Consider the following 141,875-nt stretch of genomic DNA (forward strand, 5'->3'; position numbering starts at 1 on the left):
CATCTGGGACCACCCCTGCCACACTCCTGAGGCTGCCTCTGGAAGAGCATCTGGCCCTCTGAGCAGCTCTGCCACAAGTCCCTGGTCACTTGGACCCTTTGGAGGTTTGTTTGGGAGGAGCTAGTAGCTACAGGGGTTCCTCCTGCCTTGTGTTGGTCCACATGGGTGTCATAATGCCCACCCACGGGCGGATATCTGCCAGACCCAGACTTGGCCCAGGTGCCAGGCTCCACAGCTCTGAGATGCTATTGGCACAAGGTACACCCTTGCCTCAGCCCGGGTCCCAGCACACCCCACCACTCTGCCCTGTTGATGATTTGTTCAGATTTCCTTTCTTTCCTCTCCCACTCGTTTCCTCCCCCACTCATTTCCTCCTGGCTGGGTTCCCCAAGAAGAGATTACTACCCCTCTTAACTCCCACACTCATGTTTCTAGAAGCTTCTTCAGAATGTGCTTCCCAGCGCTGACAGCACCCACAGCACCAGTCAGGAGAGGGCACGCAGGATGGGACTGAAAAGGAATTTAGGATGTCCATGTCCATTCAGCATTCCCTGCCATCTGCGTGCAGCTGGGGGTGGTGGGGGGACCTAGAGTGAGGGCCATCTCACCTCTCAGGACTCTCTGCTGACGGGTAGTGCCCCACCCCCTCCGTCCCAGGAAGCCCAGTTCCCTCAAGCAGGGGGGTTTTGCCTGAGGAACAAGGACTTTCCAGTCAGCGCAGGCTTGGGATCAGTTAGGATACGGGCCAGAACAGAGCTCGGGAAGGCTGCAAGCAGCGGCTCAGAGACCTTCGGGTGGGAAGGGCAGAGCCGCTGTAAAGTTTTCATCGGGGCCATGGCGAGGATTAGGCTTGGGCATTAGCGCTGGCAGCCTGGCGGCTCCGTGAAGGACAGCAGCGGGGAGCCTGGGGGCAGGGAGCCAGCAAGGTGGCCGCTATAAAAGTGCATCCGGGAAAAGAGGCTCGGAAGCCTCTCCCCGCAGAGGCGCAGCTTTCGCAAGGACAAGAGCGTCTAGGCAGGGGTCACCTCCGTGGGCCTCGGTTTACCGCCAGCACCGGGGCCGCAGCTCTGCGGGCCCTAGCGCGCGGCTGGCGCGACAGCTCTGCGGGCCCTAGCGCGCGGCTGGCGCGACCCCGTGGAGCCCAGCCCGGGAGCGCCGCGGCGCCGGCCCGGGCCCCCCGAGCTCCGCGGCGACGGCGGCCCCGGCTGCGCTTGGCCCCGCCCCGGCCCCGCCCGGGGCCCGGATTGGCCCAGGCAGGGGGCGGGGCCAGCGCGCTGGCGGCCCCAGGCCTTTTCCCATTGGTGGTGGTGGCGGCGCGAGCCCGGAAGCGGCCGGGGGCGGCGGCGGAGGCGGCGGAGGCGGCGGAGGCGCCTCGGGCGGGCCGGGGTTGCGGCGCGGCTCTTGACTCGGGTTGTCCCGCGCGTGGCCAGGCAGCCATGCAAGCCCCGGCCCCGGGCCCGCTGGGCGACTGCCTGCGGGACTGGGAGGAGCTGCAGCAGGACTTCCAGAGCATCCAGGTGAGTCCCGGTGCGGGCGCCCATTGGCTCTGAGCCACGTCTCTCTGGCTGGAGGTCAAGGGTCGGGCAGCCCTGGGTCTGGCAATAGGGGGTTCAGGGTCAAGGGTCGGAGGCCCTGGCGTCGCTCCCCAGGGCGGCGAGGCCCTGGGTCCCGGCGGCCCCAGCCGGACCCTCCCCTCGGCCTCGACTGCGTGTCCGGCCGCAGCTCCCATCGCGGCCACGCGGCCGCTCCGACCCCGCCGGGAACCACTGAGCCCGGCCGGCCGGGGGCCTTGGGCGGGGGCCTCGGAAACGGGCCGCGACCCCTGCCCCTTCTCCGCCCTCTCCCAGGAGAGTGGCCGCCTGAGTCACAGCCCCGGGCCCCGGGTCCCTCAGCAGACCTGCGGCGGCGCGGGCCGGGCGCAGCCGGGAGCAGCGCCGGGGGCTGGGCCGGGGAGTGATGCGGGCCCGTCCGGGGTGAGGGACAGCACCCCCGAAGGCAGGGCTCTGCGGCTGCTGTCGGGAGAGCCGGGGAGGGTGGGCCAGACCCTGCAGGGCCCTCGGGGCAAGGACGCGATGGGAAGCCTTCCCCCAGCACTGGGGAGCCACGGGAGGAATTGCCTGCATCTGGCTTGTGTGGACGGACCATTGTGCTGTTCCGTGGGGAGGCCAGCAGGGAGACGGCCGCAGGTCTCCCCTAGGCAGGAGAGGGTAGCTGGTAGGGGTAGGCAGACGGGGCACGTGTGGGGTTTGAGGGGGTGTGGTAGCCCTTTTAGGGCCCCAGAAACAAGACCTAGGAAGGGTAGAGCCTGGGCCAGCTGTGTACTTGGTCATGCCTTTGTCGCTTCTGGACCGGTTCCAGCCCTTTCCTGTCTGCATTGAAGCCTTGCCGCCCCCCGGCCTGGCCAGCCCTGCTGCCACTAGTGTTCCTGGAGTCCAGAGCAGGACAGACCTACTTTCCCATACTGACCCCTGCCTGACCTTCCTCGTGCTGCCCCTTGTTGTCTCCAGGGTGCTCTTCTGGAAACTCACCCACCAGGGCAAAGTGCTCTGGAAAGCTTTGGGCCAAAGGTGCTGGGGGAGGGGTGAAAGAATTGGTCTTCACGGTGGTTCTAAGCGCTGAAGCCTGGTAACCTTTAACCTGGGAGGCAGATGCTGGGAGTGCCAGAGCAGCAGGCTTCTTGGACAACCCCAGCTCCCCGGGCACTAGCCAGCTGGGTAGGCAGGAGGATCCCAGAGAACCAGAGTGGCCTCAGGCTCCTGGAATCCTAACTCAGGGTGGAACAGAGGGGTGGGGACAACAGAGGGTGGGCTGAGATGAAGACAACCTCTGTGGAGCTAGTTTGTCTCTGGGACCGGGATGCTGTCTCTGGGATGGGGATGCTGCAAGGGCTTCTGGGCTTGCAGGGAGAGCCCCATCCCTTGGCTGGCCCTAGGGAGAGAACAGCCTCAGGGGGTCCCTGGGCTGGCTGCCTCCTTTCTTGCTCAGACCCTCCCAGGGAGCCCCTGCCCACCCCCACCCCCCACTTGCCCAGCAGGCTCTGGCTCAGGGGCCTTGCCAGCAGCCTGAGCCTTATCCCGCCCGCTCTCCAGGAGACACACCGGCTATACCGCCTGAAGCTGGAAGAGCTGATCAAGCTGCAGAACAGTTGTACTGGCTCCATCACTCGGCAGAAAAAGCGGCTCCAGGAGCTGGCTCTTGTCCTGAAGAAGTTAGAACTGGCCCTCACCCCCCGCAGAACCCCCCACCCCCACCCCGCCCAAGCCTCCCATACCCCCCTGGCCCAGGGCTGGGGATGAGTGTCAGATCTGGGGCAGGTAGAGAACTGGCACTGACTCCTGAGTGTCCCAGGGCCCCTGTTTGCCCTCCTGCCCCACAGGGGTCCAGTGTGACACACCCCACCCACCACCCCACTCCCCTCCTCTGACTCTGGATTTCGCGGGCCCTACAGATGTAAACCCTCCCTTCAATCGGGGGCCAGAGAGGCTGCGCAGGAGCTGGAGAACCAGATCAAGGAGCGCCAGGGCCTGTTCTTCGATATGGAGGCCTATTTGCCCAAGAAGAATGGGTGAGACCCCCCTCCCCTGAGCTCTGTTCACAGACACTCCTGGGAGAGTGGCCTGAAGCATGGTCTTGCTCTACTTGGTCACCTGGCCAGCAGATGCTCCCTGGACCCACTCTGGGCTGAGCAGGCAGGCACGAGTGACAGTGACAGTTGATTGAGATGGGTGTTTTGTGGGGGAAGGACGGGGGATGGAGGAGCAACAATGAGGGGCACATCACCCAGCATGGTGGTCAGGGAAAGCCTAGAGGATCAAGGAGTGAGCTGGGCAGGCACAGGAGGACGGGGACAGCATGTGGCCAGAGCTCAGGGTGGGAGGTGGAGAGGAGGCCAGAGGCAAAGCTGGGCTTCCGAGCTGGCTTCAGGCCCAGTAGGCTGGGCAGAGTGACCCTTAGGCCAGGCACAGTTGCCGAGGGGGATGGCAGGGGACCGTGCACAACCCTAGGTTGAGTAAAACACATCCAGTGGAGGCCACGGGCAGCAAGACAGTGGGGAAGGAGCATGTCCCAGAGGGCGACGAAGGAAGGAGCGGTGGGTAGCCTCAGATCAGACGGCCCTGGGGTGGGGGTGGGGGTGGGGGTGTTGGTGTCAAGTGCCATACAGAGGGGCAAAGTCAGGGATGGAAATCAGGGATCAGCCACAGGGTGGTGGAGGGGAAGTTGCTAATGGGGAGACAGGTGAGTGTAGGCAGCTCTTCAAAAGCTTGGAGGTGAGTAGAAGGAGAAAGCGGCTGGGGCAGGGGGAGGCTCATGCTTGGCTGTTTGTGTTACTTGGTACCTAGGGAATCTTCGAGCATGTCTACCTGCGGGGAGCTCGGCCCTCAGAGCACAGACCTGGCAAAGGGGAGTCCCAAAGGGAGATCCCTGGGGAGCTGGCAAGGGTGGGGCGTGGGGCCTTCTCATTTGTGATGAGAGGGTGTTTAGAGAGGGTGAGGAGGGGTCCTGGAGATGTCAGCCGCAAGGAGGGAGGGTTTGACGAGGCCTCGGCAGGGATGGCGTAGGGAGCCGGTGGTGATGCTCGGAGGTGGCCTGGTCCAAGTGCCCACCGCACCCCATCGTCTCTTCATAGCCTGGGGCAGGTTTCCGAACCCCTCTGAGCCTGTGCCACGGCCCGAGTGTGAACAAGGGCTTAGGTTGTCGACGCACTGATCGGGCACACAGGCTTGGTCACCTCTTGGAGCTCGCCGGCAGAGAGGGGTGATCACACAGGCTCCGTCGGCAGAGTGATGGCATCACGAAGCTGGGGGTGATGGGCTTGACAAGAAAGTGGCTGACGTGGAAGGGGGCTTGGCGACTCAGCTGACTCGGGAAGGGAGACCAGGGTCAGGCGGCCTGGGAGCCTCAGGGAGGGCCAGGGTCCACATGGTGAAACCAGCTTGGGAAGCTGGACACCCGGGGTCAGAATACGAGCAGAGTTTCTGAGGGACCCCGCTCTGGCTGGGAGGGGGCCCCGGCGTGTCCATGATGTGGGGCTCCAGGCTGAAGGTTCTCGGAGGTGGATGGGTGACAGGGTGGGTGTGCACACAGGCATTGAATCCTGCCCTGGCCCACAGGGCGATTAGAGCCGTGGACACGGCTTCCATGGGGTCAGGGAGCCAGGCTGCCCCGGAGGCCCTGAGGTGGGAGGCCTGGGGGGACAAAGGCAGGATGTTTGGTTTCCCTGGGAGCAGGGAACAGGCAGAAAGGCGGGAGCCCAGTGTTTCCTTCCAGTGGAGCTGGATCGCACCCCCCAGGTCAGAACCGTAAGCACTACCCAGGGAAGGCCGCTTGGGGGGTGGCGGCCCCCTTCTGGCCTGGCCCCCGGCTCTGTGCACCTGGCGTTCCTCTGTCAGGGGCCTCTCCTCACCTGGCGTCCCCTCCTCTAGGTTGTACCTGAGCCTGGTTCTGGGCAATGTCAACGTGACACTCCTGAGCAAGCAGGCTAAGTAATTTGCCATCGTGCGCTGGTTCCCAACCCGCTCTCTGCCCTCCTGGGTCCTTTGCATCCTGCCCCAGCTCCCCTGGCTGAGCCCTGGGGGGCCAGGGCCGCTGGTACCCCGCCGGCCCCAAGCTGCCTACGGAAGCGCGTCTGGAGCAGGAGCCTTCCTGCGGGCCGAGGCTGGGGTGGGGGGGCCCTGCCGGCAGCCCAGCCTGTGCCACGAGTGTGTACCCACCCAGGTTCGCCTACAAGGACGAGTATGAGAAGTTCAAGCTCTACCTCACCATCATCCTCATCCTCATCTCCTTTACCTGCCGCTTCCTCCTCAACTCCAGGTGAGTGTCCTGCTGCTCAGGCCCGCGCCCCGCTCCCTGTTTCCTGCCGGCGCCTGCGCCCACCCTCCGTATCCCCCGCAGGGTGACAGATGCCGCCTTCAACTTCCTGCTGGTCTGGTACTACTGCACGCTGACCATCCGAGAGAGCATCCTCATCAACAATGGCTCCCGGTGGGCGAGGGCAGGGCCTAACGTGTTCCCCGGGTCGGGGAGGCTGGGGGGGCCTCTGGGGAGCCACGGGACCAGGGTACTGGTTTCCTCCTGCTTTGGCCTGGGTCCCCGTCCCCGGGCACTGGTCCTCGGGGCCGGGGCGGTGGGGGGGGGGGCGGCTGGAGTGACAGTGGCTTTCTGATACAGGATCAAAGGCTGGTGGGTTTTCCATCATTACGTGTCTACGTTCTTGTCAGGAGTCATGCTGACGTGGTGAGTGGCCAGGCTTGGCTCCCAGGGCCTGGGGGCGTGTGGGCCAGAGAGAGAGAGAGTGAGCTCACTCCCCTTCCCTCGCTTTCTGCCTTAGGCCTGATGGCCTCATGTACCAGAAGTTCCGGAACCAGTTCCTGTCTTTCTCCATGTACCAGAGTGAGTGTCTTGGGGGGGCTCGACACGAGATGTGGCTCAGGACATGTGTCCTGGCTCAGGACATGAGGTGTGGCTCCTCCACGGGGAGAGCTGGGCCGAGAACACGGGGCACCAGCACTGTCAGCCCCGCTCTCACTCCCCCTGCCCCCCAGGCTTTGTGCAGTTCCTGCAGTATTACTACCAGAGCGGCTGCCTGTACCGCCTGCGGGCCCTGGGCGAGAGGCACACCATGGACCTCACCGTGGGTGAGCCAGCTGCCTCCGCTCCTCGGGGTGGGGGGTGGGGCTGACGGGCAGGGGTCCTTCCCCACCCCTGGGCCTCTGAGAGACGTCCCTGCCCTGCCCCTTCCTCCTCACAGAGGGCTTCCAGTCCTGGATGTGGCGCGGTCTCACCTTTTTGCTGCCCTTTCTCTTCTTTGGACACGTAAGTTGTCTCTGCCCCCGAGCGTCTGGCCGGCATCCCTGGCTCTGGCTGTGGGCTCACGGGGGACTGGCTTCTGCTGTTTGAACCCCGCTCCCACGTCCCTCCCTCCCAGTTCTGGCAGCTTTTTAATGCGCTGACCCTGTTCAACCTGGCCCGGGACCCTGAGTGCAAGGAGTGGCAGGTGAGCCGGGTGCCCTAGGTGGGACGCCGTGAGGGCCATCGCCCGGCCCTGACCTGATCCCCTCTCCTCCCCCAGGTGCTCATGTGTGGCTTCCCCTTCCTCCTCCTCTTCCTCGGCAACTTCTTCACCACCCTGCGGGTTGTGCACCAGAAATTCCACAGTCAGCGGCACGGGAGCAAGAAAGAATGAGTCTGGGTCTTCCCCTACTTGGCTCCCCACGGCCCCCCTGGCCTGGAAGGGGCTTCTGGCCCCTGTGTTGAAGGGGATAGGAGGCTCCCCTCATCCGGGAGGGTCCCTTCCGCTCTCCCTGGGGTTTTGTGGGCTCTGTGGGCCCCGAAGGCGACACTAGAGGAGGAGGACTGGCCCCAGCAGCCTGAATAAAGGAGGAGCAGCAGATAGGTGGCTTGAGGTGTGTGCTCTCCCATGGGTGAGGCGGGGCCTCGGCGCTACCACGCCTGGGGTGTGTGGAGCACCTGAGCTGCTGTCCCTGGGGCTCAGAGATGAGTGGACCCAGGGGGAGACCCCACACCTACTCAAGCGATAGCAGCCAAATACAGAAAACAGAACTTTATTCCAAGGACGAGAGAGTATTTAAAATTATTTACAGTCATTGAAAATGACGTGGAGGGGGCTGAGCCCTAGCTCTGCGAGAGGAGCCCCTTCTGCGCAGCCCCCCCACCGGCTCAAGGTGTTCACACAACACACACCCTTGACCACTTGCCGCAGGGCTGGGGTGCTCCAGGGCTTGCGCCTTGGGGCCTGGGCCAGTTTCTGCCCCGGGCCTGCCTCCTGGGGGAGGGCCTAGCAGAACCCATCCCGGGAGACTGGCAGAAGGGGGCCAGGAAAATGATTACACGGGGAGGCAAGTCTGTGGGGCCCGAGGGGCCGAGTGAGGTGGGGCCGGGTGGCTTCTAGCTCCACACGTCCAGGGAGTAGCGGCCCTTGGTCATCAGCTTCTTGATGTAGTCCACGGCCTGGGCATGCTCCATGGCCCCCACCTCGGCCACGATGTCGTAGAAGGTGTTCTGCACGTCCCTCGCCATGTTCCGAGCGTCCCTGGGGTGAGAAGAGGGGGCGCTACGCCGGGGGGGCCCCCCCACGGACGGGCAGGCCTTGCATCCCCCCTCCTCTGCCCTCACTCACCCGCAGACATAGATGTGGGCGCCGGCCTCGTGGATCAGCTGCCACAGATGCTCCTTGTCCCTCTTCAGTAAGTGCTGCACGTAGACCTGGGGGGGGGGAAGGCAGAGACCCTGTGAGCAGCGGCCCCATGGCTGCGAGTCCCGGCTCCCGCCCCCCGGCCCCGAGGCCTCACCTTGTGGGGCTGCTCCCGGGAGAAGGCCACGTTGAGCTGGGTGAGGGAGCCGTCCTGGTGGAACTGGGCCAGCTCCTCGCGGTACAGGTAGTCCTCGTCAGAGCGGCGGCAGCCGTAGTAGAGCAATGTCTCCCCCACCTCCTTGCCTGGGCGGTGGGGCAGGAGTGAGCAGGGACGTGGCTGCACGGGACCTCACGGGACCCCAGAGAACCCCGGCCAGGCCCGCACTTACCCTGCTGCCGCAGCCAGGCCCGCTCCTGGATAAAGCCGATGAATGGGGCCACCCCCGTGCCGGGCCCCACCATGATGACCGGGGTGGCCGCCTTGAAGGGCAGGCGGAACTGGGACTTGCGCACGAACATGGGCACCAGGGCCCGGCGCCCGTTCTCCCCGGCTGGCTCCTTGGCGCGCAGCCAGCTGGTGGCCACGCCCTTGTTGATGCGGCCGGACCGGGTCTGGTACTCCACGGCCACGGCGCAGATGTGCACGGAGTTGGGGTGGACCTGGGATGGGGTGGGGTGAGCACGCCTGAGGCTCCCTCCCTGCGGCTGCCCTCCCTGCCTCCATCCTGGGGTCCTGCTCAGGGCTCTTCCCCACCCTCGGGGTGCCCCTGGTTCCCCAGAAGCCCTTCCTGGCTGGCCCTGGATGCGGGCTGGGAGCCGGTTGTAGTGTCCCACCCGCTGGGCCCTGGGCTCTAGCTGCCTGCCCGCACCCCTGGGGAAGAGCTGGGGCCACAGTTTAGGGCACCCCACAGGCCCTGCCCTCTCTAACCAGCTGCCCCGCACCTTGGAGGACGAGGCGATGGAGTAGTAGCGGGCCTGGAGCCGGGGCAGCAGCTCGCACAGGTGGTCGATGGGGGGCCGCAGGGACGGGTAGTCCTGCAGGATGGCCAGGATGTGCCTCCGGGCCTCCACCACCCAGCTCAGGTACAGCTCCTGGGGGAGACGGGAGCGGGGTGAGGCGCGGACCGAGGTGGCGGCGCCCCGGGTGCCGGCAGTGGGAGGGACGGGCCTACCTTGCCCTCGCCCGAGGAGGAGGCCATCTTGCGCAGGTGCTCCTGCTCGGTGGGCTCAGAGGCGTACTGGGCCAGCTCGTAGAGCACGTTGGTGCGGGGTGGGTTGGTGATGTCCAGGTAGTAGGTGAGGGCCGTGCGGTAGGAGGTGGGGCAGGGGAAGGGGTGCTTCTTGTTGGACTCCTCTGCGGGGAGAGAGGAGGAGGATCTGGGGTCGGTGGCCGCAGCTCTGGCACCTGGAACCGTGGGGCCTCGGGCCCTGGGGACTCATTTCCACCAGCCGCCTCGGGCCCCGGCTGGAGGAGACGGGGCGGCCTGGATTCCAGGACTCACCGTCAAGGTTGTTCAGGGACATGACGACGTCCAGGTCGGCACCCAGGATCTCGCCAAGCTGGTTGACCAGGGCAGAGTCATTGGCTGGGTACACGGCCACATGGTCCCCAGATTCATACCTGGGGGGTGGAGGGGAATGTGAGGCTCAGGTGGGGTGGGGTGGGGTGGGGGAGGTGGCCTGGAGGCCCCAAGTGGGCTGGGGGCAGGGGCGGCTGCTGGCACCTGAGTTTGGAGTCTGAGATGTCTAATTCCAGGTGCATGAGATGGCGCTCCGTTCCCTGGTTCAGTTTCCGGTTGGTGGTGACCGCGGCCAAGAACGGATTCTTGGCATCAAAGGGGCTGGGTGGGGAGGAGGGCAGCTCAGTGATTGGCCAGGTCTTCCATCTGAATCTCCCTGCCCCCAAGGGACCCTTCTGGTTTCACAGGACACGGGGAACCGTAGAGCCGGCCTCCAAGGGCCCCAGGAAGGCTCTCCAATTGTGTGAAAGGTTCTCCCACGGGTCCATCCACGGGTCCATCCACAGCAGCACTCCCATAACCCCCCAGAGTGAACAGAGCTAGGTTATCTGTTCCCCATTTACAGATAAAGAAACAGAGGCTGGCCCCTAAAACCTGGGGAGACCTGCCACATGCCACCCAGGAGGACCCGGCCCCTTGAAGATGGCTCCCCAAGACCCAGGGTGACGGGCCCCCTGGTGACGGGAGCAGAGCACCCTCACCCCCCACCCTGGCCTGTGTGCCGGCAGATATGGTTTTACCCTGCACGGTCACTGAAATGGGGGCTCTCCTATGAAGGCAGAGCTGCCGGTCTTCAGTCCTGGGGGCACCAGAGAGACTTTTCCTGGGCGCCCCCAGGAGCAAGGCAAGTCAAGAACCCAAGAGAGGAACACTGTTTTTGGACAAAAAGTCCAAATACTGAGGCAGGTCTTAAGGCAGTGAGCCCTTGTGCTGACGTTCAACCTGGACCCACAGCCAGACTCGCCGTCCTGCTCTGTACACTGGTCTACACCCCCGCCCCCCGGGATCTTTATGGAGCACAATGTCAAATGAACAACACACCGAGCTCCAGTCTCCCCGGGGTCGGGCCCTGGCCTGAGGGACCACTGGGAGGGGGCATGGGAGAGGCTAGGGCCAGGGTGCAGGCAGCCTCCCCTCCCTGCTCTGGGCCTCATGCCCTCCTGTGTGGTGGAGATGAGATCGTGGTGCTCCCACCCATGCCCGTCCTGGACGAGGGGGGAGATAAGGAAGCCCCACGGGATGGCCAGCTGCTGGGTGTGCAAGGGCCACAGGCCCCCAACCACGCTCTCCACCACTCACGGTTTCTGGTTCTCGTAGCTCTTCAGACGGCCCATCTCTCCCACGTACACCTTGGCCATGTCTATGTCTGTGTGGACCACAAGCTCATACTGGCGAATGCTGGAAAGGGGAGACGGGGTGAGGTGGGGAGGGTCCGGAGGTGGTAGGAAGGAGAGCGAGTGGACACGGAGCCAGGAAGGTCTGGGCAGCCTGGGGTGCTGCAGGCTTTGAGCTCATTCTGTTATAAGGCGAGGAAAGCCCTGCACGGTCCCTCACTTCCAGGCAGAGCCCAAGTGCCTCAGTCTGGGACTGGGACCCTCTCATTCTATGACTGAGCTTCTACCAGTTTCTCAATGTGTCCCCCCCAACCCGTTACCTCACCAGGCCTGGTCTCCCACCCTTGGGGGGCACTGGGCTCTGGCCCCCACCCAGTCTGTGGCATACCCTCACCTGGACTCCTCTCCGGTGGCTTCCACCCCGAAGTGTTCGCATACGGCCGGCCAGAACTGCTCTCGCCACGTGATGAAGTCCTCCTCCAGGCTGGTGAGAGGAGGGAATGAGCCCGGCCCCAGGGAGCCCCTGCCGCAGGCTGGCCACCCCGGGCACCCCTGGGCCCCCGGCCCCCTCCCCACGCAGCCGGAGGCCGCCCAGTGATGTGACTGAAGGGACTGGGCAGCGCTTGGGGTATCTGTGCTAACCCAGGGCAGCGAGAGGATGGGATAAAGTAGGGGCGTGGGGTGGGGACTGCCATCTGTTGTCCTGGGTGGTGCCTGGCAGGAGACTCGCTGACGCCTGGCTTCGCGCTCCCCTCAGGTACCACAGTGGGCCCCAACCCTGTGGGATTGGGGATGAGGGGCAGGGGGCAGGCACTCACTTTCCATCGTCATCGCCCATCCCCAGCTCAAAGATCCGCTGGGCGCCGAGCTGCTCCAGCCGCTTGTCCACGTACTTGCCCATGGCATTGAAGTGCTCGTAGGTCTTGTTCCCAAGGCCAAACACCTGTATGGACAGAGGAGCGGGTCTGAGGCTGGGTCGGGGTCGGGGGTGGGCCTCTCCGCTGCACCCTTGGGCCTCCATGGTAGTCAGACATCTTGTGCTGTGAGGCGGGACCGCCTGGCCCCTGGAAGTGGCTTTGTTTCAGTGCCATGCAGCCTGTAAGCCTCAACCCTGGGTGGGCAGCAGGTTGCTCCCCCTGCCCACCTGGTGCTCCTGGCCCTGCTAGGAGGCCATCTTGGCCAGCCTGCTAGGCCTTTCTCCACTTCAGTGCCCCACAACCAATGCCCCCTGGAGACAAGTGGGGCTGGGGACAGGGAAAGGGATGTTCTCAGCGTGGGGCCTGGGCAGAAGAGGCGGCTGCCCTGGGTCGCCCCGCCAGGTGCCCCAGCTTGAAGCCCCCTGTCCTGACACCTCTGCCTGCCCTGACTGGTCGGAATGAGGTAGAAACTGGAGGCTTTCCCCTTGGACACGGGGTCCAGAGGCCCAGGAGAGGCGCCACAGGCTGGGAAAGCCCCTGGAAGGAAGATGGGTTGGCTCACCGCATACTTGACTCCAGAGAGGTCCACATCGGTCTCCTGGAGCCAGTCGTAGAAGTCCTGGGCATTGTCTGTGGGGTCCCCTTCACCATAAGTGGCCATGCAGAACACTGCCAGGGAGTTCTCGATCTCTGGCAGGCTGCCCAGGTCGGCCTGGGGAGACAAGAGCCGGGCCCAGGCCCAGTGACCCATGACTGAGCCACGTCGGATCTGCGCCTGATGGGATGCAGACAGACGAGCCCGTGCCCTGCCCACGTAGCTGCCAGCCAGGGATGTCCTGTGTGCTGTGGGACGGGACAGAAGGGCTCCTTCGGGAAGGGGATCCAAGCAGTCAGGGAGGGCTGCATGGAGGTGGCTGGCGTTTGAACCAGTGAGTGGGACAACTAGACATGTGTTAGTTTTGAGTGGCGGCGGTACGTTGCCATAGGAAAGGGAGCAGCAGGCACAAAAGAACACATGTGGGGGCCTGGGTGGTGACAGGCAGAAGCAGGGTGGGTGCTGGGCCACCAGCTGGCACTCAGAACCTGGTTCCCTGTGCCCCCGGGGGGAGAACCTTGTCATCCCACAAAGTCCTGGGAGCACAGCAGGCCCTAACGAACTGTTGGCCAACTTAAAACACAGGTCTGCAGACAGATGGGTGGCAGTGGCGGTCACTGACACTGAAGGTCGGGGTGGGGTGGGGACGGGAGCCCAGGTCTGAGGGAAAGGACGTGGGCAGCAGGCTGGACCTGGGCCATGACTGGCAAGGACCCCATCAGGGGAGGAGCAGGATGGCGACGCTGGACTCCTCCCCAAGACCACCTGCTCCCTGCCAGCCTCTTCCCCTCCCTGGCCCCTGCCTCTACCTCAGGCAGGCCTGGCTGTCATTAGCTCTCCTGGCCCCCAACAGGCAAGCAGACCAGTGGAAGCTCCCTGGGCTCTGGAGAGCTGCCGCCATGCTCGGGGAAGGATGAAGAGCAAAGGCCGGGAGGAGAATGAGCAGGGCAGGCCTGCCCCACATGGTCCCCCTAGAGAGGCTAGGGGCAGCAGACAGCAGGAAGTGGGCCCGAGTCCCGCAGACAGTCCTGTGGTGACACCTTGAGGGCAGCTGATGGGGGACGGGGGATCCTGCAGCTCCAACAGGGGGCCTTAACCCCCCAATTCTCAGGCTCCCCAGCCCCTCCGGAAGTGCTCCGGCCCCGTGGACCCTCTTCCTGCTCTGGTTACAGTTAATACACAAGAAACACGTGAGTTAATACAGCCTCGTCTCACAGCCCAGCCACAGGGCTCTGTGAGATGCGCCCCCACTGCCCAGGGTTGCACGGCCGCCTCCCCTGCTGCTGCAGTTTGAGGGCAGAGCAGGGAGACGGCAAACAATTCCTTCCCGGACTGCTGGGACCTGTTCACTGTTCAAGCCGTGCCCGATCCCCTGGTGCTGAGCCCCCCTACGCACACTGGGCCAGCTCAGGAAGCTTGGAGCAGGGCAGGCTGGGTATGCACGGCGCACGGAGCTCACATCTGCACGCCTGGGGCCACGTGGCTGCCTGGACAAATGGCAGGGGCTGCCCATTCCTCTCTGTCCCTTTGGCTGGCTCAGCCCTTTACACATACGGTTCCATGATCTGGGCACCCTGGTCAATGCAACTGGAAGGGCCGGGGTGTGGGGAGTGCTCACCAAGTCATATTCCTCGGGGTCTGCAGCCATGCCCCGCATCCCGTAGCGGTGGGCGTCCTTGGACAAGCGGTTGGCAAACTCCTCCGCTGTCCCCGTCTGGGAGCCGTAGAACACGATGATGTTCCTGCCCTAGAGAGGGCCAGACACACGGGGTCAGTGACGGACCAAGAGCCACAGGCTTCACCAGAGACTCGAGGTGACTGCAGGGCAGGCTAGGCAGGTGGGGTCCCTCAAGGGGCCCCCTTCCTTCCTGCCTCAAGTCCTCCTCTTTTATTTTTTTTAAGATTTTATTTATTTATTCATGAGAGACACACAGAGAGAGGCAGAGACACAGGCAGAGGGAGAAGCAGGCTCCACACAGGGAGCCCCACGTGGGACTCGATCCCGGGACTCCAGGATCACGCCCCGGGCTGAAGGCGGCGCTAAACTGCTGAGCCACCCGGGCTGCCCTCAAGTCCTCCTAAGTCACTTTGGAGTGATCGTCTCGCTGCCACAGCTACTGTGGTGGACAGTGACCAAGGCCACCTAGCCACACAGCTGCAAGATCATACTTAGGACAGATTATTAAGTGACACATGAAAAGACACAATGGAATGTTCAGTGGAAAAAAAAGTGAACAAATAGGATGTATAGCACACTCCCATTTTGTTCTGGACTCACTGCGTGTACATCTATGCATTTTGCTCTCTCTCTCTCACACACACACACACACACACACGCGCGTGTGCCAGGGGGAGACTCGCAAGCAGTATACCAAATGGAGAACCGTGGGCGATTCCTAAATCCACATTATACAAATCTAGACGATAGGAAAGGTACCCAGTGGATGGGCTCCCACGCTCCTCACTCCACCTGCCTCCTCCCCATGGCCTCTGCCGCAGCTGCTGAGAAACCGGACCTCTATTACCCAGACTCCCTTGTGGCCAGGGGTGCATCAAATCAGGTCTAGCCCACTGGACATGCTCTGCAAGATCTGAAAGGTGCGAGTGAGGCACAGGTCACCTTCCAGGCCCTTCTGTGGACATGAGGTTCCCCTATGGTAGGGCTCCAGTGCCCCCAACCCCTGGGGTGCTCTCTGGTTTGTGTGCAGAGTCCTAACGTGAGGGTACAAAGGACAAAAGAAAACGTATGGGTTATAATTGCCCTAAAGCATTCTCATACCTTTTATATTTCCCGAATGTCCTACAGATCATCTAAAAATGTATTTTTAAATAATCACTACAAAAACTACTTAGTGAAACAGGAAATCTTATGATTTCAGGTTAAGGGGACAAAAAAGGATATAAGATAGTAGCTAAACGTTTACAGTGGCATCAAAACACATGAAATACTCAAAATAAGCTTTCTGAAAACTGGCAAGAAACCACCGATGAAGGATTCAACCAAAGTGAGCGGCACAGAGGCCTCAACAGACAGGAGGTCAGTTCTCCCCTCCTCGATCCGGGAACCAGTACGAGGTGCGATATCCGAACAGCTCTTTGTACCTCCACAACTTCATCCCGAGGTCATGTGGAGAAAGAAATTCCTCCACTGGAACGTTACTTGACAATGAGGAGGAGAGATGCCGTGAGGCAGATGGAGCCCAAAGCCGTGAGGCTCAGTGAAAGGCGCTGGCCACGAAAGGCCACATATGGAATGATTCTGAGATACAGAAGGTCCCAAACCGGCAATTCTCTAAGGGGCCTAGAAAGTGGCTGAACCGGCTGCTCTGGGCTGAGGGAGAGCAGGTTAGGGGGTGGGGAGTGGCTGCTAATGGATACAGGGTGTTTTTGGGGTGACGAGAATGTTCTAGAATGGATTGTGGTGGTGGTTGGCACAAATGTGGGAATACGTTAAAAACACTGAAGTATATACTTTAAAAGGGTGACCTGTATGGAATGTGAGCTGTATCTCACTAAAGCTGATGCCCCAGACAAATACATATAAAATAATGGCCAGGAAAATAAGAATGGGGTGCTATTTCCTAGCAATATGGAAATTAAAACAAGCTTTCTAAACCTCAGTAGGATACTGTCCGCAGATGGCCAAAGTGCTGGGGCAGGAAAATATAGAAAAAGGCCCAACCAAATATGTATGGGAATTATGTATTCGATAAAACTAGTGGGGAAAGACAGATGCTATTACATGGAGCTTAGTGGGTACAAGACGTAGCCCTGGGTTCATGTCTCGCATCTTATACCAGGATAAATTCTCAATAGACTGAATTCTAATTATGAACGAGAGAGAACTCAAAAACACTAAGAAGAAAATGTGCAAGAATTATTTTCTCTTTAATGATCCAAATTGCAAATAACCCAAAGTCCAGAGGTCACAGGAGGAATAAAGTGCCCTGTACAACTTCTACACAGCAACACACACACACACGATGACCCAGGTCAAGATACAAACTATTAAGTGGGAAAAATATTTTTTAATTCCTGTCACAAACAAGGGGATAATCTCCTTAATCATTTAAAGGAATTCCTCGAGAAGGATCAATCCCGACAGAAGGGTGGGCCAAAGATTTGAATGGAGGAGAATCTATAAAAAAAGAAATGCCATCACAACATCCGAAAATCTGCTGAAACTCATTCATAAGAAAAACGTAAATTAGAAATACACAGAGATAGCTTTTTTTTTAAAACCTAGAAAACTGGCAAACCTCCAAACTTGGATGATAAACTCTCCTGGCAAGGCTGTGGGGCAATAGGTCTTTGCACACGCTGCTAATGAGAGTGCCTGGTGCAACCCTGGGGGCGCAGGGTGGGGGCTCAATCTGGCAGCTTCTATCACGATTACTAATGCACTCTACTTTGGATCTAGCACTTCCCCTTCTGGGGTCGGACTGTATTTACAGATGTGGACAGTGGTCTCCAGAGCCGCAGCTGCATGGTTTCTAAGAGCTAAAGGTCAGAAATGTTCTAAGTGCCCCTTGACAGGGCAAAGTCCAAACAAATGATCGTATTCACAGTCACATAAGGAAATCACGATGCGGCCACAGTAAAGGAGGTGGTGTCTCTGAATTACTATCAAAGGAGCTCCAACACAGATAGAAAGTTTAAAAGTAGAAAGGTAAAGAAAAGCATGGTTTAGGGCAGTGCATGTAATATGCCACCTTTTGTGTTTTGAAAAGGTGTAAAATAAGAGTCTAGGGTTTTTTTGGTATGTGCGCAGAGGCTCTAGAAGGATCCACAAAATGCTAAGAACAATGGTGATGAGTGGCAGTGACAGGAGAGAGGCTCCCCCCTGAACAGTCTGTTTGGGATTTTAAGCATGTGAATGCAGCACTCTCCCATAAAATGAAATACTTGAACACAAAGAACACCGTGGCTGTGCTCTGGCCACAGCTATTGTGAGGCTTAGGCTTACATCCATCTGCTCGGCGCTGGGCCTGGACTGGGAGCGCGCACAGGGACAGCCCCCCCGCCCCCCGTGTGGGAGGGAGGGGCTAGGCTCACAGTGTTCATGAAGGAAACACCCAGAAAAGAAGAGTACGCTGTCCTGGCCAAGCAGAGCAGCTTCGAGGCTTTAGTTAGACGAGTATGTCTGCGCCCACTCTTCCCTCCTGTCCAGTGAAGGTGCCCTCCGCCCCAGTCCACCAGGGCCATGACCCCCTCCCCACCCCATAAAGGGCACAGACACAGCGAAAACTCACCGTCTTCTTCATCTTTTCCACAAAGCTGCTGTCTTTGGCAGAAGAAGTCCTGAAAGACAAAAATACCCGATGGGCATGGGACACACATGGCCAGCTCTGGCTGAGCTGCTCCACGGCGGGCAGGCCAGGAGAGCCTCTGGCCCAGTGGCAGGACCCCGAGCTCCCTGCTGGCCCGGCTCCCCATGTCCTCTGCAGGGAGTCCAAAGCCACCTGAGACCCTGCCACTATCAGAGCAGGAACCTCCGGCCCCAGATCGATGAGAACGAAGAAGGATCAAGGACTTCAGTCCCGCCCCTCCCCATCCTGCCTAGGGTCCCAATGGCCCTGCCTCATCCCCAATCCCCACAGGCTCCCACGGCCACAGACTGGGGCATGCAAGTCCCTTCAGAAGCTGTCCCCAGCCTCACCTGGCGCTCCCCTCTCCACGCCATACAGGGATGTGAGATTTGTATACCACTCCCTCTGTGATGGCCCTCAGCACCGTGCCCCCCGTGGCCTCCGGCCCGACTGCTCCCACTCCACTTCCTCACCTGAAAGACTCCTGTGCCACCCCCAAGGGCCCCCTCCCATCCCCATAGATGGGACCTGTTCTCTGTGGCCATGGCACCTTCTAGAGCCCTGGACCTCATCCTCTCCAGCAGCACCACTGCCTGCCCACTCTCCACCTCCTAGCTGCTGGCCTCCTGCCCCCCTTCCATTTCTCATCCTTTCCTTTATCTTCTTCCCTGCCCCAGGCCTGCGGGGCCATCTAAAGTCCAGTGAGGGACACCTGGGTGGCACAGTTGGTTGAGCATCTGACTCTTGGTTTTGACTTGGGTTGTGATCTTGGGGTTGTGGGACCAAGCCCTGTTCGGCCTCCATGCTCCATGTGGTGCCTCCTTGAGATTCTCTCCCCTTCTCCCACTGCCCCTCCCACGCGCGCGCGCTCTCTCTCTCTCTCTCTCTCACTCAAATAAACAAACCTTTAAAAAAAAATAATAGGGACGTGAGGAGTGGCTCAGTGGTTGAGCGTCTGCCTTTGGCTCAGGGTGTGATCCTGGAGTCCCAGGATCAAGTCCCATATCGGGGTCCCCGCAGGGAGCCTGCTTCTCCCTCTGCCTGTGTCTCTGCCTCTGTCTCTCATGAATAAATAAATAAAATGTTTTTTAAAAATTTAAGAAGTAAATTAAAAAATAATTTAAAAAAGCCCAGTGAGCCTAGCTAGGGACCCTCAGGCCTAAGAAAGCAAGGAGCACAAAATGTACCTCTGAATGACAAATCTTTGGGATGTGTGATATACAGCCTGTCTGAATGAAGTGACAAGTCTGAACGCTAAAATGTGGTTCAAAACGACACTACTAAGGAAATGAAAGGTGGGCCGTGGCAAGGGAGATGCTGCAACATAGGCACATGTGACAAAGGACTTGGGTTGAGAACATAAGAAAGCCCTACCAATCAACTGGAAAAGATGGACAATCCAAGACGAAAATTGTCAAAAGACCTGAACAAGCAAGCGCTTTCTTAAAGAGTAATGCTATTGTCGGGAACATCATTCGTTGTTAGTTACCAGAAAACCAGAAAATAAAACCACAGCAAGATGTACCGCGCACTTACTAGAAGGGGTCCGACCAGGAAAGGCTAACCCCTCACCTATAGCCGAAGCTGCTGGAGTGGACATGGCACAGATGTTCTGGAATGCTGCTTGGCGGTGTCTTCTTTAAACCTATAACTCAGCGCTTCACTCCTCGGTGGACACCGGACAGAGCTCACTGGTGCCTGTGCACCAAGATACACTCACGGAACATTCCGGCAGCGTTAGACATGTGGGTGCCAAACAGGACCCAGAGGAGAACAGACGGACTGTGGCTTATTTGTACAACAGGATGTTCTCCTGTGCAGTATGCATGATCACAACATGCCCGGGGATGAATGAGTCCAAGGTGTGATGCTGACAGCGAGGAGGCAGATGGAAGAGAGTGTAAGTGTCCGTCTGTCCGACATCATTATACAAAGTCCCCATCAAGAGAAACTAATCCCCAGGGACCAGAGTCAGGACCTGGCGAGGGACAGCAGGGGCTCCCTGAGTGCCGGCAACAGTCTGCACTCTGATCTGGGTAGTAACGACTCCTCATTCACGTGGTAAGATCATCTCTCTGTGGGCACCTTTCTGTAGATACTACATTTTAATAAAGTTTTTCCTTACACTACTTGCTTCCAGAATTCACTTTTTCCCCACAACCAAGGCCCTCAGGCCGGCAGAGGTGCAACGAGGCGGAGGGCAGAGCAGGGGCTCCGGAGCGGGCAGCTCGCGCTGCCACACCCAGCCTGCCGAGTCACAGCCCAGTGAACTCGACCTGCGCTTCACTGCTCCTCAGCTAGAAAACGGGACTAGCAAATACCACTTTGAAGGCTTCTGCAAATGTCACATGAAGTAAAGGACAGAGAGGGTGGAGTGCTGTGTCCCACACGCGCAGGATCTCAGGGGGCCTGGACGCCCACCTTACAGGAAGGCTGCCAGAGGCCTAACAGCAGTCCTTGTGGCCAGTAACGGGTCAGGCCAGGGCCCCGTCCCCTTCTGACTCCCAGGTCTTTGCCCTTTCCACTACATCCTGCAGCCTCCTGTGCATGGGAAGTGTAATAAAGTCGGCGTGGAGTGCCAGCACACACACGCAGGGACAGCTGCACAAAAGTGGTACCTGTTGGGGCTAGACAGCTGCAGTCTGTGGAAAGATCTATGATGACTCTGCAAAGCTGTTTAGACACAGGATTTCGCAAACATAAAGGTATCAGAAGTTCCTATTACGCTGCCCTAGGTTTTTCACTAAATTGGGTACAGGCCCGGGGTCATTTTCAGGGCCCCTCAGAGTTTAAGAGCATTTACCTGTGGGTCAGCTGAGGGACCGGATGCCAAGACCTTCCAACCCAGACATGGCCCAGCTGCCCAGGAACCCAAAACAGGCCCTGACTCCCCATCACCCCACCCAGCACCCCCCCGGGCAGACCCACCCCTAATGGCAGCAGAGCCAGGGCGAGAGCAAGTCTGGAGGCCCTCAGGGCCACCCTCCGTCTTTCCCTGGTGCCCAGGAACCCAAACAGACCCTCCTTGACTCTCCATCACCCCACCCAGCACCCCCCGGGCAGACCCACCCCTAATGGCAGCAGGGCAAGGGCGAGAGCAAGCCTGGAGGCCCTCAGGCCTACCCTCTGTCTTTCCCCGCTCTGATCTGCATTCCAAAAGGGTCTGGTGTCTGGACATCTCAGACCGCATGTCCAGCTCCTGCCCCTGCCCTGCCACGAGAAGCCACATCTTTCTGGCCCTTCCAGTTTATGTTCTGCCTGGAGCAGGATGCTTGCTACATGTGCGCTCACACACATGCTCTCCCGGCATCCTTGTGTGATGAAGACCGTGCAGTGTGCAGTGACTCCCACTGCTGCATGCCTTCTGAATTCTGAGCCATGAGAACACATGACCCACATTTAAACATAAACTCAAGTGTAAATGGATGCTTCGGTATCAGCCAGCAAGCCAAACGTTAGTGATGAAGCACTGTGAGAGAAGCACAAGTGCAAAACTGCATGCAATTTCCATATGTACAGTGCCACGGCTGTACAGGCCTGGCAGGTACAGGCTGTACCTCTGATTTGGACGTTTTTTAAAAAGATTTTTGAGAGAGGAGTAAGCAAGTGAGCACACAAGTGGGGGTGGTGGGGAAGGCAGAGGGAGAAGCAGACTCCCAGCTGTGTGGCTCGATCCCAGGACTCTGGGATCATGATCTGAGTCAAAGGCAGACACTTAACCAACTGAGCCACCCAGGGACCCCTGATTTGTACATTTTAAAAAACGGTCAGAATGGCAAAGTTTCCGAGGTGTGAATTTCCCCTCAACCAAAAATCAGAAACAAACAAAATGCATTTAGTTGACAATGAAAAAGCGCTGGGGCTTAAGTTTCGCTGATATGGAATGCCTTCCTACTTTCTCAACCATGGCCAGTGAGTTCACGGCACATGGACACACCACTGTAGGAGTTGGTCACTGTGTGGACTGACTCCCCACTGAGTCTCCCCAGTGCTGATCACCACACGGCCTCCCTCACATGCAGTGGCCTCTGGGGTAGGATGCAAGACCCACAGGATCAAAACAAGAGTCTCTGTCCTTAATGAAAGGGGATGCATGCCATTAATTATTCCTAGAAACAGGGTCTACAGAGAGGTACCCCAGGACCTTGACAGGGGACATCGCAGGGTTAGAATATGAGGCAGGTGGTTCCAGTGATGTTCCCAATTTTGTTTTTTCATATTATAAATACATTTTACAGTTATAAAGAGGGGGGCCAACTCCAACGTCTAAGAATTAAGGAGAGGCTAGACAGGGGATACCGCACAGGGAAGCGCCGATCACATCTACAGGTGGGGAAGGATGTTCCCAATACGCTAAAGGGAAGCAGCAGGTTACAGAATAATGCAGGTGGCACGACCCCACTTTGATTCAGAGGCACGGAATGGAAGGGCACACATCGGCAGGCTAACTGCTCTCTGCCAGGGCTGAGCGACTGTCTTTTTTGTTTCCTTCTGTGGATGATTTATATTCCCACCTCCCCAACCCCTTTTTCCTGCAGCAAGCACGGAACATTTCTGCACCAAGAAAATAAAAACCACATCCCAGGTTTAGAAACATGCATGGGCACACACAGATCTGCAGGGCTCTGTCTGGGGAGGACAATCAGAGTAGCGAAGCCCGGGGTAGAGGCTAGATGAGAGAAGCTACTCTGAGGAGCACAGAGGCCTCGGATGTGGAGTGTGTCTGGCACCTTTCAAATGCCCTGGGCCACGCTGACTTCCCGCTCATCGCTGCGCTGGGCACTGCTGCCTGCAATGTCCTTCCTCTGTCCCACGAGCTCCTACGTATCCCTTAAGACACAACGTACAGCTTCCTCTTCAGAGCACCTTTCCCTGCTGTCCACAGGGGAAGGCTGTGCTCACATCTTAACGCAGCACAGGCCTCCATCCAGGCCTTGACTCCACGTTCCCGACTCATCATTCCATCTGAGGCTTAGTGGGGGCGGCGTGGGCAGCTGCCTGGGCCTCTACACCCGGCACCATGCCCAGCACTGAGCACGGCCTCTGGGGACGAGGGTCGTCCTGAGAAGGCTGTTGGAGGGTTCCTCACCCACCCGATATCACAGTTTGCCATTAGCAGAAAAGCCAACTCCTGTCTCTTCTTTAGGACTGAGGTTCTAGAAGCTGTATCTGAGGAAGGGGGATTTGAGACTCCCTCCAAGAAGGCACGGGGGATGCCCCCACTACCCCGTGAGAGCCAGCGCCAGCCTCTGCCTTCCAAGGGCCTCCCACCAGGCAGAGGACGATCATGGAGGATGGGAGCGGGCCACCCCCTGAAGCGGGGGAGGCAGCTTGAATCCTGGATCTGCCACCAAACGGGCCTGTGACAGACAAGCGGCAGCCTCGAAAGGCCTCGGAACCGTCTTACTGAAAGCGCTGTGCCTTGGCTTCTGTGGCCTCCCCTCCCCGTACAGCATCTGGGGTACAGTCAACTCTCAGGGATAAAGAGGCTGTTCCTGAGAAGAAAGCCCTTTGGATCACTCTGACGTCACCGACACTCAGCGGCACCAGGTGGCACATGCGAAGACCAGACGGTCCGCCCGCAGGGCGTCTGAAGACACTAGAATGGCTTCCGGGAAGGACTGAGCTCTATTCTCAGAGACAGAAAACCACTCCCAGAGCAAAGCCACAGAAACTGGGCAGCCGATGGGCTCTTGGATGAGGCCCCTGGGGCGGGGGGTGGGGGGGGCGGAGCTCAGCTCTGGCTTCCCGGGGTGCGTGGCAGGCTGGTGGCTCAGGAAGTGGGGGCAGGGTCTGGCTGGGAACGTTCCAGGGCGGGCTAGATGGGCTGGCCCTCGGGTGCCGCCACGGCCCCTCCAACAGCTTCAGCCCCTGGGGAAGCAGGGACACTCCCACCCTCTCCCCGGGCTCCCGGGGTGGCTTCCAGAGATGCAGGGCAGACCGCGCTGCACCGGGGAAAGGGAAAGCCGAGGACGCTAAGGAGGACCCTGTGCCTCCAGTCCCCGCCCCGACATGACCCTCGGCAGTTTCCTGACTTCCTACCAGTTACACGCGGCCTCGAGCAGCAGCAGAACCTGCCCCGGGCTGCAGAGCCCTGCTGCCAGAGTTCACCTGTTCCAGGTGGGTGCACACGTGGGTGCCTCAACCGGCTCGACCCAACCCCGCCTGACAGCCTCACACAGGGCTGTGCACCTGGGACCCACTCTTTTCCAGGGGGAAGAATCGGTGACTGGGGCCTTTCTGGTTTCCAGTCCAAATTCCTTTCCTTCGGGAGCTGGGAAATGCAGCCTGCAAACCGGGACGGAAGGGATGGCTGGCCCCATTGTCCCGCTGAGCCCCCGGGGAACTGCCCCAGCTCTGCTGATCAGCTCCACAGGGCACCCTCTTCAAGCCTCCAGGGCAGCCCTGCCCAGGAAGGAGCCGCAGGGACACCACATCTGGAACTGACCTTCTGAGGGTGGGCTCATCCCGCGGAGAGGAGTACGTGCACCCCATGGCTTCTCTCCCGACCCCAGGACTTAAAGGCAGGTTCCAGCTGCCTCCCAGAAACGGGCAGGGAGCCAGCGGTCAGAAACTCGGGCTCTGTCCATCCCTCCGCAGTGCTGGCCGGGCCGGCAGTCCAGCCGTGAACTCTGGGAAGGCCCCAGACACCCCAGCCCTGGTGGAGCCTCTGCCGAGTCCCCGCCTGCATCTGTCCCCACAGGAACAGGGAGGACTTGCAACTCCAGCCTGAGACCTCCCGTGATCCCCTGCGTTTGGGCACACACCCCTCCTCCTTCTGTATGGACCGAGGGAAGGAGAAAACCTTTCCAACCCCAACTCGGGTCTCCTTGGTAACTGTTTATACCAGAGCCCTTGCTCCCTACTTCCTCCCCCCTTCCCAATTAATTAAAAAAAAAAAAAAAAAAAGGAAGTCATGAGGTTGAATAAAGCTCTTCGAGACACTAGAAGGCAGTTGCGCAGGTTGCTATGGCAGGGCCGTCTCTCCACAAAGGAAGCCACATTGATCCTACTGCCAGGGCGCCTCAGGATCATATTAAATTAGCTCTGGTTCCCGTCTTCCTCCTCACAAAAGAACTGTGGGCCACAGAGCCCGAGACACGGGGCGGCCACCTGGGAGCAGCGTGTGTGCAGAGAAGCCACACAGTACCCTCCCGCTGCACAGGGGGCAGGTGCCCTACACAAGGGCCCCCACATTTGCTGTGACGCTTCCTCCCAAGAAGCAGCCTTCAGAGGCACCCAAATACAGAAAGCCAGCGGAGGAGGCAGCAGCTGGCCCAGGCTGGGGGCCCAGAGACCACGCGGGTCCAATGAGGGCTCTCCACTCCTAAATTGGGAGCAGAAGGCCCTCTGGTGCGGGCCTCAGAAGTCAACTGCAGGCTGCCATGTGGGGAGGATGGAAAGGAGGGCACACGAAAGCCCTGAGTCACTTGGTAAGGGATGAATCAAGACGTCCCAGTGAGATTCATTTCATTTCCAGTCCTGGCCAACATGCAGAGGAGTTTGCAGAACTCCCAACTCAAGTGTGATTCTCTATGGCATGAATTTCTCCTGAGACTTTGCCCTGCCCTTGGCGACACAGGGGACAGCTGCTGTGGAATAGCTGCCTCCCAAAGCCTGGTGTGGTAGCAGATTCTGTGCTCCCCAGGGAGCCGCCACATGCCGGGCAGAGGTGGGGTGGGGGTGGGGGGGGTCAGGCTGGCTGGGATGGGGTCACCAGGCGAGCCCAGATTTCTCCACTGCAGGCAGAACAGTCCCAGGACCCTGTAGCTGACAGTGAACGGTTTGCAAGAGCTGCCTTTGCTGAAAACAAAGTGATTCGCTGGAGCTTAAGCTTAAATCTGAACCAGTAGCTCTCCCGCCCAAAAGAGCAGGAACGGACCAGCAGGGGAGCACCCAGCAGGGAGGGCGCCTCCTGCTGTGGCTGGTCTCTGGCAGGCGGGAAGTTCAAGCACTATGGGAGGCCTTGGGTCAAAGCCAAAACACAGAATGGGAACTCTGACTTGCTGAGTGCCTACTGTTTGCCAGCTAGTATTCAAGGAGGTCTATATTGTATTTCATTTAATCCTCCCTCCCGTGCCAAGTGGGCAAGGACTTCTATCCTTATTTCACGGCCAAGGACAGCGAGGCTCTGGGTGGGGGCAGGGGAGGGGAGCAGGAAGCCAACTCCAGGCCAGGAAAGCCCAGAGCCCTGGCATTTCCCGACTGCCTCCACGGGCCCTGTGGAGCCAAGCACGGCTTATGGGAGTCCCTGGACACACTCAGAGAGCACTTCCTGGCCCCTCCCAGGGATCTTCAGGAATCCCCAGCCCTCATCATTTGGGGTGCTCTCAGGCTCCAAGGGGCTGCTGTTTCCCTCAGGGAGATCCCCCCTCCCCCATACAGCCTTCAACATGTGTTCACCAACACGCAGGTCAGGCCTTTATACCTGCTGTGTGTGGTCCGGGTGGCCTGCCTCCCCAGCACATGGGGCAGCACGCTGGCTTTGCCCTTCTGCCCTGCAGACGCCCGGGCAGTGACTCTGGCAGGCTGGGTATAGGCAGGGCCAGTGCTCTTGTGCAGGAAAGCGAGAGACACAGGGCCATGGCCCTGCTCAGGGTTATTTGCCAGGGACAGTGACAGAGTCCTCCTCTGCTCTGATGCCTTGGCTCTTGTCACTTCAGCCTTGCCATTTGCAAATGGGGACAAGAACCCTGTTTTAGAAAAGCCCTGGCAAAAAAAAAAAAAAAGAAAAGCCCTGGCACAGAACCCTTTCTCTGCACCGCTGACACTTTCTGCTTCTCATGCCCCGCTCTCCCTCCCAGGCACCTGGGCCCTGGCCAATGCCCACTGGTCAATGCCAGTGCCACTAGGTGACCTTCCTCCAAGCCACCCTGACTGCTCTTTAATGGCCCACTGCTCTCAGGACGCTGTCCCAGTTTACCCGGCTCCCAGGAGGGCCCAAGGCCCTGGAAGATTCACCCCCAGCCTCTTCTCTCCTGTCTCAGCTCCCCTGTGACTTCTGAGGCCCTTCACCACCCCGACTCCCTCAATGACCCCTGACTCCTCCATGACCCCCAATTCCCTTGGCGACCCTCAACTCCCTTCATGACAACTGACTCCCCTGGTGACCTCCACCTGGGCTCTACCAGACTCACTTTTCCCAGAGCAGCCCCACTGGTCCTCGCCCTGAGATTCTGCACGCGCTTCTGCTCCATGTGTCCTGCTCTGTGTGCTGCCGGCCCTCATCTATGCCCGGCCCTCATCTATGCCCATCTGTCAATGCCAGCTTTCCATTGAGACTCCCGAATCAGTCCAGGGGTACCGCAGTCCTGACATACCTACCAATGGGAGGGGGTGGCCCTCTTCTGCATTTCCACCACCTCTGGACACACTCATCTCTCCCAATGGCAAATGAGCCCACGAGGACACACAGCGGATCCCTGCGCCCTGGTGCCTGGCACAGAAATGGAGCTACCAGCAGCGAGCCCTGGGTGCGGCCTAGCGAGGTCAAGATGTCCACTGACACCCAGATCGGCAGACAGGCCACCTTCAGAGTAGTATGTGGTAGGCAGAATGGCAAAATCACTCCAATCTCATCAGGGGACGGGGAGGAAGGAGAGGCCATGAAGTCCCTCGTGGTCAGGTGGTGGTGGAAAACCCAGCCCTGGGGCACCTGGGTGGCTCAGTGGTTGAGTATCTGCCTTCAGCTTAGGGCGTGATCCTGGGGTTCTGGGATGGAGTCCCACGCTGGGCTCCCTGCATGGAGCCTGCTTCTCCCTCTGCCTGTGTCTCTGCCTCTCTCTCTGTGTCTCTCATGAATAAACAAATAAAATCTTAAAAAAAAAAAAAAAAAAAAGCCCAGCCCTGCGCTTGCGGGTGTGGTGTGCATACCCCAACCCCCTTTCCCACCACTTCCCCTGACAGTGGGAGGCTTTGGGCACCGTCCACCCTCCCCATTCACAGAAGCCTCTCCTCCACTCCTGCCTCTTTGTACAACTCGTGTGTGCTTCTATTTTCACATTTGGCAGAGCCCAGGACCTCCCTATAGAAGAAGTGACCCTGAATTGGAGGTGGAAGGACCCTGGTTCACTTTTCATCTGCCGGCACTCGAAAGTTCCAGACAGATGGAAATGAGGCTGGCAGCCTGGACTCCGCGCCTTCCTGGCCCTTCGGTTGAGTGCAAGCCCCCAGATAAAGGTCACACAGGAAAATGGGCTCCTTTGTGGCTTTTCAGCAGCAAGCCCCAGTGGGATGCAATCAGCAAAATCCAGACTGTGGGAAACTGTGAAACAAACGATCTGGTTTCTGGAACAAAAAATGGTGCTGAGAGTTACCAGGGATGGAGGGGAAGCCCATCCAGAGAGAAACTTCCTGTGGTGTTAAGGGGAAGAGGGAGAAGCCAGGCACAAAAGGCTGTAGCTACATAATTCCATTCACAGGACATTTGGGAAAAGGCAAAAGTACAGGGAAAGAAATAAGATCATGGTCAATCAAGGTGGGGCGTTAACTACGAAGGGATGGGGGCGGAATTTGGGGAACGGAGGAACGTGCTGTCTTAACTGTAATAGTGGTTAGACAACCACATGCCTCCAGCAGAACTCATCAGACTGTACTTTTTTTTTTTTTTTTTTTTTATAAATAGGCTCCATGCCCAGTGTGGAGCCCAATGAGGTTTTGAACTCAACCCTGAGACCAAGACCTGAACTGGGATCAAGAGTTGCACACTCAACTGAGCCACGCGGGTGCCCCAAACTATAAACTTGAAAAAGGTGTGTTTGGCTGCATGTAAATTATACATCATACCTCACCCCCCAAGAGAGAGACAAGATGTAGTCTTGCTTAGATCCTAAATTTTAAAAAGTGTTTAAAAAAATGTACCAACTAATCAGGAACCATAAACAAATACTACTGAGTATCTGAGGATCCTGAAGCTTGTGGCTGGCTCTCAGGGCTGTGAGGACAGCACCTGAGCTGTGTTCAAAAGGGAGGGCCTTTGAATTTTAGAAGACTGAACTGTTTACACAGGTCATTAATTTTGTATGAAAGATTTCCAAATTTGCTCCAAAATCAGGATTCCTTTATTCAGATTTCACACGGGTTGCATGACTACTTATAAAACATGATGGCTTTAAGATAAGCCAGGAGTGGGACACCTGAGGGGCTCAGACAGTGAAGTGTCTGCCTTCTGCTCAGGTCATGATCCCAGGGTCCTGGGGTTGAGCCCCGCATCAGGCTGCCTGCTCAGTGGGGAGTCTGCTTCTCCCTCTTTCCCTCTGTCCCTGCTCATTGCTCATTCCCACTCTCAAGTAAATTAATAAAATCATTAAAAAAAAAAAAAAAGCCAGGAACAGAAGGGAGGGGAGAAAACAAGACTACACAGGATAGAAGGCTGTTGATGCTGAGTGATCTGTGCTGGTGCTCAAGTTCACTCTTCTACGCTCTATGCTTTAGGGTTTGTTTGAAATGTTCCACAACAAAAAGCTTTGTTTTTCTTTAAAGTACTCTCGGGCACCAGATGTGAAGCCGAGGTATGTGTGTCTGTGGGGGGGTTCGACATTGTCCCTCACCTCCAACAGAGCAGAAGAGACCAGCAGCCTGGGCTGGGACAGTGCGCAGGCCCACCTAGAAGGGTGGCCCTATTGAGCTGCACCACTGCTGGCGGGCATCACTGGGGACCCAGAGCGTCTGATTTTTTTTCAAGATTAGCTATAAATCTGGGCTTTATGTGCCAACCTTTTCAATGTTCTCATTTAAATGTTCCAATTTACTCTTTATTAATTTTTTTAGGGGAGGGGTGAGGGGGAGAGGGAGAGAGAAAATCTTAGGCAGGCTCTATGCCCAACATGGGGCTTGATCTCATGACCCTGAGATGAAATCAAGAGTCAGACACTTAACTGAGCCATCTGGGTGCCCCTAAATGTTCTAATTTAAAACAATATTCTAATTTAAAAATCTAAAACACCTGTGTAAGCTAAGGCCAGCCTGTGGGCCAGTCTGCCCCAGAGGCAGCCGCAGAAACAGGTTTAGCACTAATTCAACAGCCATTCTCTGAATGTCCCACTCAAGCGTCCCAGACAGGGATGAGTGCCCTCTCTGCACTATGGGAGGCAGAAATACAAATGTCCATCTGACAAGATGGGGGCTCTCTGCAGACTGCTATGTTCCATGTGTGAGCAAAGTGGGCACACCAGGGACCCCTGAAGCTTCAGACTCCTATGGGAACCAACATACCCTGGGTGGCCTTCGACCAGGAGCCACCCTGGCATGGAACTCTCTGTCCAAGGGCACAAGCTGGGGGAAGGCTGAGGACTACGTGGAAGTGGTTTGGAAAGAGCCACTTTTGGAGTTATTACCAGCATCATTAAGAGAACGTGCTGCTCTCTTTAACAAGCCTTTAATTGCTATTATAAACAGTTCAAAAGGCCTCCCCAGGGCATACAACTGTGTTCGTATACCAGAAGACTCCATATTGTAAGGTGCCAATTAATTCAGATATGATCCAATCCCAACTAAAGCCCCAGTAAGGTTGGCTTTATCCCCCCCTTTGGTTTTGGTGGACATTGACAAGCTGGTTCTACAAGTTACATGGAAATGTCAAGGGCATTGGGAAGACAAGGGCCTTTTTCAATACCTGTGCCAGGTCCAATGGATGGATGCCTGCAGATGACAAAATAAGCCTTGAAGTGCCACATGCAACTGGCCAATGTCAAATCAGTGTTAGCTGGATGGTCTAAGTTCAAAAGCTATACCAAGGAGGCTTTTTTTTTTTGTAAGATTTACTTATTTATTTGAGAGAGAGAGAGAAAGAGAGGGCACAAGCAGGGGGAGGGGAGGAGGGAGAGGGAGAAGTGGACCCCCCCACTGAGCATGGAGCCCCATGCAAGGCTTGATCTCACAATCTCAAGATCATGACCTGAGCTGAAACCAAGAGTTGGATGCTTAACCAACTGAGCCACCCAGGCGCCCCTCAAGGAAGCTTTTAGAAGAAAACATAAAAAGAACATCTTGATGACTCTGGGATAAGAATTCTTACCCTGGGAGAGTCAGAGGGCAGGTCAGTTCTGGAAAGTCTGCTTTGTTTTTGTCCATCACCTTCCTGCTGAAGTATATGTGGCACATAAATGTAAGTTTCTTAAGGTCAACCAGAAGGTCGAGTAATCGGACTTAGTCTAAGTCAAGCACTTCTGATCATCAAAAGACATGAGTAAGAGTAAGGAGGCAAGTTACAGAAGCAAGATGATATTTACAGAACATTTATCTAACAAAGGCCTCCTATCTAGAATATAAAGTATCCTGACAAATCAATGGGGCCGATAACCCAGTGGGAGAAATGGGCAAAGTCTTGAACAAACAGACCTTCACAAAAAAATATCTAAATGGCCAACAGAACATATGACAAGGTTATGGGTCTTCAGAGAAACACAAATTAAGATAGGATGGTGGCACATGCCTATTCACACGGCTATGATAAAAGAATTGAGAAAAGTATGAGGCTGGGACATGCTGGTGGGGGGCCAGGCGCTGGGACAAACCGGAAAACCATTTAGCAGGATCCACTAGAGCTGAATCCAAATCTGCCAATCGCAGGTTATAATGCATGTGGTACAGAAGCGTGTGTGGGAACCCAAAACGCCTACTAGAATGTTCTCCTGACTGGAAATCGTCGGAATGTCCATCATTATCAGAATGAAGAAATCATGATTATTCCCATAATGGAATACCAAATGAGACCAAAGAGCACCCTATAAACCTCAGGGTGCATGCTCAGTGACACAGACAACAGGGGCCTCATATTGTGCGTACTTTTACGTTTATGTGCCACATACACTTCAGCAGGAAGGTGATGGACAAAAACAACGCAGACTTTCCAGAACTGACCTGCCCTCTGACTCTCCCTGGTCTCTTGCTACCCATCTCTCCCAGCTGGCCACAGGGACCAGACAAAGGAATGGCAAGTGGCCTAACCCTGCTAACCACAGCTCACTCTCAGCCTTAACACAAAAAACAAAAGCCTAAAAAAGTCACGATCTTCCTTCTAGCAGCCCAGCCTTTCTCTTCCCTAGTCACCCCAACCCCCACTGCTTACAAAGGGTCCAAATCTCTTAACTTTGGGTTCTGCTCAGCTCCCCAGCCCTGCCTAGCTACTCCTAGAGGCATCATCTGTCTCCCCAACTCCCAAACTGGCTCTGAGCGGCTGCCCTATGCACAGACTCCCCCTGGCTCTTCACACCCAGGTCCCTGTGTCCCATCAACTGGGCCTTTGCAGGGCGCCCAGGTAGCTCAGTGGTTGAGCGTCTGCTTTTGGCTCAGGTCATGATCCTAGGTTCCTGGAATTGAGTCCTACACTGGGCTCCCAGCAGGGAGCCTGCTTCTCCCTCTGCCTATGTCTCTGCCTCTCTCTGTGTCTCTCATGAATAAATAAATAAAATCTTTAAAAAAAAACAAAAAACTGTACCTTTGCTATGCAAGGCCCTGGGACTCCCTTCTCTCGGGTCTGCCTCCTGGAGCGCCCCCTCTACCCACCTCCCAACAGCTCTCACCCATCCCCCACACAGCTCACCTGGAACCCCTGATCAGGATGTGATCCTTCCACTGTTCTAAAGAACACACTTCCATCAGGCTCCGACTGCCTAGTCCACATCTGCGGCTCCACACCATGCTAACCATGCAGCCCGGGGCCACGCACAGTCCCCACACTAAGCCCTGTGATTCCCCATGGAGCTGGTGGTCGCAGAGGCTCTGTGCTGCGGCAAGGACCACTGGTGCTGGCTGGGGACCGAAGTGGTCAGGGACAGAGGTGCGGGGTTTACAGCAGGAGGGCGAGGCTTGTGGCCCCGGGATCCCAGCTGAGAGACCTCTCTGAGTCCATTTTCTCAGGCGTGAATAGAGCATCGGCACTATCACAAGAGGCCAAGGGCATTGTGACGAAGGGGGAAGTGTGGCTTGCAGAGTCTGCAGGTCTGGCTTGATGATTGGCTCCGCTATCTGTAAGTTAGGTGATCTCGGTCCTAGGTTACTGACTCATCTGCAAAGTGGGGTGATAAAAAGCCTTCCTTGAAGGGCTCTGGTTAGACTGGGCAGGATATTAATAGTAAGGAGAAAAATAATAATACGTGTCTCATTCGGGGGATGGCCATTTGCACATGGACCTGGGCGGAGCACTCACTGATGATTACGGCATTTCAGTTTTACAGCCGCAGGAGATAAGGCTCCATTAAGAGCCAAAGGCACGGTTTCGAGAAGATTAAGTCATGGGAAATGTCACATGACCACTAGGGGGTAGAGGCAGGACTCAAACCTTTGTCACTTGACTCTGGGGCCTAGACTCACTGCACTGGGAAGGGGTCCCTGCAGAGGGCACAGGCAACCTGGCCCCTGCAGGCTTCCACATGGTCTAGTACAGGACAAGAGGCCCTGGGCAGCGTGTAGACCCCTCATGGAGAAGCTGGAACTTCACCATTAAAAAGAAGGAAACCCAATCTCCTGCCTTGGCAAAGAGACAGAACCTATGAGCCACTAGCACTCCCAGTCTACTGGTTTTATTTCAGGCACATCTTGCAAGGCCGGAGAGGTGACGGGGAGGACAGTGGCTCCACCTGCTCCCACTGCACACCTATGTCCTCACTCGGGGCACAAGTGCAGAAGACACCTCTGCTTCACAGGCGAGAAAACACAGGCCACCGGACAGGGTCCCTTACCTCGAGTACCACATTTTTTCCCCCAAATACTTTCTACCCCAGGAAGGGACCTAGACCAGCCACAGCACAGGAGTCTGGATTCCTGCCCATCGGCTGGTCCTGCCATCCCCACTCCAAGCCCCAGGGCATGACGGCACCTTCCAGGGCCGCTCCACACGGCCTCCCTCAGCACACCTTCCCGGTCCCTCCTTCTTAGTTTTCTGAAGCCCGTGTCTCTGGCCTGCCTCGTGTGTGAGACAAAGGCCCCAATTAGACAACACACACAAGAGCATTTTCTAAAGCCTTTCTATGAAGTCCCTCCCAACATCCTGACTGCGCATGTTCTTTCATGTAAAACCACCCTGATCTTCTTGCAGGGCCCAGTGCAGGGCCTGACACAAAATATGCTCTGACACACTCTGCAGCCACCGGCATCAAGAATGTGCTAGGTGACTTCACTGTCACCTCGCCTAATGCTCACATGAGCCCTCGAGGATGTAGTCACTGCTTCCACTTTGCAGAGGGGAGACTGAGGCAGGATGAAGGGAAGGTCTTGCCCAGGACCCACCAGCACCAGTCTGTGAGCTCAATGAACAAGAGACTTCCTCTGTTTCATTCGTGGCACCCCAGGACAGAGGGGGACCTTGGGAGAGATTTGCTGAGCTTTCTAAAATGGAAAACTGTTGTGCTGTCCGTGGCATGAGGACCATGTTCTCTGAATATCAGCTGTGATGTCTGAAGGCTGTAACTTTTCCAGGAAAGGAAATAGTCACCACAACTGGAACAGAGAATTAGAAGCCGATATGACCCTGAGTCCCCAGCCTGCCCAGCCTGGGGAATTCGGCCTCAGTGTGGCCCTGGGGCCTGTACCTGAGACCTGCTCTGGGCTAGACTCTTTTTGCTTAAACCTTCTTCCAAGGAAGATTTATAGAAGGTTTAAAAAAAAAAATCAGTAAAGTTAAAAGAACACAATGTTATTAATAAGGTCAAGCAGGACACTGTCTATGACATTGTGACTTATAATAAATAAGCTTTTGGTCTTTACCGTTTCTGGCACAGAGCTCCTAAAACCCTTGGCATTTCCTAAGTGATAAGAGCAACAGAGGTGTCTCCCATTCTTCATAACCAGACTCTTTCAGCCACACTGGAATTTATGTTAATAAAGCAATTTCTAGAAAGCCCCTGTGAACAAGGCTGGTTGGCAGGCAAACCAACCATGTGATCAGAGGGTCTGAACTTTCAGGCCTGCCGCTGACCTCTGGGGAGGGGAGGGGGCCACAGGGTGAATGAACCCTCAATGGCAGATGATTTCATCAGTCACAACTGCACTGATGTAATGACTCCTCCATAAAAACCCAAGAGTACAGGGTTTGGAGAGCTTCAGATTTTAGGTTGCTGAATACTTCCTTGCAGGCGCTCGGAGGATGGTGCTCCCCGCCTGCCACCCCTTCATAGGGGGAGGGCATAAAGCTCCAGAGCCTCCCTCATACTCTGTCCCCTGCACCTCTTCCATCTAGCTGTTCCTGACTTATATCCTTTCTAATAAACCCATAACCTAGTAAGTAAACTGCTTCCCTGAGCTCTTCGAGCCACTCTAGCAAATGACTCACACCTGAGGAGGGGGTTCTGGGAACTTCTGACTTAGAGCTGGTTGGTGGGAAGCACAGGTAATGAGGGCACTCGCAGCAGGTGTCTGAGACGGGGAGCTTGTGGCACTGAGCCCTGATCCATGGGATCTGACGCAAACTCCAGGCAGACAGTGCCACACCCAGCGGTGTCCTGAGGGTGAGCAAGAACTCCCCACGCATCCAGTCACAGAAATGTTCAATGTGGGGCTCAAGGAGAGGAGAAAACCAGTTCTCCTCCTCTGCTGTTGCCCCCCGAGCTCTACTTGAGATTGCTCTCTTCGTTTGATGAGGGACACTGGCAAGCGGTAGGGGATAAAGACTCATTAGCAGCAAAGCGCCACCCTGTCCCCACCAGTAAGGCCACAGGACTAGAAGGCAGTTATCTGCATCTCCCTCCTTATATGGCCTTGTGCAAACAGCACCTCTCCGCCCCATCGGTTCTCAAGATAAGATCCTGAAGTGAAATATTAATTGGGTGCCACTGTAGCTCTGATGATCTTTAATGTCCCCAAGCCTCAGATAATCTACCCATGGAACAGTGCCCTCTACTCTGAATAGGCCTTGTGAGGTTCCATCGAGAAACATGAACAAGAAACAGGCCTGAAAGAACCCTGTAAGTCCCCACACGATGTGCAAACACAAGGGATCAAGGGAGATCTGAAGCATAGGGCACCAAGGAGGCACCATTCACGATTCAACCCAGAATGCTGCAAGTAAGCCCGTATCTCTCGCCTGGCTCCCTCATGACCCAGGCCCAAGGACAGGGCGCTGCCAGGATTGATGGACGGGCCCCAGGAGGCTGAGAGAGGGATGCTGAGCTGGATCACTTACATTGGCTGAATTGTGGTGAACTCTGGGATTTCGTCTTTTTTCTTTCTGAAGAGGAACCAGTAGGTCAGGAGGCCCACAATGAGTGAAAACAGAATCATGTCTGTCATGCTGAAAAGAGACACTTCTTCAACCACAGTTTCAGACACGGTGGCACTGGCATCCATACTGGAGTCCTCCATGTTGACAGGAAACTGCAGGGGAGAGAAAGATCAGGTATCAGCTGGGAGAAGTAGGGTCAGCCTGAGGCCTGTGGGGGAGTAGCCTGAAGCCTGCAAGGGGACACCCTGAATCCCAAAAGCTTCAGCCAGGGTTTCTATGCCCCAAGGAGTAGCAGCAACGGGCAAAGCACTGTGGACAGAAGCTGCTGGACCCACACACGGCTGGCCCCTCCATGACATGGCTACAGCCTTGGACCGAAATCAAAGTAGCAAATGGCACCATGATGTCCACAGGTATCCTACAGCTGGAGCTGGTACTGGGTCCCCTGCATACACAGAGAATGGAAGCTACAGACTCCCTGGACCACTGAGCACCCTCCAGCCCCACAAGGGCTTAGAAGGGTTGGTTCCCCATCACAGTGGGGGTCGCTTGGAGACAAATCCTTCCCCCTGGGCTGCCCCACACCCTGCACATTCCAAAGACCTTTAGGACTGGCCCCTGGATGACTCTTGGGAAATCACTCCTGAGCCTTGTGATGTGCCACCTGATGAGTGTCTCTGTACCCCTGGGACCTTGGGCCACGAAAATAGCTCCTGCTAACTATGTCATTCAGAATGACCGCCTAGGGCTCTGAATCACATCGTTTGGGCTTGACCTCTGGGGTGCTGGAGACCTAGTAGATAAGGTTAGAAATGCAATGCTCCATGCCTCCAAGGCTGACTCCAGATACAAACCCTGCACACCAAGGCACCAGGGAGCTCCCCTGGTTGCTAATCCTCCATACATGTGGCCATGCACAGTTGCTGGGAGCACTGAACCCCTAGAACTCCAGTGGGCAAGGACAACTGGAAGCATGTGCCTGGTTTCTCCCAGTCTCAGCCCTGTGGAGCCTTTCCCTTTGTTGGTTTCACGCTACATCCTTCTGTCATAATAAACTGTAATGGGGGTAAAAGAGCTTTTCTGAGTTCTGTGAGTCCTGGTGAATCACTGACCCTGAGAGTGGTCCTGGGGACGCCAACCTCGTTCACTCCCTCGAAAGATGCCCAGCGGGTGCTGCTGCCCCTGAAACCTGGCAGGGAAGCAGATCTGAGTCCATGAAGGTCAGTGTGGAGCACCTAAAGCCCCGGCAGCACACTTCTGCCTTTAATGAGGCCAGCTCAGCTCTGCAACCGCATTGCTCTATTTTGCAATCACCGCTGTTACCAAGAGGGCTGCTTGCACCACAACCATGGCTCCCAGCCTCAGTGGGGAAGCCTTCCTCACATCTCAGAAGCTCAGGCATGGGAGATTGCCTCACATCTGACTTCCATCCACTGTCCCTGCTGCTGGGAAACACCAGGGCCTCCCACACCCCCTCCAGCTGTACTCGCATCTGAGGGCCCGGGCACCAGCTCTGCCCTCCCTGGGCCTGCGGGGCATGGGCCCACTCCGAGCGGACCCTCGAACATGGCCCTCTGCCTTCTCATTCATCCGAGGTGCTTTTCGAACAGCCTAGTTCCTGCAATAATCTCAACGCATCCTCTTTGCTCTCTGATGCTACAGGACAAATTTAACTCTAGCACCCACACAGAGCACTGTTTATATTTAAGGATGAACTCATGCACGCTGAATATTTATTCAATGTTCGTTCAGCCCGTCTTCCTATTCAGCCCTGCCAGTGTTGTCTGGCACGCCCACAAGCCTTCTGTGTGTTTAGCTCTCACAGAACCATGGAGGGAGAGGACCCATCCCACAGAGTCATGCCACGTAGACTTTCTGAGTCCAGACAACACAGGAAAGGCCCCGCCAGCATCCCTCACGTAGCAGCAGGCAGCCAATGTCACTTTCGTGTCCCACCACACTTCTCCCTCTGGGTCAGGTCACCCAGCCCCTTTACTGAGGGGAGACTTGTAGCCATGAAGCAAAATGACCAGTGACTATTTCCTGACACATATGTGAGCTGCCTGCACCACCTGAGAAAGCTGGTCCCACAGGCAGTTCCTGCAGGGATGGTGTGCTGGAGGGCAGGGGATCCACAGTCCCACCCATGCTACATTTGGTTCTAGCCGCCCAGGCCACTACCACAGACTCCTCAGGGGCCTGCTCCACACAGTAGCCAGAGGGAGCCTTTTTAAAAGTATGCCAGATCATGTCCCTAAGCAAAGCCTCAGATGGTTCCATGTCCTACTTAGCACAAAATCTAAAGGCCTTAGCTGGTCTACAGGCTCCATAGGGTCTGGCCCCTCACCCTTCCTCACGCCTCACCAATCACACTAGCCTCCCTGCTACCCCTCAGGCCTCCAGGTCTGCTCCTGCCACAGGACCTTTGCAAATGTTGATGCTATGGCCTGGACTCTGTTCCTCTAGTTATCTGTAGGGTTCTCTCTCCCTCTTCATTCAGGTCTCTGCTGGGATGTCACCATCTCAGAGAGGCTCTTCCTCAGTATAGTTTCTGGTTATTCTCCCTCCTTGAGCCCACTCACAGCACGGATCACTACCTGGCATTATGTTACCCGTTCTTCCCATTGGCCATCTCCCTGACTGCACGGTCAGCCCACAAGCACAGAGACTTCACATTGTTCATAGCCTGCCAGATGATGGGCGCCTAATATCAACTTGAATAAATGAACATGGGACGAGGCGCCCAGGTGGCTCAGTGGTTGCGTGTCTGCCTTTGGCTCAGGGCGTGATCCTATAGTCCCGGGATCGAGTTCCACATTGGGCTCCCTGCGTGGAGCCTACTTCTCCCTCTGTGTCTCTGCTTCTGTCTCTCAGGAATAAATAAAATCTTTAAAAAACAAAAGATGAACACGTGACTCTGGAGTGGGTGGGTTGGCAACACCTGTCACACAGATTACTGAGTGGCTTTACAGCCTGCAAAGCACCACTACTGCAGTTTGCTGAGGCTTTGTTCACTCTCCTTCACTCTGGCTCTAATACTCGCATTTACTGCATCCTTCAGCATCCAGGCCACTCTCCTCAAGCTCAGAGTAAGGACCCCATGCACTCTCGCACCTCATGGAAACGACTAGGTGCTGTCTGCTGGGATGCCGACTCCCTGCAGCATGCCAGGGTGGGGCTCTGGCCTTATGGCCCCACCAGAACGCAGGACAACGTCAGTACTCAGGGGTCCCCAAAGCACTGAGAATGTCCCCAGCAGCACTGACCGCAAGGCATAAAACTTCAGACAAGAGCTGCAGAGGAGCAGTAGAAGGACCTGGTGATCATTTTATCTGAGGCCTCCTTCTACTGTGGGGAACTGAAGGCTCCCAGGAGGTGTGCAGCTCACCCGAGTAAAAACTAGAAAGGGGCCCCAGCTTCCCAGGGGAGGCCTGTGCTCAGTACCCATCTAAGCAGGATGACTCATCAGACACGGGTCTCTCCCCTGCTCTGCTGTGGGCTCCTGAACAAACAATAGTATTGTAGGTACCTCTGTGTCTGGCACATGGTGGAAAGGGAGGACTGGCAAGGAAGTTAAGGAAAATCCTTACCCCCATGCTTCACATACTAGGACAGGACCAGTGTACCTGGGGCTGAAGCCTTAAACAGGCTGTTAAACCATGATTTCCATACAGAGCCACTGTTTTCACATTGAAACTCACACAGACACCCACCCATCTCCTCTACTTGAGCCTCTGCATCCCTGCTCCAGTGCCTTTACATGTGCACGAGCTGCTTTTCCTTTAGTCGCTTCTGGCTTCAGACCTGGGGGTCTGACGACCTCAACTTGATCGTCACTCCCATGGGTCATACTTTCCTGGCATGGAGCTTGACACACAATCTAATGCTTGATAACTATCCACAGAATGGCTGGGGAGCCAATGAATATATTATGACCCACGGAATGTAGAATTTGCATGCACTGGTAACACAAAACGAGCAGATTGAAGAGAAATCTGGGGCTGGTAGTGTGCCCATGTGGTAATCCACTAGGACAGACACTGCCAAACTTCCTTGGTTCACAGAGCCCCTGGTATCTTGGTAAAATTTCCATGGTATCCCCAGGCCCAAAAAAGAATATCTAACAGCTCTATTTATGAAGTAGTTAGGTCCAAACCACCACTGAAATCCCAGCTTGGCAAAGATACAAATCATCCAAAGAAAGGCAGCAAGATCTTGTTAAAAATCATGAAGCAATACAAGCTGGTATGCTTCATGTGGAGTTCGACAGATGGGACTTCCACTGCATTGGTAAATTAGGAACCTCTGCCCGGTCTGGTATAAAATCACTCTCCTCTGCTATGGAAATATTCTGATGAGAACATTTTGGACATCCTGCCTGACAAGTGTCCTCCGAGTCAAATGTGGCAGGGTGACAGAGTCTATTGAAGACACTCCAAGGAGACTTGGAGAGCCCTGTGTCCTCTTTCTGCCCTGGAAGGGTCTTTAATCTGTAGATTGTTTCTTCTTTCCACATTTAGGGAAAAGGAGGAACACTGAACAATGCAGAGCTTTTGGGGCCAAATGCAACATTTGTCAGCTAATGCAGCCAAATGCAACATTTGTCAACTAAAACAAAACCAAAAATGAAATGTACATGTTTAAACAGAGCCATTTCTTGACTAGAGCAGGCCCTGCCACCAGCTGGCTGGGACTCCGAGCAAACCCCTTACAGGCTTTCATGTTCTCATCTGGAAAATTAGTTACAGAAAAAAGGGCAGATCAAAAGACCAGCCAATTAGGTCCTGCTACCCTGAACAGACCATATCATATCTGACCTTTTATTATAAATTAGGTCTGTACATAGTTTTCATTTTTATTATAAAAGACAATATACATACGGGAAAGGACATACATAAACAGCTAGACATATAAGAGAGAAACCATTCCTCCTGAATTTCAACAGTTGATGCTGCGGGCCAAAGGCAACCCATCCCAGCACTTCTGAAAATCCAAACAAGGCAGAAGGGCTCTTTCTCTGACTGTTTACAACACTGCAGGGTAAAATCATCCTCTAGGAAGTAACTGCGGCTCTGCATTTATTGTATGCAATTTCTGATCAGTAAACAAGACTGATCAAGCAACTTGGCCTCGACACTGGGGTGAGCGGCCTGAGCAAGTGATGTCGTTGGTCCCTTTGGCATGCAAGTCACCCAGTGGCAAACAGTCGCCAGTGACAACTGCTTAGCATCCACCCCCAGCCACAGTGGGAACGGCATCTACTCACGTTCACAAACCTCTGCCAAGGATTAGTGGTTTCAAGATGAGGAGAAACTCTCAAGGCAGCTGAGCCTGCTTGAGCCTGATAGCTTATCTTCCAGAGACAGGAATGCTCAGGGGAAGGGCCTCCCCAAGAAAGCTGTGGAACAGATTCTTCTCTAGCTAGTGTGCCCACAAAGTTTATCCTCCAAACCAAGACACATCTGGGTGGATATCTTTGGATTTACCATTTTTCCGGTTCATTCGGCTTCCTGAATCTGTAGGCTGGAGGCCTTCCAGCCACTGTTTCTCTGAATACCTTTTTGGCCCACCCTCTTTCTCCTCTCCTGGAACTACAATGACGTAGATGTGTTTTGTGATTGGTCCCCCAAATCCCTGAGGCTCAGATCACTTTTTTCAGTCTGTCTAGTTTCTCTCTGTTGCTTGCCATTAATTGTGTAATTCTGCTATTCTATCCTCACTCTGTCTTCACCATGCTACTATGGAGCCATCCACAGCTTTCAATTTTCACTATGGTATTTTTCAGTTCTAAGATGTCTGTTTGGCTCTTCATCTTGTATGATTCCAACATCAACATCACCTTAATGTTGATGTTGATTTATTTTTTCTCGTTCAAGTTGACATTTTCCTAGTTTTTAGTATGGTGATTTGGGATTGTATCCTAGACAATCTGGGAATAATGTTATACTCTGAATCTTATTAACATCCTCTCTTTTTATCAGTCACCATGAAGGTGGGGGATGGAGGGTGCCAACTCACTGCTGTCATTCGCAAGCGTGTCCCAGTAGGTATAACGCCTCAGGGAAAAATTGAGTTCTGAGGAAAGGGAAGACAAGATGGTTCTACACAAAGAAGGGGCATCCAGGGACTAACACCTGAGCTGAGTCATGAAAAATTACCTGGGTCCACCAGCCAGATAAGGAAGCTAGAAGTTAGATAAAGGAAGCACATTTAAAGGCCTGGAATATGGACCAGCAGAGGCAATAGAATCTGGTGTGACTCAACTGTGGTATGATGGATGCATTTGTGTGTGTGGTGCAAAGGTGTTCAGTAAGAGATAAGCCTTTTGAAATACACTGAGACCAGTGTGCAAAGGGCCCAGGAGCCCTCTACATGTCTGGGGTCTTTGGGCCCTGGGCAGCCAGAGACAACCAGGCAGGGATGTGATATGATTACCACTATGTCACAAGTGGGAACCTGGACAACAGTGCTTCTTCCCACCATGTCAACACAATCATGAGGCTTTGACCAAGTCATCCTACCTCAGGACACGCCCTGGCCAATGTTCCACAGTGGACAATAAGTGCCCCCAGCTGATGACCTTTCTGCCTATGTAACAGGGCCTGTGGGTGTGGTGTGGTATGGAGACACATGACTGGCATTGTGTCTGATGCAATGATGTAAAAGAGGAAGGAAGCCAGGAAAACTGATGTGTGAAAGTATGACTTGGCAAGAAGCAGGCAGGAGAGCCAGCATCACTCAGCACAAATTGAGCTGACCAAGCCTCATGGGAATAGACCACTGGAACTGCAGCTGGCACAGAGAGCTACGTGGGCTGGTTTCTACCACCCCCTCTGGGGCTGTGGCCCCCTGGCCTAAACTCCAAGTGGAGTGAACCCACAGCTCCCCTACACCCTTGGTAAATACTTCAGGGCTTTTTGTGGGCCTACTTAGTAACACCATTAAAAGTTAGCACAGGATGATATATGGGCACAACATACTTCACAGGAGTTCTGTGAGGTAATAGAAAAAAATATATGTATTAGTCTCTCCCCCTGGTTGCTAGGATAGAGCTCCTAAAAGCCTTGTAATTTCCTAAGTGGTAAGAGCATTAGGAGCACCTTTTGTTCTAATGTGGTTCTTGGTAGGCTCTTAGATGGGATATGGTGACCAAACAGACCAAACCACAGTTAGCAGCTTGGAACTTTCAGCCCTGCCCATCCCTTTCTCCAGAGAGGGCAGAGGGGCTAGAAGTGGAGTTAATGACTGATCATGGCTACTGAGGAAGCCTCCACAAAGATCCTAACAGTACAAAGTTCAAAGAGCATCCAGGCCCCTTCCCAGTCCTCATCTTACATATTTCTCTATCTGGTTGTTCACCTGTATCCTTTATCGTGTATTTTAATAAACTGGTAAATGTTAGTGTTTCCCTGAGTTGTGTGAGCTGAACCCGAGGAGAGTGTTACAGGGAACCCTCATTTATTGCTGATTGGTCAGAAGCACAGGTGACAGCATGGTCTTTGGCAGTCCCATGGCACTGAGCCCTTACTCTGACACCAGCTCCAGGTAGACAGTGTCATAACTGAGTTAAGCTGTAAGATACCCAGTTGGTGTCACAGAATCATTTATTGTGGGGAACCCCCCCACCACCACCATCACCACCACATCTGGGGTCAGAAGTGCTCTGTGTGGCAGTAATGTCAGAGTAAGTGAGACACCGGAGAAAGCATCAAGCTTCTCTAATATAAGTTCATACCAGTTCATTCTCCTGATTAACTGCCTCAATTAATTTTGAATACAGAGGAAAAGAGAAACACATGAAACTGGAGGACTTGCCTTAGTTTATTCAAGTTCTGGGGAGAACAATTCTGAAGTTTACTCTGCCTCTCGAGCATCAGCAGGAATAAGGAATGACAAGCTGATGTGAACCCCCAAAGAGCAATCAGAACCCTCCCTATGCAGGGCACGTTTCAGTTCACACAACGTGTCCATGCAGCAAGCCTCAGCAGGGACAATGACACTGCCTCCATGTTTTACAGAAATGGGAATTGGTGGACCAACACCAGGATGGCCTCCCCAAACACTAAGGGCTCATGAAGAGAGTTAGGGCTCCATGCTTAGCACCAAAGACAAACTGGAACACAATCAGAAAGAGTCCCCAAGATGGAGTGGTCCCCAAAACAAGCCACATGAGAAATAGTACAGGAACTGGAGATATTTACCCTAAAGACAAGATTCAGAGGCAGCAGGCCCATCCCTTCTTTGGGTAGTGAGAAAATAGAGGAAGAAGAGGGCCCTAAGGGCACAAGTGAGCCTGGGTAATGGAGGACAGAGATTTACATACTGTCCAAGAACTTTCTATTAAAGGTGTCTGAAGATAGAATGAGCTGTAATGCAGGGCTCTGATCACAGGAGATGTATCAACAGGAAGCCAGGTAACTTAATGACAGAGTGCCTGCCACCCCAGGAGCCAATGACACAGACCAACCAAGTGTATATTCATTAAACTGGACTCGCTGAGGTTGGTGACCATGCTGGGGGGGTGGGTGCAAGCTCCAAGTCTCTGACCTGAATTAATAAATACTGGTTTTCTGGGTCTCTTTCACTGAACCCTTTGAAACACATAAACACACAGGGTTCTAGTTCACGGTCAGCAAAAGCAGACAAGACACAATGATAGGGGATCCCATGGTTCAGCCTAAGGACTCAGGAAAGAGGAAGAGAAACAGGGAGGCTCAGAACAGAGCTCTGAAAAAGGCACAAAGGGGGACGTGCTAACTCTGGATTAAAAAACACGGGCCCCAAGAAGAGTGTGCACACTCTACACACACATAGAGTAGGGCTTGCAGCTTTAACAAGGAGATAACAAAAATAATCAATTAAAAATCAGGGTAAATGAGGATCCTGGTTCCCCAGGCACACCAGCACCACGTCTGCGTGGCACTTTTCCTACCCACCTCGGTTTGCAGACACAAGAGGCTCCTCCTCCCTGATGGTCCTTTTGCTGCTCCTCTGTCTGCAAACAGGAAGCCTAGGAATCTGTAAACTGTGGCGGAAAGAAAAGGGAATTCCAGACTCCACGCCGAGGAACCATTTGTGCCCAGAAATTCCAGCCTCTGCCTGACAGCCTCCAGCCACAGGGGTCTCACCACCTCCTGTCCTAGCCTCCTCCTGCTCAAATGCTATTTGCTAAAGGATAAAAGGCCAGAAGCTGACCAGCCACACAGCTGTTTTCTCTCTAGATCTTTCCTTCATTTCTTCCATTTCTTCCACATGTAAATATATCACACATATGCATACATATACACATTCATACAAAAAGTAGATAAAATGTACCATTGATCCTTGAACATCAGGAGGGGTAAGGGCACCAATGCCCCACACAGTCAAAAATCCATGTGTAATTTTTGATCCCCCCCAAAACGTTTCTACTACAAGCCTACTGTTGACTGGAAGCCCTACCAATAAGAGAAATAATCAACACACTATGTAGGTAAGAATTCTATGCTGAATTCTTACAGTAACATAAGCCGGAGAAAAGAAAATATCATTAAGAAGATCATAAGGAAGGGGTGCCCAGGTGGCTCAGTCATTAAGCATCCAATTCTTGATTTCAGCTCATATCATGATCTCAGGGTGGTGAGATCCACCCCTGTATCAGGCTCTGAGCTGAGTGCAGAACCTGCTTAAGATTCTCTCTCCCTCTGCCCCTCCCACCTCTGCTCTCTTTCCCTCTCTCAAAAAAAAAAAAAAAAAAAGAAAGAAAGAAAATCATAAGAGGATATATATTTAAAGTACTGTGTATTTATTGAAAACAATCCATATATATGTGGACCTATGCAGTTTAAACCCATGTTGTTCAAGGGTCAGCCGTATTCTATTTTGTGAAACATTTTTCCAGTTGCTGGAGGGTCCTTGATAATGATATTTTCCTTGGCTGCCCAACAGTCCACTGATTTGCTGTACCATTACTTACTTAATTCCCTGTTCTTCATTCATTAAAATAGGCTTGATTACTTAAATACATATGGTCATGCGAGAAAAAAACGAGGAAAACACTTCCCACTGTGCAGCAGTTCACGCTCTGGTCAAGGAAACACAGATAACACTGTAGTTAAATGTGAGGATTGCTGTAAAAACCAGTGTTTACGGAGTGCTGTGGGGACAGAGAGGAAGAAACAGCCTGTCCCAGGGACATGGAGGAAGACACCAGGGCTCCCTGGGCTGTTGCCAATTTCCCACGTTGCTGGCGACTCACAGCCTGGGGGCCCACCGTAAGCAGGTACTGGGCCTAGTGCTTCAGGGGAACCCTTTCATGGCTCAGATGGCCCAGAAGTTACTGTTACCTCTTTCTAGCCACTGAGGTCAGAGCTCCGATGGGTTTAAGTGGTTGGTACGAGGCCACACAGCCAGCAAGTAGTGGAGCCTGAATTAAAAATGTGTGTCTGTTTTTCTGAGGTCCACTCTGATGTCTGCTCTAAATAGTAAGAAAAGCATCTTGAGGGATCCCTGGGTGGCGCAGAGGTTTGGCGCCTGCCTTTGGCCCAGGGCGCGATCCTGGAGACCCGGGATCGAGTCCCACGTCGGGCTCCCGGTGCATGGAGCCTGCTTCTTCCTCTGCCTGTGTCTCTGCCTCTCTCTCTCTTTCACTGTGTGCCTATCATAAATAAATAAAAATTTAAAAAAATATTAAAAAAAAAAAGAAAAGCATCTTGAAACAGAAACCTTTCCTCTTTTGAAAAAAATCCTTCAATTCTTAAGAAGATTTGAATTTTTATAACTCTTGATACAAAACGTTGCTCTCACATACCATCAACCTCTAGCCAGACTAATGAGTGAAGAAAAGACAAGATGGCATAAATTGCCAATACAGGGAAGCAGAGTGTGGAAAGCGTTAGATTCTGCACAGATTAAAAATATGACAAGGGAAATTTTGACCAACTTGACATCAACATTTGATAATTTCGATAATGTATCTACATTTTTCAGTAGACATACACCACCAGGGCTCAACCTAGAGAAACAACTCACTAAGAGGATTCAGATTAGCAGTTAAAACCTTCAATAAGAGGGAACTCCAGAAGCAGACGGCTTTACCAATAAAGTCTACCAAATATTTGAGGAAGACATTACACCAGTTCTCTACAAATTCTTTCAGAAAATAGAAGGCTGCCCTACTTGTTTTATGAGACCTGTATTACCCTGATATCAAAACCCGACAAAGACAGTACAAAAAAGGCTGTTGGCCAATACAGCTTTGGGGCAAGGGTCATGAGTGGGAGACACAAGGAAAGCTACTGGCATGGCAGACAATGTGTAGAATCCTGCTCTGGGGTGGTAGCTGCAGAGAGGCTATTCATGCAAAAATTTCCCAAATTGTGCACTGAGGGTCTGTGCCCTTTACTGTATGTAAGTTATGCTGCAACATAAGTGTGTGTCCACAATACAAAAGCACATGTGCTCTGACCCCAGTGATGGAAAAATATGTACATGTATGCATAAAATGGTGTGTGAGAGGATTGTCACAGAAACAGTATCTCAGGGATGAGATTTTAATTTTTTCCCTCACTTCCTAACATACTATTTGCTTGGTTTTTAAAATAACAGTTGTGTGCTATTTACTCAATCAGAAGAATATCTGAAAGCTGTTTTCTCATGGAAAACGAATGCCTAGCTCTCGGGGTCCAGTGATTCTCTTCTTGGGCTGTACCTCTCACTGGGACCAGGGGCACATTTGAGGCAGCACTGTTGGGAACGGCCCCAACCTGGATGCTTAGGTTTTTAATTCCAAACAACGGAATGCTATGCAGCAGTTAAAAAATAAGTAGGTGGAGAAGCCTGGGTGGCTCAGTCAGTTAAGCAGCCGACTCTTGATTTCAGCTCAGATCATGATCCTGGGTATCCTGGGATAGAGCCCACGTCGGGCTCCAGGTTCGGTGGGGAGACTGCTTGAGATTCTCTCTCTCTCCTTCTGCCCCTCCCCCAACACTCATTCTCTCTCTCTCTCAAATGAATGAATAAATCTTTAAGAAAAAATAAGTAGGTGGAACTATAGTACTCTCACTGAAAGACTGCCAAAACATACTGAATTAAAAAAAGAGTTATATCCTCATGATGAGACCATTAATGAGATAAAAGAAAAAGTATATATTTCTCCAGGAAAGTGACCCATAGTGACTTCCTCTAGGGAGTGTCTGCAATTAGAGGGGGTTGGTGGGTGTCTAACGTGCCTTTGCTTCGTCTGTCCTTTCCTAATGAGACGGCTGGTATTCATGGTATTCACGTGTTACTTCGGAAACTAAAAATAAATACACAGCAGCTGGGTTTCTTACTGATGAAGAAGGGAGCTGCAAATGTGGATAAAGAGAAGCAAAGTGGCGGTGTGCAAGAGAATGGGAGGTGTGAATGCAGGTGGATGTGTGCATGTGTGGGTTGTATCTCCTATCTATCTCCCAGACCCTGGATTCTAACTAAACGTTGTTCTCCATTAAAAGGAACCAGGGCTCCTTGGAGGAATGGCGGACCCCAGAACTGGTACAGGAGAACCAGTGACTGAGCCTGGATCCCCTTGCTGTGCCAATGAATAAAGTAGTACCCAAAGAATGACAGGGGATGATGTGTCAAAAGGAAACAGGGTCCTAGAAGAGGTTTCCACCGGTCAAATCTGGGACAGTCTCAGCACCGAGATAAATACCAGGGTGACAGATTATAACCATGAGAACAAACAGCACACAAATCAATACTGATATAAATATATAAATGGATACCCAGATGAATAAAAAAAAAAAAAAGGTTCTTCATTATAGTAGAATACCAACTAATAAAATGAAAGACTTAGAAAACCACCAATTGGCAACCTCTATATTAATAACATTTCAGGCAAGGATCATGAGTGCTAAATCTTGTGGGTCAAAGTTTGATGAGAAGTTCACCAACTACATAGAGAAAAACTGCCTCCCTCTACGGAGGTCAATCTGGGCTGACACCACCATAACCAAGTGATCAAAGGTAACGGCTCCAATACTGGGACAAAGTGACATTGCCCACCACCTGCTATGGTGCTCCAAAGGACACAGCACCATTTCCGTGCTATTCTGCCAAAAATATAGTCTGAATCTTATCATTGTCTTATCAGCAGGACAAATCCATGCTGGGGGACATACTACAAAGTGATGGCCTGGCTTTTTGGAAAATGTCAAGGGCAAATATTATACAAAAATAATGATCTCCTTTGGGGCATAGAAGAGTGGTTACAGTTACAGTTAAATGCAACCTTGGGCCAGAGAAAAGAAAAAGGAAGAAAAGATTTTTTATAAAAGACACGAATGGAAAAATATGAATAATTTCACATTCAGAAAAACAGTGGATCAGTGTGAATTTCCTGATAGGAATTACTGTACTTAAGAAAACATCCAGAAAAGAAAAGAAAAGAAAAGATCCTTGAATTTTAGAAAACACTGAAGTACTTAGGGGTAAATGAGCACCCTACCTGTAACTTATTCTCAAGTAGATCAGGGGAAAAAGAGTATTTTTTAAAGATTTTATTTATTCATGAGAGACACAGAGAAGAAGTAGAGACATAGGCAGCAGCAGAAGCAGGCTTTCTGCAGGGAGTCTGATCCAGGACTCAATCTCAAGACCCCGGGATCATGACCTCAACCAAAGGCAGACACCCAACCACTGAGCCACCCAGGTATCACAGGGAAAAAAAATTTTTTTAAGTTATATATATATATATATATATATAGATAGATAGATAGATAGATAGATAGTTATATATATATACATATAGGGAGAGAGAGATAAACATGGTAAAGTGTTAATATTTGGGGAAACTGACTAAAGAGTATTTAAGAATTCATGGTTTTTGCCAATTTTTCTGTAAATCTGAAACTATTTCAAAATAAAACAAGTTAAAAATATACACGATCTGGGGTGCCTGGGCAGCTCAGTTGATTAAGTGTCCGACTTTGGCTCAGGTCATGACCTCATGATCCTGGGATCAAGCCCCATATGTACCCTGAGCATCAGGCTCCCTGCTCAGCGGTGAGTCTGCTTGTCCCTCTCCCTCTGCCTCTCCCCCTGTTTGTGCATGCACTCACTCCCTCCCCCTCTCTCTCAAATAAATAAAATCTTTAAAACAAAATACATGATCACTGAAAAAAAATGCTAAATTTAAAAACATGAAGTAAAAGAATGCAACCCAACTATGTACTAGTTGCTTTTTCCTTCTACCAGTTTTTTGTTTTGTTTTGTTTTTTACAGATTTTAAGTAATCTCTACACTTCAAGTGGGGCTCAAACTCACAACCCTGAGATCAAGAGTTGCATGCTCCACCAAATGAGCCAGTGAGGTGCCCCTGTTCTACCAGATTTTTAAAAAATATATACTTTATTCATTAATTCATGAGAGACACACAGAGAGATGCAGAGACATAGGCAGAGGGAAAAGCAGGCTCCCTGCAAGGAGCCTGATGTGGGACTCGATCCCAGATCTTGGGATCACACCCTGAGCTGGAGACAGATGCTCAACCACTGAGGCATTCAGGGGTCTCTTCTACCAGATTTATTTATTTATATATATATATATATATATATATATATATATATATATATATATATATATATATTGGTCTTATCTAAATATAATTTTGTTGCTTTTTTAATGTATGAAATTGCAAACATTATAAATTCTCAAATGTTATCCTAGCCTATGAACAAAAGAGGCACTTGCTGAATATTGTCCCTATTATAAACAATGCCATGATAATCATGATGCTTGACAGCCTTTCAAGATAAATCTCTGTGTACCTCAGATTACTTCCTTAGAATGGAGTTTCCAAAAATATCTTAGAAGGATTTCTGGATCAAAAGGAGTAAATATTTTGAAGGCTGTTAAATTATTTTCCAAAAAGCAATTTATTTTCATCATTTTTCTGCAGCTCTCCCTCTTTGAGACCCCTTGCTGACCTGAAGAAAAGGGAGTAACTTACAAAGCTCTGTGCTCACAAAAGCCTGGGAGGAAAACAAGTAGAAAACCAAGCCTCAGGGGCGCCTGGGTGGCTCAGTCAGTTAAGTGTCTGCCTTTGGCTCAGGTCATGATCTCGAGGTCCTGGGATCGAGCCCTGCATCAGGCTCCCTGCTCAGAGGGGAGCCTGCTTCTCCCTTTCCCTTTGCTACTCTCCCCACTCTTGCACACGCACGTGCTCTGTCTCGCACTCAAATAAAATCTTAAAAAATCAAAACAAAAAAACAACCTTCAGTACCAGAATCAGTAAGCATTCCGGGGAGGCCATGATACCTGTGGCCAGAGGGAGAACAGAGAGAAGACACTGGAAAGATGGATGTGCAGACCAGACAGGCCTTCTCAACGATGGAAGAAACCTTTCCCAGGAAATTAGACCCCCCAGTGGTAGAAAGTGGGAAAGGTGTGTGTGGGGCGGTGCTGGCCCAGGGTCCCAATCACACACCAACCCAAGGACCACAGCTTGGGAACATACTAGTTCCACTGCCGAGCACTCCATTCATCACCTGCTGCTCCTCAACCCCTGATCCCTTCCCGTTGGGAGACTGTCAGGGCAGAGCAATGGGTGACATGGGGAGGAAAGACTGGAGTCCTGGGGAAGCATATTTCAATAATCATTTACACCACTTGTATCTGGAAATAGGTATGTTTAAACTCCTTACGTCGGGCAGCCTGGGTGGCTCAGCGGTTTGGCCCCACCTTCGGCCCAGGATGTGATCCTGGGGGCCTGGGATCGAGTCCCATGTCGGGCTTCTTGCAGGAAGCCTGCCCCATGTCGGGCTCCTTGCAGGGAGCCCACTTCTCCCTCTGCCTGTGTCTCTGCCTCTCTCTCTCTCTCTGTCTTCCATGAATAAATAAAATCTTTAAAAAATAAATAAAAATAAACTCCTTACGTCATGACATCACACACGCACTAAGCTCCAAGACTCTGAGCTCCAGTTTCTTCCTTTATAAAATGGAGATATTAATTACTACCTGCCTCACAGGGGCTGTTGGCAGAAGTATGGAAGACAAAGATGTGTGCTGGGTGAATCCTACATAACAAAGATGAGAATTACTGTTCTGTTTTGTGCCTAGTGTACTAGGATGTGCTCTAACTATGAGAATTTAGATTGATGGGAGAATACTTCAACTCTGCCTCTCCGGAAGCCAGTCGAGGTGACTTCCAGAAGCTCTTCGATTTCCTTAACAGTTCAGAGAATATGATCTTGAGAAACCCAAAAGCTCTGGAGAAACCCAACTTTTACTGAGGGGAGATTAAGGTTTGGGTTCTGAGGTCAAGAACTCCCAGAATGTGTCCAATTCTGCCTTTTACCTATCAGAGGGCTTGCCCAGAGATTTGCCTCCAGCTGGGCTGGAACTGGAGGGACCAGCTCCCTGCCCTCAACCGTTGCCCATGGGGCCAACAGGAGCAGGGTGAGTTCCCGTGCAACGTCTTTCAATCATCTTGACCAGCTCACCTTGATGTCCAACAGGAAAGCCTGAATTTATGCGTAGGCCTAGTCACTTGATAGCTGATACAGTACAAGTCTTTCTAACTAAAGAGGCAGAGGACAGAGAGAGGACAAAGGCCCCAGAGGCTACTAGATGGGGGGCAGAAAACAATGCCTGGTTAAGGGCAGGCACAGGAGAGCCCGGAGGGTCTCTAGAAGGTTCTGCAACAGCTCTTCTGGCCTCACAGGCTAGGACTCTGCACTCCTGCCAAGTCCAGTGCCCCTCCAGCCCAGTTCTTTTATCATCAGTAGGCAAGGTTAGCTCAGTCTTTGCAAACTTCCACCAGCCAGAATGGAAAACGATGGCACCTTTATCCCACTTCAGTTGTTTTCTGGTGTGGAGAATAGCCTGCACTTACTTTAGGAGGAAGACAAAACAAAACCCTACCTACCTTTTATGTATTCCTCCGCAGTGTAGTATTAAGTCCACATTTCAAAAGCTCCTCATTCCAGGATCCCTTAAAGAAAGAGAATAACTCTTTCTGCCTCATCATCATCTACTAACTCCAGGATTCCTATAGTTCAGTCAGAGCAAAGGAAACCATGGTTCCTTTCCAAAAGTAGTATTTGAGCTTCTACTAAAATCACAACTTTTCTAGCCAGAGGTGGTTTCACAGAGAAGGGATCGTAACATTGAGGGGGAGCAAAACAGCTCCAGCCTCTTCTCTGATTTCTCTCTAGTCCACTAGATTATGAAACAGTATGAGTAGCAAAACGGGCAGAGGGACATAATGAAAAGGGTGTGGGACTTGGCGGGAGTTCAAAGAATCAAATTTGGGTGTTGGCTTTCCTACCATCTGAGTAAATAATTTCCCCTCTCCGAGGGGAATAAGGCCAAGACATCCTTGTTGGCTTTTGCATAAATGACGCTTGTGGAAACGTTCTGCAAAGTACACTGAAGAAACACAAGAAACACTGCTGGTTGAGGACACTGAAGACAACAAAGGTAAAACTGCCTTGAGGTGAAACACTCCACTCATACTAAAGAGTGGCTCTTCCACATCCATCAAGTATGCTCTGTGCCCAGCACCATGCCAGCTGAATGAACAAAGACAAACTAAGTCAGGGAATGTTCTGTTACTTCCTTGCCAGAATGAATGGTACAATTCATGGCTGGGTGAGGCTGGTGTAAGCCAAAGTGGCTGGGTAGGGGGGCTTCTTGACAAAGGAAGGCACAAAATATGGCAAGTGATAGAGAGGTGGGGCAGGGGGGGGAAGCATCCAGAAGGGTCTAAAGGGAAAGTGGGCTCACAGCTTTAGGATTTAAAAGAAAAAAAAAAAAAAAAAAAAAAAGCCAGTTCAAAATTGCTCTGCCACTTATAGTTCTAGGACTTTGGGCAAATCTCAACTTCCCTTGGCCACTTTCCTATTTCAAGTGGAATACTACCACCATGGAGGCCTCCAACAAGGCTACAGAGAATAACATGAGGGAAACTGCACAGGGCACATGGCAGACATGCAAAGGATGGTGAGTTACCGTCCCTTCCATTCCTCTTTTCTGGGCAGATCACAGTGAAAATCAGCACTGCCACCGAGCACCCAATGGTCTTTCTAAAGACCATTTTCCAATAAAAGGAAGCAGGGCTTCTGAAAGAACTAGCTGGTTCTAGGGCCAGTGCATGGAAAACAAAAGATGAGTCTGGAACATTGCACAGCATTGTAAATTAAGGAAAAGCTCAAGGAAACAACCAGTAGACATCCCAAAGTCCTGATGGCTGAAGCTAGAACAATTTAAGCACCCAAATAAACAATGTTCTTGGATTGGTGGGGGTGGGGAGGGGTGGGGTGTAATTCATCTCTAAGGTTCTTTATTTTCTATTGTGGCAAAATACACACAGTATAAAATTTGCCATCTTCAAGTGTACACAGTACAGTGGAATTAAGTACATTCAAAATGTTGTATGACCATCACCACCATCTAGTTATAGAAGACTGTTATCACCCCAAAGGAAACACAGTACCCAGGAAGCAATCAATCCCCATTGCCCAGCCCCCTGGCAACCTCTAATCTACTGTCTGTGAATTTGCTTACTACAAACATTTCACATGAATAGAATCATATTATCAGCAGGTCCTTTGTGACTGGCTTCTTTCATGTGTTCAAGGTTCACCATGTTGTAGGTGTCAGCCATTCATTCTTGTTTATGGCTAAATACTATTCCAAGGTAAGGATCTATCACACTTATCCATTCATTAGGTGATGGAATTTGGGTTGTTTTCACTTTTTGGCTATAACAAATAGTGCTGCTACATTCACAAACAAGCATTGGTTTGAGGGCCTGTTCTCAATTCTCTCGGCATATAACTGGAAGTGGAACTGCTGGGTCACGTGGACATGCTATGCTTAACGCACAGAGGAACTGCCACACTGTTTTCCCCAGCGAATACACCACTTTACATTCCCATCAGCAATATTCAAGGGTTCCAATTTCTCCATGTTCCCACCAGCATCAGTTATTTTCTGGTTTAGTTTTTGTTTTATTTATTTTTTTTTAAAGCTTTTTATTTTTTTTTTAATTTTTATTTATTTATGATAGTGAGAGAGAGAGAGAGAGGCAGAGACACAGGCAGAGGGAGAAGCAGGCTCCATGCAGGGAGCCCGACGTGGGATTCGATCCCGGGTCTCCAGGATCGCGCCCTGGGCCAAAGGCAGGCGCCAAACCACTGCGCCACCCAGGGATCCCTAGTTTTTGTTTTAAATAGACACACTAGTGGGTGTGAAGTAGTATCTCATTGTGCTTTAGATTTGCCTTTCCCTAATGACTAATGATGTTAAGAATATTTTCATGTGCTTGTGGCTATTTGTGTATCTTCTTTGGAAAAATATCTATTCAGGTCCTTTGTTCATTTTTCAGTTGGGTTGTTTTGCTGTTGTTGAATTATGAGTGTTCTTTACATATGCTAGATACGTGACGTTTATCAGATATTTAATTTGCAACTACTTCTTCCTATTATGTAAGTTGCCTTTTCACTTTCTTGATAGGGTCCTTGCATCAAAGTTTTTAATTTTTATGAAGTTCATGTCTCAGCTCAGGCTGCTATAACAAATATCCTTGACTGGGTAGCTTAAACAAAAAGCATTTATTTCTCACAGTTTTAGAGGCTGAGGAGTCCAGGTGAAGGCATCAGTAGATCCAGTGTCTGGTGAAAGTCTGCTGCCTGGCTTATAGATAGCTTCTTTCTCATATTCATAATGACAGAAAGCAGAAAGACGAAGTAAGCCCTCTTGTCATTAAAAAAAAAAAAAAAAAAGATTTATCTATTTATTTTTAGAGAGTGTGTGCACATAAGCAGGGGGAGGCGGGAGGGAAAGAAAGAATCCTCAAGCACACTGAGCGTACTCCCACTGAGTAGGGAGCCCCATATGGGCTCAATCCCAGGACCCTGAGATCATGATCTCAGCAGAAACCAACAGTTGACTGCTTAATCAACTGTGCTACTAATCCCATTCAAGAGAGTTCCACCCTCATAACCTGATTACCTCCCCAAAGCCCCACTTAATACCATCACATTAGGAGTTAAGATTTCAACATAGGAGTATTATGGGCACACAAACATTCAGTTCAAAAACAGTCCAACTCATCTGTTTTTTCTTTTTGTTACTTATGTCCTATCTGAGAAACTATTGCCAAGTCCAAGGTCATTAAGATTCACCTCTGTTTTCTCCTAACAGTATTATAGTTTTATCTCTGCCATTTGTTTAGGTCTTTGATCCACCTTGATTTTTGTATAGGATGTAAAGTAAGGTAAGGAGTCTAGCTTCACTCTTGTTGCATGTGGATATCCAGTTGTCTCAGCACCGTTTGGTGAAAATACTACTTTCCTTTATTGAATGGCCTTGGTACTCTTGTCAAAAATCACTTAGCTATATATGTATGAATTAAATTTTGGATTTCAATTCTATTCCATTGGCCTCCAGATCTAGTCTTCTAATAGTACCACAGTGCCTTAATTACCGTAGCTTCCTGGTAGGTTTTGAAATTAGGAAGTATGAATCTTTCCATTTTGTTCTTCATTCTCAAGACTGCTTGGCTCTTTGAAGTTCCTCGCAATTCCACAGGAATTTTAGGACCAGCTTCTCCATTTCTGCACAAAAAGTCACTGGGAGTTTGACAGAGATCGTACTGAATCTGTATTCTGCTTCAGGGGAGAGGTGGTGGTGGTGATGCCATTTTAAAGATATTAAGACTTCCAGTCCATGAACACAAATATCTTTCCATTTATTTAAATCTTTTCTATTTTCTTCCAGCAGCGTTTTGTAGTTTCTAGTGGAAAAGTCTTCCGCTTCCTAGTTTAAATTTATTCCCAAGTATTTTGTTCTTTTTGATGCTATTATAAATGGGTTTGTTTTCTTAATTTTTCCACTTTGGACTGTTCACCACGAGTGGAGTACTGGCTTTTGAACAGTAGAATAAATAAATATCTGCAACTCTATACTGATATAAATAACCAAATAAATAGGAGAACAGGCACAGCTCTTTCTCCCAGCAGAATTCCATCGAATAAATGTAGGAGGAGAGAGGGAAATAGGGAATTACCATTAGACAGTTGTGCAGTAAGAATTACTGCAGGTGAGACTTACCAGTGGATGTGCTAAAATTAGCAGACAAAAGTCCCAGATGAAACAGGATTTGCAGTCTCAAAGTTCTCTCTCCCAATATACTCATTAACTATAAAGGGGGTAAAACAGTAATTTTTCACAGGAGAAACCCTGCAGACACCAACCCAACCAAGAGATCAAGGTGATGTCACTAGTAATGAACCCCTTGAGTCAGTGTACTCAGAAGGCCACAGCACCATTTTGGTGGTTTTGTTGTCACAGATGTATAACCTCCCTCCAGACACAAGAAAACATCAGTCAAACCCCAACTGGGGTACATTCTATAAGATAACGAGGTTGGGACAGACGAAGGGACTGTTACAGATGGGAAGAGACTAAGGAGCAGGACAATTAAGTCTAAGGCAGGATCTTGGACAGGACCCTAGGACAGAAGTAAGATATTAGAGAAAAACAACTAGTAAATTTCTAATAAGGGATGTTGTTTAGTTCAGGGGTTGGCAAATTATGGTCAAGCATTGACCCAGGCCGCTATTTTTGAAAATAAAGTTTTATTAGACGACATCATGCTCATTCATTTACAGATGACCTATGACTGCTTTCTTCCGAAAACACCAGTCAGGGAGTTGAGACAGATCTTACAACCCAAGATTTACTTTCTGGTTCTTTATAAAAAAAAGTTTGCCTGGGGGCACCTGGGTGGCTGAATCAGTTGAGCATCTGCCTTTGGCTCAGGTTATGATCCCAGAGTTCCGGGATCAAGCCTCCCCGCATCCAGGCTCCCTGCTCAGTGGAGCACCTGCTACTGCCCCTCCCCCTGCTCCTTTTCTCTCTGTCTTGCTCACTCTCTCTCTGTCAAATAGATTTTCAAAAATCTTTAAAAAAAAAAAAAAAGTTTGCCTGCCCTTGGTTTACAGTTAATAATACCATACCAATATTAATTTCCTATTCTTGGTATTATATTGAATTATAATTTTATACGAAGGGAAGCCAGGTGAAAAATCAAAGGAAACTCGTTTTGTACCATTTTGGCAACTTCTCTGTAAGTCAAAAATTGGCTAAAAATAAAAAGTTTGAAACAATAAGCCAGCGCCATCCTTACCATGAGGCCTTCCCGTCAGCTTCCCTAGACACATCTTACATGCTGCTGCTTTTTTGCTTCGTTGTTCTTCCTCCTAAGAATGTTCTTCCCTTTTCTGTCTGTAGCCACCAAAGCTGTGTCTTCAAGGATGAACTCACGTGCCACTTCCTTCATAAAATCTGCCCCGGTTCCTTCCTATGAGTGCTCGGTGACAGCAGGAAGGAGCACCTGCCTTGTGGGCAAGTTCGTTCCTTCCATATCTACTTCTCTCACCAGATGAACAACTGAGGGTCAAGAGTGATGGCTTAGGGTCATCTGGGTGGCTCAGCTGCTTACGTTTCTGCTTTCATCTCAGGTCACAATCCTGAGGGTGGCCCAACTCCTGGCTCACCATGGTCCCAGTTAGTTCCCATGCTGGGTCACCCTAGGTTCGGCCAGCAGTAGGCTGTGCCATTCAGCAAAATCTGAGTTTGCTAGGGCAGTGAGGACCAAGTAGCCATAGAAGGCTGCTCTGGGCAATAGCTCCACATACAGAGCAGGTCTCAGGCAGTTGGGCCTTCTTTTTGTTCACCAAGCAGCTTCACAACCTAACATTCTCCCTACAAGGTGACAGGAAGCCAGGGTTCTGATGGCAGACTGTGATGGAGATGTGGACTGATGTCTGGCCAGACTGCCCTAAGATCAAATGTAAACTGAGGTAATTTCCATGATCTGTGTCTATGGACTGAGGCCATGCTTTTAAATCACAAGATTTGGGGAGCAGGGTTATTAAAAACTCACAACAACATGAGCAAGTGAGTAAAACCTCATGGTGACAGAGGACCATCCTGTGGTGTCTATAAAAGCACCCATAATGATCAGACCATTGACAAGACTGTCCACCAGTACTAAACCATTAAGTAATAATAGTTTCTTATTGCCCCAACCACATTCTCTTAGAGGAGAAAAACAAAATCCTCTGGTGCTGGCCTGACGTTACAACTGTGCTGTCACCTGGGATTCTAGGTCATGCAAGATGCTCCCAAGGCTGACAGTTTAATCCTCCCTCTGAAAGATGTTGCCAGGACAGCTGCTGCATACTTGGCCACAGCAAGCTGTCCCAAAATGGGTCGTGAAAGCTGCTGCTTCCACTGCACCTGCTGTGACTTCCTGCTAGGAAAGACCACACCATATCACCCAGCACACCTGGAGGAGGGGCAAGGAGCACAATTTTCCAGGCCGCTGCACTGGGAAAAGGTGTCTTCCTCTGATACCCACACACAACCCGAGGAGCTTACTGCCTAAAGTTACACAATTTCTGGTGAAGGCCAGGTGATACTGGGAGCTCTTGGCTCCCATATGGGGACTCAGTGGTGCAAGCAGCTTTTTCCTTGGGACTCTACGACCTCAATGTAGAAATTCTAGGTTGCTGTGATGTGGAGAAGACAACGAGGGGGATCAGCCCCAGCTCTTAAATGCTTAAGGCAGGAAGTGACACATATTACCCCCTCTCAAGAAGGCTAAGGAATGTGGGGAAGCTCAGAAACACACAGTGAACTGTGAACCTGTCTGACACAGGTATGCACAACCCGCTTGAGGGGACAGGCAGCCAGTGGTAGAACCAGTGGGAGTCCAGCTGCTCAAAGACTCATGGCCTATTTTTTTTTTTTGAAAGATTTATTTATCTATTTGAGAGCCAGAGAGCCAGAGAGCAGAGGGTATAAGTGGGGGAGGGGAGAGCAGAGGGAGAGAATCTCGAGCAGACTCCCCACATCGTGTGGAGCCTAATGCAGGGTTTGATCCCAGGACCTTGAGATCACGACTTGAGCTAAAACCAAGAGTTGGATGTTCAAAAGACTGAGCCAGCCAGGCACCCCAAAGACATGTGGCCGATTAACTGGATTTTTAAAAATGGAGATCTAATTCACGTACCACAAAATTCATCATTCTAGTACAAGTGCTGCCAAAGTGAGCACTAAAATTCATCACTTTATAGACTGTGCAACTCAGTGGCTCTCAATATACTCACCCACTGTGCAATCGCCACTACTATTTAATTCATGAACATTTCCGTTACCCCCAAAGAAAACCTCACACACGTCATCAGTCACTCCGCATTCCTGATTTCTCTTCCCCTCTTTCCTTGGACATCGGGACAAACTCCCAGCACCTCAAGCAGCCACACATTATCCTTAACCGTAGGCCCCCCAGCACCATCACTATTTGCCTCATCTATTTATTTCTAAACACTGTGATAACTAACACATACTAAGCACCTGTAATACATTCTGCCATTTTATTTCATCCTTGCAACGACCCTCTGGGGTACAGCAGCTGTAATTACCACAGAGGTTATAGTACCTTGTCCAAAGGCAGGGAACAGACAGCGGTAGAGTCAGGATTCAAACCCAGACCAGCTGGCATCAGAGCCACTCTCTCCTTCACTTCTTTGGCCTCCAAAACCTTTTGGGAACAGGGCAAAGTTATGCGGCAGAAGTTGCTTCACTGAATGACCTGGGGTGCATTTTGCAGTTAACATCCCAGCCGTACCATCAGGTGACGGCGTTGCTCAAATTAAACCACACCTGGAGGCAAGGAAGAGGTTGGTGTCAGGCTGGAGCTGCCTCACATCTCTGCACACCTAGTGCCAAGAGGCCTGGTGTAACATGGTACACAGTAGACAGCTGCTGAATGGCTGAATCAACAGCATGTCGTGGGCCAGAGTCCTCCCTCCCCACCCAAAGGCACGGCCTGCTGGCCCTTACCTGGGAGCACTAGAATGGAATCAGTGCTGCCTTCTGACACCTCTTGGCTCTGCTATGGTCACTAAGGGGCAAGAAGCCAAGCCAGGCCTTTTAACTTTCACAGCAAAATGGCAAGACGCTGCATGTGGGATGTGCTAAGAACCTCGGGATCCCCACTTTGGCCTGCCTGCCTGCCACCTCTGGCAGAGGGACTCTCCCCACTCCCTCTCCCAGATTCTCCTGCTTCCCCCTGCTGCCAGAATGCACCACACTGGGTCTTCTCGTGCTCCCATCCCCCAAAGGTCTGCCCTTGCAGTATTATAATGGAGACCCAAGCTCTCTGCCCTTACCCAAGTGGGTCCCAGAAAGGGCTCCCTGGGGGCGATGCTCCTCTGTTCTATGGAACATTCTGTCGGCCTGGGGCCTGAGCCCCATCGTCCTGTTGGTTCACACACAAGCGCAGTCCCAGCACCTCTACAAGGGCCTGGTACTCACAGGTGGTCTACAAACACCTGTTGGGTGTGGAAGCTGCTACCTACTGCCTTATTCAACGGGCCAGATGAAGGCCCAGAGAAAAGTGCTTCTCATGCTAAACTGACCGGCTTCCTTTTTCCAATAATGCTTGTTTTTTTTTTTAAGATTTTATTTATTTATTCATAGAGACACACAGAGAGAGGCAGAGACACAGGCAGAGGGAGAAGCAGGCTCCACGCAGGGAGCCCAACATGGGACTCAATCCCAGGTCCTCAGGATCACACCCCGGGCTGCAGGCAGCGCCAAACCGCTGCACCACCAGGGCTGCCCCCAATAATGCTTGTTGTTCAAACCCATCCTTCTTTGGCTTGCCTTCTAGGAAGCTGTGAGCTGAGTTTTGTGGTTAATCCAACAGCTTCTCTTGACTGCCTTTCCATACGATCACCTGCCTCCCAGGGTCCTCTCAATTACTAGGCTCTCCGCTTCTAAGCTGTTTCCTTGGCTTGAGGTTTGGCTGAGGAGAATGTTGGCCTTGGAATTCAACTACCTTAAAACCCAGTTGAACCATGAAAGAACACGGGTCTGGTAGGCAGGCAGACCTTGGTTCCAACCCCAGATATGCTGCCTCCACATGACGGGACCCTAGGCACATTATCAATCAGCTGTAGGCCCCTCACCGACCGTCCTCACAGTGTTATGATGATTGTATGAGATGTAAAATACCCAGCACAAGACCTGACATATGACAGACACCCAAAAGTTACACTAAAACTCTCTTATTTATTTCAGTAGAATTTAAAAAATAAACACAGGGATTCATGTTTTGGGCATCCAGGTAATGATCTAGAAATATCTAGAGAGACTTAGAATACTATGGGGGGCGGGGAGCACACAACCCAAGTTCCTTCTCTTTCAATTATAACATGATTACTGAATCATTGAATAAACTAGTACCTGCAGGAGGAACTTGGAACATGCCTACCTTATACCTGGCATGGTACCACACACTGGCTTACTCCTGTGGCAATGATGCGGAGGTTCCCTGTTCCCACTGAATTCACATTCTGTTCCAACCATACTACCATTAGGGAGAGGGAGGATTAAGCTCCTCCTATTACGAGCCACTTCCATACCCTTGGTGAAGGGTAGATGGAGGAGGAAGGGAAAAACTGCAAACAATAGGACAGTGACAGCCACTAGGTATCTTTGAGCAAAGGAAGGGTGATACCAGCAGGGTTTGGAGATCAATCTAGCGTGGACAGATCTTGAGAAGCAGTGGGGAAGAGTGGTAAGGAATTCCGGACTGGGGGGTGGCAATTAGGGACCAGTGCAGGCAGGAAATGAAGGGGCTGCAATAAGACCACAGCAGGGGGAGGAGGAGGGAGGGAGGGAGGGAGAGAGAGAGAGAGAGACAGAGACAGAGAGAGAGTCAAAGCTAAAAGCAGACAAGACTGCATGGTGGTGGAAACCCAGAATAAGAAGGCGGCAGAGGCCAACTGGTCTTTAGAGCTTCAGGGACCAGGAAGACGCTTAAGTGACGAACAGGGAGAGACCTTACTGGTGGGGTGGGGTGGGGGGAGGAGTTCAGGTGGGATGGGCTTTTTCATCCTTGTTGCCATGCTGGGCAACCTTCTAGAGTTTGCAAACCTCATTACATAAAGGATGTACCCGACCTGTACACGTGACACTGTTTGGTTTCTTAAACAATTACAAAGGTTCTGAAACCCTTAACCGAAACCAACAAACGCTCTTCTTCACTGGACCACAAATTCCTGACGGGAAAACTTGTTGATGCCTGGAATGTGTCCCAATCCAAACCCCACCCCTAGAGGAAGCTGGGCACAATTGGTTGATACGGTCTCCCGTGTATTCAAGAACCACCATCCCTGTTTGCAGTGTTGAAAACCGAACCCCAGGTGACCTACAGTTAGAGTCAACACCTGTGGATTTAGAGGTGAGCACAAGTTCACGTGTTCCTACCCAGCCCTCAAACCTTTGTACAGACCCAGCCTAACCAGTGCAACGATGATGTGTGCTTGCGAGGATCGAAGTATCACAAGGTCACAGTGCTGTTATGTGAGCCCCAAAGGAACAGGTCATGTGGAAGGCTGAGCTTGGCAAACGTGAAGAGCTGGGGGGGGAGCGGGGGGGGGGGGCAAAGGAAAAGGCACTGAAGATAAAACGAGGGGAGATAAAAGAAAATGACTAAACATAATTTATAAATTTCACCCAAAGCGAATTACGTAAGTCCCACGTCAGAGGGCACCCTCCACAGAGTCCACCTTTCTCTGGGAGTACAACCGGCTATATGAAAGCCAACTTTCTCCATCCTATTCTCCTACTATAGGGTCTTGTAAAGAATCCAATTCTCTGAGAAACCGTTCATGGCTGATGACACCACTGTCTGGCCCATCATTATCTTCCAGTTTAGCCTCGAAACTGATTAGTTCCTGGTAGGCCCATGTCTGATTCTCTCGGCTGTGTCTAGATGCTGTGCAAAGATCAAAATGCCTCCCACTCCAGCACCCCAACTAAAAGAGATTCCCCACCACTACCAAAGTCACCTCTTTATAAGTGAAACAAGATCCCACTTCAGCAGCTTTCTCCACAAGACACCCAGAAGGAGGACTAGGTGCCCAGATGCTTTGTTCACGACATACTCCAGTTTTAACCAAGCTGCCACATCAACCAGCATCAGGTATGACAGGCTGATGAATTTGGTTCCAGTGGACCCAACCAACAGGAACCACCAGCCTTCAAAAAGCCATGGTTTGCCCCATGGGACAACTGACTCCGCCACCTATACACACACCTCGACTGGTACACAACTGATACATAAACACCTCACCTGGGGAGGGGGGTGGGGAAAGAAGAAATCCCTCGAGGATGTAGAACGCTGAAACAGGATACAGATTTAAGCAGAGTAAAATTCCCAAACGATGAATTTGCCCAGAAAGGAGGATACGGACAGTATCCTGAAAACCCAATACAGGAATATGCTGCTCTGTGTTAGTCAGATTACAACCTATTTAAAAGCCTTCCCATCAGGGCGCCTGGGTGGCTCAGTTGGTGAAGTGTCTGACTCTTGATTTCGGCTCAGATCGTGATCTCAGGGTGGTGAGATGGAGCCCTGTGTTGGGTTCCACACTGAGTGGGGAGACTGCTTAAGATTCTCTCTCCCTCTCCTCCTCCTACTCATGTCCTCTCTACATAAAATATAAAATAAAATAGTAAGTAAAGTAAAATAAAATGCCTTCCCATCACTTAGCATGGTTCATGAGACCCCTTCAGAGAAGCCCCAACTGCTGCCTAGCCTCATGCAACCAACACCCTACACCCTACGGACCCCTGAGGGAGGTGTGCCTTAGTGGGCTCAGTGAATTCCTCCCTATCCTCCAAGACCCTAATCAAATGTCACCTCTTCTGGAGAGCCTTGTGTGACCCCCATATAAAGGCAGCTCTACCTGAGAGCTCCCTCACACACACCAAGCTCAGCACCAAGGATGAACACTTCACAGGCATTATCTCAGGAACCGACTCCACACACTCTGCCATAGTTGGTTACTTTATGTTTATTCCCTGCACATCAGAATTCTCAAGTGCCTGCACCAGGCTCTAAACATAGAAGCTTAGGTTCTACATTTAGGGTCCCCTCGCAAAGGGCCAAATATGTATTTAAGTGTCATTCCACAGGGATGGAGACACTGCCAAAAATGGGGACAATCAACTGAAAAATAAACACCTTTTGAACGTTCCGGGGAGGCAGGTGAGGCAGGGATTCTTTTCCCTACTTCATGGCTGAGGATATGAGACCTGGTGTGGGCCAATGCCTATATAAGCTGGTAACCTGCCTCTTCTGACCCAGGAGCTTCTTCTCCCCACCTGCCAGATGAGTCTAAATTTTTATCAAAAGCCAGACAACAGGGGATCCCTGGGTGGCTCAGTGGTTTAGCGCCTGCCTTTGGCCCAGGGTGCGATCCTCGAGTCCCGGGATCGGGTCCCATGTCGGGCTCCCGGCATGGAGCCTGCTTCTCCCTCTGCCTGTGTCTCTGCCTATGTCTATCATGAATAAATAAAAAAAAAAAAATTAAAAAAAAAAAAAGCCAGACAACAGAACTGCATAGAAAAAGCAGCTTTGTTCTGTAGCCTATATAATAATAAAATAATAATAATAATAATAATAATAATAATGATACTAGAGAACTGGCATTACCTATCTCTATATAAGGTACTCATTTTAGGGGTGCCTGGGTGGTTCAGTTAGTTAAGTGTCTTCCTTCAGCTCAGGTTATGATCCCAGGGTCCTGGGATTGAGGCTCCTTGCTTATGGGGAGTCTGCTTCTCCCTCTCCCCCTGCTTATGCTCTCTTTCTCTCAAATAAATAAATAAAATCTAAAAAAAAAAAAAAAAAGATACTCATTTCATTTATGTTTCTTACACTATTACTTTTTTTAAAGATTTTATTTATTTATTCATGAGAGACACAGAGAGAGAGAGAGGCAGAGACACAGGCAGAGGGAGAAGCAGGCTCCGTGCAGGGAGCCCGATGCGGGACTCAATCCTGGGTCTCCAGGATCATGCCCTGGGCCAAAGGGGCAGGCGCTAAACCGCTGAGCCACCCAGGGGTCCCCAAAAGTAATTTTTTTAAGTAGGATCCACACCCAGCATAGAGCCCAACCCCATGATCCTGAGATCAAGACCTGAGCTGAGATTAAGAGTCAGACACTTAACCAATTGAGCCACCCAGCTGCCTCCCACCAAAATTTGTTTAATTAAAAAAGACAGACATACTTATTGGTGCTTTGGTATTGGCAGCGAGGAGGAATAATCATATTACCAAGTAATTATTTGTAGTAGGTGATTTCCCTTCCACCAAAATAAAAAGAAAATCCTCTCCAGACAGAAAATAAGACAACACAGCACAAAAAATGAGAGGGGATCTGGAAGCAGCAGGTAGTCCTGGGTGAGGCCTCAGCTTGACCCTTAGACGAGCACATGACTGCATCTGAGATGGCCTCCCCAGCTATGAATCCGGTATGAAAACACTAGCCTTTTGGGGTCATCAGAGGTATTAAAAAATACATACACATGTGCACACGTAATACAAATTTTGCACAGAGTGTGGCATAAATTTTCCTGAAACAAAAGCACCTCCAGCTGTTCGTCTTCACAACTGACCTGAGAATTCTGAATTTAAAAATGTGAATCTCTGCTGGTGGGAATATAACAAGGGAATGCTTCTGGAGGGGAGTTCAATACGTACTGACGTTAAAAGTCACACCATTTCTATAAACATACACACTCACCCCTTCGCATTATTTTTCTCGGTAGAGATGATGTCTCAGTGGAAGGCTCCTTCTTAAAACATTTACTGCCTATTTTACACATTTCTGTAATAGTCTTTTTTTTTTAATAATAAACAGTTTTTCTGTAAACAGAAAAAAAATACATTCTTACATAGTCATTTCTACATTTCTCTTTTTTGCGGATTTTGATTTTTAAATGAACCTGACAGAGAACAAAAAGTGAAACCTCAAATTACTTATCATTTGACAAATCATGTGTGTTATTTGCCCTCAGTTCACTCCAAAAACTGCAACCCCTAAATAGTGCCTGGCATGTGCTACTCAGTATCTGTTAAATGAATACATTGAAAAGCTCATAAACATTGATCCAGCTCCTCCACTTCTAAGAATTCATAACGGCAAAAATATTTGCCCAGTTGCACAAAGATAAAGAACAAAGGCTACTTACTCACTGCCACAGAATTCGTAATAGCACAAAAAGCTACAAAAAACAAAACAAAACAAAAAAAAAAAACCTTTTTTTTTTCAATAATACCAGTTACTGGAATATTCTGTCATTTTTAAAACGAATGAGGTTCTAAAAAAAATGAGGTAGAGTTTTACACGGTGATATATCATGATAAGCAATAAAAGGCAAGTCTCAAAACAGTAACATTTATAGTAAAATTAATAGCAGCGCATTTCTGTTTTAAGTAAAAAAAAAGAATAAATGTTTTTATATGTGAAGAAAAGTATCTGGAGAATGTATATTCTACCTCTAGCAGTTATTTTTCTGAGTGAGGCTATGAGAGATGCTCAGTAACTACACTGTGTATTTCTTAATAGTTTTATTTTCTTCAAATAGTAAGCACTTAATAATTCTGTAAACAGAAAAAAAAACATTGTTATAAAAGAGCCATCTCTCCATTCATTTTGTCCTGATTTTAATTTTTTTTTTTTTTATGATAGTCACAGAGGGGGGGGGTGGGGGGCAGAGAAACACAGGCAGAGGGAGAAGCAGGCTCCATGCACCGGGAGCCCGACGTGGGATCCGGTTCCGGGTCTCCAGGATCGCGCCCTGGGCCAAAGGCAGGCGCCAAACCGCTGCGCCATCCAGGGATCCCCTGATTTTAATTTTTAAATGAATCTGACATATAAGTTAAATCCCAAAGTACTAAACTGAGGCCTGCAGGCCTGGGGTGGTTTGCCAAAAAGCGCACAGTGCTAGTGCCTGAGCTAGAAGTCAGATTCCCTGCCCGCCGATCCTGTGCTTTGCTCCTTCCTAAAACATAAGGAAGTAGATGTTTCAGGGGCAGCTGGCCTTCTGGAACCATGGAAGGTCCTACAACTATAGCTTAAGAGCTAAATTCTTATTAACCCGAAACATCCCATACATTCACAGTAAGTGTTCTAGATTTGCCAAGCAGTTCTGATTCCAAATGCTCTCCTGAGCACAGCTGGACTCATCTAACTCAGATCCTGATTTTCAAGGGGTTAAGGGAGTCACAGGTCCTAAAATTTCAGGTTTATCAGGCAACCAACAAATCCTGTGGCTGCTTACAAACTCGTACCACCCAGAAGTATGCACCTGCCTTACTCATCATGTCAGCACCTGTTTTCAGGTGCTGAAGTACATCCCTGGGGCTCCTTGCATCTCAAACCTATCTGCTCTTTTTCCAAGTGCTAGACACGAAGAATTTTGGAGAGTTAAGGACCCCCCCCCAGGCCCCCCGGAAGTTTTCACCACAACACTACTGGAAGCTAATCTTCCATTCTCTGAAATGTAGCCCTGGTTTTTTGGACAACTGAGACAATGATTAAGTTATCTGCCCAACAAAACAGTTTCTCACCTCAGCTGGTAGTAAAAATCATGAGAAGCTCAAGAACTGCCATTCTCTCAAAAAGGAAATAAGACCACCATTGGGGAACAGAAAAAAAAGAAAGCATTCCCTTCTGGGTTCACTGCTCTACCAACTGGGACTTCTGGGTTACTTTCCTGATCAAGCCAACCCCACAGCCACTCAAAGGGGATTGTTACAGGCAGAACTTGGAAGCAGTTCATCAAGGTCTTGGTCTTCTCCCCAAATGAGAGAGCCTAAGGAATTACAGCACTGCACAGTTAGGGCACTGGACCCCAGAGGGTTAGCTAACTACTCTGCTTACACGCAATACTGAGTCCTCCGTGTCACCCTCCAAGACCCTCCCTCCTTTGGATGCTCAGAACCTCAACCCTGTGTGGGTGGCAAAGTGGGCTGCACTTCTCCCTGAACTCCTTGAGGAGGAAACAAGGGCTCCAAGAAGTTAACTGTCCTACCAAGGGGCCAAGATTCAAATCCAGAACTACCCACTCCAACCTCATCTCCCTTGGTACAAGCACCATTCTCCAGTTCGCCCAGCTCAGAGGGAAAGCTGTATTTCACGGGTCTAAGAAAAGGGGCAGCCGGGTTCTCTGAAGTGGACCCAAACTGTTCAGTACTGTTCCACCAGCTTACACAATGATCTTGAGAAATACAAGCAAAAAGTCGAGGTCAAGTTCCCTGCAGCCCCCTTCGCTTCCCAGAAGACCTCGACCTCTTACCCAATTGCTGCCACGACCTAAAGGTGCCCTGGCTGCCCGGCAGAGCCCCGCAAGTATGTGTCGCAGCGGCCACCAACCACATCACCTGCCACGAGGGGCACTGCCCCCCAGGGATGCCCTTGCCCGCACCCAGAACGATTCTCAGGGGAGACCGGGCTGGCAGGCTCCCCGGAAGCCTCGACTGAGCCCACCTGATGCTGCAGGGTCAGATTCGGGTCCCAGTCGCATTTACTGAGCGTCTCCTACCTGAGTTACCTCAATAACTGGCCTCCTCTACAGGCCCATTGTACAGACGGGGAAACTAAGCCTCACGGAGGACAAGTGGCTGTGCTGAGGGCGGCGGCGCGGAGACTGGAACCCGAGCCCTGAAGGTCCGTCGGGCGCCCTGGGCCGTGGAAACCACGACCCTCAAGCCGCCGCGAGAGGTCAGCTCGAGGGGAAAGGCCGCCCCGGGAAGGACCAGGGTGGAAGTCGCGCTGCCCGTGCGAGCGTCAGTTGAGACACGCAGCGACCGGGCCCGAAAGCCCGCCCTAGCGCCGAGCGGCCGAAAGCCGTCGGGCCCCGGATCCCGGCACCCCGAGCCCCGGCGCCCCACCCTCGAACCCCGCGACCGCAGCCGCGCGCACTCACCGCGGGCGGCCCGGCAGCACTGCGGCCACCTGCACAGGACGCAGGCCCGCACCACCGAGGCGCTACCACCGCCTGCGCCGGCTGCGGGGGTGGGGGCGTGGCGGTCGGGGCACCACCCGCCCAAACGGGCCGCGCGCGCGCGCTCTCGGGGCCAGGCTTCCCCCGGCGAATCCGAGCTCTTGGTACGGCCCGGCTCGACCCCGCCCCCCCCGGCGGCCCCGCCCCTTGGGCGGGCCCGGGAGCCTGGCCGGAGCTCTCCCGGCGGCCGGGGTCTCGATGCTGCTGCTCCGCGGGCCGGCGGCTCCGCCCGGTCGGTCACCGCGGGGCCGTGGCCGTGCGCCCCGCCGCCTGGCCTGCTGCTGCTGCTGGCTGCCGCTCGCGCGTGTTCGCGCTTTCTCCGCCTTACCGGGTCGGGGCCGCCGGAGCGCGGAGGGCCGGGACGGGAACGCGGGCCTGCTTGGGGAAGGGGCGGGGGGGAGGGGCGGGAAGTGACCGGCAGGGGGCGCGCCCTGGACTGAAGAGGCGGGGGGTGGGGGGCGCCTCGGACTTGAAAGGTCTGGCTGCCTGGGTGGCGGGGAAGAGCCCCACCTCTGCCTCCTTGGCTTTGGTTCTTGCATTATAGATAGGGTCAGGAGGATTAGGCGGCATAACTCGGCGTTCCTAAAGGATGCAAGTCCCTGCGGTGGTAAGTGCTCTAGAAGTGGGAGTCGTCGCCAGTAGTAGCAGTAGCTGCACAGGCTGTTGCGAATTCTTTCTGAACAGTGGCCATCTCCCTTCTTTCGGAGACCATTCTCCATCTTTCAAAACAGGACCAACCAACAACCAATATTTTGTAAATAGTAACGCCTGGGTAAAGAGAGGATTGTTCCTGTGGCTCCAGTTTTAGACTTCCAGGTCCAGTTTGTCAGGATACCAGTCCCTGCAACAGACGAGATGAATGCCATAGCCCTGAGGGTGGGGCGCACCCTGTCCAGCCCAGGAACCGAATGTGACTCCTATACTTGGCCCTCAAGAGAGCAGTGGGGAATTCCTCCCCCAGATCTCTAGTACTCCTTCCCACCTTCCCAACATCCTGTTGAACATCTTCGCCCCCAGGGTGTCCCAGGAGTCTTCAGTCTTTAACTCTGAATCCTTGTAGCCCTCTTCTGTGAGGCCAGAAATGACAACACTGAGTTCTCTCTGCTAATAATAGGTCACCCAGGCAGGAACAGGCATCTTTTGTTTTTCTTTTCCCCATCAAACCAGTAACTGAGTCCTATGGCTTCTATTTCCAGGACCCTCTCTCCCTTCTTACCTGCTGTCTCTGCCCTAGCTCAGGCTTCTCTGGGTTCACCTCTCACCTGGATGATCTCAGCAGCTCCTGATTGTGCATGTCACTTCAGTTTCTTATACACCCACTGCCAGGGAAATGTCTTCATATTCTGTACTCACTGCCCTGCCTTCCTGACCCCACACCCATCCTCCCCCAAATACATTCTCACTAAGCCGCTGGAAAAAAAAAAAGTAGGTTGGATACACGCCTCCCGCTTCACACAAGTACTTCACACAAACAGACATTCCTGATAGATAAAAGATTTAAATGATTTTTAAAAAGAGAGAGAAGAAAGAGGAAAAGTCCTGCAAGAAATCACGGGAGAAGGGCACCTGGGTGGTTCAGTGGTTGAGCATGCCTTCGGCTCAGGTCATGATCCTGGGGTTCTGGGATCGAGCCTCGAATTGGGCTCCCTGCAAGGAGCCTACTTCTCCCTCCGCCTGTGTGTGTCTCTCTCTCTGTGTCTCTCATGAATAAATAAATAAAATCTTAAAAAAAAAAAAGTCAAAGGACTAGTTTCCCTCATAATGAGCCCCAGTAATTATTGAGAAAAAAAAAAACTGGATCAACATACATGAACAAAAGATATGAATCATTGGTTCACAGAAAAAAAGAAATACAAACAGCTTTTAACCACATGAAGAGATTTTCAACCCCACACGGGAAAAAAAAAACACAAATCAAAACTCTGGCCAGGATAACTTTTCTTCCCCTATGACAATGACAAACCAAAAGTTTGATGGCACACTATGGTGGAGCTGTGGGAAATAGGCACTATAATTTCTTTTTGTTACAGCTGTACATGAATATCACCCAGCTATAAAAAAGGTAAATGAGGAAGCTCGTTGCTAACACAACAATCTCTGAGATAAATTGATAAAAGAAAAACGAAGGTAATGACAGCAGTTGTAGAAAGCTTGTTTGTGTTTTTAGAAAACATTGTAGCAGGTGGGGGGAAGTGAAGGAAGAGTGTACATACTGTGTTTATATTTGGTTGTAAGTACATTCCCTTTCTGGAGAGAAGAAAAAGTGCTAACACTGGTTGCCTCTAGAGGAGACTAGAAAAATTGGGACCTGTGGTGAAAGAAGTGTCTTTCACACATTCTGCCTTGCTAATGTTTATTCACCCTAAATTTAATACATATATACATTTAAAAAAAAATCCAAACAATCTTGTCTCTGGCCAAAGAGCCAATTATTTTACGGGTTCCCAGTCCCTAAAGACTAGTGACTACACACTTCATTTTTCTTTCTTTTTTTCTTAAGATTTTATTTATTTATTCATGAGAGACACAGAGAGAGAGGCAGAGACACAGGCAGAGGGAGAAGCAGGCTCCATGCAGGGAGCCCAACGTGGGACTCGATCCTGGGTCTCCAGAATCAGGCCCTGCGCTGAAGGCGGCGCTAAACCGCTGAGCCACCTGGGCTGCCCACACCTCATTTTTCTTAAATCAGAATTAGTCACATGTGGGTTATAGACAACAGTTTCCTGTCAATTCCCTTCCATTTCTCATTTATCTTCACTGCCCAGAGAGAATCACCTTTAACCTTGGTTAACACTTTATTCTGGTCCTTATTTCCATGCTGGTAAAGGTCTTTGTGGCTGGCTATTGTCCTATATTTTTAGGTGTTACCTCTTGAGTCCTGCTAATGATGAATGAGGTCATTAAAACCACAGCTTGCCCGCCCCCCACCGTCCACAGATCTCAACATAATTACTTATATACCTACTTTAGTTCCTCCGCTGGTCATCTTTATAATTGAAGTAGCAGCCTTGGACCTTTCTTGATCCAACTATTGCAGGCAGTATTTCTTTACACCGTATGATAACATTATCAGTACCCTTGTCCTTTCTTCCCTTTGCTCTGTGCCCCTACCTCTGCTTCCCACCTGCAGCTGTCTGACTTGACATTTTTAAAAAAATATTTATTCATGAGAGACACACAGAGAGAGGCAGAGACAAGGCAGAGGGAGAAGCAGGCTCCCTGCAGGGAGCCCGATGCGGGACTCAATCCCAGGACCCCGGGATCACTCCCCGAGCCAAAGGCAAATGCTCAACCACTGAGCCACCCAGATACCCCTGACTCTGGAGATTTTCATGATTGAGCTTCATAATAGTTACATTCTACATGTGGTTTTTTTGTTTGTTTGTTTGTTTGTTTGTTTGAGGCTTGGGTCACATCTGGGGAGTCCAATCAACAAGTAGTGCTGACACCATTGTAACATTGGACAGAGTGCACAGATAAGCCAATCATCCCTGTGACTACAGGGCCCTTGTGCAGGTGTCCTCTTCCCAGAGTCCTTTTTTTTTTTTTTTTTTTTTGTCCATCCCTGGCATGATTTAAAAGAAACAGATCCTCAATCTCTTCCAGATCTGGTTTATCAAGCTTTTTCCAGACACCCCCTCCAGGGTTCTCAGACAACCCCCTGCTCCTATCCAGACTAGTCACTGTCAAGGATGGAATCTGAATTATTATCTGTTTCAGTCTCATAGCAGGTGCACAATCAAAGTATGTGGAGTGGATGGATCTCATTAGTCTGGAATGCAAGGGCATTCAAAAGCTGGCCCTGGGGACGCCTGGGTGGCTCAGCGATTCAGCGTCTGCCTTTGGCTTAGGGCGTGATCCCAGAGTTCTGGAATTAAGTCCCACATTGGGCTCCCTGCATGGAGCCTGCTTCTCCCTCTGCCTGTGTCTCTGCCTCTCTCTCTGTGTCTCTCATGAATAAATAAATAAAATCTTAAAAAAAAAAAAAAAAAGCTGGCCCTGACTTGTCTTTCTAGCTTGATCTTTATAACTTTCCTCCACAAACTCCATATTCCAGCAAAATTGGAGAAATCCTGGTCCATGCTGTGCATTTTTATGCCTCTGAGGTATCCAGAATGTCTTTTTTTTTTTTTTTTCCATGTTTTTATGTCCAGGTCCTACTGACATGCTCACCTCTGGAAAGCTGCCCTGATCCCTCCAGGAGTGATGGCTTCTTCACCGCTGTCCAGCCCCCCAAGTCCCCAAGTATTTCCTGCTTAAAGTCATGTCTCCAGATTACTGGTCTCCTTTTGCCTTGGAGTCCCTTCAGGTCACATCTGTTTTAGGGACCTCCTCTGTTTCACTGCCTCCCACCCCCCGCCACCTGCAGGCAACAGGAGGCATCTGCTGGATGAGCCACAGAGGATTCAGGAAAGGGACTGGAGTTACAGAGACTAGGTTGGGGCAGATGGGAGCTAGGAACTGGATTGTAGTCATTGTTGGACAAGGACTTAGTGGCCTATTCAGGGCCCTACTTTGTTGGGTTTCAGAGGGAGAGGGTCTATCTCCACTGAACAAAACTGAAGAAGGTTTGTGCAAGTGTAGGTACAGGTGTGGCTGCATTAAGGGTTCATCAGGAATATGTGATCTTCTAAGGGAGTGATGGGGGACCACCAGGGTAGGCCTTTTTCTTCTGTAGGCAATCAATCCCACACCCTCCCCCTATAAGCTTCTCCTGAATGTGAACAACATGAAAACTATTGCACCTGCAACAGACAAAGCATCTGTCCTGGGGAGCAGCTTTTAAACGTGTAGCATCCTGGGGCACCTGGGTAGCTCAATGGTCAAGCATCTGCCTTTGGCTCAGAGCGTGATCCCGGCGTCCTGGCATTGGGCTCCCCACAGGGAGCCTGCTTCTCCCTCTGCCTATGTCTCTGCCTCTCTCTGTGTGTCTCTCATGAATAAATAAATAAAATTAAAAAAATAAAAATAAATATGTAGCATCCCACAAAGCTCATCTTATCTCATATCAGTACCTTTTGATCACTATGATCCCTTGTTCTATAGACCTAAATATTGACTGAGCGCTTGCAATGGGCTGCCACTTACTACAGGACAGAGGGGACTAACTACCATTTATTGAGTACCAAATAGATCCTAAGCACTGAGCTCAACATTCTACATATATATGACTGCAAGGTATCCACTTTTATCCCTACTTGACGGATGAGTAAACAAAGGCTCAGAGAATGAAGGGATTTGTCCTAAGTTCCCCGACAAGATCCTACGAGCCTGGTGCCCATCAGCAAGCTGAGCCTGGTGCCCATCAGCAAGCTTGTCAAGTCGGTTCAAACCCTTCCCACCCCACTCCATCCCTGGGAGTGCCAGGCCTGGCTCCCCCGGGGGTACCGGCTCAGCACCTGAGGTCTGTGTTCAGCCCTCACTTGGAGTGGTACCCTTCCCCACGCTAGTGCGGGCGGGTTCCCTGAGCATGTGCCCAGGGAAGCCCCTTCTGCGGAGGGCTCCAGGCTCAACCTCTCAGGGCCTCTGTCCCAGCAGCCTGACTCTCCTCCACTCCTCTGATGCAGGCTTCCTCCTTTACGGGCACACAGACTCCTGACAAATCTCCAAGGTCATGCTCTGCAAGCTCTTGCCTTGAGCAGGAACTCACTCCAGGCATGCCTGAAGGGGGCTGGCCTGTCCTCTTGTAAGAAGAGGATCCCAGATCAGGCTAGGTGGTCAGAAAACATGGGCTGGCACCCCCACCAGATGCAGAGGGATATGGCTAGAAAACATCACAAGCCTCCTCTGCTCAAAACTGCTAAGTGTCACACCAGCTCTCTGACAGTGCGTCTGAAGTGCCACCACTGGACCTCCAAGCCTGTCGAATTAAGCATTGCCCTGGCCCTTTCCCCTTGGGAGGTTTCCATAAGCCTGCAGGGGAAGCGGTTTTGCCAATTTCCTGATGCCTGTGATGACCTCATACCTACAGAGCCAGGGCAGTCACCAAAGCACAGAAGCATAGAAACTCCATCAAAAGTTCAAGGGTCAGGGGATCCCTGGGTGGCTCAGCGGTTTAGCACCTGCCTTCGGCCCAGGGCCTGATCCTGGAGTCCCAGAATCGAGCCCCACATCCAGCTCCCTGCCTAGAGCCTGCTTCTTCCTCTGCCTGTGTCTTTGCCTCTCTCCTCTCTCTGTGTGTATGTCTCTCATGAATCAATAAATAAAACCTTAGAAAAAAAAAAAAGGAGTTCAGGGTCAAATTCTGCTTTGACTGCTACTCAGGTACGTGGCTGTCCTCTATATGTCCCTTCCTGGATAAGAAATCAGTTTCCTTACCAGCAAAATTGGGGAGGGGGGTGATCCTGTGGCTGCCACTTCTCCCAGGTGTCTTGAGGCTTGTGATGAGCAGAAGGCAGGGCCCAGATGAGCCTCCTGGTCAGAGGAGAGGAGGGAGGAGCCTGAAGACACACCTCCTTGACCTCTAAGCAGGGCCAAATGTCATGTCTGACCTCACTTAGGAGGACCCTGACCTTCCTAAAGCTCTCCGATGAGCACTCAGTCTTCTCCCCACTTTCACAGGTGAGCAATCTGAGATAGGGAGATGGAGCAGCAACCCCATCTGGCTGGTGCACCCCAAAGTCAATCTTTCCTCCACAGATAGGGTGCTTCTCTGCCCGAATCTCTTCTCCAAAGGGCTCTAGACATCATAATTCCCTTCCAATGTCAGGGACAGCGGGCTCAGCCTACCCACAGCCTTCTAGCTCAGGCCTCCTGTCTGCTCAGGAGCCAGGTCTTTATGGAACAGCGCAGAGGGCCTGGCTGCTGGGCTTAATGTGCCAAGTGTGTGTGGTCCAGCTGGCTGCACGGTGAGCTGGCCAGCTGGGGCCAGCTGGGGCTCTGCTGTGTGTACACAGTGCTGTGGGGGCTGAACAGACTATTCTCAGGGAATAGCTGGAGGCAGCAGGAGTGCTAGAACTCCCTGAAACCTAGAATATACAGGGCAAAGCAGCAGCCCTGGATGCCTCAAAGGCCAGTCAATGGGCTGCCTACATCCCAATCATCACAGGGCTTGTTCACCTGTTCAATGCCAATTCCCAGGGCACCCTTACCCAGCCACTGGAGCAGAATCTCTGGAGGCAAGGCATAAATTGAAATTTTAAATAACCTTCATTCTTAGCCACACAGGAATACGAGAACCATTGCCTTATTGGGTTAACTCGACCAGAACTGGGGGTGGAGACAGGGTGTCCAAAGTCTGGCTCAGATGCATCCAAACATGAAAGCAGATAAAGAAGGCTGGTGGCGGTGCAGGGGGCAGGGGAGGGGCTGCTAGGGAGAGCGAAGCCCAGATGATGACCAGCCTGGATCCCCAAGGTGTTAAAAACATTTCCCCAGACCTTTCTCACAGTCTCCCTGCCCTTCCTCCACCCCGGGGGTCCCCCTTTAGCCACATCCAAAGTTCAACAGTTTCAAAAAGGCAGCTCTGAAATGAAGAAACAAAAGTGGTCTTTGGCAACAGCAAATTGGGTTCCCAATCTGGACACTGCCAAGGCCCCCACAAGCTGTGTGGCCTTGGACAGCTCCCCAGGGGGCCCTTGTATCCAGGCCCTTTGGGGTCTTGGGTGAGGCTTTCACAGGTTCCTTGTGTGAAGGCTAACTGCCCTGTGGTTCTCAGAGGCCAAGATTTCTTCCTCTTTCTGATTCCCTCTCCTCCCCCCTCAACACAGCCACCCTTCCCTTTGTTCCTCTCTCTGTTATGCAACCTAAGTTTAAATCCTTTGTGGGTTCACCTACAGCTGGACCTGGAGAGCTGGCACAGGCTGCAGAGCAAATAGAAGGGTGACCCAGAAAGGGGAGGCTTTGGAAGCCACATTGTACACACTCTTGTCCACGAGTTGCTAGGCCAAGGATCTTTGCCCTCTTTCCCCAATATTGCAAAAAGCCCCATGATTATGTTCCCCAAACCACCTAGCTGCAGCCAGCTGTTGTCATGGCAACCAGAACCCACTGACAACCATTTCTAAAGGGCCTCTGAGGAGGAGCCTACTTGGCTTCCATTCACCCGCAGTTCAACCCCATGTACTGAGAGCATCTACCGTGTGCCCACCCAGAGCAGCCACCTAGTAGAAATGGAAATTGGTTAGAGCTGATCCCTGGCCCTGAAGGACTGGTGATTGATGCCCTGGCCAATTCACCATCCAGAACCTACTGGTATAGTTCAGTGATTCTCAAAGTGCATTCCCCAACCCAGGAGCATCGACATGCCTGGGAATTTGTAAAAATGCCAAATTTCAGACCCCTTCCCAAGTCCACTGAATCAGAAACTCTGGGAGAGAGGGGACCCTGAAATTTGTGTGTCAACGAAAGCTCTCCCAAGTGATGCTGCGGTAGGCTGAGGTTGGAGAACCACAGATCTCATTAAAACCTCACACGATCCCCAAAACATGTGTACTAATGTTCCCATAATACAGATGAGGAAGTAGGCTCTGACCTGGTCTGGTGGGTAGATGAGCTGACAGTTTATGAAAGGTGGGATTTTCAGGTCCCACCTGATATCACAGTTTACCTCTGCAGCATCTGTGTTAATTTAACAAGCAGATCTCTTCCTTCCTGGATCCCACCTGGAGAAGCCCAGCCTCACAGAGATATCTTACACTGCATCCAGCAGGAGCAGGGGCTGAGTGGGGCCTGAGCATCGTGGTAAGGGCACAAGCTCTCAGAAAGCAAGAGCCTCACAACGGGGCAGAGAATGCCTGGGAGGAAGGTTGGGGAGAGAAGCCCTGGTGACAACCACTTGCCCCAAATGTGGCAATGCTGAGGTGACATAATGTCCTCTAGACAGGGCCATCCCGACTTCCATGCCTCTTCCTGCCCAAACCCTATCCAGAGACCTTTGCTCCTGTACTCACACACCTAAATGCTACATTGGTCCCCTTCCACGCACCCCCCAGAAAAGGACTCTCAGGGTCCCATCTTACACATCTGCCCAAACACCACGCTGCCCCAAATATGGAATCGCTCCTTCAGCAAAAGAAGCTGAAGCTTCTTTTTGCATACATCCTGTGATGGGGCGCTCACTGCCTTTTCAGGCAACCCATCCATCTGTGAAATCTCTGATTGGCTTAAGTTCCCTTTGAATGAGCTGACATGTATCTATCCCTATGTCGTTTCTACCTTTTATAAGACGAGGTAATCTAACCCTGTTCAACAAAGATTACAAGCTTATTTTCAAAGTCTGATGTGAAGTAAGAATATCTATGCTAATCAGTTCCCATGAACTTGCCACACACTTTTGCAGGTAAACAAAGCAGGTGAAACATACCAACCCATTACCTCGAGAAGAGTAGGAACAAGACCTGGGTGGGTGGTAGGGAGGGCGAAAGGAAGGACAAAGAGGAGATAGAAGGAAAGACAGCTGACTTGGCGTCACCAGCCTACCGTCTACTCCCTGAAAGACCCTGGCAGGACTAGAGCAGGTTTTACAGGGGCTGATACATATTTGGGGCCCCCTTCAAGAGAAGGGATGCAATATTACAAATACGATGATCCGGAACTGGTGTTTTGAGAAATGAAGTCAGAGATGGATGGTTTATAATGACAGGAAAGCTAAAACTCACTCATGGTGATTTTAGCGATAATTTTCAGGTGTATTCTTTTTTTTTTTTTAACCGCAAACAGGGATCTTGGAGCTTCATCAAAATCTGCCTCTGACATTGGGTAGGTTGTCCCCATTTCCCAGCCTCAGCTTCTCATCTGTAAAATAGAGGTGAGCTCACCCACTTTCCAAAGTTGGTTTGAGAATCTGCAAGATAAATGAAGTGGAGAATGTCTGCTGGGATATTATTATATGTTGTGATTTCTAGAAATGACTGTCAGGAGTCTGGGTGTGGGGGAGGCCCGTTGATTGCTCCTAAGGCAAGGGAAGGGCGGAAGGGCACCCCAAGTCTGCACTTTGCATGTGGGAGGCCTGGGCAAAAGCTCCCTGTGAGAACCCGTGAGTTCGGAAGGCCAGCTCTCTAGTAAAAGACAGTGACGGACCCCTTGTCACCAATCTCTATATTGGTTTTCAAGATTATTTTTCACAAAATTCTTTTCCAAGCGGTCCTCAGTGCAATTCTGAGGAAGGAGATTTGCCCGCATTTGGGCTCAGAGAGACTCCTCCCCACACACACACCACCAGAGGCAGCGCCCTGGGACTTGTGAGAAACCCTTTGCCTTGGAGGGCTCATGTCCCACAAGGAAGGAAACCCGATCAGGCCCCTCATGGAGATCTGCTGGGCCCATAACAGGATTACTTTAATGATTTTGGCTATGTCGGCTGTTCCAAGTCTGCCAAGAGAAAAAGATGACGCTGTTGCTCAGGAAAGAGAAAACATTTGTGACCTTGTTGTCCAGAACAAGTTTTGCAGGAAGGATTTGTGTTTAGCAGGAGAAGGAAGGAGCCTTAGAAACTCCCTCCCAGCTCCTGGCCCGAGCCAGAGGCCTTGGGGTGCTCAGTTCCAGATGGTTGCTGATTCTATTGCCGTGGAGGGTCCAGCCTCCCAGGCTGCAGGCAGCACCCCATATATGGCTGCCTCTCCCCCACCTCTTCCCAGCCCATCCAGAGCAGTGGCTTCCAAACCTTAGGGGGCAGAAGAATCCCCATGCACCCTTCCAGGATTCCCATTCAGGGGGGCCAGGGGCCAGGAATCTGCACACATTTTCACCCCCTGGCTGGTCCCAGAAGCACAGGGTGAGATAAATGAAGGGTCAGGAATTCCGCCCGACTCCCTGCAGCAGGGCCAGCATCCCCCTGGTCCCTCCAGGCCCCCTGGAAGCGTGTAGTGAGCACTGCCCTTGACAGGCCAACCCTGTGCTTCCCCAGCTGTGCAGCCTTGGCCCCACTTCCTCTAAGCCAAAAATGGCTGCGCGGCCAGCCTTCGGAAGCAGAGAAGATGACCATGAAGTGCTGTGCACTGCAGGCCCTCGGAAAATCCCCAGAGTTCCCGCTCTTTGGCCTGGAGGAGGTCAGGGCTAGAAATTGGAAATGGCTGAAGGACCAGAGAAGAGCAGGGGCAGGCAAGGCGGAGGAGGTTGGAAGAGGGAGAGCTCATCACCCAGTCCTTCTGCTAACTTAAAGCAGGGGTGGTCAGCCCAGAAGAAACTTCCAGATCATCATATGCATCCTCCTCATTTTAGAGAAGTGAAAACTCAGCCCAGAGAGAGTGAAGCTCCTGCCCAAGATCACACAGTGAATCAGTTGGCAGGGCTGTGTCTAGAGCCCTTGGTTCAGTATCCCTGACCAGGACTTGCCCCACTGCAGCACCAGGCTGGGCGCAGGTCGGAGACAGACTCCACACCAGCTGGTTCCCTTCCCCTTCCCCCACCCAACTCTGGCTGGGACAGATGAGAGCATAGCAGAGCCCTGCCAGCTACCCTGCCTCCTCATAGAGGCTTCTCTACAGCCATTCTGCCCCCCACCCCAACCCCAGCTGCCTCAGGTACCGTTCCATTTGTCCTGCCCAGAACAGACAGCCAGCTCTCTGCCTTCCTTGCCCTGAGCCAGTCTTCCTTAGAGGGGCAAGAACTGCCACGCCCTAGTGCTCAGCCTCCAGTCCCCTAACCCCTGCATCCTGTCCTGTCCCCATGCTGAGGAGGCACCCACCTGGGCAGCTGGGGGTGGGGCGCCCTAGGCAGGGCCAATCAGCAGGGGCAGGTCCTGCACTGGGCACCGTTCTGCCTTCCTGGGACTCAAGCCCCATAGTGGCCTTCCATAAGGCAGAGGGGGGTGGTAAGAGGGATTAGTCCAGGATATCTGTATCTGAGAAATGTCACCACCCTGAGTGTCCCTGCCATGCAATGAAAACAGTAAGCTGAGGCTGGATCTGGTTCTAGAACAGCCTCTGCCCTGGCCAAGACCTTCACCCCTCACAAAACAGTACAGAAGCCCTATTCAGCTGAGCCCAGGTTTCTTGTGTGCCTGTGACCAGGGCCCAGGAGAATGAGGCCTATTTGGGGCATAGGACGTACCCCGCTCTCTGCAGTTCATGTTTGGGAACCTCAGACCCCTGCCTCAGGAGCCAGATATGATAATTCCCACCTCCTCTGTGACCTTGAACAAGTTATGCCACCCCCAAGCCTCAGTGCCTTTATCTCTAAGATAGAAATAATTACAATACTCACCTCATAGGATGGACACAGGACCTAGCATATAGGTACTCAATCGCTGTTCGAACGAATGAATGAATGAATGAATGATCAAACAGAAGGATAATTAGGACAGCGAGGTGTCTCTAACCAGTCCAAATATACCTTAGCAAACTTATTTCCTTTTTTTAAAAAATTAATTAATTTATTCATGAGAGACCAGAGAGAGGCAGAACCACAGGCAGAGGGAGAAGCAGGCTCCATGCAGGGAGCCCGATGTGGGACTCCATCTGGGACCCCAGGATCATGCCCTGAACCAAAGGCAGACGCTCAACTGCTGAGCCACCCAGAAGTCCCAGCAAACTTATTTCCTCAACACATCACCTTGCCTGGTCCAGATATGCCTAAGATCTCTCCCCATTGCCTACTGGCTCAGGCTGGAGAGATGGAAGAGGCCAGTCATGGGGCCGAGTGTCTTACCTGGGAGTCTATGTGTGCTGGAAAGCCAACAAAGGTTGTATGCAACACGTACATTCTGGATTAGAAGAGCTTGGGTGTTCAGGAGGGAAGCGACAAGGATCTTCCCTGGGTAGGACCAGCTGGGAGGAATTGGGAATCTGGTGAAGGAAGGCATCATAGAGACCCAGTGACAGGCCTTAGTGCCAGAAGAAGGAAGCGAAGGTTCTGGCATCTGAGTGAGGAGAGGTGACTGTCTAAGTCCTGGAGCAGGGGACTGTGGCCACCAGTCTCCAGGATGGCCCCCAATGATCCCGCCTCCTGATAGCCCACGTTGTATCAGGACTGGCCACTGTGACCGCTAGCATACACAGAAAGGATGATAAGCGATCCAAAGCTGGGTCATAAAAGGCTCCTGCCTTACTCTCTTTGTGATGACCAGCTCTGGGGAAAAGCCAGCCACCACATTGTGGGAACACTGGAATAGCCTCCTGAGAGGCCCCCATGGCATAGGTCTGGGACCCTCTGCCAATAGCATGCAAGGCACTGGGCTTTCCCAGCCATGGCTGTGTGAGCCAGCAATCAGGGAAGCAGCCTGTCTGGCCCCACTCATCTTCAGATGCTGGCAGCCCCGGGTGTAACCTCAAGACAGGATGCAAGCAGAGCCATTTGGCTAAGGTGCTCCCAATTTCCTGCCCACAACTGTGAGATGATATATATTTGGTGTTTGAAGCTACTGGATCTTGGACCACAGGTTACACAGCAACAGACAGCTAGTACAGGACCCAGACCACCATGGTCGTGCTCTCCTGCTGTCCTTCCTAGAGTGACGAAGATTATTGTTACCACTATGTGGGGGTGCCCCCCTAGCCACACGGCCCACATCTTTATCCACCTCACTTTACAGGTAGAAAGAGCTAGAAAGCGAGCCCAGTTGGTGGCTTAAGGAAACCACAGTACCCTTGCGGTGGCCTCATGCTCCACATTCTCTTTTCTGGAGCCTTCCACGCTGTGCCAGGTGGGGGGCAGTAACAAAAGAGCCTTCAAGGGACTTTCAGTTTGGCTAGGGAGATAGATAGATAGATAGATAGATGGCAGCCTGCTGAGCAGGACAGGAGGTGCTGGGGGCTGGCTCTGTGAAAAGACTTTATATGTAGGAAGTCAGCAGGTGGTAGGCCGGTGCTATAAGGAGTAAAGCAGGGGAGGGGGTGACAAATCTCCGGGTGCTCTTTTAGATGAGGGGCATCTCCAATGAGGGCACAATTAAGCTGAGACCTGAAGAAAGAGACCAAAATGAGCCATGCAGACATGTGGGGGAGGAGCCTCCAGGAAGCAGGAGCAGCAGGTGCAAAGGCCCTGAGTGCTCAGCAAAAAGGAGCTGCTTCTACAGCCAGGGGCTCACTGCCTCCCCTAACGTATGAGCACTGATGGGAAGGAATATCAGCTGAGACACACAGAAAAAAACCCTACACTTCACCTCAGCCCAACCTATCCCAGCTGTATGACCTTGGGCAGGGCTCTTCTTCCATCTGCACCCCTGTAAATGGCTCAGCTGCAGGGGCCGGGTGGTGCTACAGATTGGCCAGCTATCCTGAGATGTCTGGCTTCTGGCACTCTGCAGACGGTCAGTACGCCTCGATTGAATGTTCTAGACCAACCTGGAAAACAGAGAAGCTAGGATACCTGCTGGGGAGGCACAAGGTCCCATTAGTAGCCACAGGGTTTGGGGTGCTCTCCAAGCCCCACTGGGGCAGCTACTTTGTGTCTTTCTCTCTCCCAGGCCAGGGGCCTGGAGCCCTGGGCAGCTATTCTCTAGAGAAGGAACTACTGGCCATCCATCCTGCACCCCTGGTCGACCACCATGGGTAGGAGTGAGAAATGGGAGAACCAAGTGACACTAAGAATTAAATGGTCGCTTTGCATCTGGTGGGGAGGAGGCTGGGGGAGGGGCTCCTGAGGGTGCAGAGGGAAGGTGAGCAGCCTTTAAGGGAGGGGGAGAGGGGGTGCCATTGAGGGCTCTGTGAAAAGACTTTGTATATAGGAAATCAGCAGGTGGTAGGCAGGTGCTATAAGGAGTAAAGCAGGAGAGAGGGTGACAAATCTCAGAGATTCATGAAGAAGTGACAAAGATGAAGGCAGTCAGTACCTGGACTTGGGAGGAATCCAGCACCCCCTCCACCCCACTCCACTCACATGCACACACAGACTTGTGTTGGCTGAGCCACATCAGGCTGAGACATTCTGGCCCTGGGCTCAGCGAGTCGTCGTGTCCCACTTCCCCCACCCCCCCGGCAGTGGAGCAGCCTGGCCAGTGGGAAGAGCAGGGCAGGACCCTGAGCTGAAGACCCAGGTGTTCATCAAGACTCTGCCTTTACTGGCCAAGTCACTTCCTTCCCAGAGCCTCAGTATGCTCATCCCTGAAATGGTAGTAAGAATCCAGATGTCCCAGGGTTGGGTGACCGGCTCAGGGGTGCTGAGAGCCTACAGGGGAGAATGAAGCCTGATCTCAGGGACTTAGCTCAGGACTTCGCCCCTCAGGACTGGTGAAGAGTGCTGAAGGGTGTCAAGGCCAGGCTCCCAGTGGCTGGAGAGGCCTGGAACTGTTACCTAACACTGCCTGGAGCCTCCCAGGGTGAGATGGCAACCTGAGCTCCAACCACCCTCCCTACCCCCCCTGTAGCCTGCTGCAACCCAACTCCTGGCTAGACTCTGGTTCTTAGGAAAACTGACCCTCTCCCAGGTGCAGAACCGACCAGGAGAGCCTGGCACCCTTGGGGAGGGGGTGCCCAGAGACTGCTGGGAGGCCCAGGCTTCCTCCATTAGGGCTAGGACTGCAGCATGAGGGCTTGAGACTAGACTCTAGGTAGGCAGTTACATCCTGAACATCTCAGAGGGCTTGCTGACACCAAGAGGGACTGAGTGATATTGGCTCTAGAGGCTTGGACAGAAGTGTGGGGTCAGACTGTTCTCATCCAGGAGAGGCAGTCTCTGGGGGGAATAGGGAGCTAGTGTGTGGGGACTTTGCTTCCATGCTCCATTGCAGCTGTGGGACAGGCTTCTTTCCTCTCAGGACCAGGTGGGATCAGAGGGCTTTTCCTGCACAGCCATTCAGTACCTCTAGGCTGAGCCAGCCTGTACCAGGGCCTTTCCCACCAGAGAAATTTCCAGGAGGCCAGTCACTGTGCTGTGTCACCTACACCTACAGCCTCGGCCTGCTCCTGCATTGAACATGCACTCAAGGATGCATCCACCCTGGACCTCCCCAAACTGCCACACTCGCACGTACACCCTTCCCCTGCCCATTCTGTGGTGACCCCAGGACAGGAAGGCTGATGGGTGCTGGTATGGGAGCCATCGCTCTCCCCCACCCAGGCCCCAGGAGAGGCTCCCTCCTTGTATCCCAGGTGGGGAGAAGGGAAACCAGATCGGTGGAATTTGACACTTGCAGTTCAGGCCAGCTATCTTCCCTCACAGGACAGGGAGGGATCTGGGCTCCGTGCACTCCCAGCACCCCTGGTGACACATGGCCACAGCCACAGCCGGTGACAGAGAGCTGTGCTTCCACGGGCAGTGCCCTCGAGATCTCATTAGGAGGGCAGGGAGGGGAAGAGTCGGGGGCAGGTGGGACCTTGGCTCTACCCTTCCACCCACAGTGGTCCACCTCTAAGGCCAGGTAACCTCTCTGTGCATCCAGAGCCCTGAGTTAATGATGGGCCACACCTGGGAGTGGAGACCAGCCAAGCACAAACAGGAGGCTCACGGGTTTTAGATTTCTTCTCCACCAACCGCAGGAGCGTCCTTGGTTGGCCCAACACACAGGAGAGCCAGAGAGAGCCGTTCACCCTTTCGGCAGACGTTTCAGGCCTGTGGCTGGACCTGGTCTGTCTGTCCCTAAATGCCCTCTCCCCTCTCGGGCTCCCAGAATCCTCCATGGGTGCACATGGCGGCCCCAGGGGCAAGGCCCTGTTTCAGTCGACTCTATCACTGACTGGGTGAGTGGGTGCGTCTCCCCTTGGACTCCTGCGCTGTGAAACAAGCCAGGAAAGGCTCCCAGTGGTCTCTACTGCCTGCAGGATTAAGTCCAGACCCCTTAAGCTGAGCCTCAGAGCCCTTCCCACCTGGTCCCAGTGGTTTCTCCACGACCACGCTCCCCCGTGGACCCTTTCTCACCCCACTTTCTGGTCTAGGCAGGCTGAACACACCCATCTGGACACACACTCGTCTCTCCTCCTGGAACACCCTTCTCCTCATTCCATTCTGGAGAGGCCTGCTCAGCCCTCCGGGTCAGGCGTGGGCATCACGGCCTCTGGGATGCCCCCCCCCCCCGCCCCGGGGCCTGCGGGGCTGGCCGCCTGCCTTCTTGTGCTCCGCGGGAGGGGGCAGATGTCACTCCCCGAGCGTCCCGGGGCTGCTGTGGCTTCTGCCTCCCTTACCAGAACACACTGGGACCAAGCCTTGCTGCTTTGTGTCCCCAGCCCATGGGATGAGGCCCAAGAGGTAGCAGGTACTCAGGCACTATTTGATGAAGGAATGAATACATGAAGGGGTGAAAGGGTGAGGGTGGCCATTGCCGGGGCTCAGGCTCCCAGGATCTATGGTCCTTGACTAGGCAGGCTCAGAGCCCAGAGCCGGCAGCGGGAACATGGCCTCCCAAGCCATGTACAGATCACCTGCTGCGTGCATCACCCCCAACCACTCTGTTCTGTTCTGAGAACACGCCCAGCCCTCTGCTCTTGTTCCTCTCTCTACCTGGAACATTCTTCACCCTGGTCCTCTCATGGCTGCTCTTCAGATTCCTTCAAGTCTCAGCAGGGATGTGAATGGCCCAATTTGTCACAGCTGATAAAGCCTTTCCAGCCCCCCTCAGGGGCCACATTTGTTGAATGCACAGCATATCAGGGCCCGGCCTCTTATGCTGACAGCCTCCCTACAGGTCGGGGCTCCTATTTCTACTCTGCAGGTGGTAGAACGGAAGGTTAGCAAGGAGCAGTACCTTGCCCACAGGTCAAATTCTAGAAGGAAGCATTTTTCTACCCCCTCCCTCTCTTTTGCATCTATAATCTCCCTCTGTGGGGCAGGTGCAATCCCCTGTTTCCAGGTGAGGCTCTGAGGCTCAGAGAAGCCGGGTGACTTGCCCTTGTAACCAGTAAGAGAAGCCTGAGGCTCAGAGGCCCCATGCTGCTGTTGGCTCAGAGCGCCTCCCTTGGGCCTCAATGGCACCTATCCCTGGGGTGAGGGAGCTGGAGTCCCTTGTTTATACTCACTAGGATCTGGGGCCTACCACCATCTCTTCCCAGTGCCTCAGGCCACCTCTACCTGCACACCCCTGGGGAACCGCACTGCCAAACTGCCCTAAATGGTGCAAACCCCTCTCTGCGCCCCTGCCTGTGCATCATCACCCTCTTCCAGCCCTCCTCCGTCCAGAGGACACCAGCCACCCAAAGTCAAAATTCCACTTCTCCTTCTCCTTGCCCTCCCAATCAGATAAGTGCAGCATGCTGAGGAGCCAAGCAGGGAGGTGGTGAGGGGTGGCGTGCAGTGGGGGCCTGGAGTGTCGGTAGAGATTGCCACTGGGTTCTCCTCGCAGCCTTTGGTGGGGGGGGCTCCCGGAGGTTCTGAGTAGGATGGTGATGTGCTGAGGGCAGGCATCTGGGGAGCCGAGCCTGCCTGTATTGTCTCCAGGGGCTGCTGTGACAAATCACAACTGGGTGTCTTCCAACAACATTTTTTCTCTTACCATTCTGAAGGCCAGAAGTCCCAAATGGAGGCATTTGACGGGGCTGTACTTCCTCTGAAGGTTCTAGAAGGGAATCCTTCCCTTACCTTTTCTCAGCTTCTGGTGACCCCCAGCAATCCTTGCTGTTCCTTGGCTTGTAGACTCATCCCCCAGTCTCTGCCTGTCATCACATGGCTGCCCTCTCCCTGGGTCTCTGTGTCCCTGGGTCTCTACATGGCCCTCTTACAAGGATGCCAGTTGTTGGATTTAGGATCCACCCTACTCTGGTATGACCTCGTCTTAACTGGATGACATCTGCAAGGACCTTATTTCCAAATAAGATCATGTTCAGGGCCACCTGGGTGGCTCAGGGTGTGATCCCAAAGTCCCGGGATCAAGTCCTGCATCAGGTGCCCTGCAGGGAGCCTGCTTCTCCCTCTGCCTGTGTCTCTGCCTCTCTGTTTCTCATGAATAAATACAATCTTTAAAAATAATAATAAAATAAAATCTTTTTAAAAAGATCACATTCACAGGAACCGGGGTTAGGACTTCAACGTATCATTTTGGGGAACATGGTTCAATCCACAACACTGACTGAGGAGTGCTAGGTGTTGGGGATGATGGCAGCTGGGCCTAGAGGCTACACAGATAGGTGGGGGCTGAGAGGGTGGCCCCTGGGGAGGGGACCCTGGCTGGCCCTGGCAGCTGTGGGTAGGTTGCTGAGGCTCCAAGGGCAGGTGCTGTGGTGGGGCTGTCGCTGGCGCCCCTCCTCACCCTGATGTGCTTCTTCCTGGGTGTGGCCTGGGCTCTGTCGAGGGTATAAGGGATGTGGCCCTGCCTGGGGCAAAGGACAGGGCTAGGGTCTGGGAGAGAGAACATTTTCCCTGTGCCCTTATGGCCTCTGCTGAAATCTCTCCCCGGGAACTGGAGTGGAGGCCGGACTGGTCCCCTGCAAGGGGAGGGAGGCAGGGCCCTCTCTGCTCGCTGCTCCCCAGGGAGATCCCAGGCTGCAGTTTGGACCAGGTACATCCAGGTGTGTCCTGGCTCCAGGGCCTGGCCCAGCCTGATGGGAGCAGGGGTCCCTCCCTGGAGTTCCCAACCATCCTGGAAGGGTTTGGAGTGCTCCCACACACCAATGCCACCCCCCTCCACACAAAAGCCTGATGGAAGAGGGCTCAGGATGCCCCATGAGCACCAGGGCACCGGTCTCTGTGCTTGGGCTCCTGGAGTCAACCCACTCAATCAGGCTCAGCTGGGCCACATGAGAGTCCCTGCCTGTCCTCCCAACTGTCCACCAGCCCACTCCTCCACCCAGACACCAGAACGGTGGAGCAAAGACAAGAGTCAGGGGACCTGGGCTCTATGCTGGTCCCGTCACAGATTCATTGTGTGTCCTTAGCCAAATAAGCTCCCCTCTCTGGGCCTCACACTTCCGAGTGCCGTGTGAGCACTGGACTCATGGTCTTTTCCAGCGCACCCTCAATGATGGACTGTGAGCCACATTCACAGGAATGGGCCTCTGAGGGTAGAACTCCAGGCAGTGTGCGATGGGAAGGGAGGTTTGGGCCCAGAGGACTTTCCTATTGCCCTGCTCATCACAAGCTGCAAAAGGCCATGCCTGTTTCTGAAGATTCTGCTCATTTTCAGATGCTTCCTCCCAGCTGTCTGGTCAATTCACACAGTGCCATTAGCATGGTGCATGGGGGAAAGGCGGGAGGGTGGTGGGAGAGAAGATTGGGCAGGTAGCCTAGGATCAGATTAGGGAGGGTGCAGGGGGAAGGGGGGTGGCTAGCTGGTCCCCACCTGGGAAGCAACATTATATGTGCCTGTATATACAGTGTGTGCTTGGGCACAGACCAGCTTGTGCACATACGGGTATCAATACATATAGATATGTGTGCATTTTGCAAACCTACCTGTTTCAAGTTGAATCAGTGTGGGTGAGAGCCCAGATATGTGAGATCAAAATGTGTCTGTGCTTACACATGCCTGTGTAGGGTGTGTGTCTGTGCGGGTAGGGCTTTGTGATTCCAGCTGCCCTGTGCATTGGGAAACTCTGTCCTGGTGCCACCTCTAGTGGCAGCTCACCTGGCCACTGACCCTTGGCAGGACTGTAGCTAGGCCTCCAGGAGAAGGAGTGCCAGTAACTCCTTGGCTCAAGGGCAGGGCTCAGCAGGCAAGCCTTTGGAGATCTTTTCTGGCACGGTGGTCCCTGAGGAGCCAAGCTCCAGGTCCAGGTTGGGGCACTGCTCCTGCTGCTGGCAGTTGTCCAGGTGTGGACTAATGTATCAGACTCAGATTGCATCCTGGGGGGAGGCCAGGGGAGGTGCCCCTGTGGGTCTCAGCAGCCTAAGGTCCAGCTTCTGACTCAGAGCCCAGCTCCCTGATCTCCCCTGCCCCCACATTCCAGCTCAGGGGAACCTCATCCTACAGGATCGTCCTGCTTCCAGCCCTACTCCAGGCACCCTGCCCCGCCACCCCACTCCCTGAGAGTGAGGAGGCCCCCCTCAGGCAGGTCAGGAGAACCGGGCTACAGGTGGGAAACCAGAAGCTTGCCCTCCATTCTCAGCTCTTTCTGCCTGTCCAGCCCCACTGCTGGGGCCTCAGGCCAGCTCTCAGCACATCCAACTCGGGCTCCTGCAACCATCTCTCTCTCTCTGCCCTCCCAGCATCTATACTCACATGTTTCCCCACCTGGTTACTGCACCCTCACCTTCTGGTCTTTGCTGAGGCTGTCACCCTCTGTCCACCTGATTCTCGCCCTTGCCTGGTTACCCTCTTCTTCCAGGAGGGTCTTCTCTGACTCCTCTAGATGGGCTCCCATCTCTCACGCCATCTCTGTAAAGCATGTGTCCCTTAACCAAGTCTGAGTGAGTGCATCAGAGGCTGAACTTGTTCTTTTCCACCCTTGGGGTCCCCAGAGCCTAGCATAGGCCAGGAACTCAATGGTTGCTCTCAGGTTCAGGAACAGTAAAAGAACGAAGGAACAGGTGTGGGAGGGAAGGAAGCCTCACAGGGTGGGGTAAGTGCGCCTCACACAATCTCCTGTGTTATCTGCAGACCTGATTCCCTCACAGGACAGGAGCCAGCCTTTCCCTCCCAGATCCCCAGCCTCCAGAGTGCAGCTTGCCCCTGGGGACGTAGAGGCTGCCCCCTGCTGGCCAAGTGGGGAAACTGGACAAGTCTGGAACCTTCGGCAGGAGTGAGCCCTGCGTTGTCTGGGCATAGGAGAGAGGTCTCCAGGGAGCCGGGAATAATGACTCTCCCTTAAACTACACTGCTTTCTCCTAAGAGTCATGGTTCGTGCCTCATTCCTTCCCTCTCTCTCCAAGGGAGGGTGTGTGCTTGGCATCCAACTGGTTGCCAGCTCTCCAGACTGGGTCTGGGGGCCTCCAACGAGAGCCTGAAGACTGTTGAATTTCAAGACTGTGTTTGGCCATCCCTCCCACCTCAGAGCTGCCCAAGGGTAGGGATCACCTGCTTATTTATCCATTCAGCAAATATTTATTGAGCACCAGCCCCATGCACTCTGCGGGGCTCACCTTCATTTGAGTCTCAGTCCCAGTCCGAGCCTCTCAGCACATGCTGTGTTCGTGGACACTGGGTGCACTGATGGCAGATTCAACAGGTACATGGGGCAGGGGCTTGGGATACTCCCCTAGGCCCTGAAAATTGATCATGCTTATCGTTTATTGTAGGGGAAACACCTTCCTCTGCCTTGGCTCTAGGCTGCTAATTGTGCACTGCAGCCAGACCAAGGAAAGTTCCAGGGAACGCGTGCGGACTTGGAGGCACCAGCATCAGAGCAGCTATGGATGCAGAGCCATTGCCTCCCTGGAACCCCACAAGAAAAAAGCAGGGGTGGAGATGGTTGCACTGAATGACCTCTGAGGCCCCTCCCAGCCATGATGGGACCCTCAGCCTGACTGTGCTCACAGCCCATGGCCTCCCTAGTGACAGCCAGCCAGCCAGTCCACGCAGGAAGGCTAGACACAGGGGATGTGACCCTGTCATGAGGGGAGCAGGTGGTCCTCTCATCCGCTTCTGGATACAGGCCTGGGACTGGGAAAACGTTGAAGAGACACACAGCAGCCTGTACTCACCGAGTGACACTGTGGGACCCGTGCCCAGAGAAAGAGGCCCTGCCAGGCTCTGCCAGACTCGCTGGGACTAGACAGTTGTCTCAGCTGCTGTTGGGGCACCCAATTCCTTGGTCAGAGAATCCTGCTTCACTATCTGCCCCTCACCCAGGGCAGGCCACCCAGGCATGTGCCAGTCACTGCCCGGCCCCTACTGGGCTGGTGCTTCTGGTGTCTCATCCACCTCTGATACCCAGGACCTGTTGAAAACCAGCCCAGAGTCGGCCATCCAGCTCCTGGAATAAATGATGATCACACATTGTAAGGTCTGTGAAAACACGTGCCAGTTGGCATGTTCTTGACTACTTCAGGGAGCTCCAGCCAAGGGCTGGCTGATCAGAAACCATGGTTCTAAAAAAAAAAAAAAAAAAAGAAAAGAAACCATGGTTCTCAGGCCCGACTGGCACCTGCGGGCTCAGGTACATCCCCATCCTCATCCTGACCTGCATCGGAGGGGCTGACCCTGCAGACTGTTTCTTGGGCTCGCTTGCCAGTGGGTTCTGGATGATCTGGTCCATGGGAAGCCCCCAAGGTAGATCAGACAAGTGGCAGAGGGGCCAGCCCTCTTCTCAGCACCTCTAGCTTCGGATGCCAGTACTGACAGTGCCCACGTCACCCCTGGGATGAGGTTGTGCCAGGAAGCCTCCTCGTGTGCTCCCAGCTTGGAGTGCTCTCTAGGGGTAGCAGCGGCACCCTGCTGTTGCCCATCCCAGGGTTGTCCAAACATCCCATTTCCCCCTTCAGCTATTCCAGCACCTTTGCCACTCAGCACCCCCTGGCCCCGTGTCAGATCTCCACTGGGTAGAGGTCCTCTGCCTGGTTCAGCCTGATCTACTCATCGCCATTGCACCCCACCGTCGCTGCCCCGGCCAGGCCACAAAGACACCACACACCATGGTCAGGTTGGAGGCTGTTTCTTTATACAAAGGTAATCCACGCTATGGATCCACCAGCATGCTGCTGCAGTTCACAGTGGCCCACATCACCCTTCTCCAGCAGAAGGCCGGGTGAGGAGGGTCACCATAGGGAAGCGACATTACACAGGCCGAGAGCTCCCGAAAAACAGACACAAACACACGGACACCAGAACCAAGGCACCACACACAGAGACGGGAAGGGAAGGCCAGGCTAGAACAATCTCCTGGCAGCCACTGGTGGGCCCTTCTCCGGGATGCAGGGTAGCAGGTGGCACAGCCCTGAGCCTGAGCCAAGAAGTCTGGCTAAGCCAAGACAGAACTACATGACTTAATGTCACCACAGAGCGGCTTGCCCTCTGTGTCTGTAAACCAGGGACAGTAAACTGCACTTCACAAAGATGTGATGGGGGTTGACGGGATGGAAATAGGGATCTCTATCAAAATACTTGACATAGAGCCTGGCACATAGAGGTGTTCGATAAATAATCTGTCAAGAAAAATCTTAGCTCAGAGAGGACCTTCTTCAGAAAGCCAAGATGTGAGATAACTTCCCTAGAAATTCTCCATCAGGGTATCAGGACCCTTGAGCACTCCTTGGAGCCTGCAGCCACTGGGGTGGCCAGGGCCCCAGAATACACTGTGCCGGGGCAGTTGAGGGGGGCGGGAGGCTGGACCCCGAGGGAGGCACCCGCGGAAGCTGGGTAGACACCAGAGTTAGGGGTTGTGCCAAAGTGGTTCTGTACGTAACACAGGCCGGAGGCGGGCTGGTATGGAGGCAGGCTTGGCATGTGCCCAGGAGCACAAGCTGGCCAGGAGGCTAGTTTCTGGCCGCTGGTGTGCTGCATCTGGGCGACAGGGTGGTTCGGGGACAGGTGAGGGTGGCCACTCTGTGTGGGGTAGGAGCCGGGCACAGGGTTCAGCCTGGAACAGAACAAGAGAGAAAATGGTCATTCAGCTGGTAATGCCCAGGCCCCTAGCCGTCACTGGACATGAGGAAAGCTTGGGGTCACCGTACCACTTTGCAGGACAACCTGCTTTGGACATTTTCTGTAACTATCTCTAAGCACCAAGTGAGGAGAGAGGTTAAGCTTAACCCGACAGAAAACATGCTCCGAGAGGGAAGGGCCCACTCACAGGCCTGCAGTAAGCCTGTAGGACGAAGAGCCATGGGGTCTGTGACTAAGGCCACCTGGGGTGTAACCACTTGTAGCAGTCTGCCACTCAGATGGAGATGGGACCCGATGGAAGCTGTGACTGTGTCCGTGGCCGGCTCTGTCATTCTACCCAAAGGGAAGGGACCAACTTCTGTGGGAGGGAGGGCTTGAAGGGGGTGACATGGGGCTTGGGGCTGGGCCTTGTCTGTTGTGAGGTTTTCCACCTGTGGTTCTGGGGACAAAGACTCATAGTTCAGGGTGCCGACCAACAGGAACTGACAAGCCGGATGTGTGGAGCTGCCCGTGTGGAGGTGAAATACCACCATGGACACGTGTGGCTGGGATCACAAATGGACACAGCCTGAGGGTTTTATCCTCTGAACTTTTGTGCAGAGTTTCAGATATGGAGAATGGCCGCCAATACCACTGATGTTTGTGTCAGGCAACTGGGCCAAATCCATACACGTTTCAAGTAAAACCTGACTTTATAAATCAGCAGCTTAAGGGGGCACCTGGAGGGCTCGGTCAGTTGAGCGTCTGACTCTTGGTTTTGGTTCAGGTCGTGACCTCAGAGCTGAGATTGAGCTCCATGTTGGGCTCTGCACTCAGTGGGGAGTCTGCTGGAGATTCTCTCTCCCTGTCCTGCCCCTCATATTCTCTCCCTGTCTCTTTCTCTCAAATAAATAAATCTTAAAAAAAGAAAAAACCCCACTAAATCAGCTGCTTAAGTAAAAAACAAAGCACTTAACATTAGTATCTCACTTCTTCTGTGATTCTTAAAAATGTAGAGGATCTGGACTATGAGAAGCTCATTAAGAGCTTCTGGGAGGCCGAAGCATCCAGACCACTGTGTAACTGCCAAAACAAACATATGTGTTGTAATGCCTGTGCCCCGTTGTCAGGCCAGCTGAAACATCATGTTCTGTTCTGGGAGGCCAAAGCATGCCAAGATAATGAGGGATCATATACCACGCCATGTGAGGAACATGGAAGGACCTGAAGGGTCGCCATCTCCCTGACCCAGATCTGTCATGGTGAAACGGAATCAGCCCTGGCACCAAGTGTCCCCAGTTACAGCAAGGCAGCTGCCGTTCAGTGTGGAAGAACTTTCTTGTCAGGGGCTGCCTGGGAGATGAGACCCCAGCCTGGAGGGAGGTGTAAGTTGAGGCCAGGTGACCACCCCCAGCTGTCCAAGAAGGGGCTCATTCACAAGGTGCAAGTTTGTACCCCAGGATCCCTTAAGCCCCTGTTGAGTCTATGAGAACAATTAAAAGCCTAAAAGTCACAAGACACCTAACTAAAAAGTTCAAGTCTCCCACATATTGTTTGCATGAAACTGGATGAGTGTCCATTTCTGTTTTTCCCAGCACCCTTCCAACACCCTCACCCCAATGTCAAAGGAGACCTAAGATGTGGTCAAAGGGTCCTGAGCCGGTGAAGGCTGGGGGCAGCTGCCTCCTGAAATAAATACAAACAGCAGCTTCCAATTCAACTGAAACCCTGCATCCAGGCCAGCATGGAGCACAGAACTGATTCCATAGCTGGAGGTAGGAAAGGGCCACTGGCAAAGCACCTGAACTTCACGTGAGTCCTTTCTTCTAGGAGGACCAATGAAGGAGAGAAAATCTCCTAAGTGGTGAAGTCTTGGCATGGATGTGCCCAGGGAAGGACACAAGAGGCCACGGTGGGGAAGAGTAGAAAGGGGGCGAAAAGGACCTGGAAGAAGAGTCCCTAGTTCTACCCAGGGCCCCCTGCCTCTGTGTTACCTAGAAAGACTCCTGTCCTCCTCTCTGATAGGATGGAGTGAGGCTACATGAGACTTGCCTACCGCCTTCCATGGAAGGTGAACCTGGACTGGAAGACCTGAAAACTTACCTGACTCTTGCTGGGCAGCCGAGAAAGCTCTACCCCTCAGGTCCTGGGCTGTTTCACATCCAAGCCACCTTGTCAGTTGTGTGGACTGTCTGCTTCTTACCAGTGGTGCACGCCCAAGCCCAGGGGGACCCGTGCCGGGTGGTTCTTAGTGCCGAGGTCCAGTGACATCTACAGGGCCACCTCCTCCCATGGTTTGTCCCAAGTCACTCAGGGGCCTTCCCTTTCCCATTTTGGCTCAGTCCTTACTTTAGACACCACTGCCGGGCAGACTCTAGATTGCTCGGAAGACATTTGTGCATGGAACCTCTGTGGTCAGGACCATCCACACCCGATTCCTTTTTCCCACCATACTGGACCAATCACACTGTCTACGGGCCCTGAAACTGCTTCAAGAATAAGCATTAGGAGTTCTGTGACTTACTTCCGGCCGTGGGCTGCTCTTCTTTCCGCGGAAGAGCCTGAGATGTACTTGAACACTGAAATCCTCCTCATCAGGCTGAAGGGGAACTTCTGGTCGAGCTTCAGTGCTACTCGCTCTGAGAGGTCGAGGGAATAGCAGTAGGTGAGGCCATCTGAGGTTGGCATATTAAGTAAAATTGGAGGCAGCTCAAAGCAGGAGGGCCGAACACTTCCCCGTGGAATAGAGGGTCCCGCATTTATTCTACAGGGGAATTAGCACTCATTCTACCATAAGCTGAAGCTCAGGCAGAGCCAAGGGTTGGGTTCCTAGCCCCTGCACTTTGGAGGGAACAGGGCCCAGCCCTTGAGGGTAGGTGACACCTCACTTGCCCCATGCTAACCTGTCCATCCTGAGGCCCCTAACTCCTACAATCTGTCACACCAGCACATGCTTCTGTCTCTGCAGTGGGGGAGGCAGGAGGCTGTCTCGATATCCTCTGGAGGGACTGACATCTTGTCTGTTTGTCCCCAAACAGAAGGCATTATGCCTCAATGCGACCAAGTGAGCTTCATGTGTGCCTCTTTGGCAGCACTTCCCCCACTAAGTGATTTGATGGCACGCTGATCATCTGACCTGTGTCAACCCACTACTGCCTAGGCAGCCATAAAGATTCAGCTTTTGTCTGTCCATCCATCCATCCATCTATCCGTCCGTTCAACAAATACTTATTGATCCCTTGTTATACACCAGGAACTAAGGAATGAATGCCAGACAACGAATAAGTAAAACAACTGGTGATAAGCAAAAGCTTATCTCTGGAAGACCAGGCTGGGGACCCTAACCTAGTGAAGAGAGATCAAGAAGGCTTTCCCAAGGAAGTGATGTGCACATGGAACCCTAAATTGTGAGCAGCAGCTGGAAGAAGGTGGTGGTGGAGAGAAGGCTGCAAGAAAGCACAGGGAACTGTTCCTTGAGGTTCTTCACTGGAATTCTACTGCCAATTTGAGCAAGAAAATTCTTTGCTGGGCTAGGCTGTTCCACTCATTATAGGACATCTGGCATCTTCAGCCACCTGCCACCAAGTGGCAGTAGCACCTACTCACTGTAATAACCCAAAATACCCCTGCATGTTTCTGTATTCTCTCAGGAAGGGCAGTATTATTTCCAAAGACTGATTTCTAATGATAACGAATGCTGTGAGGAAGTGAAAAGTTGTCCCAGCTGATGCCTTCAGAATGACCTTAACAATCTGTCTGCTTCTGACTTTGACAAAGTCATAGTTACCAGACTAGCCCTTCCACTGTAGATAAATGTAAGCCAGGACACAATATTTTACACAACTGTCTTCAGACTTTGGATAGCAAACACTGTCTGCCAGGCTGTGATACCTAAGACAAGGGAAACAAATGAAGTGAGCCTTAAGATAGAGCTGGCTTTTGGCCCGGAGGCACTTGCCAAACTACAACATTGAAAAGGGAATCCAAGTGGAGTATGAAATGTTTTGCTGAGCTGGCGAGACAGAGAAAACACAGAGAGAGGAAAAAAATGCGTGAGATTTGCAGGTCAGAGTAATGGAGAGGTGGGAGCTGGTTAGGGAAGGACTCCAGAAATGTACCTGGGGTTCTCCGAGTCTTTAATTGACTACTCATGTGCATACAATCAGGCTGAGACTACTCATGCCTGGCAAAGAGCAGCTACTAAGCTACTGAGGGAATAGTAACTATCAGAGATCTGTAAGTCTAACAACTCCTGGAGCCTACACAGGGCAGGGCCATGCTCGAGTTCTAACTAGACAGGGTGGAGACCTCACTGAACACTCAGGGCATTCAGAGGAGACCTCCAAAAAGGTAATGCCTTGACAAGTAAATGAACTGCCTATCACACAAAAAAATCAACACTTGTTAAAAGAAAACAACAACAACAACAAAAAAAACCCAGCCAACCCAGCCCTCAATAACGCAGCATTTGCAGTATCTAGTGTAAACTAAAATTTTACAAGACATGTGAAGAAGAAAACAGGTCCATACTAAGCGGGAAAATCAGTTAAAAACAGATCCAGAAATGAAAGAGAAGATGGTATTCACAGACAAGTATTTTAAAACAGCTACTATAGTGCTTGCTTCAACAGCATATATACTAAAACAGCTACCATAAAAAATTTTAAAATAGCTACCATAAGTATAAGAAGGATTTAAAGGAAAACACAAACACAATGAAGGAACAGATAAAGAATCCCAATACAGAAACGAAAACTACAAGAAAAAAAAAAAAAAAAAAAAAAAGAACCTCCTGAGCTGAAATATACAACATGAGAAATAAAAAACTAAGTGTATGGGTTTCACAGCCCAGTTCGTATTGAAGAAAAAGAGATCACTGAACTTAAAAGCAATGCAACAGAAGCTATCTAAACTGAAATGGAGTGGAAAAAAACTAAACAATCAGAAAATATATGGAGCCTCAGGGACCCACTGAGCAATACTAAGTAGTCTAACATATGTGTAATAGGTACCCTAGAGGGAGAGGAGAAAATTGGATAGAAAAAAATATGTGGAGACTGAGTGATGCTAACTTTTCTAGACTTGATAAAAACTCTAAACTCACAGATCCAAGATCCAATGATCAACTCTAAGCAAGGTCAACTCAAAGAAAATCACCACAAAGGCACATCATAATTAAATAGCTCAAAACCAACAATAAAGAACTGTAAAAGGAGCCAGAGAAAAACAAGTTATATATGGAAAACAATAAAAATGGTTACTGATTTCTCCGGAGAAAACAATACCAACCAGAAGTAATGCAATGATATCTTTAAAAGTGAAAGATCAGAAAGGCCAGCATTCTGTATTTAGTGAAATAAAGGCATTTTCAGAGAATTAAAAGCCAAGAGAATTTGTCACCCATGTACCTACTGTACAAGAAATGTTAAGGGAGGGCAGCCCCGGTGGCGCAGCAGTTTGGCGCCTCCTGCAGCCTGGGGTGTGATCCTGGAGACCCAGGATCGAGTCCCACGTCAGGCTTCCTGCATGGAGCCTGCTTCTCCCTCTGCCTGTGTCTCTGCCTTTCTCTCTCTCTCTCTCTGAATAAATAAATAAATCTTAAAAAATAAATAAATAAATAATTAAAAAAAGAAATGTTAAGGGAGGTTCTTCAGGCAAGAGGAATATGATACCAGATGGAAACCTGAATCCATACAAAAGAATGAAGAGAATCAGAGAGATGCCTCGGTGGCTCAGTTGGTTAAGTGACTGCCTTCGGCTCAGGTCATGATCTCAGGGTTCTGGGATTTAGCCCTGTGTTGGGCTCCCTGATCAATGGGGAGTCTGCTTCTCCCTCTGCCCCTCTCCCTGCTTATGTTCTCTCTCACTTTCTTGCTCTCTCTCAAATAAATAAATAAAATCTTAAAAAAGAAAAAAAGAATGAAGAGAATTAGAAATGGTAAATATGTGGATAAATATTGCTTTTTTAAATTAAGAAATAGATCATTGACTGTTTAAAACAAAAGTAACAGTAATGTATTGTGAGGTTTATAACACGTATGACAGCAGCACAAATAAAATGTAGGACCATAATACAAAGGATGGGAAGAAGAAAAACAGAAATACACTTCTGTAAGATTCTTAAATTATATACTAAACTCTATGCAATATACTAAACGAACTATGCAATCAATGCATATTTGCATACTACCTACCAATCACAGACCTATACTAAGTGGTATATTATTCAAAAGTAGTCTACGATAAACTAAAAATGTATATTGTAAACTCTAGAGCAACCACTAAAAAATAAGACAAAGAGGTATAGTTAACAGCAAATAGAGCAAACACATAAAAGCCTATCTTTAAAAAATGAAATACTCAAGAGGCGCCTGGGTAGCTCAGTCGGTTAAACATCTGACTCTTGGTTTTAGCTCAGATTGTGAGATCAAGCGTCGTGTGGTCTCCCTTTCATTCTGTCCCTCCCCACCTCAAATAAATAAATAAATCTTTAAAAAATACTGAAGTACTCAATTGAAGTCAGGAAAAGAGGAAAAAGGGAACGAAGAACATCTGGGACAAAGAGGAAACAGAGAAGCAGGCAGACTTAACCTCAACTATATCAATAATTATACTAAATGCATATGAGCGGGATCCCTGGGTGGCGCAGCGGTTTAGCGCCTGCCTTTGGCCCAGGGCGCGATCCTGGAGACCCGGGATCGAATCCCACATCGGGCTCCCGGTGCATGGAGCCTGCTTCTCCCTCTGCCTGTCTCTCTGCCTCTCTCTCTCTCTCTGTGACTATCATAAATAAATAAAAAAAAAAGAAAAAAAAAAAGAAAAGAGCCCTGTTGATTCTTTAAAAAAAAATAAAAATAAAAATAAATGCATATGAGCTAAACATGCCACTTAAAAGGCAGAGATGGTTATAACGGAGAACCAACTATATACTATCTACAATAAATGTGTTTTAAATATAAGGACACAAACATGTTAAAAATATAAAGATAGAAAAATATATACCATGTAATCCTAATTTTAAGAAAGAAAGCAGGAATGACTATACAGTAATATCAGGCAACAAAAACTTTAGAACAAAGAATATTACAAAAGATTAAAATGGTCCATTTCACAATGATATAAGGTGACTTCATTAAAATGACATAACAATCCTAAATGTGGATGCATCCAGTAATAGAGCTTCAAAATACTTGAAGCAAAAACTGACAAGAATTGAAATGAAAAAATAGACAAATCTACAATTTTAGTTGGAGATTTCAATAGTCCCTTTTCAGTAATTGATAGAACAAGTGTAACTGCACAGAAATCTAGGACAACATCAACACCTTGACCTAATTGACATACACTGAACACTATACCCATCAACTGCAGAATGCTCATTCTTTTTAATAAGTACACTAGAACATTCACCAAGATCTATCAAATGCTGGGCCAGAAAACAAATTAAAAGGACTATAATCTTTAAAAGAATGTTCTCTGACCACATGAAATTAGAAATCATCAACAAAAAGAAATCTGAAAAACCACCAAAAATTTAGAAATTAAGAAACTCATTTGTAAATAACTCTTGGATCAGAGAATAAATCCCAAGGAAAATTAGAAAATACTTTTGACTAATTGAAAATGAAAACACAACATCAAAATGTGTAGGATGCAGCTAAAGTAGTGCATAGAGGGGAGTTCATAGCTTTAGATTTTCATATTAGAAAAAAAGGTTCAAAATTAGCAAAATTAAAATTTTAAAATAAGATGAACGATGCAATCAATGCATATTTGCATACTACCTACCTAATAGCTCACAGAATTACAGATGGAAAGAGATTTTAGGAATGTACCTTATGCAACCTCCAACACTACCAATGTTGATACTTAAAAAAACTAACCCACATTGGGGCGCCTGGCTGGTTCATTCGGTAGAGCATGCTACTCTTGATCTTGGGTTTGTGAGTACAAGCCTCATGTTGGGCACAGAGATAAATTAAAAAAAATTTTTTTTTAATAATTAAAATAAAGTAACCCACATTATATTTTAGAATCTCCCCATCCCAGCCATTGCCACAATATTTATACAAGGGACGTGAGGGTTATCCTAAGTTTTTAGCGACCCATAAGAGCCCATCCTTAAAAAAGTTTTTTTCTGACAAAAAGACTAAACCAAATGAAACCAAAACCAAACAAACCTGTTTCCTATTCCTTTCATGGAACATCTCTAGCTCATGGGTATTTCAGATTCTTCTGGTGAAACCTCTTATCAGAATTAGCCAAATGTAGGTTTATGCCTCAGTTTACAAGGGAAAAAAAAACCCAAATCAGAATATTTCAAACTGGCAGTGCTAAGCTGGCATGAGGAGATAGCTACTATGTTGATATTTTCCAGATGGGGATATTCTGGACTAGAGAAGGGAAGTGACCCATCCAAGACCACATGGTTTTCAAAGCTGACACTAGAATCTAGATTACTTACATATGAGGCCATGGCTCTATCTAGGACCCCACCCCAGGCCCTCCGACTTGGTTCACTCTTCCGCCTGTCACCACCCTACAGTTCCTTTCTAGGAAGGATACATGCTAGCCCAATTCCAAGTCCACAGACATTACTGAGGAAGGAGGTCTGGGGAATGAGCCAGGAGGCGCACAGCAAGAGCCACGGCACCAGCATTGAGGGTACAACCATGCCAAAGACCAGGGCCCTCCTCATCCGAGAGCGGACAGAGTTGACTCCCAGCATGGCGAAAGCCACTGGGGTGAAACCTCTGGCATCCTCCACCTCCCCTAGCTTTGACAGTGATGACACAGCTTCAAATGATAGGAAGATGATAGCAGAGAAGATGGCGAAGATCACGGTGAAGAAGCAGTGGCGGACGGTGCCCACGGTTCTCTCGAAATTGCCAGCAAAGCGCCAGATGATGATAGCACCGCAGAGCAGGGATATTGGATTCTCATAGACAAAGATGTACGTCACCAGCCTGTAAACTGCAGAGGGAGCAGGGTTAGAGGCTTGGCAGTTGGTGGCTCTAAGGACAGAAAGCCAGGTTACAACCCACCTCAGGAAGGGGGAGTAGCTGGCTGTCAAGTGCCAGTGAGAATCAGCCACGAGCCACAATAGGCAGTGGGAGGCAACCCTGAAGGACCCAAGACTCAAAGTAGAGGTGTGAACATCCAATCTTTGCTCTTTCCCAGACCTGGAGCAAGTCTGTGACAAGCTTCCATGTGGGAAAAAAACAAAACAAAACAAAACACTTTTTAGCATGAGATGATCGAATCTGTAATGTGCTTTATGATCCCTTTTTTTTAGGTTTGAATACTGACCTATCTCACCGGGCAGTTTGAGGGTTAATTAATTGTAACAGCTTCAGGGTGGACTGAATGGGTGTCACTTAACACTCTGTGTGCCAGTCTCCTCGGCTGTAATCCTGACCTCTCCTTCCATAGTGGCTGTTCAGAGGAAGAGAAAAGGGACCATGAATTATTTTGCACCTACAAAGATTATAAAACTATCACTAATAATATAGAGAATTCAGAAGTCTTCCTTGAGAGTGTTTATACAATATTAGGGGTAGAGCGATGCTTTATGCGCAACAACAGAGCAAAGAACCTCACTCCTATTTTTCTAAAAGCAGTTATCTCTTATGTATTCTCATGTCCCTGCCAAAACATTAAAATGAAGGAGGGGGCTGGTGAAGTGGCAGTAATAGTGAACCCTGGGGTCGAAGGAGTGGAATCTTGGCTCTGCCACATCCAGGCTGGCTGAGTTCAGTCCAGTCATGGGCCTGCCAGCTTCAGTTTTTTCTTCATTGTCAAGTAGCAGGATCATGTCTGAGGCCTTTAAAGGTCTCTTATGTGTCAAATATTCACATGCCCATGAGCCCCACATCCAGAGAAGCTGTGAACTAAATGGGAAAAAAGGGGAGTTCAACCTGATGCTGACATTTTGCATTTGTCTATCGAGGATGTGCTCTACGTATCTAGGGTGGGGGGAATAGTTTTTTTCCATTTGAGCAGGGAGGCAGGCTATGAACCATATACCTCAGGCCATCTCTGTAAGGCGGCATCATCTCAAGAATACTTGATTATTTGTTGAAACTGTTCCAAGTACAAACTGAAATTCCCAGGATAAATGTGAAGATTCTAGAAGCAACTCTATAGGGTTTGGGTATTAGACACCCCCAAGGCTCCAGTTCCAAAACATCACACAATTGAGAAACCTGTTGCTGTCTCAATTGCATGACTTGATAGCTCTGCGACTCCCCCACATTAAGCCTGTTACACCTAAATAATGGAGGATAATAAAGCCCACGTCATGGGATAGAGATTAACGCTCCTTGAGGGGTGCTTTGCAAAACAACAAAAGCTATCCAGTTTTCCCATTTTCCTCCCCAGAAAAGAAGGGGGAAGAGAGACAAGAGATTAGAAATGTCTCTCATAAGCAGATGTTTGTACAACGGATCTGCAAAATTTCTCACCTAGATTACACAAACACCTTTCCCAAGGCATAAGATGCCTCCTCCCCCCGGGAGTTGGGAATCGGAGTCAGGGTTAAGATGCACACGAGGAAGTAGAGGAAATTCTAAACCCCAAAGAGGCCAGGTCGCTTCTATGGGTGGCCACAGATGATGCTCAAGTGTTGCATGAGGCAGAAACATTTTTTTTCCCAGTGGGGAGTGGTGGTTAGGCCCTCCAGCTGACGTCGGTGTGTACTCGGCGGGGACACGGGAGGAAGGATCCTCCCGGGGAGCGGGCTCGGGCGAACGAAGACGGTTTGCTAGCGCATGGATGCGGCCAGGTGGCGCCGGGAAAGGGACGGAGGCGGGTAGGGAAGGACTACAGTGATGACGAAGATGGGCTCCGGACCGACAAAGACGCAGGGCCGGGGGTGGTCCTCCGCGCCGAGCGGCTGGACGCGAGGCCCGAGCCCAGGCCCAGGCGAGGTGGGAGGAAGAGGGCTGGCCCCGCGGCCCGGCCCCGCCCCTGCTCACCTTGCCAGTTGCGCAGGGCCTCGGACCGCAGCGAGAGCCCCGAGGGCGCCAGGGGCGGCTGCAGCAGGAACAGGCGGGGCCCGGACACCAGCAGAGAGAGCAGCGCGGTGAAGAAGGTGGCGGATGGCACCTCGGGACACAAGGACCAGCTCCGACACGCGGGCTCCGAGGCAGCCATGGCCGCCATCGCTCCCGCGCCCCGCCTCGGCGCCGGCCGGCCCTCGGCTCCTTCCGCTTCCCTGCGGCTGTCTCCCTTGGCAACAGCGGCGGAGGCTGCCGGAAGCCCCGCCTCCTCGAGGCCCCGCCCTGCGCCGAGCTGCCCAATCCGGTCGCGCCGGCCAGCCTCCCCCCCCGCCCCCTTCGCGCGCGGGCAGCGGGGAGTCGGAGCAGCGCCCTCTGGCGTGCAACGCTAGGACCGCGCACAGGTGCCGCGCTCGCACCGCTTGCGTTGCGCGGGTTTGGATTTCATCTCCGCTCCAGATAGCGAATGATTATTGTGTCTTGCGGTTTACAGAGCCCTTTCACACACACGCACACACACGCACGCACCTGCCTTATCTGTGCTTTTCCCCATGACACCGATGAGGAAGCTGAGGTCAGGGGAGGTCCCCGAAAAATTCCGTTGAATGGCAAAGACAGAATTCGAACTCGGATCCTCCAACTGCTAGGGTCTGGAATTGTCTGGGAGTGCAGCCGAGGCAGCCTCCCGTGGCTGGTTTAGAGAGGAGGAGGCAGGAGATGAGGGTCGAAGCGTTAGAATGTGACAGAACCAGTTAACACTCAAAGTGTGTTTCGCACCTTCGCATCCGACGAGCCGCTTCCCCGGAGGTGGGCTATTTGGACAACTGGAATATTCTTCCCCTGATTCCAGAGGTCATAAGTGAGAAGTGGTAGCATTAGGATTTGAATCCGGTTTGCTAGGGTCCGAGTGTCTGCCCTTTTAACTATTTCCCTTCCCCATCCCATCTACTGCTACCTGTATGTAAATCTGACCTGAAGCCTTGTGCGCTGCTGAAAAATAAACAATCCTTCACTCTCTGTGCAGACCACTCATATCCATTCTCTGGCCCTGCTCTGCCCGCTGTGTGGTTCTGGCAGCGTCTGTGTTCCCAGGGACCTCAGGAAGGGAGCCTGAGATTCTTTTCATCCTCTGGTTTCCATTAATAAATACAACTATGTGATTTTCCGGATATAAATATAAAGCAATGGGCACATTGAAGTGAACACTGGGTATAGAAATTAATTAAGGCTTACTCAACAGAAAGCAAAATGTGAACCAGGAGTGTGACAGAGCTGCCAAAATCAGCAAATGGAAACTTGGGTTGTGGGAACCAGTCCAGGCTCTGGAAAGAGGAAGGAGGTGGTGGTCCCAGGTCCTCTGTGCCCATCTGGCAGCTCCAGGAGTTCTGGGACTACTTCTAGACACATCTGAAGAAGGGCGTAGAAAGTTAGTTTGTTTAACAAAAGAAACCAGGATTAGGAAGGAAGGAGCAGGCGGACTTCAAATCATATCTGATGAGGAACAACTACAGGAACCCGAGAGACTTCTCTGGAAAAGCTTCAGGAGTCCTGACCACTGGCTGTGATCTGAAGGGTTTTCCCAAAGGTGAGGGAGTTGATTTATTGTTACTCCAGAGTGGAGCATTGAGACTGAAAGGTGGAAAAGACAGAGACCATGTGACACAAGGAGGATCTTTCTTTCTTTCTTTCTTTCTTTCTTTCTTTCTTTCTTTCTTTCTTTCTTTCTTTCTTCTTTCTCCCTTCCTTCCTTCCTTCCTTCCTTCCTTTTTCTCTTTCTCTCTCTTTCTTTTTTTAAAAATATTTTATTTATTTATTTGAGAGAGAGAGAGAGAGAGCACAAGCAGGGGAGGGGCAGAGGCAAAGAGAGAAGCAGGCTTCCTGCTGAGCAGGGAGTCCCATGTGGATGTGAACCCCAGGACTCTGGGATCATGACCTGAACTGAAGGCAGATGCTTAACCATATGAACCAGCCAGGAGCCACAAGGAAGAACTTTCTGACAGTAAGGGTTGTCTGTCTGCGGATAGACCCGATAGACTCCTGTCTATCAGGAGTGAGCTCCCTGTCACTAGTAGTGTGCAAGCAGAGTACATATGGTAACTGGACGAGAACATTGAAGATATTCAAGCATCAGGTTGCAGGTAGAAGTAGATGGCTTTTAAAATCCCTTCGGATACTCCAGTTCTAAATCTCTATAAGCAAACACAAACACATATGGAGGGCAGATACATTTGCCACTTACCAGGGAGTCCAGGATAATTGGTCTCCTTGCAGATGAGAGTTGTAGTGATCTCACATATCCTACAGTCAAGGGAGCCTCCTATCTCTCCAACTCTATCTCCTTCTCATTCTTTCCAATTATGCCACCAGAAAAGCCCAATACGTTCTCTTATGCTCAAGGGATAGAGAACTGGAATGAGCAAAGCAGGGCCTTTAGCAAGCAGGCTTGAGAATAGGGCACCAAGGGACTGTGAGTCATTTTTGTTCTATCCATTTTGCCCTTGGTCTTCTAAGAGATTTCCAAGCCTCAAATATGCTACCCAGGGGCGCCTCGGATTATGGTCGCCCAGGCATCCTCTTCCTGGGAGAGTGTTTCATTCTCCAGGTGCCAGATTTTGAGGCTTTGGGACAGAAAACACACAACAGTGTGATGTTTTTATTTTGTTTTTTATTTTTTGTAAAGATTTTATTTATTTATTCATGAGAGACAGAGAGAGAGAGAGAGAGAGAGGCAGAGGCAGAGGGAGAAGCAGGTTTCTGCAAGAAGCCTGATGCAGGACTCAGTCCCAGGATCTTGGGATCATGACCTGAGCTGAAGGCAGATGCTCAACCACTGAACCACCTAGGTGTCCCACGAAGACACAAATACTGCATGATTCCATTTACATGAGGTCACTAGAGGAGTCAATGATAGAGATGGAAAGTAGATAGTGGTTACCAGGAGTTACTGGGACTGCAAAGGGCAGGGGGAATGGGGAATTAGTATTTCATGAGTTTCAGTTTTACAGGATGAAAAGAGGCCTGGAGATGAATGGTGGTGATGGCTACACACAACCAGTGTGAATGTACTTAACACCACTGAACTGTACACTTAGAAATGGTTAAGATGGTAAATGTTGTGTGTATTTTACCACAATTTTTGAATTGGAAGGAAACTCCACACAAATCTGTAATCTTAAGAGTTCTGGGATTCAGAGTTTGAAATGGATTTTACAGGACTAAGATCAGGGCCTTTGCACTTGCTCTTCTCGCTGCTAAAACGTTCTTCTTCTGGCTCTTAGTATGGTGGTTTTCCTTCCTAGCCATCTGGTCTGCAGCTCAGATGCTCGTTCAAGACGGGTCTTCCCAGATTCTTTCTCCCTGTTACTTCTCTTGGTGCACTTGTTGCTGTTTCAGATTATCTCACCTATTTGGGTCTTTCCTCATCTGATTGTCACTCTTACTAGACTGTGAGCTTCCGGAGGGCACAGACCTGCTATATCGCCTGGCACCTGGAGTAGAGCCTGGGACATAGTTGGCACTCAGAAATACTTGTTAATTCCTCCTCTACACAGCTGGTGTCCCTGCGTGGGGGAAGAAAAAGTTGTTGGAGGAGCTGAGAAGCAAGCACCAGATGCTTCGCTTGGCACAGCTGAGACAGCTCGAGACCAGTGCTAACCACCCATCTTGGCGGCTTGGGGTTCTCCTGGGTTTGCCCCCATCCCAGATCCCTGCACGTCTGCAGAAGGCACAGAATGGCTGCAGGGCTCCACGGGGATGGGGATGGGGTGGGGAACTGCCCCAGGGGTGCGGGACAGCACCCCAAGGGGCCCCAGTCTCGCGGCCCGATTGCACTGAGCAGCGCGGCTCCTGGTCAGCCCGCACGTGCCTCTCTTGCCTCGGAAGACGGCAGCAGTGCAGAATGACAAACGCTGCCAGTTCCCCGACTTGGAGCTTCATTTAGCCGCCCTGGAGCCTCCAAGCCACGTCCTTCCTGCCCCCTGGTGGCCAGCTCGGTGCAGGGTCCCCTACGACGGAGAGAAGGCCCCGTTCCAGAATACTGCCCTCTGCTGGCCGTCTCGGGAAGCGGCTCACATCCCGCCGCACTGTTTAATCCGGGAGGGGCCAGCGGAGTAGACCCCTTAGGTCCCAAATCCCCGGGGCCAACACTCCACGATAAAATAACGGCGGCCTTCCGTGGCATTCATTTGCCACACCACGTCTCTCCAGTTCTCTTGTTCCACACTCCTAGGATGGGGGCGCCCAGCAGTAAGCCCAGGGCCTAAACACACATCCCCCCAGAGGACGGAACGCCAGTTCCCCCCACCCCTTCTGGACCGCATCTCGGTTTCCGCAGCACCTGGCCTCAGTGCATCCTGGAAAGTGAGGTAGGCAGGAGCCGAGCAGTGGAAGCCCTCCCGGGTGTGGTGCTCTCATGACAGCCGGATGTGCAGAGGGGTGAAGCTGGAGGAGTCATGGCCCATTCATGTTTTAGAAAGTATGGGGAAATGAGCACTGTCAACATTGCTTAGAGGATTGAAAATTGGTACAATTTCCGTGGAAGGAAGTTTCGCAATGTCTTTCAAAATGACTTTGAGCCAGCGATTCCATCGCTAGGATTTTAAGCTACAGAGGCACTTGCATATGTGGAAAATGTCTTAAGTAAACAGCTAGTCATTGTAGTGTTGATTGCAATAATAAAATGATAGCCCGATTTCCACCATTGTAGGAATGATTAATATAGTCTGTCCCTTCAAAGGAATACTCTACAGTCATAAAAAAAAAAAAAAACAAAATCAGACAAAAAACTTGTGAAAGCTGTATATCAATAAGGAATCATATCTAAAATATTTTGCTGAGTGGGAGAAGCAAGGTTAATAACAGTGGATATAGAGCACTACCATAAATATGAAGATGTGGGGAGATAAACATTCATTTTTATGATGCTAAATGATCATTGTGGTTTCAAACTCCCCAGGGTTGGAGGAGGCCCCCACTGAGATTGCATGATACCCTAGTTTCCCTCCATGGTCTACTTCTTTCCCTTCCCTAGGTGCTGATCCCAAGAGCACTCTCCCAAATACTAACCTCTATCTCAGAGCATGCTTCCTGGAGAACCCAACCTGCAACAGCACAGATTTAATTTTACTGGATGTTACCAGTTTTCCAAAGTGCCTCTGCTATTTCATACTCCCACTAGCAGTGAATAAGACTTTCCATTGCTTTTCATTTTTGTCAATTTGCCTATGATGGCAAATTCTCAAGGTGCTCAGTGAGCACCTTCTCAAGAGCTTGTTTGCCATCCTGTGAAAAGCCTGAAAACAAATAAAATATTAAAAATGAAAAAGAAAAAGAGAGAACTCTGGTTGCTGTGTGGGAGGGGCAAGAGTAAAAATAGGTGATCCCATCAGTAAGTAGTGCAAGGTCCTAGAGAGAGATGATGATGTCTGGACACACATGGTAGCTGTGCAGGTGGAGAGAGGAGAGAGGAGAATGGGTTTGGAGTATAATTTGGAGGCGGAGAGCCTATGAAATGGCTGGTGGAGTGGGTATGCAGAGAAATCAAGGGGGAGACTCCTTCAAGGTGCCCCTTGAAGGTCTGGGGACAAGGAAGGAAAGAACAACATTAGGGGAGTGGTAGAAATCATTCTGAAGGAGAAGAAGGATTGGGAGAGCCCAAAAGGGCAGGGAAGGCATTGGGGGCAGGGGAGCAGGATGGATGGAGGATGAGTCTGTACCAAGTTATAGTAACCAACATGATGTGGTACTGGCCTAAGGAAGGACAGGCATACAGACCACTGTAATAGAATAAAGAGCCCAGAAATAAGCCCTCACATACATGGCCAACCAGTTTTCAACAGGATGCCAAGACCCATGGGTGCCTTTCACGTGGTGGAAAGATAATCTTTTCAACAAACGATGCTAGGAAAGCTTGTTATCCACATGCAAAAGAGTGAAGTTGGATCCTTATCTTGTACAAAAAACCATATGCAAAAATTAACTTGAAATGGATCAAAATCCTAAAACTCTTAGAAGAAAAAATGGGCAGGAGGGGGGATCTTTATGACATTGGATCTGACAATGATTTCTTGGATATGACGTCAGAAATTCAGGCAACGAAATAAAAAAGATACATTGAATTTCACCAAAATTAAAAACTTTGGTGCATCAAAGGACACGATCAAGAGAATGAAAAAGGACAGCCCACAGAATGAGAGAAAACTCTGTGAAGAAAATATAAGTGTAAATCTTTGTGGCCTTTGATAAGATAACAGTTTCTTGGTTTTGACACCAAAAGTACAAACAACCAAAGAAAATACATGTGTGGTGGACATCACCAAAATTAAGAATTTTCACATGTCAGAGGACAGCATTGAGAAAATGAAATGACAACTCACAGAATAAGAGAAATGTCTGTAAATCACATATTGAATAAGGGCATGGTATCCAGAAGATATAAAGAACTTTAGTAACTCAACAATAAAAAGGCAATCCAATTAAAAAATTGGGCAAGAGATTTGAATTAACATTTCTCCAGAGGAGATATACAAATGCCAATAAACATAGCTCAACCTCATTAATCATTTGGGAAACGCAAATCACAACTGTATTGAGATACCTCTTCATACTCAGTAGGATTTCTATACTGGAGGAAAGAAGAAAGAGAGAAAGAAAGAAGAAGGAAGGGAGAGGGAAGAAGCTAGAACCCTCATATACTGTTGGGGCAAACGTAAAATGATGAAGTTACTGTAATACAGTGGTAGTTTTCCAAAAAGTTTACACAGAATTATCAAATGGCTCAGCAATTTGAATCCTAAGCACATACCCAAGGAAATTGAAGGTAGGTATTTAAACAAAAACATACACAGGAATGTGCATAAGCAGCATTACTCATAATCAGCCTTCAAGTGGAAACAGCCCAAATGTCCATCAGTGGATGAATGGATAGATAAAACGTAATATATACATACAAAGAAGTATTTGGCCATAAAAAAGAATGAAAGACTGACATGTACTATAACACAGACAAACCTTGAAAACATTATGCTAAGTGAAAGAAACAAGTTTGAAAGGAGTGCAGATTGCATGGTTCCATGACACGTCCAGTGTAGTCAAATCCAAGAAGACAGAAAACACATGGTTGCCAAGCCATGGGGGAGGGGGAGAAAGCTTGGGGAAGGGGAACAGGGAGTGAGTGCATATCTTTTCTGGGGTGATAAAATGTTTTAGAATTAGTGGTGATGGTTGCATAACTTTTTATTTGAGGGAGAGTGCGAGCAAGCATGTGCGTGTGCAGGCACATGACAAGAAGGAAAGAGGGAGAGGGAGAAAATCCTAAGCAGGCTCCATGCCTAGTGCCATCTCACCACCCTGAGAAAATGACCTGAGCTGAAATCAAGAGTTGGACGCTTAATCGACTGACTGATCTGCCCAGGTGTGCCCTCCTCTTTTTTTTTAGAGTGCACAACTTTTTGAATATACTAAAAACTACTGATCTGTACACTTAATAATGGTGAATTTTATGGTAGGTGAATTGCATCTCAATAAGAAATGTTTGCAGAAAAATATAAATTTAAAAATAAATAGAAAACCAGATAGAACTGTATGCCAAAAAAGAATGAATTTTCCTGTAAGATTTTAAAATACAGTTTAAATATGAAGAAAATTTCAAGTTTATTGAGGGTAGAGGCTATATCTAAATCAAATTTGTACCTCCTCAGAGAGTCTGGTATGTAGCCTTATGGTTAGTAGTTGTGTATTAAAGAAAATGATGAGGGCACCTGGGTGGCTCAGTTGTCAAGAATCTGCCTTCAGCTCAGGTCATGATCCTGAGGTCCTGGGATCGAGCCCTATGTCAGGCTCCCTGCTCAGTGGGGAGTCTGCTTCTCCTTCTCCTTATACGTGCTTTCTCTCTCTCTCTCTCTGTTTCTCTCAAATAAATAAATAAATAAATAAATAAATAAAATCTTTAAAAATAAATAAAGGATAAAGTAAACGATAATTAGGGCCACCTGGATGGCTCAGTGTTAAGTGTCCAACTCTTGATTGCAGCTCAGGTCTTGATCTCAGGGGGTCGGGAGTTGAAGCCCCATATTGGGCTGCTTAACAAAGCAAAACAAAAAACAAAACAAAGCAAAAACCCCCATCTACAGTAGATGGTGATTAAAACGAAATAATTTGGAGCAGGGGAGCAAGCATTAGCACTTTTCTTAGCAATTGTTAAGAACTTAGCAATTGTTCTTCATTCTCATAGTCCAATGCTGACAAGTGGTTCCCATTTCTCCATAACTGACTAGCTTTTATTTCTACTTGACCCAGAGAGACACTTCCTGAGCTACTGCTAATTGGCAAGCTAGGTCAGTGTGCCCTTGGCCTTCCAGAGAAACACTCAGCCTGACATGAGGGACCACCCACCACCTCTCTTCTGTACATTCTGACTCAACTTCCTGAACCTCCTCCCCAGATTTTCTACACTGGTGGGTATATACATACAAGATATAACCTTTCACTGGGTCACTGAGATTTGTAGGTTTATCCTTCTCAGGAAGGCCCTGGAGCAAATAGATGGCATGCAAGCAGGCTCCAAGTGGAATTTGTTTTTTGAGTTTGTGATGGGGCAGTGGAGGGGAGAGGAGAGGGGGTAGGGAGAGGGGGTTGGTGCGGAGATGTATCAGCTTTCTTTTTTTCAAAGATTTATTTACTTATTTACTCACATGAGACACACAGAGAGAGAGGCAGAGTCACAGGCAGAGGGAGAAGCAGGCTCCCTGCATGGAGCCCGATGCGGGGCGAGACTCGATCCCAGGACCCCAGGATCTCAACCTGAGCCAAAGGCAGATGCTCAACCACCGAGCCACGCAGGCATCCAGATGCATCAGCTTTTGAATCAGAATACTTGAATTCAAGGGGATAATAAGAGTGACCTTGCAAACCTGTGAAGAGGAACAAACAAGCTAACACTTGTGGAAGTATTATAAAGTATTATACAACAATAATTTACTACAATTAGTTCCCTCCTTTCTATGTCCCTCTGCAGAATCGCCAGCCGACTCACGCCGCATCCCCCCAGGACTTTTTTTTTAATTTTTAAAAAATTTTTATTTATTTTTATGATAGTCACACAGAGAGAGAGAGAGAGAGAGAGGAGAGAGAGAAAGAGAGAGAGGCAGAGACATAGGCAGAGGGAGAAGCAGGCTCCCTGCGGGGAGCCCGATGTGGGATTCTATCCGGGGTCTCTAGGATCCCCCCCCAACCTAGGACTTTATACCTCCCTCTTCCTGGCATCCCTGCCTCCGAAATTCCCACTGTGTTGTCCTAATTTTGGCCTCTATTATCCCTAGGGGCTTCCTGAGTCCCCTCCCTGCCTTTGGCTTTTTCCTGGAAGGTAATAAGAAGGACAAGGACATTGGAGCCCAACTCATGTGGGGTTGAATCCTGCTTCTTGCTGTCTGGGGATGTGGCTTAATCCTTTTAGCTTTAATGTCCTTAGTTGTAAAATGGGCAACGCTTCCCTGAAAACATTAGAAGCAATGGTATGTCAGGCACCTGGCAAAACAAGTGATCAGTAAATTAGAGCTACTATTATTGACACATACCCCCTCATGCCAGATCAGTCTCTTCAAAAAACAGATTGGGCTCAAAACCCACATGTGGCTGCTCACAGGCTGGATGTGAAATACAAACTCCTCACTTGGGAAATATGGATTTCCAGGAGTAATCGGAGAGACTGCCCATCACAGGGGGGAGGGCTAAGGCATCAAGACTGGCCAGAGAACCTGGCTCAGTCGGTTAAGTGTCTGTCTTGGGTTCAGGTCATGATCTCAGGGTCCTGGGATCCCACCCGCATAGGTCTCCCTGCTTAGTGGGGAGTCTGCTTCGCCCTCTCCCTATGCTGCTCCCCCTGCTTGTGCTCTCTCTCTCATAAATAAATAAATAAATAAATAAATAAAATCTTAAAAAAAAAAAAAAAAAAAGACCGGCCAGAGGAATCAAGGCTGTGAGCAAGCTGGGGAAATGATAGAGGATCTTGCATAGAGAGATTCAGACCTTGGAGAAAAAAAGCAAAAAAGCAAAATGAGGAGAGAAAAGAAAGCAGAACGATGGCCTAGTGTGCATTCTTTTGGCAACTAGAGGAAAGCGGAGCAGGTGGAGGCAATCTGCAAAAATAAACCTGGGCAGCCCTAGGAGATTAGCACTCACCCCCGGTCTCCTTTACTCTCTCTTCCCCACAGGTTTGGGGAAACTTGGGGAAGGGGCTTGTGCATGGACCTGTCCCCAGCTGTGCTGCAATGCTGACCATTAATCCTGGAATTGCATATCCTTGAGGTTCTTCTTCTTTTTTAAGATTTTATCCATTTATTTGAGAGTGTGCACATGCAGGGGCATCAGCAGGCAAAGGGAGAGGGAGAAGCAGGCTCCCCACTGAGCAGAGAGCCCGTTGGGTCCTAGGATCTGGGATCAGATCCCAGACCTGATCTGAGTGAAGGCAGAGGCTTAATCGACTGAGCCACCCTGGTACCCCTGTCTGTGCGTTTTGCTAGTTGGAAGGAATCCCAGCCTGGTGAAAAGCAGGGGGTCCTGGCATTGGCCCCAGGGTCTGTCTCCTCAAGAAGACAAGGGAGTAGGACAGGTGCATGGAGGCATTCCAGTCCCTTATCCTAGGAGACAGGAAGTGTGAGGCAGGAAAAGAACTGTACATGGGAACCAGAAGACCAGGGCTTACATCCAGCAAGATTTGGGTTTCAGGTGCCATTTTAGCCGCTCTGAGCCTGTAAAATAGGCCTGATTTTATTTATATGAAGTCTCTGTCAACATATTTTTCACTGATTCTATGGTTCCTGAGTGGTCCCCCGGGGAGTGGAATAGGGGCAAAGGCCCACCGCCATAACGTGTTTATTAAACACAAAGAAAAGCCTTATATGAAATCAGCTACTATAAATTTGAATACATAAAGGCACAGAGAAAATATTCTTCAGATCTTAACCTTTTCATGCAAATCACAAATTCCTCTTCATGAAGCATACTATGATTTCCTCTCTCTTTAAAGATTTTATTTATTTGATTTCTTTTATTTTAAGATTTTGTGTATTTATTTGAGAGAGAGACAGAGATAATGAGCGAGAGCACAAGCTGGGAGGAGAGGGAGAAGCAGGTTTCCTACTGAGCAGGGAGCTGGACATAGGGCTCGATCCCAGGACCCCAGGATTGTGACCTGAGTCGCAGGCAGACACTTAACTGACTGAGCCACCCAGCACCCCACGCCATGAACTCTTTTAAGTGAAATATATCCCTCGTCCCTCCCCTGAATTTGGGTGGCATTCCGCTGCCCACTTGGGACTTGAGTGAGTTGTTGGTCTTCACCTACCTCTGTTTCCTCATCCAAAAGTTACCTACTTCACGAGGGTTTTCTCCTCACTGCTCAGGTTTCTTTTCATATGGTGGGAGCTTTTTATCATTTCACTCTTGACCTTCCTCAGTCTGTTTACTTATTCTGCTTCAGGGAAGCTGGAATAACTTATTTGCCTGGAAAGTTTGGAAGGCAAACAGGCTTTGGTTCAGATGGGGTCCCCACACCCCCCACCACCTGTGCCCTTCCCCTTTACCTGAGAGCCAATTCTTTCCCTTGAAGTAGGTTCCCTGCTCCTCCACGAGGAGGATCCCCCCTGCAAGTCTGCCTCATTCAGCAAAGCAGCAACTGGGCAGTAAGGTTTTAAATTCGGGGCTTCTGTATCAGCGATCTCATGTTGGCTTTCACACCAAGCTGTGGTCTTCAATGTAGCCTATTGGTAATAAAAGAGTCATTTTGATTGTCTATGTGTTGGCTCCGTTGTCCTGTGTCTTAGTTCAGAACTCAGATGGGAAAGAGGGTTCTGTTTCTTGGCCCTGTAGTAGATTGTGTTATTGTTCCAAATATTCAATTCTTCCCTGTGAGGAAGATTATTCCCTCCACTTCCAACAAAGCCAGACTTGATCATTTATTTCATATGGCTAACAAGCCACGTGAGTAGAAGTGACAAGCGCCACTTCCCAGAAGAAGTTCTAAGAGCTAAGGCTCTTCCACCATTGTTCTTTATCCTTCTTCTCTGCTGTGAGGCTCATTTGTCCTAGACATGAGCTGTTTTGCCAGCCCCAGGACATGTGAGCATTGCTGGGGCTAATGCTAGGATAACATATAAAGTCAGCAAGAAATACACCTTTCCATTTTTTGGTAGGCTACTGAGATCTGGGGGTGGTTGTTGTAACACAATAGTGAATACTGACCTATACAAAAATTGGTACCTGAAAGTAAGTATGGAAGTTTAAAAATAAGTGGCACTGGTTTTCGTCATTGGCATGGTCTAGCTGGTGGCCATGAGGGCAGTCATTCAAAGTTGGGAAGGTGTCAGCCTATATCATGCAAGGGCAAAATGTTTGTTAAAACCATCCTCTGAGATAACTTGCTAGGAAGATAATTTAGCTATGAGGTGTTGGCTTGGGGTGAAGAAATCAGAAAACAGAATTTTGGTAGCATGAGGTAATGTCTATTGGTTGCACTTGAGAGAAAAAAGCCATAAAGCCAACTAAATTTTTTAGGAAGCTATAGCACCAAAAGAACCATTAATCTAAACTAAAAGAAACAGTATTTCATTATTTGTGTTCTTTTTTAAGATTTTATTTATTTATTCATCAGAGACGCAGAGAGAGAAGCAGAGACACACCACAGGCAGAGGGAGAAGCAAAATAAATAAATAAATAAATAAATAAATAAATAAATAAATAAATAAAGAGGGAGAAGCAGATTCCCCATGGGCATCCTGATGCAGAACTCAATCTCAGGACCCCGGGATCACGACCTGAGCCAAAGGCAGAAGCCCAACCACTGAGCTGCCCAGGTGCCCCGCTATTTCAGTATTTGAAATAACCTTTGGATCTCCCAACATTTTACAGGCAGGAAGCAAGCTGAAAAAGCATCTCAGCCTTCATGGGGGAACATATGGCCCAAGGTCTACTTCAGATAAGGACACTGGTGGACCTTATCTGAGCCACACGGGGACACTTCCAGGGACAGAACCAACTCACCTGCTCCAGTCCCAGGTAGGCAGGCTTCCATCTTTCCCCTACCTGAAACTGTTTATTATGGTTAACTTTTCATGTTCTATTATCCTTTGTTGGTAAATATTGGGGAGGGGAGGATCTGGAAGTCAAGAAATTTCTCCTGATCCCAGGTAGGGAACTTCTGCAAAGTATGCCCAGGGGATTTTAGAAGAGCTTATTAAAGTGTATGATAATTACACTAAAAGCCATCTTCTTTAGCATTATAACAACAATGTTAATCACTTTAGGGCATTCTCATAGCCTGGTGCTGACCAGAGGTCCATATTTCACAGTGATGGAAGGCCTTCAGTGACAGTGAGCACATGTCTACCTTGATGGTCACTTTCTGAGATGTTGCCAATTGCCATGTGGGTCAGTGTCTCCATGCTTTCCAGAGAAATGAACCTTCAGTTCTGACTGGTTCCCAACCACAACTTCTTCTACACATTTTGACCCAACTTCCTCTGTTCCCCTTCCCAGCTGCAGCTGAATTTCTCAACACACACATACAAACACACACGTGCCCCTATCTCAATCCCTTAATAGCTTCCCAAACCGAAATGTTCCCTTCTGGCTAGAGGTTGGTTCTGTGGCAAACCTCAACTCTGCTGACAGCCTAAGTTTAGATCAACCTCTATCTTGCTAAAGATGTGAGGATTCTTTTTTCACAGATAGAACCCATCTTTATTTCACTCAAAGTACTAAGTCGCAGTCTGAGTCAAAAGCAAGATATCACCAAGGTGTGCCAAGGCTGCCCTCTCTATCCAGGAGGGTTGGGAGAAAATCATCCAATCCCAACAGGCTTGGCCAACTTGTTCTTTGGAACCATATCATTTGGCTTCTTCCCTTTCAAAGGGTGGCCATTCAGGTATTTACAGGTGATAATAAAGACATCCTAAGTCTCCTTTCTTTGGTTTAAATAACCCCATGGTTTTCATGTATCTTTATATATTTTTTAAGATTTTACTTATTTATTTGAGAGAGAGAGAGAGAGAGAAAGAGAGAGAACATGAGCAGGGGGAGAAGCAGGGGCAGGGGCAGATGGAGATGGAGAGAATCTCAAGCAGACTCCAATACTGAGTGATGAGCCTCAGTATTGGAACTCCATGCGGCACTCCATCTCATAACCCACAGATCATGATCTGAGCCGAAACCAAGAGTCAGACACTTAACCAACTATGTCACCCAGGCATCCCTTCATATATCTTTAAAAGAGAGGAAGAGATGAGTGTTTCATAAAATATAAAGTGCCACGTACACATAAGTTATTATATCGCATGGATTCAAAATTCAATCTCCATCCTGGACGCTCTGCTCTGAACACCTCCACATCCATTTCACAGAGAAAATAACCCCAAATATCAGCAAAGCTTAACATCTTGAATTATTCTTCATAGTATTATTTGTAATGGCAGAAAGAATTAAAAAATTATCTCCAATGTTTTTGTATTTATACACCGGGAAGATATAGCTGCATACAGTATTATGCTGCAGTTTAAAATTTTGTTTATCAACCCAAGAGAAGTGAAAACATATGTCCACATGAAAACTTGTACCAGGTGTTCATCACAGCTTTATTTGTAGAAGGTAGAAACAAGCCATCAATGCATGAATGGATAAACTTATGTATATTCATACAGAATATTATCTGATTATAGAATATTGTTCAGCCATAAAAAGGAACAATGTACTGATACGTGCTATGTTCATAAGGATGAAACTTGAGAAGAAAAAAAAAGATGCTAAGTGAAAGAAGGCAGACACTAAAGGCCACTTACTGTATGATTCCATTTACAAGAAATGTCCAGAATAAGCAGATGCACAGAAAGCAATAGTAGCTTAGTGGTTATTGGAGGGCAAGGAGGAATGGGGAATGACTGCTAATGGGTATGAGATTTCTTTTTGGGGTGATAAAAGTGTTCTAAAATTGACCGTGGTTGTGATTCCAAAGCTTTGCAAGTATACTAAGGCCATTGAATTGTACACTTTAAAGGGACGAATTGTATGGCATGTGAATTATAACTCAATAATGCCATTAAAAATATGTTTACTGAGGCACCTGGGTGGCTCAGTTGATTAAGCGTCTGCCTTTGGCACAGGTTATGATCCTGGGATCCTGGGATGAGCCCCAGGCTCCTTGTTCAGCAGGAAGTCTGCTTCTCCCTCACCTCTGCCCCTCCCCCCACTCCTGCTTCCTCTCTTTCAAATAAGTAAAATATTTTTTAAAATATATGTTTACTGAATAATTTTCAACTACTAGATTTGGATCTTCCCAAACCTCCCTGTTAAAAGTCACCTTAGCATTTCCACTCCGCTGTTTTAACTGCTGAGATACATCTGGATTCAGACTCCAACGTCCTGCAGAGTCACTCACCTGGCAGAGTGGTGTGCTTTTCAGGCTCATCAGTGGATCACTCAAAAGTCCACCCAAGACGGCCTACTGTCAACGCTGGCCTTGGCGCTGGCCCTGGAGGTGAACATAACAAGGTTCCGGCCCTCTAAGGGGGTCAGTGTCAGAAGCCCGAGTAGTGCATTGGAACAATGTGTGCTTTTCTTGGGCTACATCCTGCTCGGTGTCTGGCTGTGTCCTCCAGGCCAGGGATGGTTTATCCCTCCACCTGCTGAATCATTCATTCCAGGCTTCTCCATGTTTGGACTGATTGTCTTGTTCTGACAGAGAGGAAAAGTTTTCTCCTTCCTTCCCATTCTCTGCAGATTTACCTATGAAAGATGGGGAACGCTTCGCAAAAGCAGTGTCTTGGAGGAAGGAAAGGAATTTACAAGGTTGTCTCTGGAGAAAAGGGAATCTGGGCAGAGGGAGTGCTTGGGCAAAGCCATGGCAGCTGGCACATTGGGGGAACTGGAAGTAATACAAGGTGGCTCTCAGTCTATACCCATCACTGCCCTTGTTCACCTCTTTATTTCAGGGTCTGTGCGTATCCCAGCCTCTCATCTTCTTCATTCTTTGCCAGGTTTGCCCTGTGTACTTGGTAACAATCTGAAGTTTCCCTGGCTTAGCCCTCGATGTTCTCTAAGGACCTGGTTTATACTTTCCCTCTGGCTCATCCTAGTCCTGGGCACTTTGGATAACCTCCCTGACTGGCCATCTTTGTCCCTTGGGACCACAAGTCCAGTCCTCAACAGAGACAATCAGACAGGTGATAACCAGGACATCTAGGGAAGGACTGTGGGCTCTGTCTTCCTGTCTAAGTGCTGTCACTGGTGTCTCAAATAGAGATGGAGAAGCCCTCATTGTCAAGTATGTGTCCCCAAATCTTGGGATAAGTGTGGAGACAACGTGGCAGGAGGTATTCAGCATCCTGACAGGCTGGAACAAATGACCAAATCTAAGGAGATGAAATATCTGGACCTCAGGGTGTAAAACCATGCCTAATGCCAGGAAAGGAGAGGCATGGTACAACAGAACATCATATGGGGAAAGACCTGGAGGTTTTAGAAAGGAAAAAGCTATGGTTGCATTAATAATCTGTGTTTTTAAAAGAAGTTAATGGACTCGAGGCTGCATTAATAAAGATCTAGTGTCCGGACAAGAGGAGGTGAGTCCTTTTATGCTCTTGTCAGACCACACGTTGACTGTAGTATTTGGTCCTGGAAGTTACGCTGTGGGAGACAGAGACAAACTAGAACAATGGTTCTTAACCCTGGCTGTACCTTATAATCACCTGGGAGCCTTCAAGACCCTTGATGCCCAGGCAATACCCTGAACCAAGCAGAATCTTGAGGAGAAAGTCATACACATCAGTTGTTTTTAAACTTTAAAAAAAATGTTTTTTTGGCTTACAGGAGAGTTGCAAAAATAGTACAGAGAATTATCATATACCCTTCACCCAGTTTCCCCTTATGTTAACATCTGACATAACCACAGCCCAATGAGCAAAAGTAAGAAATCAGTGCTTGCACTCTGCTTTTAAGTGGACGAGAGGCTTTATTCAAATTTCACCCAGCCTTCCACAATTGCCTTTCTCTCTGTTCTAGGATCCAACCCGGATCCTACCTTGCATTTAATTGTCATGCCCCTTTGGCATCCTCTGATCTATAACAATCTCACAGTTCTTTCTTGCCTTTTACAACTCTGACACTTTTGAAGAGTACCAGACAGACTAAATGTCTGTCAATTTGGGCTTTTCTGGTGTTCTCTCATGATTAGATTGAGGTCACACATTTTTGCCAACAATACCGTAGAAGACTTGGGCCTTCTCAGAGCATCACATTGGAGGATTAGTGATGTCAGCACATCATTGTGGAATAATAGAAAATATATATTGGTCTCTGTCTCTGGTTCTTGGCACAGAATTCCTAAAGTCTGTAATTTCTTGGGTGAGAGAAATATCTCTTGTTCTAATGAGGTGACTGTAGATGGGCTCCTGGATGGGGGCTGGTCACCAGAAAGAGACCAAATCATGATTAGAAGCTTGGGATTTTTCAGCCCCACCTTTCATTTATTTTCCAGAATAGGGAGAGGGACTGAACATGGGGTTGATAATTGATTGTGCCTAGGTGATGGAGACTCCATAAAATCCCAATAATATGGGATTCAGGGAGCTTCTGGGTCAGTCAACACATCCACGTACCAGGATATGATGTACCCCAACTCCGTGGGGACAGAAGCTCCTAGGCTCGCCACCCTTCAAGGTCTTCATCTGGCTCTTCATCATATCCTTTATCATCCTTTCATAAACTGGTAAATGTAAGCGTTTCCCTGAGTTCTGTGAGCTGCTCTCATAAATTAATTGAATCCAAAGCAGGAGTCAGTCATGGGAACCTCCTATTTGTAGCCAAGTGGGACAGAGGTTGTGAGTAACCAGGGGACCTACTACTTGGTGATTGGCATCTAAAGTGGAGGGAAGCCTGATGCTTGTTGCAAGTAGAATTGAGTTAAATTGTAAGACACCCAGCTGGTATTACACAGAATTTCTTGGTGGGGATAAACCGCCATACATTTGGTGACCAGAAGTATCAAAAGTGAAGTGTTCTGGGGCACCTAGCTGGCTTAGACAGAGGAACATGCGGCTCTTGATCTTGGGGTGATGAGTTCAAGCCACACATTGGGCCTAGAGCTTACTTCTTTATTCAAAAAAAGTGAAAATATAGGAGACTTACTACTTTTTTTTTCCTGACAAAATCTTATTACTGGGGATATTCATCTTGATCTTTTGGTTAGAGTGGTGTCTCCAGGGATTCTCCACTGTAGAATTATTACTTTTTCCTTTCTTCTTCTTCTTTTTTTTAAAGATTTAATTATTTATTTGAGAGATCACGAGCTAGGGGAGGGATGGGGGAGAGGGAGAGAAGTAGACTCCCCACTAATCAGGGAGCCCCACATGGAGCTGGTTCTCATGACCCTGAGATCATGACTTGAGCCCAAACCAAGAGTCTAATGCTTACCTGACTTTACTACCCAAGTGCTCCTTCTCCTCCTCCTCCTCCTCCTGTTCCCTCTCTTCCTCCTCCTCCTCCTCCCCCTCTCCTCCTCCTCCTCCTCCTCCTCCTCCTCCTCCTCCTTCTTCTTCTTCTTCTTCTTCTTCTTCTTCTTCTTCTTCTTCTTCTTTTTCTTTCTTTCTTTCTTTCTTCTTCTTCTTCTTCTTCTTCTTCTTCTTCTTCTTCTTCTTTCTTCTTCAAGGTTTTATTTATTTATTTGAGACAGAGAGAGAGAAAGAGTATGGGGGAAGGGGTAGAGGGAGAGAATATCTAAGCTGAGTCCCACAGAGCATGGAGCCCAACTTGAGCTGAATCCCTCAAACCATGAGATAAGGACTTGAGCTGAAACCAAGAGTCCCATGCTCAACCAAATGAACCACCCAGGCATCTCTTTCCTTTATTTTTAATAATATCTTAGAGGAGATACTAGGAGACCATGCAAATATCCTGATTCTTCTCAAACTTTCTCAGGAAGCAATATTCATCAAAGCTCCCTGCATGGTTCCAGTGAGTAGCCATAACTGAGAACCACTGAAATGGGTGGGTTTGGGGAGGAGCTGACAAGGTGAATAAGATCAGGGCTTGAGAAGAGGTGATGCGAGGAATGGCTGGAGGGCTGAAAAAGATGCAAAGACTAGCATTTCTGAACCATTCAAAGGATGGTCAAGAATGAATGTTCCTTTGCAGGTTTAGAATAAGCTGAGTTTAGAAAAACTAGTCTTTTGAAGCTGCAAGCAGTTTCCTGGAGCTCAGGAGAGTAGCCTTGCTTGCACTGTGGGGTGCCTATTCATGTACTGGGGAGTCATTAAGTGACTGCACACAGGACAAGTCGCTACCGATCTATGGTCTCTGGGGAAAATTGGTGACTTCCCCACTCTCTGGCATAAGGGTTACTGTTCTGTTTGGAAATGTAAATTACCTCCCTCTCAGGAAGTCCTATCTCTGTGCTAGCCCCTGGGACACCACTGTGAATGGTGACATGGGGACTGTGGCATCTTTCTTGCCTGTGGGCTGTTTTGAGGGTTAGATAAAACTCTACAATATCTGGCTATACTAGACACTCATCCATGGTAAGTTCTTATTACTTGCTGGAGAGACTAACCTTCAGTTCTAGGTCCAAATTGCCAATACCTGGATGCTGCTCTTTGTGTCAAAACGTGGGCACTATGACATAGAACCTGGGAGAGGGGCAGCAAGAGGACAGGGAGGGCTGGCTTTGGGAAATAAAGCTGTTTTCTGATCAGATAAGGCTTTCTCATCCTAACAAGCATCCATTGAATACCTACTTTTTCTACAAAGTTCTTCTGTGTTTTGGGGTCCAGAGGCCTCCAGGAGGCCTAGAGCTGACGAAAAATCAGGCCCTTCAGTTAGTTAGCAGCGGAGCTAAGGCCAGAATTCAATTCCTGTCATACCAACTCAGTACTAAGGAAGTGCCATTTATCAGTGGAGATGGGAGATGTGTTTCAGGAGAAAGGAGTGGGAATTTTACCAGTAGCCGTCCAGCTGCTGAGTCTTGGAAGGGGTTACAGTCCGCATAGAAAGATATGCGTGGGAGTAGAGGGAAAATCAGAGCTTTCTCTCTTTCCTGGCTCTAGGCCTACTGAACCTGAGGAATGGGCCATGGGATGGTCTGTTTTGTGTTAACTTGGTCAGGCTTGAGTGTCATTTGTTTGGTTGAACACCAATGTCGATATTGCTGTGGACATTTAATCCAGTACCTTGAGTAAAAAGCAGATTACTCTTTAAAACTATAATGTGGGTAAGCTCCATCCAATCAATGGAAGGCCCAACAAGCAAAGACTGAGGGTTTCTGATGAAAAAAGAGCTCTCAAGAATGGAATATAGGACTAGAACTCTCCTCCCTGAATTTCCAACCTGCTGTCCTATGGAATTTAGACTCAACACTGTGACATCAGGGCAGCCCCGGTGGCGCAGCGGTTTGGCGCCACCTGCAGCCTGGGGTGTGATCCTGGAGACCCAGGATCAAGTCCCACATCGGGCTCCCTGGGTGGAGCCTGTTTCTCCCTCTGTCTGTGTCTCTGCCCCTCTCTCTCTGTGTCTATGAATAAAAAAATAAAATCTTAAAAAAACAAAACAAAAACAAAAAAACCACTGTGACATCAGCTTGAATTTCCAGCTGCTGGCCCATTGGCAATCATAGTCACATGAGCCAGTTTCTTAAAAATAAATATCTATCTCTATACATCTCTACCTTTACACCTTATTAGGTTTGTGTTTCTGAGAACTCTGATTAACACAAGCAGTTTCTCCAGAAACTGGCTCCTACAGCAAGGGCTGAGCCCGGGAATTGGTCAAGAACAGCATTGTCACAGATGAATTGGACTCTGACGGTAGCCCCTTCCAAGACTCAGCGGTCAGATGAGGCTCAGCCCAAGAGAGCCTGAGAGCCAGAACCACCTCCAGCCCACTGTGTACAGCTCAGAGTTAAGAGTGGTTTTTGTATGTTTAAAGGATTGTTCACACAAAGATTATGTGACAAATTGCATGTGGCTCACAACATCTAAAATGTTTATTACTTGGCCCTTCACAGAAGCAAGTTTGCCAACATGTCTCTATCACTAACTCTTACTATTCAAAATATTCTTACCAGATGTATTTTATTTTATTTTATTTTATTTTATTTTATTTTATTTTATTTTATTTATTTATCCATGAGAGACAGAGACACAGGCAGAGGGAGAAGCAGGCTCCATGCAGGGAGCCTGACTCAGGACTCAATCCTGGGTCTCCAGGATCACGCACTGAGCTGAAGGCGGTGCCAAACCGCTGAGCCACCAGGGCTGCCCCTTCTTATCAGATGTTAAAGTCTGATCTCCACTGTGCTATGGGGAATTAAGGGATGTAGGGTTCAAAGGATTGATGGCTTCTCCAGGAGTCAGAGAGTAGGGGCAACTACCATCAGAGAAGATGTGTGCCCAGGGCACGAAGGCATGGTCATATCACAAAAGACAGGTGTGGTCAGAAGGCCAGAGGGGGAAAAAACTCTGTGAAAACTCTCCTAGAGCTCATGGGAAGCAGCATCTTCAGGTCACGAGTGGAAATAACAGATGAGTAATGTGAGGGGACCTGGGTCTCAGGATGGGCAAAGCAGGGTCTAAGTAAATCTCATCTGGGGGTTTAATAAAAATAATGTGACCTCATTTAGAAAGGCCTGGACTGGAATGCCTGGGTGATTCAGCACTTGAGCGTCTACCTTTGGCTCATGTCGTGATCCCCGGGCCCAGATTCGAATCCCACATTGGGCTCCTTGCAGGGAGCCTGCTTCTTCCTCTGCCTGTATCTCTGCCTCTCTCTCTGTGTCTCATGAATAAATAAATTAAACCTTAAAAAAAAATAAAGGCCTACACCTACCATTTTTGTGGACAGAAGATCAGAATTGGAACATGGAAACCGAGCTGGTTGAAGTAAGGTGGTAAGTGCTCAAGGACTCAGGTTGTATGTTCGTTAGACTCAGGAGGTGCCGAATGTCACCAGGCTCTGCTGAAGTGTGCGGACGTGCCTCTGCTCCAGGAATGAAAATAGCTTTCTGACAGCAGGAGCCTCTGTTCATTATAGATATATACTCAAATGCTAAAATATGGGAAGACCAAAAAGACAAAGCCATTTCTTCTGAAGAAGTCTAAAATAAAGGTTTTTTGCAAACTTAAGTATATAAACTTTTAGGGAAGCAAATGCCTGTTTATGATATTATGCTTGTAATATAATAGTTATAATATTTTAATAATTTAGCTACATGTTCTTTTTTTCCTAAAGATTTTGTTTATTTATTCATGACAGATACACACAGAGAGAGAGGCAGAGACACAGGCAGAGGGAGAAGCAGTTTCCATGCAGGGAGCCTGACGTGGGACTCGATCCCGGGTCTCCAGGATCACACCCCAGGCTGAAGGTGATGCTAAACCACGGGGCCACTGGGGCTGCCTACATGTTCATTTTTAAATAACATTATATAGGCGCCTGGGTGGCTCAGTCGGTTAAGCTTCTGCCTTCAGGTCAGGTCATGGTCTCAGGGTCCTGGGATCAAGTCCCAGGTAGAGCTCCCTGTTCAGCAGGGAGTCTGCTTCTCTCTCTCCTTCTGCTGCTCCCACTGCTTGTGTTCTCTTACACTAGCTCTCTCTCTCTCTCTCTCAAATAAACAAATGAGGTCTTAAAAAAACATTAAAAAAACTTACAAATACTGTACTTTCCATTCTTTAATTTCATGAAACTTCTTTTTTTCCAAATCTTCCCCTGAATCTTTGATACCAGTGTCTTCATTATCACTGGAACCCTCCTCTTAAATACTGTCTCTCTCACACATACACACATAACTTTCTTTTCTGGAATATTTTAAACATATATACAATTCAAGAGAATAGTATAGTGAAACGCAAGTACCCATCACCAGCTACAACAATTGTCAATGCCTGGCCAATCTTGTTTCCTTTTTTTTTTCCTTAAGATTTATTTATTTATTTATTTATTTATTTATTTATTTATTTAAGAGAGAGAGAGAGAAAGAGAAAGAGAAAGAGAGAAAGCATGAGCAGGAGGGACAGAGGGAGAAGGAGAGTATATATATATATATATATATATATATATATATATGCCACAATTTGTTTCTTCCTCCCTTGATGGACATTTGGGATTGATTCCACCTTTTGACTATTTTGAATAATGCTGCTAGGGGCACTGATGTACAAATACTAGTTTGAGGGTGTACTTTTAATTCTTTGGGATATATACCTAGAAGGAAATTGTTTTAAAGGTATCCAGAATTTGTTCTAATCCAGTATGGTAAGACATGCATACATGGAAATCACTGTCATGAAGGAAGAAGTTTATACTAACAGATCCCTAGGAGCAGGAGACATAGCACACCACACAGGGCTGTGGGAAGAAGTACCAGAGTCGTGCAGGAGGCAGACATTGGTGGCAGAAATGTGGCCAAGAGCCTCACTTTGGTTTCTGGGAGAAGGAACAGGCATGGCAACATAAACAAGGTTAGGATTGGTTAGTTTGGATAATTTCAGCAGGCTCTGGGTCATGGGGACTGTCCTAGTTGTGTGGTACCTGGCCAGGGGGCGACTGGGACAGGGGTGACTAGTGAACCTGAGTGTGAGAGCCCTGTTGAGGAGGTGGTTAAGGGTGTGGGCCCTGGGTTGGGTGGTTCGCATGTGAAAGGTCCACTTGCAGGTCATGTGAATTGTTATCTCTAAGAATGAGCTAACCATGGGAGGGGGCAGTCTCTCCAGTATCAGCAATGCCCAAGATGTCAAAGCATCAAAACACAGAAGATAAAAAGATAAGCTGAACCTACTGACTCATGTGGTAGTTCCGTGTTCCAACATTTTGAGGAACTGCCACCAGGTTTTTCACAGATGCACCATTTTATGTTCCTGCCAGTGATGTATTAGAACAAGGGATCGGGATTCTAATTTCTCCCCATCCTCAAAAACACTGATGATTTTCATTTTTGTTTGTTTGTTTGTTTGTTTGTTTGTTTTTGAGAGAGAGAAGAGGGGAGGGGCTGAGGGAGAGGGAGAGAGAGAATCTTAAGCAGACTCCACATTCAGCATGGAGCCCCATGAGGGGCTCAATCTCATGACCTTGAGATCATGACCTGAGCTGAAATCAAGAGTTGGACGTTTAACCAACTGAGTCACCCAGGCACCCCTTAGGTTTTAAATAGAGCGCTTTCTGAAACTGTGTGTAATGCCATTGCTTCCTTTTCAATGGATAGAGCTAGAAAATATATATTTATTTTCCTTTTTTTAAATTAAAGAATAAAATATTTATTGGCAGGGCAGTTTGTTCTATGGTATTCCTTGGGCCTAATACATATTTCAAAATATACAAATGAATAGCTGTTATGGTTGTAAATGGTTGTAAATTACACATTATATATTTTCTTTTCAATGTATCAAAAATTTGGGTTTTTTCCCCCTTTCTCCATCTCAGTAAAACACTCTTACATTGGCTCCAATCAAAACTGCTTAGATTTTATATTTAAACATGAAAGATTTTAAAAATATGTAAAACTTAATATTTTAAAAATTAGTTATTTTTATTTTTATCTTATTTTCTTTTTTTTAAAATTTTTATTTATTTATGATAGTCACAGAGAGAGAGAGAGGCGCAGAGACACAGGCAGAGGGAGAAGCAGGCTCCATGCACCGGGAGCCCGATGTGGGATTCGATCCCGGGTCTCCAGGATCGCGCCCTGGGCCAAAGGCAGGCGCCAAACCGCTGCGCCACCCAGGGATCCCTATTTTTATTTTTAAAAAGATAATTTATTTGAGGGGGGTAGAGGCAGAGGGAGAAAGAATCTCAAGCAGACTCCCTGCTGAGCGAGGAGCTGACTCCAGGGCTCAACCCCATAACCCAGGAGATCATGACCTGAGCTGAAACCAAGAATCGGGTGCTCAAAGGATTGAGCCATCCAGCTGCCCTGACATAGTTATTTTTCTTATTTACATTTCAGTGCAGGGGGGAATATGAAGGAATCATACAATCCCACAATTACAAGTCTGTGAGTCTTTGAAAGCATGGAGAATGGGTAAACTGACAGGGAGCCACACACATACCCTCTTTATTCCTTGTTATCAACACTATGTAAGCACTTGAAAGCAACAAAACTGTTTCTTAAAACCAGTTGGTCCACCAAAAGTGAACCCTAATGCTGGGGCACCTGGCTGGCTCAGTTGGTACAGCAAGTGACTCTTGATTTCGGGTCATGAGTTCAAGCTCACATTGGGCCTAGAGTTTACTTAGAAAAAGGGGGGTGGGGGGAAGCCTGGGTGGCTCAGCGATTTAGTGCCGCCCTCAGCCCAGGGCGTGACTCTGGAGACCCGGGATCGAGTCCCACGTCAGCCTCCCTGCATGAAGCCTGCTTCTCCCTCTGCCTGTGTCTCTGCCTCTCTCTCTCTCTATCTCTCATGAATAAATAAATAAATAAAATCTTTAAAAAAAAAGAGGGGGGAAAGGTGAACCCTAATGTTAACTATGGACTCTGGATGATAATGACATGTTCCTGTACATTCGTCAGTTCATCAACTATAACAAATGTTCTCCTCTGTTTTGGGGTGTTGATAATAGGGGAGGCTATGCATGTGTGAGGGCAGAGGATATGTGGGAAATTTCTCTATCTCTTCAGTTTTACTGTGAACCTAAAACTGTCTAAAAGATAGTCTATTTAAGAGCAATAATTGGTCCAGGCACTCAGATTTTTGCTAGGATGGCTTGAGCTTCATCACCAGTTATCACAGAATATGAAGTTTGACTATAATTAGTTTCAGTAAAAAGGTCTCCCATATCTGTTATTAGCTTTAGTCAGCCTGAAGAACTTCTTTGGAATTTCTTGTGTTGGCAATGAAACCTTTTTTTTTTTTTTAATGAGAGAGAGAGAGCGGGGGTGGGAGACAGAGTGAGAGAGAAAGAGAGAATCTTAAACATGCTCCAAACCCAGAGTAGAGCTGACTCGGGGCTTGACCTCACAACCCTGAGCCAAAGTCCAGTTGGATGCTTAACCGACTGAGCCACCCAGGTACTCCTATGATAAAATACTTCAAACATACAGAAAAGTTGAAAAGGTATATGGTGAGCACCTAAATACCCAGCACCTAGATTCCACATTTAAAAAAAACATTTTACTGTATTTGTTTTTCATGTAACTCGCAGTCAACCCATCCATCTATTCATCTGCCAATTCACCTTATTAAAACTTTTTAAAAAGATTTCATTTCTTTATTTTTAGAGATATAGCAGGGGGAGGGGCAGAGGAACAGAAAAGGGAGGGAGGCAGACTCCCTGCTGAGCCGAGAGCCTGATATGGGACTCAATCCTATGACCCCAAGATCTCGACCAGAGCTGAAATCAAGAATTGGATGCTTAACAGACTGAGCCACCCAGGGCCCACCTTATTTTCAATGCATTTAAAAATAATTCTCAGATATCAATACTCTTCACCTATGACATCATAGCATGCATCCCATTGTTTATGGCTTCCTATCTCCTCCTCCAAAGGCAAACACAATTCTGATTTTTTTCCAGTATGCATAAGCCTATTACAGAACGTCATACAAATGAAATACTCCTTTATATAAGGCTTCTTTCATTCAGCATGTTTTTGAGATTCATCTGTGTAGTTGTGTTTTTATCAGTAGTTTGTTCCTTTTTTATGGCTGAGTAGTATTCCATTATAGGAATAGAGCACAATTTGTTTATCCATTCTCTTGAGGATGAATATTTGGGTTGCTTACAGTTTTTTAATTTCATCAAATAAAGCTGATACAAAGATTCTTGTATACATCGTATTGCCAATATATGTTTTCATTTCTCTTGGATAAATACCTAGAAAGTGGAATTGCTGGGTCATAGGATGAATAGATGATTATTTTATTTTATTTTTATTTTTTTAGATGATTATTTTAAATGAAACTGCCGGACTCTTTTCTAATATTTTTGTACCATTTTACATTCCTACTAGCAATGTAGGAGAGTTTCAGTTGCCCTTTCTCCTGAAATTTGGTATTGATATTCTGCTCATATACGTAGCAGAATTGCAAAATTGTTTTACTTTGCATTTCCTTGATGACTAATGACATTGACTTCTTTTTCTTGTGCTTATTCATTATTAATATATTTCCCTTGTGCAATGTCTGTTCAAATCTTTGAATCATTTAAAAAAGTTTTTTATTTATTTAATTTCTGTACCTCACACGGGGCTCAAACTCACAACTCTGAGATCAAGAGCCACATACTCTTCCACATGCTCTTCCAACTGAGCCAGTCAGGCACCCCTGAATCATTTTTAAATGTTCTATTTGTTTCTTTAGATATTAGTTTTTAGGTGTTCTCAATATATTCTGTATACAAGCAAGTCCTTTGTCATTTTTTAAAATACTGATTGATAATCAATCTTTATTTATTTTTTATTTATTCAGAGAGAGAGAGAGAGAGAGAGAGGCAGAGGGAGAAGCAGGCTCCATGTGGGGAGCCCAATGTGGGACTTGATCCTGGGTCTCCAGGATCACACCCTGGGCTGCAGGCAGCACTAAACCGCTGCACCACCGGAGCTGCCCAAGTCCTTTGTCAATTATAAAATTTGTGATTATTTTCTCTTATCCTGGAGATTGCATAGTGTCCTTTGATGAGCAGGTTTTTATTTTGATGGAATCTAATGTATATTTTTTTTCTTTGAAAGTTATTGTCTTATGTATTCTGTTTAAAATATCTTCACAACCTGGGGGTAGAAAAAGCATTCTTTTTGTGAAGATATTTTTACTACGGTGTCTTCTGTAAGCTTTGTAGTTTTAGTTCTTTTATTTAGGCTTATGATCCTTTTTGAATTAATTTTTGTATATGGTGTAAATTAGTTTAGGGGTTCATTTTTTTCCTTATGGATATCCAATTGTTCTACATACTTGTTGAAAAACTTTCCTTTTCCTATTGAATTGCTTTGACACCTTTGTCAAAATCAATTGACCACTTAAATGTATATATGTTCCTGGGGACTCTATTCTGTTCCTTTGATACATGTGATTATCCTTATATCACTCTGCCTTGTATACTGTAGTTTTATAGTAAACTTTGAAGTCAAGTAGTATAAATTATTTTATTTTTATTTTTTTAAAGATTTTATTTATTTATTAATGAGACAGAGAGAGAGATAGAGAGAGAGAGAGCGAGAGAGAGCTGTAGAGGGAGAAACAGGCTCCATGCACGGAGCCCGACATGGGACTCCACCCCAGGTCTCCAGGATCAGGCCCTGGGCCAAAAGCGGCGCTAAACCGCTGAGCCACCCGGGCTGCCCTATAACTTCTTTTAATTTTGTTCTTTTTCAAGATTGTTTTGCTATTCTGAGTCTTTTGTTTTCCCATATGAATTTTAGAATCAATTTATTAGTTCTTCCAAAATTCTCCTGGATTTATTGTTGGGATTGCACTGAATCCTTAGATTAATTTGAGAAGAATACTTAAAAATATTGGGTCTTTTGTTGATTTAAGTTTTCTTTAATTTCATTTAGCAATGTTTTATAATTTTCAAGGTCAGATCTTGTATATCTTTGGCCAAATTTATTCCTAACAATTTTACTTTTACACTATTGGAGAATTGAATTTTTAATTCCAAATTGTCCTTTGCTAGTATATAGAAAATATGTTAATTTTGGTGTATTGATCTCATACCAGGGTTATGTCGGCCTCATAAATGAGCTGGAAACTATTTTTTCCTCTTTTATTTTCTAAAAGAGTTTATGCAAGTCTAGCATTTTTTCCTTCCTTAAATATTTGCTAGAATTTTTCAGTGAAATCATCTAGGCCTGGAGTTTTATTCATGGAAAAGTTTATTTTATTTTATTTATTTATTTGAAGTATAGTTGACATACATTATTAGTTTCAGGTGTATAACACAGTGATTTGACACATATATAATGTGAAATGCTCAGCATGGTGTCACCATCCAAAGTTATAACAATATTATTGGCTATATTCCCTCTGCTGTACTTTACATCCCTGTGACTTACTTTACAACTGGAAGGTTGTACCTTTTAATCTCCTTCACCTATTTCACCCATCTCCCAACACCCTCCCCTCTGGCAACCACTAGTTTGTTCTCTGTACTTATGAGTGTGGTTTTTTGTTTGTTCATTTTTTTGTTTTGTTTTAGATTCCATACATAAGTGAAATCATATAGTATTTGTCTGTTTCTGTCTGATTTACTTCACTTAGCATAATACCCTCCAGGTCTGTCCATGTTGTTGCAAATGGCAAGATATCTTTTTTTTTTTTGTGGCTGAGTAAGATCTATATCTATATCTATGTCTATCTATATCTATATCTCACATCTTCTTTATCCACTCATCTATTGATGGACTCTTAGGCTGCTTCAATGTCTTGGCTATTATAAATAATGCTATGATGAACATAGGAGTGTATCTATCTTTTTGAACTAGTGCTTTTATTTTCTTTGGATAAATACAAGAAGTGGAATTGTTGGGTCATATGGTATTTCTATTTTTATTATTGAGGAACCTCTATACTAGTTTTTTTAAAGATTTATTTTCTTATTTGAGAGAGAGAGAGCATGAGCAGGAGGAAGGGCAGAGGGAGAGGGAGAGAGAGAGAGAGAATCCTGAGTAGACTCCTGGCTGAGCCCATGTGGGGCTTGATCTTTTGACCCTGAGATCATGACCTGAGCCTAAACAAGAGTTGGACAAACTCAATCGACTGTGCCACTCAGGTGCCCCTATACTATTAAAAATTTTTTTAAAAAAGATTTATTTATTTGAGAGAACATGAGCATGCATGAGCAAGTGGGGGAAGGGGCAAAGGAGAGAATCTTCAAGCAGACTCCCTGCTGACTACAGAGTAGGGGGCTCAGTCTCATGACCCATGATCATGATGTGAGCCAAAACCAAGCGTTAGATGCTTAGCTAACTGAGCTGCCCAGGTACCCCATACTATTTATTATAGTGGATGCAGCAATTTATGTTCCCACTAACAGTGTGTGAGGGTTCCCTTTTCTCCACATTCTTACCAACATTTGTTATTTTTTATTTATTTTGTTGTCTAAAAAATATTTTATTTATTTGTATAAGAGAGGGAGAGAAAAGAGGGAGAGTGAGAGAGAGAAGCAGACTCCCCGCTGAGCAGAGAGCCTGAGGTGGGGCTCAATCTCAGGACCCTGAGATCATGACTTGAGCTGAAGGCAGACGCTTAACCACTGAGCCCCCTACGAGCTGCTCTAATATTTTTGATACTAGTCATTCTGACTGGTGTGAGGTGATATCTCATTGAGGTTTTGTTTTGCATTTCCCTGATGATTAGTGATGTTGAGCATCTTTTCATGTTCTGTTGACCATCTGCAGGTCTTCTTTGGAAAAATATCTATTTAAGTCCTCTGCTCATTTTTTAAATTGGGAATTATTTGGTTTTCTTGGTATTGAGTTATATAAGTTCTTTATATATTTAGATATTAACTCCTTATAGGATATATCATTTGAAAATATCTTTTATGTAGTAGGTTGCCTTTTTGTTTTGTTGGTGGCTTTCATCACTGTGCAAAAGCTTTTTAGTTTGATGTGGTCCCAATTTTTATTTTTGCTTTTGTTGTCCTCGCCTGATGATACAGATCCAAAAATATATCACTAAGACCAATGTCCAAGAGATTACTGCCTGTGTTTTCTTTTAATTCTGTGGTTTCAGATCTTACATTTAGGTCTTTAGTCTGTATTGAGTTTATTTTTTATATATGGGGTGATTTCATGGTCAAGTTTCATTCTTTTGCATGAAGCTGTCCAGAAAACTGGACATTTACTGAAAAGACATGGAAAGGTTTTTAACAATGAAATCAATCTATTTAATAGATATAAAGAGAATCAGATTTTCTAGCACATTTTTGGCATGGATTGTTTTTCAAGAAATTTGTTCATTTCATGTAATTTGCTGAATTTTCTTGTCAAAATTGCTTATTTTTTTAGTAGTAGCTTTATTGAGATATATTTCCATACCATAGAATTCACCTATTTGAAAGGCATGATTCAACGGTTTTTAGTATATTCACAAAGTTGTATGACCGACACTATGATTTTATTTATTTATTTATTTATTTATTTATTTATTTATTTATTTATTTATTAAGATTTTATTTATTTATTTGTGAGAGATGTAGAAAGGGAGGCAGAGACCTAGGCAGAGGGAGAAGCAGGCTTCCCTTAAGGAGCCAGATGTGAAACTTGATCCCGGATCCCGGAATCACGCCCTGAGCCGAAGGCAGACGCTCAACCTCTGAACCACCAAGGTGTCCCTGGAATTGTTTTCTTAATTTTATTTTCAGATTGTTTATTTCTATTGTGTGGAGATACAACTATTTTTTATATTGTTCTTTATCCTGCAACCTTGCTGAACTCACTGTTATTAGCCTGTGTGTGTGTGTGTGTGTGTGTGTGTGTTATTTAGGATTTTCTATAAATAATATCATGTAATCAGTAAATAAAGATAGTTTTATTTCTTCTTTTCCAATCTGGATGCCTTTTATTTCTTTTTCTTGCCTAACTGTCCTGGCTAGAATTTCCAGTAAAATTCTGAGTAGAAGTGATGAGAGTGGACATCCTTGTCTTGTTCCTGATCTTAGGAGGAAGGCATTCAGTCTTTCACTATTTTTTTTTAAGATTTTAAAAATTTATTCGTAAGAGACACAGAGCAAGGCAGAGACATAGGCATAACAACATTTACATCCTTCTAGATTCAGTTTGCTAGTATTTTGCTGAGAATTTTTGTGGCTATATTTATAAGAGATATTGGTATATGGTTTTCTTGCGGTGTTTTTGTTTGGTTTTGATATCAGGGTAATACTGATCTCATAGAATGAGTTTGAAAATGTTGTGTCTCTTTTGTTTTTTTGGGAAAGTTTGTCTGTGAAGAGTTTGATGTTAGTTTTTCTTTAAATGTTTGGCAGAATTCACCAGAGAACCCATTTTTGGGCCTGGGCTTTTCTTTGGGTTTTTTTTTTATCTTATTATTATGAATTCAATCTCTTCACTTATGATAAGTCTATTCAGAGTTTCAAGTTTTTCTTGAGTAATTTTGGTAGTTTGTGTTCTTCCAGGAATTTGTCTATTCCACCCAAGTTATCTGTTCTGTTGGCATGTAGTTATTTACAGTGTTCTCTCATGATACTTTTTATTTCTGTAAGCTAGGTAGTAATATCCCCTCTTTCATTCCCAAGTTTACTGATCTTTTTTTCAGGGCCAGTCTTGCTAAAAGTTGGACAATTTTGTGGATCTTTTCAAAGAACTAACTTTTGGTTTCATCAATTGTTTTCTATTCTCTTTTTCATTATGTATAGGCATGTACAGATATAAATGTCCCTGGAAGTACTGCTTTAACTCCATCCCATAAGTTTTAGTATATTGTATCGTCATTTTCATTAATCTCAGAATGTTGTCTAATTTCCCTTGTGATTTCTTCTCTGATCCATTGACTATTTCTTATCTTAATGTCTGTAGAATTCATAGTGGGACTCTTGGGTGGCTTAGCGGTTGAGCGTCTGCCTTTGGCTCAGGTCATGATCCCGGAGTCCTGGGATCGAGTCCCACATCGGGCTTCCTGTATGGAGCCTGCTTCTCCCTCTGCCTATGACTCTGCCTCTCTCTCTGGCTCTCATGAGTAAATAAATAATATATATATATATTTTAAAAAGAAGTCATAGTGACAATTCATCCTTTTTTTCTTTATCCAACTAGCTAGGATCTTACCAATTTTGTTAATCTTTCAAACAGTCAACTTTTGGCTTTGTTAATTTGCTCTATGTTGTTATTTATTTGATTGATTTTTGCTCTTATTTTTATTTCCTTCTTTTTGCTTACTTTGGATTGATCTTGTCTGTTTTTTTGTTTTTGTTTTTGTTTTGTTTTGTTTGTTTGTTTTTTTAAGTAGGCTCCACACACAATATGGGGCTTGAATTCACAACCCTGAGATCAAGAGTTGCATGCTCTACTGACTGAGCCAGCCAGGCACCCTGATCTTGGTATTTCGTATCTAGCTTCTAAAGATGAAAACTTGGGTCATTGATTTAGACCTTTCTTTCTTTCTTTCTTTCTTTCTTTCTTTCTTTCTTTCTTTCTTTCTTTCTTTCTTTCTTTTTTCTTTATTAAAAATATAAGCATTAGGGGAACCTGGGTAGCTCAGTCTGTTAAGCACCTGACTCAGGTCAGGTCATAATCTTGTAGTAGTGGGATCGGGTCCTGCACTGGGCTCTGTGCTCAGTGTGGAGCCTGCTTCAGATTCTCTCTCCCTCTTCTTCTGCTTCTCTTCCCACTTGCATGCTCTCTCTCTTTCAAATAAATAAATAAAATCTTTAAAATAATAATATAAGCATTAAAAACTGTAAATCTCCAACTAGCACTACTTTAGCTGCTTCCCACAACTTTTGATATATTGTATTTTCATTATTATCCAATTTAAAAGTTTTTTATAATTTCCTCTGTAACTTCTTTGATCCATGGATTATTTAGAAATGTGTGATTTCATTTTCAATTATGTTTTCCTAGATACATTATTGCTTCTGGTTTTTAACTTAATTCCATTGTGGTTGGAAGACATTTTCTTTAACATTTCAATCTTTACAATGTATTGAACCGTTGGCCAAGTCTATAGTGTGTTTCAGTGGCCATTTTATGTGTGTTTGGGGAAAATGTGTATTCTGCATTTATTGGTTGTAGTGTTCTGTATATGTCATTTAAGTCAAGGTGATTCAGACCTTCTATGTCCTTGTTGATTTTTATTTCCTTGTTCTATCAATTACTGATAAAGCTGTGTTAGAATCTCTAACTGTGATTATGAATCTATTTCTCCCTTTAATTATGGCAAATTTTGCTTCATGTATCTTTATGTTCTATTATTAGGTACACACATATAAATTGTTCTGTCTTCCTGGTGAATTATTATGAAATGTCCATCCTTATGTTTTTTTTTTTTAAGATTTTGTTTATTTTTTCATGAGAGACACAGAGAGAGAGAGGCAGAGACATAAGCAGAGGGAGAAGCAGGCTCCATGCAGGGAGCCCGATGTGGGACTCCATCCCAGGACTCCAGGATCACGTCCTGAGGCCGAAGGGGGGTGCTAAACCGCTGAGCCACTCAGGGATCCCCTATCCTTATATTTGTATAGTATACCTTTTCCCATCAATTTATTTTCAGTCTCTCTGTGTCTTTATATTTAAAATGCATGTTTTTTTGTAGACAGCAGGTAGTAGGGTCTTGCTCTTTTATCCAGTCTGACAATCTCTGTCTTTTTTTAAAAAAGATGTTTATTTACTTATTTGAGAGAGAGAGAGAGAGAGAGATCACGAGCAGGGGGGAAGGGCAGAGGGAGAAGCAGACTCCCCACTGAGCAGGGAGCTTGATGCAGGACTCAATCCTAGGACCTCATCATGACCTGAGCTGAAGGCAGATACTTTACTACTGACTAAGCCTCCCAGATGTCCACAATCTCTGTCTTTTAACTGGAGTGTTTAGTTCTGTGAAGATAAGAGTTAAGATGGCAGAACTGAAGCCTAGCCTTAGAAAGGTCTGCTTGCAAGTTGGCCTTTGGTTGACTTCTGGTAACTTGACTCTTGGAGTGTTTCTAGTCAACGGTTAACTGATAAGGATGATTCATTATACCCCGAACATCTGCTTTCCTTTAGGGAGCCTGGAATTTTGATATATGTGAAGCAGGAGCCAGCCTGGCCAGCCTCCAGTAAAAATCTTGGGTACTGAGTCTCTAATGGGCTTCTGTGTGCAGGAACACATACACATATGATGCTGCCTTCCACGGCTGGTGGAAGAGTGTGCTCTGTGTGATCTCTCATGGGAGAGAGAGAGCACAAGGAAGCCTGCATATGGATTCCTCTGGACTCCACTTGAGTTTTTTTTCCCCTTAAAATCCAGCAGTGCATACTTAATACATCAATGCAAAAACTATATGACTATATGCTGATTTCTGGGTCCTTCTAGCAAATCTTGGAAAGTAGAGATGGTTTTGGAGGCCCCCCAAATGGGCCATTTTCATTTAATATAATCACTGATGTAATGATTTAGGGTTGAAGTCTACTACTTTATTTGGCTCCTGCTTGTTTTACCCTTTATTTTGTTTTTGCTTTTGTTGTCCGTTCCTCTGTTCCCACTTCCCTGCTTTCTTTTGGGTTAATTGCATATTTATTTTAGAATTTCTTTTTATTTTACTTATTAGCTCTTTTGCTATATCTCTGCATTACCTTTTCAGTGGTTACTTTAAAGAGTAAGAGTATAAATCAATAACTTTTCACCGTCTACTTAGAGCTAATATGGTACCATTTGACATAAATTCTAAGTACTTTGCAACCAATAGATCCATTTCTTCTCATTCTTTATGTTATAGTTATCATATGCATTACATCTACACCTGTCTACCATAAACCCCACAATAAAACTTTTTATTTTTGCTGTAAACAGTCATACCTGTTTTACATGAATTAAAAGAAATTAAATTTATTTGTGTGTGAGAGAGAGACCATGAGCAGGGTTGAGGGGCAGAGTGAGAAGCATAATCCCTGCTGAGCAGGGAGCCCATTGTGAGGCTTGATCTTGAGACTCTGGGACGGTGACCTGAACTGCAGGCAGACATCCAGGTGCCCCTCAGGTAAGTTCTTGACAATACTTTTGAGCTGGCACACTGAGCCCATCTTATGGATAGGAAAACTGAGGCTCAGGGAGAGTTAGTACCTTGGCCACTCAGCTAGTAAGTTAGCAGAGTTGGAATCTGAATCTAGGTCTATCAAATCTCAGTCCAGTGTCTTCTCTAGTTTCTCAAAGATTGCAAAATAGAACTATTTCTATTGTATGGGCAGCTCCTCCTGTTGGAGTTATCATATTCTGGAAGGCTGTGTCCATAAAGAGATCGTTCTTTATAAGGAGCCATTCTTTAGGATTATTGTCCATAGTGGCAGAAGCCAGGGAGGAGATGAGCAGAGTGGGTTTTCTTGGGTGCCTTGTCTCTCCGCTGAGATTATAAGTCTCCTGAGGGCAGAGATAGTTCACAGTCACAGCATGAGGATTGGTGTTGAGCTAATGAACAGGAGCTATTTCCTAGGAATCTTGGGTAGATGGGGCATCACTATCATCCCATTGCTCATTTCTGCTCAATGCTTTGCAGTTTGCAAAGTGCTTTTGTGACTCTCGCATGAGTACATGGAGGAAGAGCCTGTAGTCCAAGTCCACATCCCCCTACAGGGCAGTGTCAGGGTGCTGGCTCCAGCTTCCTAACACATAGGGCTTCCCTGCCACACATAGTGTCTTAGAACCCCCAAAGCAGGGCAGCCCCGGTGGCACAGTGGTTTGGTGCCCCCTGCAGCCTGGGGTGTGATCCTGGAGACCCTGGATCGAGTCCCACGTCGGGCTCCCTGCATGGAGCCTGCTTCTCCCTCTGCCTGTGTCTCTGCCTCTCTCTGAGTGTGTCTATGAATCAATAAAATCTTTAAAAAAAAAAAAAGAACCCCCAAAGCAAAAGTTTTCCAAGTATTCCATCCTACTCCATGAGTCTCGTGGTCAAGTAAATGAGAAACATGTGTCTGATTCCAGACCTAGCACTTCAATATCTTTGGGCAGCCCAGAGAAGGAGTTATGGCTCCAGCCTCAGGTTTTTCTGTCTTAAGGAAGAAATCCAGCTGTGCCAGTTCTTCAGGAAGAATGCTCTTTCACTTCTTCTTTTAGTGAGGTC

General features: G+C 49.2%; 3 protein-coding genes across 15 annotated transcripts; 1 reads left to right on the plus strand and 2 right to left on the minus strand.

The window, feature by feature from the left end:
- The first annotated feature begins 1,337 nt into the window (after window positions 1–1,337).
- On the plus strand, window positions 1,338–7,390 carry TMEM120A (transmembrane protein 120A). The gene is made up of 12 exons (XM_072837414.1): window positions 1,338–1,517; window positions 3,090–3,208; window positions 3,449–3,565; window positions 5,424–5,483; window positions 5,716–5,811; window positions 5,893–5,982; window positions 6,169–6,234; window positions 6,329–6,390; window positions 6,543–6,635; window positions 6,749–6,813; window positions 6,926–6,994; window positions 7,070–7,390. Exons 1-12 carry the CDS (start codon window positions 1,437–1,439, stop codon window positions 7,181–7,183), a joined length of 1,032 nt encoding a protein of 343 aa, XP_072693515.1. The 5' UTR covers window positions 1,338–1,436; the 3' UTR covers window positions 7,184–7,390.
- Window positions 7,391–7,546: 156 nt separating this feature from the next.
- On the minus strand, window positions 7,547–76,360 carry POR (cytochrome p450 oxidoreductase). 9 transcript variants are annotated; one of them, XM_072837405.1, is made up of 17 exons: window positions 69,810–69,837; window positions 60,460–60,561; window positions 35,946–36,136; window positions 17,771–17,819; window positions 14,137–14,265; window positions 12,486–12,635; window positions 11,825–11,949; window positions 11,401–11,490; window positions 10,972–11,070; window positions 9,877–9,993; window positions 9,655–9,773; window positions 9,325–9,506; window positions 9,095–9,244; window positions 8,542–8,812; window positions 8,310–8,455; window positions 8,138–8,223; window positions 7,547–8,050 (listed from the first exon to the last, which is right to left on the minus strand). In XM_072837405.1, exons 2-17 carry the CDS (start codon window positions 60,520–60,522, stop codon window positions 7,906–7,908), a joined length of 2,112 nt encoding a protein of 703 aa, XP_072693506.1. In that variant the 5' UTR covers window positions 60,523–60,561; window positions 69,810–69,837; the 3' UTR covers window positions 7,547–7,905. The 9 variants fall into 9 exon arrangements, with proteins under 9 accessions (XP_072693506.1, XP_072693510.1, XP_072693513.1 ...); XM_072837409.1 differs by lacking the exon at window positions 69,810–69,837 and adding an exon at window positions 44,921–45,009 and having other exon boundaries at window positions 60,460–60,477; XM_072837412.1 differs by lacking the exons at window positions 60,460–60,561; window positions 69,810–69,837 and adding an exon at window positions 76,206–76,360.
- Window positions 76,361–93,204: 16,844 nt separating this feature from the next.
- On the minus strand, window positions 93,205–105,415 carry RHBDD2 (rhomboid domain containing 2). 5 transcript variants are annotated; one of them, XM_072837418.1, is made up of 6 exons: window positions 105,126–105,326; window positions 103,459–103,584; window positions 103,194–103,352; window positions 102,715–103,122; window positions 96,674–96,824; window positions 93,205–94,144 (listed from the first exon to the last, which is right to left on the minus strand). In XM_072837418.1, the coding sequence occupies exons 4-6, from the start codon at window positions 102,875–102,877 to the stop codon at window positions 93,790–93,792; spliced, it is 669 nt and encodes a 222-aa protein (XP_072693519.1). In that variant the 5' UTR covers window positions 102,878–103,122; window positions 103,194–103,352; window positions 103,459–103,584; window positions 105,126–105,326; the 3' UTR covers window positions 93,205–93,789. The 5 variants fall into 5 exon arrangements, with proteins under 5 accessions (XP_072693519.1, XP_072693520.1, XP_072693517.1 ...); XM_072837419.1 differs by lacking the exon at window positions 103,194–103,352 and having other exon boundaries at window positions 105,126–105,334; XM_072837416.1 differs by lacking the exons at window positions 103,194–103,352; window positions 103,459–103,584 and having other exon boundaries at window positions 105,126–105,415.
- Window positions 105,416–141,875: the final 36,460 nt, after the last annotated feature.

This window comes from Canis lupus, chromosome 8, assembly GCF_048164855.1.
Source record: "Canis lupus baileyi chromosome 8, mCanLup2.hap1, whole genome shotgun sequence".
NCBI lineage: Eukaryota > Metazoa > Chordata > Mammalia > Carnivora > Canidae > Canis > Canis lupus.

What these genes read in the sequence shown, in the direction of transcription:
- TMEM120A (XM_072837414.1), top strand. Translation starts at nt 1,437, where the DNA reads ATGCAAGCCCCGGCCCCGGGCCCGCTGGGCGACTGCCTGCGGGACTGG. An exon ending in TATTTGCCCAAGAAGAATGG is followed by an intron (nt 3,566 to 5,423) that starts GTGAGACCCCCC and finishes CCCCTCCTCTAG; the next exon opens with GTTGTACCTGAGCCTGGTTC. An exon ending in CACCATGGACCTCACCGTGG is followed by an intron (nt 6,636 to 6,748) that starts GTGAGCCAGCTG and finishes TCCTCCTCACAG; the next exon opens with AGGGCTTCCAGTCCTGGATG.
- POR (XM_072837405.1), bottom strand. Translation starts at nt 60,522, where the DNA reads ATGCCAGCTGGTCTGGGTTTGAATCCTGACTCTACCGCTGTCTGTTCC. An exon ending in GTTCCCTGCCTTTGGACAAG is followed by an intron (nt 36,137 to 60,459) that starts GTACTATAACCT and finishes TCTCCCCTGCAG; the next exon opens with TTTCCTGTCAACATGGAGGA. An exon ending in GTCCCTGAACAACCTTGACG is followed by an intron (nt 9,507 to 9,654) that starts GTGAGTCCTGGA and finishes CTCTCCCCGCAG; the next exon opens with AGGAGTCCAACAAGAAGCAC.
- RHBDD2 (XM_072837416.1), bottom strand. Translation starts at nt 105,312, where the DNA reads ATGGCGGCCATGGCTGCCTCGGAGCCCGCGTGTCGGAGCTGGTCCTTG. An exon ending in GGCCCTGCGCAACTGGCAAG is followed by an intron (nt 103,123 to 105,125) that starts GTGAGCAGGGGC and finishes CTCCCTCTGCAG; the next exon opens with TTTACAGGCTGGTGACGTAC. An exon ending in AGAGCAGCCCACGGCCGGAA is followed by an intron (nt 94,145 to 96,673) that starts GTAAGTCACAGA and finishes GTTCTGTTCCAG; the next exon opens with GCTGAACCCTGTGCCCGGCT.